We start from the raw sequence: 144,179 nt of genomic DNA, 5'->3' as shown, positions 1-144,179 counted from the left end.
CCACCTCACGTCCTTTGTACTTGCTTTCATCTTGGCCTGGAAAGCTTTTTGTCCAAATGACCACATTGCTCCATCCCCTCGTATTTTCAAGGATGGATTCAAAACCTGTTTCACAATCATCAAAGCCTTCGCTGATCACTTCCTCGTCTACCCTTCCTCCTCTCTACCATTTATCCACCTTCATCTTCTTCTTCATAGCACTTTATCACCATTTGATATGTAGGCTTTTTTAGACTTACTTATTATTTGCTGCCTTGCAACAGAATGTAAATTTCATGAGAGCAGTAACTTCCTTCTTTTATTCTTTGTCACACCCCCAACATTTAAAACAGTGCTTGACATATAGTGGTCATCTAGAATTTTTTTTTTTTTTTTTTTTTTTTTTTTTTTGCTTTTTAGGCCTGCACCTGAGGTATATAGAGACTCCCAGGCTAGGGGTCCAATCAGAGCTATAGCCGCTGGCCTATACCACAGCCACATCAATGCCAGATCCAAGCCACATCTTCAACCCACACCACAGCTCATGGCAATGCTGGATCCTTAACCCAATGAGCAAGGCCAGGGATTGAACCTGCAACCTCATGGTTCCTAGTCGGATTCGTTTCTGCTGAGCCAGGGCAGGAACTCCCTAGAAATATTTTTAGAATGAAGAGATGGATCACACTTTGTCTCTTTATAAGGACTCAAGGGTGAAATTTTTCTCTGGGGTAGGCAGAACTTGAAGGGGGCCCTGTCTTAGTCCATTCAAGATGCGATAACTAAAAGCACCAGACTGGGTTGCCTATAAACATCAGGAATTTATTGCATACAGTTCAGAGTCTTCAAGTTCACAGATCAGGGTGCCAGCATGGTTAGGTGAGGGCCCTCTTCCAGATTGCAAAGACTTCTCTCCTTGTCCCCACTTGGTAGAAGGGGATAGGGATGTCACGATGGCCTCCTTTATATAAAGGCACTAATCCTGTGTATGTGAACTCTGCTCCCACAACCTAAGCACTTTCCAAGGACTTCCCTTCCTAGTACTATTATCTCTGGGGGGGCAGGATTTCAACATATGAATTTGGGGGGACACATTTGGACCATTGCATCCCTCCAAATTCCCACCTTTGTACTCCCCCAGATAATCTTCTCCCCTCAAATGTGGGCAGAACCTGTGAACAGGATGTGATTCCAATTTTGGGACTAGGTTACTGGACTGTTGACTTTCAGTTAATCAACTGAGAGGTTACCTTTGAAAGAAGGGGCTTTCAAAGAAGGTGGGGTGTCAAAAAGATGCTGCCTTGCTGGCTGTGAAGAAGTAACCTTCCCTGATGTCTACTGCAAGAAATACATTTTCTCATCTGAACATGGAAGAGGGCCTAGCCCCCAGCTAGGAACCCAGTCCCCGGGACACCTTGATTATAGTCTTCCAGGAGGTCCTCAAGTGGAGGACCCAACCAAGCTGTAACTGGATCTCTGATCCACTGAAATTATGATATAACTGATATGTGTTGTTTTAAGCCCCTAAATTATTTATGTGGTAATGTAGTACTCAGCAACAGAAATCTAATACACATATCAAATTTAAGTGTTATATTTGATATGCACAGCAGCCTAAAAATAGAGTTGAAATTTGTAAAAGATAATAGTCCTATGAAGAAAAAAAAATACCTACTATTGTGGCAAAACTAATTTTTAAGGTTTAGATCAACTACTGAATATGGGTCTATTTATTTTCTGGACATTGATCAGGCAAAACTGAAAACGTCGGCATATTTTGGTTTAAAATGTTTAAACAATTTTGTAAATGCTCACAACAGGTAAAATATCAAAACCTCAACTAGAAAATCACACTTAATGTCTCTAATAACTCAGTATGGCAATCAACTGATTTCTAATGAGTTTAAAAATATTACAGATTTGATTGAATATTGAGGAACTAAACAAAAATCTTTTAAGACTTTTTTGAAATCAGATGGCAGGAGAATTGCATTTTTTCAAGACTTTAAGAAACAGCTATTTTTTTCTGCTACAATTTTCTTTCAACAGAATTTATGTTAGGATTCTCCATTGGTTGAAAGTTAACCTAAAATGGAAGTCTTGGGTTTCCCTGGTGGGACCTAGTGGTTAAGGATCTGGCATTGTCACTTTTGTGGCTCAAGTTCAATCCCTGGCCCAGGAACTTCTACATGCCACAAGTGCAGCCAAAAAAAACCAAAACCAAAAATGGCAGGCTTGCCAGATTGAATGAATTATAATATTACCCCTAATTTAAGATTGCAACATTTAACAAGTCTTGCTTATTAAACAGATCCAGCTTTAGAATCGCATATAATAATGCATGATGTAGTTCATGGGATAGGCATTATCCTATATAAAAGCCTTTATATAGTATATATAAAGGTTGGAGTCAATTAGGTTTAATGAGGAAGTTGCATTTGACAGGCCTCCCAGATTCCAGCTCATGACCTAATTAAAGGTACTATAGCTCTTGCATTTCTTAGAATCATTTTAGGAAATGACTCCTGCTGAATCCATTCAATTGAAGACAGGCTAAGTAGTAATGACACACACACATTAAAAAAAAAGAAAAAAAGTTGAGAGGAGAGACAAGTTACAGAAGAAAGCTCCCACCCTGACTCTTTGATATAAAATTACCCTTTTTACTTTTGCTGCTTTTCTGCTTCCTATCGATGATTGATGAATTTGCACAGGAAAACAGATCTGTTGTTTGTCCTCTAAGCATCCTATACTTGTCTTTTCCAGCAATTTGTACACTTGTTTTTATTTAATTAATATTTTACAAACATCTATCTACCATCTGTCTTCCAGAGGACCCTCAGCTTTATACAGGCAAATCTATATGTACCTCTAGCATTTACCACAATTTTCCCAGGACCCAGCCAAAAACCTAGTATAGAGAGGATAGTTAACAAAGACTAGTTGACGAACTAGTTCTTAAGAGTTGCCTTTCTATGGTTTGGTTTTCTATTCATACTTTCTCCTAATTTTATCTCTATAAAGAAATTTCAGTAGTTGGGCTAAATATAACAGTGATTTCCTCTGGAACTCAAATTCTTCTAGGAAAGCATTTCTTAACCAGAAACCACTTTCTTAAAAAAAAACAACAACAACAACAAAAAACAATGCCCAGGTCCCAGTAAACTTAAATCTCTAGGAGTTGAGATTTAAGCATCAGAGAATTTTTAGCCCCTGGTGATTCAGTTAGTACTGAGAAACACAGCATTGAGCCGGAAGTTCCCAAATTTTAGTGTGCAGAGAATCAAGTGGGTGGCTTTTAAAAAGTTTCATCTCTCAGTCTCAATGTACTAGATGAGGCAATTATTTCATTTCCTCTTCCTCCACACCTCTGCCACCCAAGTATGCAGCGCCTTCCTACTGTGGGTGTGGCATACTTTCCTACCCCTTGATTTCTGCTGAGCCAGTGGAATGTCATATGACTTACTTCGGCCAATGAAATTCACAGGCAGAGGCTTGAAAAGTGCCTGTGTGATCAGGCCCTCACACTGGCACTTCAGCCATTGCCATGAGAAAAATACGCTTGACCTGGCTAAGCTGGTCGCAGGAGGAGGATGAGAGACACAAGGAGAGCAGAGCCAAGTTAACTGAACTAAGCCCAGCCCTGATCAGCTAACTCCCCAAAAGGTGTGAACGCCCAGTCAAAATTAGCAGAACAGTCAGCCAATCTCATCCTAGATCAGTAGACTCCCGCTATCAACCTACAGACATGGGAGAAGAATACTCATTGGGATTTTATGGTTGGTTGTAATGCAGCTATTTTTTTCTGCTACAAATTTCTTTCAACAGAATTTATGTTAGGATTCTCCATTGGTTGAAAGTTAACCTAAAATGGAAGTCTTGGGTTTCCCTGGTGGGACCTAGTAGTTTTTCACTTTTGTGGCTCAAGTTCAATCCCTGGCCCAGGAACTTCTACATGCCACAAGTGCAGCCAATAAAACCAAAACCAAAAATGGCAGGCTTGCCAGATTGAATGAATTATAATATTACCCCTAATTTAAGATTGCAACATTTAACAAGTCTTGCTTATTAAACGGATCCAGCTTTAGAATCGCATATAATAATGCATGATGTAGTTCATGGGATAGGCATTATCCTATATAAAAGCCTATCAACCTATCAGACATGGGAGAAGAATACTCATTGGGATTTTATGGTTGGTTGTAATGCAGCAGTGGTAAATGGTGCACAAAAAAATTCTGATTTGATGGCAACTGTAGTCAAGATTCTGATGTTTACATATCTTACCGCAACATTTAAAAAATAAAAGAATTCTGGCTTACAAAATGAGCAGGACAGTCATCCATACAGCCTCAGGAATGACAGGGTCCAAGTACTTAAATGGTACTGTCAGAAATCTGTCTCTCTGCACCCCTGTGTTGGCTTCATTCCCAGGGAGAGTCTCTGCAAGTGACAGGAAATATGGTCACCAGCAGCTCCAGGTTTACATTTTACATTCCATTTTACATTTTGCAAGCTGCAGAGGGGAAAGAAAACACCTCTTAGAAAATAGTGTCAAGAGAAGTCCAGATGTTATCCTTTTCATTGGCTCTAGTTGCATCACCTGCCGATTCCTGAATCAATTACTGTAATTCAGATTAGCTAGGCTAGTGTTCTATGATTATACCTTAAGCTGAAGTGGCATTATTCAAAACAGTCACATGGACTAAGTGTGAGAGAGCTGGTTCTGCAAAGGAAGTTCTGGGGGCTGTCATGGAAAGAAGCAGCTGAAGAGCCAAATTTAAGAGTTCTACTGTGGTAAGCCTGAATTAGGGATAGCACAGTAGGTAGTTCCATTTTGTGGAACCCAGGAGGAAGACATTTAAAAAAAAATAATTGTATTAGGGATAGGATACATTTACCCTTAGTAATACTCAGAAGGAAAAAGTATAACTTAGCCAGTCTTTAAATACTGCAAACCATACTTAGATATCATATTTTGTCATTCTTGATCGTAGATACAGTTATCTTGGTTGTACTTGTCATAGATACCGTATCTTGGTCGTTTCTTACTCATTATAGCATTTTTGTTTTTCTGAGGAGTTCTCTTGGATGGAGAGGGGATGGAAATCCTCTTTATTATTATTATTATTATTTGTCTTTTCTTTTTTTTTTTTTGCCTTTTCTAGGGCTGCTTCTGTGGCATATGGAGGTTCCCAGGCTAGGGGTCCAGTCGGGGCTGTAGCCGCCGGCCTACACCAGAGCCACAGCAACGCAGGATCCGAGCTGCGTCTGCAACCTACACCACAGCTCACAGCAACACCAGATACTTAACCCACTGAGCAAGGCCAGGGATTGAACCCGCAACCTCGTGGTTCCTAGTCGGATTCGTCAACCACTGAGCCACGATGGGAACTCCTATTATTTTGAACACTAACATGTAGTTTTGCTGCATTTTGAGGGGCTACATATTTTCCTCTACTTGATTGAAAAGAACCATAAGAATCAAGCATTGATGCCATTCATAATAGAATTTCTATTGTAATCCCCTCAAGTTAAAATCCTAGAGTCACATACTTCACATTTTAGGTCATTTCCTCATTCACTGAAGAAACTAGTCCTTTTGTTTCAATAAAAGGGTAAGAAAAACAAGAAGCAAAAAATACACACAACCCCTAGATTCAATTAAATTCAAATAATGAATTATTTCTCTAAAACAAACTCATGTTGCCCAGAACTCCACTCATTTCCCTCATTTTTTTTTCTTCAATTCAGACCCAGAGTCCAACAATTTCTGGAGATAATTTTCTTTGCAACTAATATCACCCAACCACAAATTATCTTGCATTGTACTTTGATATACACATATTTCATTTGACTCAAATACAAAAATTTTAGATAATTTTATGATGCCTTTAAGAACAAAAAATAAATGGGACAATTTAAATATCAATGACTCACCTAAAAAGTATTATTCTCTAAAGCAATGACCCATAATCTTTCAATGAAAGTCTTTGCAGCAATTGAATAGAGCTAATCAGAGCTCTATTCACTGTCAACTGATGGGCAGCTTGTGCTATGGGACAAGTAGACACTGTGAGACTTCACTGCTTGTAACTGCTCCTGCATTCTATTTGTCAAAAGAGAATCATAGAGCCAACTCAGATTTTCGTGAAGGGGATTACACAGGGCTTAATTAACAGGAGTCATTTTCTAAAATACAGAACAGGGGGCATAGAATAATCACTGTTCCATAGTAATTCTGAAATCTCTATGAGCATATTACCAGTTTCTAGAATGCAGCCCAGTTCTGCTTCCTAAGTGTATGTTTCCATGCCTTTGTGCTTGGCCCCCTGGGCTCCTGGCTCTGAACTCTGAGTTATGTTTCATTTTCCATAAGGAATGGTCATATTTTTAACTCCATAATTTCTGACTGTGCTTCTCATCCCTTGAGGGCCAGAGACCTCTTTACTATGCATATACTAAGGTCGTTATTTGTGTTATAAAATTCTATAGGTTTTAATAAATTCATAATGTCATGTATCCCCCACTAGAATACCATAACAGAATAATTTCACCATTCTAACAAATTAATGGGTTTTACCTATTCAAGCCCCCCACTTTTTATTGAAATATAGTTGACATACAATGTTTTGTATGCTGATCTGACATCTGCATATACTATGAAATGATCATCAAGATGTATCTCTCATACAAAATTTTTGAAATATTATTGACCCTATTTCCATTTCTTATGTGTATATTACATCCCAGGTATTATTTATTTAATAACTGGAAATTTTTGCCTCTTAATCCCCTTCCACTCCTTCTTCTCTTGCAATCACCCATTTGTTCTCTGTATCTATAAATCTATTTCATTTTGTTTTGTTATTTCTTAGATTTTCCATGTAAGTGAGATCATAAAATATTTGTCTCCATCTGACTTATTTCACTTAGCATAATACCCATCTATGTAGTTGCAAATGATAAGATTTCCTTTTTTATGGTTAAGTAGTATTCTATTGAATACATATACTACATCTTCTCTATCCATTCATCTATTGATGGACACAGGTTGCTTCCATATGTTGGCTATTGTAAATAATGCTGTAATGAACATTGGTATGTGCATATCTTTTCAAACTAATGTTTTTGTTTTCTTCAGATATATACCCAGAAGTGAAATTTCTGGATCCTATGGTAATTCTATTTTTAGGTTTTTTTGGAACATCCATACTGTTTTTCACAGTGGCTTTACCAATTTACACTCCCTCTAAGAGTGTACAAGGGTTCTCTTTTCCTCCACATCTTTGCCAGTGTTTTTTACTTGTATTCTTTTGGAAGACAGCCATTCTGACAGGTGTGAGGTGATACCCTGGTTTTGGTTTGCATTTCTCTGATGATTAGTTATTTTGAGCATCTTTTCACATGCCTATTGGCCATCTACATGTCTTCTTTGGAGAAATATCTATTTGGGTCTTCTATCCATGTTTTTTTAACTGGGTTGCTTGTTTTTCTTTTCTTTTCTTTTCTTTTTTTTTTTTTTGGTTGCTGTTGTTTTGTTTTGTTTTGTTTTGCCTTTTTAGGGCTGCATCCATGGCATATGTAAGTTCCAAGGTTAGGGGTCAAATTGGAGCTATAGCTGCTGGCCTACACCACAGCCACAGCAATGAAGGATCCTATCCTCATCTGGGACCTACACTACAGCTCACGGCAATGCCAGGTCCTTAACTCACTGAGAAAGGCCAAGGATCGAGCCTGCGTCTTCACGGATACTAGCTGGGTTCATTACCACTGAGCCACAATGGGAACTGAGTTGTTTATTTTTTTGATGTTGAATTGTATAAGTGTTTATATATTTTGGATTAAAATGACTCCTTATCAGTCATATAACTTGCAATTATGTTCTCCCATTCAGAAGGTTGTCTTTGCATTTTGTCCATGGTTTCCTTTGCTTGCAAAAACTTTTAAATGATCTTCACCAGCCTTTCCAGAGTTTGGCCTTCACTTTCATAAGAATAATATTTGAGCTTTCTGTTCAACATACAATTTTATAAACCCCATGTTAAACTAAATCATATTTTTCTAGGAGCTGAACTTAGAACCTGTACTCTTTACATGTTCCCGACTAATTCCAAGTGACATTTAAATTTGAGAATTGGTGTCCTCTATCTTCTCTATGTCCCATATTTCCCTAAATAAACAAGAACTAATTTTAACACAACTGACCTAGAGCACATTGAAAACAAAATCTGATTCATAAGTTACTAGGAGACTCTAAAACAATATTTCTCAAATGTCTAAATTTCCCAGGCTTCTTGTTAAAAGGACAAGATTCTAGACACCATACCCTATCTACTAAATGAGAATTTAGAAACAGGTTTCCTAGTGGATCCAGATGTACACTGAAGTTCTTTAAATCCTGTATTAAATGTTTCAGAGAAAAGAATTAAGTTTAAGATGGCTTAGTTCTTAGTAATGAGATCAGAAGGGCACTGCCATCTACTGCTACTCTCCTTTGCCACAGATGAAAAACACAAATAAGAACAAAAGAATTCAGTAAAGCTAATTCAGAGAGGTCAACACAAGAACAACAGTTTGGAAAAGTGCTTGAAATCTATTTGCTGTTCTCTCTATACCCAAGACCTAATGGGAAGAGAAATATCCAAAATTTAAGTCTGGCTGATTACACCATTAGAGTTCTTATTTGCCAACAGCAACATAGAGTCCACCTACTTTAAATAATAAAGTAATTCAAGGTATTAGGTGAATAGACTCTCCAAAAGAGCCAGGGAATCAGTCCTGGAGACCACATCAGCCATGATCTAACTGCCCCCTTAAGGGCAATTCCCTTCAAGAAGTTGCCATTGTGGTAGCACAGCCTACAGTGATGATGGAGATCCAAAGCCCTGCTGCCACTCAAAACCAGCCTCACCTCCATTGCCAGAAGCGTGCCCTCTGTACACATTTATGCCACTTTTGTCTCCCAGTATCCACCTCATTGATACTATAAGTCAGTGTCTATACATGCACACATACATAGATACATCCCAGTATGTCCATAATAAAATTCTTCCAGATTATCTTAGATTCTTGTGCCTTTATTTATTTCAATACTTTCTCATAGTATGATTAGGTAGCAAACTTTTGAGCTCTTGAGAATGTTTTTTATTATATCTTCATAGTTGAATGTTATTTAGCTGAACAAAACACTCTAGGTTCAAAGTTATTTCCCTTCCATGCCTTAGAAATACGTATTCAGTTTCTTATGTATTGTTTCCTTTTTTCTCCAATACTGAGTGAAGGAGCAGGCAGTATCTGCACCAAAACAATGTCAGAGGGAGACAAGAGCAGAACTCAACAATTTCTCTCCAATTTGTCCCTTGACTGCCCTACTGGAAGTCTGTATCCCTAGCTACAGTTGTCTACCTTTTACTCATCTCTAGGCTCCCCAGGGATTCCTCAGTTGGTGTGGATATTGCTATTGCTATTGGTAATTCCTAGATGTTTTACCTCTCTTTTATCTCTAGAATTTCTTCAGGGCTGATTTTGGGGGTGAGGAGCCAGAAGCCAATGACTCACCAGAGCCTATGCTAACCAGGCCATCTTAGCAGGAACCTAAAAGAACTGTTCTGTGAAGACCCTGCTCCTTCAGAGTATTCACTGCCTAAAGGAAGCCTTGTGAGTTTGTGTGATTGATGGACTTCAGATCATACGTCTTTGGACTCAAGTGACTTTGGAGAGATTGAGTTCTGGCTTCTAGCTTCAGATAGCAACACCAATCATGTGGGAAATACTTCCAAATATTTTGTGAAAGGGGTTCACAAAAGGCTCACTGGCCAAAGTTGACAAAGTCTACCTACCACACTGATGAAATATCCTACCATTAAGCTAACTGTTGTATTAGCTTGAAAATAAAATATTTCTTTGAAGAACACTGAAGAAACATATCTGAAGGGGGTTTTTAAAAAATACAAAACACCATATTTTCTAGCAAGAATGAAATATTTTGTAAAGAAAATGTAGTCATCCTGACAATAGGCTATCATTTTATGACAGCAAGTGATAATTTGAAAAATACCAAAAGATAAAAATTCTATTGAGTGCAGAATCAACACATCCAGTCACAAATGAAAACATTAGTATAAATAACCCCAAATTGTTTCCAATTTCTTTTGCTCTTCTTTGTCAGTCTTTCATTTCTCAAATTATTTCCGAAATTGCTTAATTCTTTAAAAATAGTGCCAAATGACAAGTGGGAAGAATAAAGTCGATGACACAGTATGAATTCCTTAATTATTTTTGTCACATGTTATTTCCTTTACTCTCTTATGAATCAGATAAGTAGTTAAAAGATCTTAACTATAGCTTTCCAGCACTTCTGGGATGCCTGATAGTTTATCTAACCCACATCATTGTCATTTAAAAAAAAAAAAAAAAAAAGCTTTTTTTTTTTTTGCTTTTTGGGGCCGCTCTTGTGGCATATGGAAGTTCCCAGGCTAGGGAGCAAATCAGAGCTACAGCTGCCGGCCTATATCACAGCCACAGCAAGTGGGATCTGAGCTGCATCGGTGACCTACAGCACAGCTCACAGTATTGCCAGATCCTTAAACCACTGCACAAGTCCAGGAATTGAACCCACGTCCTCATGGATACTGGTCAGGTTCACTACTGCTGAGCCACAGCGGGAACTCCATTGTATTCTTTTTCTGTATGGGCAAAGTCACTTTCCATACCTTCTATCTTGAGGGTTCTACTCTTATCCACTGAAGCCATCTATTTTATGTGTTTGTAAAGACTCAGAAACGTTCCTTAAAATTTTCTTTTGTTTATCATATGAAGGTACTCTCAAAGATAGAGATTCTCTAAATGACTCTATTTATACATTCTTGAGTGAGGAGAGCCCTATCCAAGATCAGTATCTGGGGCTAGAAAAGCTGAGCACATTGTTCTCAATTCTCTTCATCATCAATTGATGGGCTTGAATATATTCCCTTCTTAAATCTGTGTCTGAAGGGCAGCTTGATTTGTGCAGTTTTCAGCTCAATTCACCATGTTATTTACCTGAGGCAGGTTGACTGGACAAGGGTTGAAAATTTCCTGGACCAGCTATCAGAAAACTACAGTGCACCTCTGGGGGTTTAGTTACAACCCATATGTCAATGGATAAAAAATTAGAGATGACAGTTTAACAAAGCAAAAGGCCACATGGCCAGAGAGGAGGAGTTTATACAGAGTTTGTTCAATGTGAATCTAATGATTCTGAACTCGTACCACTGCAGTCTTTTCTTGCATGGTTGGAGTGTCTTGGCTGAGCAAAGGTGCACTGCACTGGACATAGTAATCCTTAGACAGGGCACAGTGATTTATCCATCCACCACGAGAAAAGTATATGCCGTAAAACATACTAACTTTAGAGATGCCGTGGTGCCATGGCGCTTAACAGGAATTCCAATACTTTCCACTGGAAGAGGTAAAGAGGGGATCATAATTTGAACCACTTTACCCATTGTGAAGATAATTTATTATAGCAGGGAAAAAGCGGGTAGTTGCAACATCTCTCCAAGGAAACTGAAAGTGGTATTACAATTATGTGTACTAGAAAAGAGATCCTTTTGAGCTTTTCAGACTGTCCCTCCAACATGTTAACCTCAACACACCGATATAACATTTGGTTCAGAATATATCATAAATGAAATAAGTCATCAGTTTCAAGTCTATGCTGATTAATCTTGTTTTGAGATATTTGAAACAGCATTAGGCTATTGATTAGAGTATACTGGATGATAATGACAAGAAAAGAAGAAAAGACGATGATATATAATAACTCTCTATTAGTCTGGACTCTCTCTAGTCATACAAAACCAGAAAATACCTGATCTAGGCAAAACCAGCTAATGGCATAGGAGATTTAACTGGTGTCTAAGAGCATCATTTTTCAGAAATAAGCAGTCAAGTTCGTCTACCATAAGCCCTAAAATGTCCCAGCTCTTCTTCCTAGATTGTAGACACCAAATACATGAACTTAAGTGTTACCACTCCTTTGGAGGGACAGTGTGGTGAAATAACATAGAGCCCTGGCCTGGACCCAAATTCTTCTCCCAGGCCGGCCACTTACTCACTGCATCATCCTGGACAGGGTGCATAACCTTAATGGACCTTATCTTCTCAGTTGCAAAATAGCAACAAGGCCTGTCTTGAGATCATTTATATGAAAGCACTCTTTCACTTAAATGAAGGATCCAGATTAGTTTATAAAGAGGGGACAGAAGAAAATAATGGGAGGTAAACTGGAAAATTAAGCTAGATCTGTTGAGAAGGAATTTTAGTTATAAAAATGTATAAATTATATATTATAAGGAATGATACAGAATTATAAATTATAACTTAAAATGATCAAACAATGAAAAACATTCCTAAGGACTCTAATACATTGCAGTAAGGGCCCCAGTTCTTCATAGCCACTCCTCCTTTTGTCATGATATTGTGCAATTCCTCTCAGGCTGTATTCCCTATTCCTGACATCTGGCCTGGCCTTGTGACTTTCTATGACCAAAAGAATGTAACAGAAGAATATTCTTTCTTCCAAGTAATGCATCAATATTTAGAAATTACATTAACTATTAAACTCACTCCTAAATCTCACGATTTAATAAAGAAACACAACTTATATCACAGATTTAAATGTTTAATATTTTGATAACTTATTTCATAAAATTTCCTTCCTTGGCAAAAAAAAAAAATCCTTTATTCTCTATGTAATAGTAAAGATGGTAACAGTATGGTTAAAGAGAGTGATTTTTGTCTACTCATATCTATATTCATAACACTAGGTACTGAGGTAATAAGTTATTCTAGACTTGGACTATTTATGTTAATCAAAAACCCAAGATTTGGGAGTTCCCATTGTGACTCAGTGATAATAAACCCGACTAGTATCCATGAGGACACAGATTCGATCCCTGGCCCCGCTCAGTGGGTTAAGGCCAGCATTGCCATGAGCTGCAGTATAGTTCACAGATACAGCTGGGATCTGGCGTTGCTGTGGCTATGGCATAGGCCAGCAGCTGCAGCCCCAATTCAACCCCTCCCCTGGGAACTTCCATGTACTCCTTAAAAAAAGAGACAAAAAAAAGAAAAAAGTAAAGCTCAAAGATTCTAAAACCCTTGACTTCAAGAATCTATTATACAGTGTGAAACTCTGACTCTTAGAATGATCCATTTCCCTTTCTTTATTCTTTTCTCTGAAAGAAAAAAAAGCACAGAGAACTTTGAATCAAATTTCAAATGAAACAGTGGAATCAGTTAATGAGAAATCATTTCTTTGGCATAAAAACTCGCTGGTCTTGTAGGTATAAAATTCTCAAGAGGTAAAGTGGATATAAATGTCTTGAGATACAATAGCCTGGCTTCCTTCCTCAGAGAATAAGTATAGCTGCATCTCTGCTTGGTTGGAAAAAAAAAAAAAAAGGAACGCAAATGTACCAGAAAAAAAGTCACTTCTAAAAACTCATTGATGGAAACAATAGCCTTACTTTTATTTCAAAATTGGCCCATTACCTGGCCATTATTGGCCTTCACTACCTGCACTCCATTTTTAATGAATGACCTTGACCAACACCATTTATAAACCACCAGGGATACTACGAATTGAAAAGCTCTGTCTATTATTTTAAACAGTCTTCCTAAATTACTTCATGTAAATAAACACGGAATGTATGGATTTAGGGGGGCATATCTGATTAGAGACTGCGGGAGTCATGTAAGTTGTGTGATTAATGAAGCATAAAATGGAGGTTCTCCAAAATCATAATGCCTCCATTGGGGAACAATATTTCTACATACACTGCTCAAAAGTTTGGAAACCAAACAGATAATGATACAGAGAAGAGGGAAATTTGGGTGAACCAAATCTGATGGCTCCAGGCACCTCTAAGGAAAAATATTTCATCTGCGCCCTATGCGCGCCTGTATAGTTATTTGTTCTAAGGTTTAATTTGGGGTACGTTCAAGTTTCATATGAATCTTTCTTGACAATTCTATATATTATGCTAATACAAAAAAATAATTTAAGAAATATAAAATACTTAAATATAAATTTCAGCACTACTCAAGGTATCATGTAAACATGTCTTATAATTATTCAGATTCTCTTAAAACTCACCTGAAAATAGCTATACCTTTCCTGTTTCTTTGGGGGAATTCCATCCATTTAAAACATTATCTTTACAATTTTATATAATTTTGACTTCTTAGATCACGAAAATAATTAGTAACAAAAATCAAAGGGAAATATTCTATAATGTCACATTTGCTAGTGAGCTGACATAAACTGAGTGACACAAAATTAAAATAACAGGGTATTTAAATTATTGTAGTTGGAGAACAGGTAATTAACATCAGTGTTTAAATCCATTTTATCTAACACATAATATATGAAATATCGAGATGCTTTATGAGGAAGTGAGGTCATTGATAGCAGTGGTAGAAAGATTTTGATTTGAAAATCTTTGAGAAAACTGAGAACATAGCGTATCTTCTAATAATAAAATGCTAAGAAGATCCAGCTTTTTTGGCATTCTTGATACTGATAAGAACTTATTTTTGTAAAAAAAAAAAAAGGTAGTGTCTTAGACCTTCAAAATATACATTGCTTTGGAAAAAGATTGAGGGTAATACAAAAGAATCCCTAGATGGTTAATTAAGAGACCTAGGGATTTTATTTGTCTTGGCCACATGTAAGATGTGTATTCTTGGATGAGTTCCCTTAAATTAGGTTCCTCTAGAAGCAAATCCTGAGAAAAAAATTGGGACTAGTATATTAGAAATGATTCCAGGAAGTACATCTACAGATGTGGGGAAGCGTAATAGAGACGGGAAGGGAGCCAGAGAGGGTGTGTTATTAAGCAGAATACAACTTTGGTCAACTGAGAACAGTCCTCACAAGGAACTCTGGGAGAATGTAGACCATGCCTTGAAGTTATCTTTTACCAGAGCATGAAGGAGCTGGGGCTGTATCCACCAGCTCCTGTCTATCTTTAGTGAAGTGCTGCTTTTTGGGTGCGTTTACTCCCCAGTGCTTCTGACAGCCAGAGAAAGTCAAAGCACACAATGTTGCAGAGGAATGCTAACTCCAGAGGACATATTCTTAGACAACTAGAAGCTTCTACTACAGGATTTTCTCTCTGTGGTCTATATTTTCTCATCTATAGTGATGGGTGTATCTATCTTTCAGTAAATGAGAAGATTAAAGTGAGGTGCATGTGAAAAAATTTTGTAAACTTTTTTTTTTTTTTTTTTTTTTTTGTCTTTCAAGGGCTGCTGCATATGGAAGTATATGGAAGTTCTCAGGCCAGCCTATGCCAAAGCCAGAGCAATGCTGGATCTGAGCCATGTCTTGCACTTACACTGCAGCTCGCGGCAAGGCTGGATCCTTAATTAACTGAGTGGGGCCAGGGAATAGAACCTGAGTCCTCATGAATACTAGTCAGGTTTGTTACCGCTGAGCCACAAAGGGAATTCCAACTTTGTAAATTTTTAACTTGAAATAAACACTAAATATTATCTGCAATAAAAAATAAATAGTTCCCAGATTTCTTTCATGTTTTCATTACATTTTTTTTCTCATAAACTCTAGACAGCTAGGACTAGTATAACTAACATTCAGGCTAATAAGCACTAAGTTGAAAAGGTGGGGTATACGATTATTATCAAAATATTTTTAAACTTTTAAACTAGTACTAATCTACCTTTTACATGTGGCAGCTGGGAATGTTTAATTACCACATGCTGGTCATATGGAGGATATCTAAAGATTCATGATTTACACCCAAAATTAGGGTAATAATCTGTATCAAAGGGATAAGTCGAGTTGTATTTCTATTGCTTTTATGACTCATACATTTAGTATTTTAGATATATTTCCATTAATAATCTATTTTGCAGTACACCTATGGTTCCAGTACTTGATGAAGGAGTTTTAGGATTCTGACCTTCAAGGCAAGTCACACTGAGAATAAGCACTTAATCATGGCCATCTTAGGTCCTTTTCCATCGAAATGAATTAGTTCTTTATTTAAACAAATAGGGAGAGGGAATATACATCACTGCTTTTCATCTCTGACTTTTAATTGTGATCCACTTCATTGCTCATTATAGTTGACCATACAACATTCATTAGATGATCAAACTAACCCCATAATGACACACCCTTGCTATTGATAATCCGGGTACATGACCCAGTCAGGGCCAGGGTGAAGACAGGTCTGCAGGAGGCTTCTGAAAAATATTTCCTCACTCTTGAGAAGTAGTAGACATGGTTTCTCTTATTCCGTGCCTATTTTTTACTTTATCTCTTTCTTGTCAATTGTTGGGAGTTTTTTACACATATTAGGGAATATATACAACTAATTAGATAAGTTAGCTATTTTTCTTTGATATGAATCAAAGAAAATTATTACATTATAAATATTGGTTCTTTTTTTATTTTGTTTATGGTTGATTTTGCAATGCAGTTTCTGTAATAATCAATATTTTCTTTGAGGTGTCTGGCATTTGAGTCAGTACAAGCTTTCTCATTCCAGAGTAATAAAAGGATTTCATTCATGATTTCATCTACTACCTTTATGCTTTAATTTTTAAAATATTTTATCAATTTTGAATTTATACTGGTGTAACATATGAGATAGGAACCCATACAATGTAGAAAGCCTATGTTCTTAGTATTTTTCAGACTCATGGTTTCAAACCCTTATTATTTCACAAATGAATATATAATTACTCATCTTTTTTTTTTTTTTGTCTTTTTTATTGCCATTTCTTGGGTCACTCCTACGGCACATGGAGGTTCCCAGGGTAGGGGTCGAATCGGAGCTGTGGCCACCGTCCTACACCAGAGCCACAGCAACGCGGGATCCGAGCTGCATCTGCAACCTACACCACAGCTCACAGCAACGCCGGATCCTTAACCCACTGAGCAAGGCCAGGGATCGAACTTGCAACCTCACGGTTCCTAGTCGGATTCGTTAGCCACTGAGCCACAATGGGAACTCCTATAATTACTCATCTTAAAAGTAACAAGATTAGGAGGTCCTATCGGAGGCCAGCAGCTATAGTTCCATTTTGACCCCTAGCCTAGGAACTTCCATATGCCATGGATGCAGCCCTTAAAAAAAAAGGAAAAAAAAAAGTAACAGGATTAAATATATACTATTTTCAAATCTTTAATGACCCCCAGCTTACTTTTAGCTGTGTTATGATTATGAGACATATGCAACTATTATTAGAAATAGTAGTCACTCTTTCCCATTTTCCAAGCACTCATTTTCACTGAACACTAAAGGGAAAATAAAATAAAATATTCTAAAAGATTGAATACTGCTACACCAGTATGACAATGCTGCTACAACTAAATTATTTTCTGGTAGACATGCTGCAAGTGTTATAGTTTGAAATGTTTATATGTTTATTCATGAATGAAGAAGTGTTACTTGGGCAAAGAAAGATAGTTTAGGGGTATTATCGTATAGTATTTGAAAGTCAGGGTCACACGGAAATTGTCAAGAGCATAGTGATATCTACGTGAGATAATATGTATGATTTATCTTTTTTCATAATAGTTTAAAAGTACATTAGAAAATACTTAAAATTGACTGTAGGTGCAATGAAACAAAACCTATTACATCCTGGGATTCTGTCAGATATGAATGATCCCTCTATATCAGACAGAACTGAGTCTCACTCATTTCTCTGAGGTTGGCATATCTAATGGTTGAATAAAGGCACCATTCATATCAACAAAACTTTATGAATCATGAGTTATCACTGGCTTCCTACTAAGGAGAACATTTTATAACCACTTCTTCCAGTATTAATGCCCCCAGTTCTTATATCTCTGTCAGCTCTATCAGTTCTCCTGAGCATTGTTTCTAGGCCATTTCATCTCCATATTAAGGGTGGGGTTTAAAATTCCGGGATGATCCACGTGTGTCTAATTCCACTTTGACATCAACTTTACTATTTCTCCTCCAACCATATAAAAGACAAATTCATGAGGAAATTCAAGCACTCTGGCCCATGCAATAACACCAATCAAATCCCTAAATAAACTTGCCAGACCAGAGAGAGAAAGGGAGGGAGAGAGAAGGAGAACGGAAGAGACTGTAGTCCTTCTCAATCTCATTTTCCAGTAGAGGTAGTCAGGGGCTTCCAGCTGAGATCCACATGTTGGGCTCCACTTTCTCTACAAAAGCCATCTTATTCCAAGTTCTTTTTCTGGACAAGCACTTCCCATGGAATTTAATCAGTAGTTTTTTTTTTGTTTTTCTTTTTTCTTGCCCCCAAGAGGGAGAAATATCCTAAAAATACTGCAATACCAGGTCAATGTGTGGAATGGATGGAGCAAGCTCTTATTCCAACTCTGTGCTCCAAAAATCCATTTAAAATATTGTCCTCAAATAGAAGACATACCAGATATTAAACTGATAAGAAAAGATACTACACTTGATTTTAGCCACAAGGCCAAGAAGTGATAATTGTTAGGTTTGAATTAAACTAGGTCTTTTTATGAGTTCTCACTGTGGCACAGCGGGTTAAGAATCCAATTGCAGTGGCTTGGGTCACTGTAGGGATACGGGTTCAATCCTGGCCCAGCATAGCTGGTTGAAAGATTTGGCATTGCCTCGGCTGCTGTGTGGGGCACAGCTACAGCTTGGATTCAGTCCCTGACCCAGGAACTTCCATATGCCACAGGTGCAGCCATAAAAAAACAACTATATCTTTTTCTCTAAAAATATATTTCTGCGCTGAAGTAGAAAAATAAATAAACATAAAGAATCAGGCTACAACTACATGCCTATGCTATTAGAAACTACCCATGGGGATGTAGTACCATCTCTTTATGAGAAATTATTCATAGAAAAAGTAATAGAAATTCAAGTAAATTTCTAAGAACATATTTTTAAAGTCAGATTTTTAGTAATCCAGAAATTATTAATGTTGTTTGCTCTGGAGAAATAAGCAGCCCAAAGTGTTTTTCCTTAATAACAGGAATTCAGTTAACATCCTAGAAAACAGCCCTCTGCTTCTTACATGCAGGGATTAAATCTATTTAGAATTAGCCTAGGGATATGAGTTTGTTCTTTGGTGATAACAGCATTGCTTCAATTGCTTGCATTTGACATAGCATACTGATGAGTTTGACAAGAAATGACTCTCACGGGGAAGAATGAAATTTTTCTCTTGCTAAGGAAACAGCATGAATCTCAGATGGCAGAGAATATTTAGAAACACACTCAACACTTCGCAAGACTAGCCTGTGACAATTTTGAGAATCATATACTCCGTAGAAGGTTTCCAATGCAAGTTCCACTGTGGACCAGCAATACTTCCAAACCCTCTACATCAGACTTCAAGGTAAAGATTTGAGAAAAACAAGAAAGGAGGCAAATAAGAAGAGACCTAAATCATTCCCCCCCACCCCAGATAAAAATGAGACCCAAAATATGACTATCTGAGGCCTCAAGAAGCTACAAGACCTAAAAGAGAAACTCTGTGAGATTCCACCTCTGCCCATTAGAATGGTTATTATCAAAAAGGCAAGAAATAACAGGTGTTGGCAAAGATGTGGAAAAGGGGGGAACCCTCATGCACCATTGGGGAGAGTGTATGGACTATGGGAGAGATTCCTCAGAGAATTAAAAACAGGACAACCATATGATAAATGATTCCACTTTTAGTATTTATATAAGGAATTCAGAAACACTAATATGAAAAGATATATACACCCATCTGTTCATTATAGCATTATTTACAATAGCCAAGATATAGATACAACCCAAGTGCCCACTGACCAATGAATGGATAGAGAAGATATGGTATCTACATAAAATGAAATCCTACTCAGAGACAAAAAAAGATGAAATTTTGCCACTTGCAACAATATGGATGGACCTTAAGAGTATTATGCTTAATAAAATAAGTCGAGAGAGACAAATATCATACGAATTCACTCAGATATGACAAACAAAATGAAATAAATAGACACACTAAAACAAACAAAAAACAAACATTTAAATACAGCGAACATAGCAGTGGTTACCAGAGGGGAAGGGGCAGAGACAGGCATGATTAATGGGTAAAGGGAATCAACTGTATAGTCATGGGAGGAAATAATTTTTGGCTGTGAGCACACTGTAAGGTATACAGAAATAGAAATATAATGTCGTACACATGAAACGTATAATGGTATAAAAAAGTGTTAACACTGGTTAAAAATAAATTAAAAATTAAAAAACAATCAGTAAAAAATAAATATAAAATAGGCACAAAAAAATGAATGTACAAATGAGCTATCGAGCCACAAAAAAAAAAACAAAAAAAAAACTGAAAGAGAAGCTGATTATAACTGTGTGTTAAAATATGTGATGTGCTGAAATGTTGAAGGACTTCCAACCACCTCCCATGTAGTTAAGGTCTCTAGAATGAGTGAGGTTTTGCTGTAACTGGCTCCACATCTCAGATGACCCCTAGGAACTGATCACCTAGTTTTTCCACTCTTTCCCAATCTGGATACAGTACCCATCAGACTTCTTTCTTGGAATCTATTGGTTAGCTTTCTTCTGGATGACATGGGAAGAGGTCTACTTCTCCTTTTTGGGGTTTCCTTCCAGACATAGCCCAGCTCCTACCTAAAGAAGAGCAAGGAGTTCTCAGTATGGCTCAGCAGGTTAAGAACCCAACATAGTATCTATGAAGATGCAGGTTCAATTCCTGCCCTCAATGGCTTAAGGAGCCGACGTTGCCACCAGCTGTGACATAATCACAGATGCAGCTCAGATCTAGAGTGCTGTGGTTGTGGCATTGGCCTAAAGCTTCAGCTCTGATTCAACTCCTAGCCTAGGAACTTCCATATGTCACAGGTGCAGCCGTAAAAAGAAAAAAGTAAAATAATACAATACAATACAATACAATAAAGAAGAGCAAGAATTAGCTCCATTTAACAAGTGACAAAGTAGGTTTGTAGAGTAAATTATCTCCTCACTGTTTTTCTCATTTTGTTTATCTGTAATTGGAGGGATTTGGAAATGATTAGTACCAGAAAATAACTGACAATAATTGAATCCATATAGAACATGCCTTGTCAACTGGAGCAATATTGCCCCCAAGGAGTGAAAGTTGGTGGGGGTTAGGGGGCAGGTTATCATATGTTGGAATGGTTTATAACCCTCTCATGTTCAACTTTACCCAACAAAATCTTACTCCTTAGGATTCAATTTCTCTCACTAAGGACAAATTAAATTTCAGTTTGATTTTTCTCTCTACAGGGCTAATCATGAAAAACAGATTAAGAACTACTGCTAATTCACAAAAAAACAATACAATTAATTTGTATGCAATATTAGTCAACTACATATGAATACTGACAAATGATAGTGGCTTTAAATCCTGCATCACAAAGGATTACCTGGCTGAAGATTTTGTCCTGAACTCTTCTTTTACTAGCAAATAATTCTGCTGATCTTTTTAATCTCTCATGTTCCATGATTATATGCTAAACTCACTGCTACTTTTTAACCGAGAACTTATTAATGGCAGGAAATAAAGAGTCAGTTTCTGCCTATGAAACTGCTTGGAGTTCTGATTTACATAACTTTAAGGAGATGGAAATGACTCTTCTCTTTGAACATCCCTGTAGCTTTTATTTATTTATTTATTTAGTCTCATTAGAGTCGCACCTGCAGCATATGGAGGTTTCCAGGCTAGGGGTCTAATCGGAACTGTAGCTGCCAGCCTACACCACATCTACAGCACCTAGGGATCTGAGGCACATCTGCGACCTACACCACAGCTCACAGCAGCGCAGATCTTTAACCCACTAAACAAGGCCAGGGGTTGAACCCACATCCTCATGGATACTAGTCAGGTTTGTTAACTACTGAGCCACAATGGGAACTCCCCAAACAAGTTTTATAACCTGCTAACTCAATAAGCATTTGTTTTGCACCTACCATGCATTACCATATTTTGTATTTTAGGAACAATAAATTTAAGCATAACTCTGTCTACAGGGTATTTACCATTCTCCAAAGAAACAAATCTGACTAGCATGTAAAAAAATGTTTAAAAAGAGACCTTGATTCAAAAAATAAATTGGATGCTTAACACAGTAAGGAAATAACAAATAGCAACTGCAAATGAGAAATAAGGGTAGTGTGGAAGTAGGAGCATGTTAAAATGTGTTTGGGGCTGTAATTTTGAACACTCATGACATTTCACTATTCAATTCACATAACACCAAGGGAATTGTTTGGAAATGTCATTGCTAATTTGACTTATATACACGCTTAAGTAGATAACTACATTAAAAAATACACTTTAGGCCAAAATATTTTCATTTGTTAATTTTTTTTTCTGTCTTTTGTCTTTTTAGGGCTGCATCGGTGGCATATGGAGGTTCCCAGGCTAGGGGTCGAATCAGAGCTGTTGCTGCCAGCCTACGCCAGAGCCACAGCAACGCCAAATCCGAACCATGTCTGCAACCTACACCACAGCTCACGGCAATGCCAGATCCTTAACCCACTGAGCAAGGCCAGGGATCAAACCCGCAACCTCATGGTTCCTAGTCAGATTCGTTTCCTCTGCACCAAGATGGGAACTCCCTGTTTGTTAACTTTTAGCAATGATATTCTCAGAACATCATATCATTTAGTGCCATGGTGACTACTTTAAAATATGTGCTTGAGACAATAAACCCAGAATTGTACATACACAGATTTCTATTTTATAGAGAAAAAATATTTTTTCCTTCTGCTTTAATTGGTATGCTCTAAAGATTCAGTTCTCAAACCTCTTGGTCTTGGGACCCCTTTACAATATTAAAAATTGAGAACTCAAAAGAGCTTTTGTTTGTGTCAGTTACATCCATCAATATTTGCCATATTATAAATTAATACTCTGGTGGCATTTAAAGATATTTACTTATAAATTCATTGAAAATAACAGTTGCATACATATTCTCTATTACATGCATAATAGTAATCTTTCTTTTTTTTTTTTTTTTTTTTTTAGGGCAACAGGTACTGCACATGGAAGTTCCTGGGCTAGAGATCAAATTGGAACTGCAGCTGCTGGAATTGCAGCTGGAGTTGCAACTCATGGCAACACAGAATCCTTAACCCACAGAGCAGGGCCAGGGATCAAAGCCACATCCTCATAGATATTAGTTGGATTTGTTTCCACTGAGCTGCAACAGGAACTCCAATAGGGAATTTTTTTATGAAAAATAACTATTTTACAACCCCCCAAAAAAGAGTGAGAGTAACACTGTCTTAGATTTTTGTAAAATCTATTCAGTATCTGGTTTAACAGAAGACAATGGATTTTCATGTCTGCTTTTACATCCAATTTGTTGTTATGTGTTGTTTTGGGCTGAAGTATGCAAAGAAACTATGGCCTTGCTCAGATACCTAGTTGGATAAAGAACCTCACAAACCCTGAGAAAAATCTTGGTGATGCTCTGGGTGTCCTGGAAACACAATTTGAGGACAGTCATTCTAAGGCAGACCAACTAGCTGAAATGGAGGATTTACCCCCGTTCCACAAAATAAGAGAATGTTTTTCTGGAGTTCTGACTAACCATTCCAAAATCTTGCTTCGGCAGCAAATTGTGCTACCAAGAGCAAAACTAGAAAGCATGTACTTGCCACACTGTAGCGTGAGTTGGGAGCAGTGTTTGCCTAATTCCTGACCTTTTAGTAAAATGCCTGCTGAAAGAGGGGAGCAGCTGGCTAAAACATATGCCTCCTAGTTTCATTAACTTTCACATAATGGGAAGCAATGTTGCTGCGCCTGTGTGAAGACAAACTGATGAAGAGAAAGTGCACAGAAAGAAAACAACTCACTTAAAGGTAAATATAATCTAAAAACTGAGTTATTGGGCAATTTTACTCATTAAGGAAAATGCCTTTAGGGGCACCATAAAATACTGTAGTAGGTATATGCTGAAATATAGCTATTTCCAGTCCTCACAACATCACAGCTTCCTCTTAGTAAGGCAATTTCTGCTAAGAGAGATCTAATGAATAGCACTATCCCTGAGAGTTCTTTAGCCAATTCATAGTAAGAAAAAAAATAAAATATATTGACATATGTTTAGAAAAAATGGGCATGAAAAGCCTATATCACGTGCCTTAATGTTCTGAGGGACTTTCCATTTTCCCTTACACTTTAAAATCATTTTCTTCCTTGATCTAACAAACATTTAAAATGGGAGGTTTTTAAAGGATAGAGAACGTATTTAGCCTTCCTTCATTTTTACAATAAATTTTCCCGAGAAGAGTAACACCAAAAGACAAATGGCGTTATTTACAATAGAGAACACATATATTTACACACACACACAACTTGGTCTCATTAATAATCCATTTACAAGATACTAAGCTTTTTCTTTTTACCAAGAACCAAATAAAGACTTGGGGTGTTACTCAAATTTATAACATAGATAAGGAAAACCAAGCTTATCTTCTCCCCCTTTGAACCGAATCTTAAACATGACCACCTTGCTTCAAAATGGAATCTTGATGGCCCTCTATTCTAGGAAGTGGGGTCAGAGGTCTTTCGGTGAATTTTCAAAAGGAAATCACTTTTCCTACATATCATCGCAAAAGAACAGACTTATTGCTTCAAATGTATCAATGACGTGGATTGATAATATTACATTCATCCCTTAATCATTCTCATTGATCTTTTTACCAAGAAATATTCAAATTACATTTCATTTTAGTCAACCAAGTTTTTCTGACAAAATGTTGAATTATTACTCATCTATGGAGCACTGGGATAATCTAAAACCCAGACAAATACGGGGGAGCAAAGAAAATATTTAGTGCTATTTAGTATTGCCACTGCCTGATAGAGTCCAAGTGTGTGCAGCAGACTATGCTACCTGGGGACTCCTGCTCTGCACCCCTGGAGGACCCTTGTTCCACCCAGCTTTTCCCCACCATGTTAACTAATAGTGAAAAATCAGGGTAGGGTGTGGGACTAGTCTCCCAGGAATCATGACATAACGTGACAGCAAAGCTTAACAACAACAAAAAACACTGCAAAGTTCAATATTTTATCAAATTGCTTTCTTTCTTTTTTTTTTTCCACAAACATGGATTCAGTTTTATTAATCAGGACAGTTGGATCCACGGTCATGAGAAGGGGAACAGAGGACTGATTCTTGACATTGAGAGAAAGAAAAAGTTGAAAGCATCTTTCATTTTTGGGACCTCTTTGGAAAGATCAAAACAATCAAAATATCCCAGAATTAAAACAGATTCAAAAAGATAGTCGTGTCATTCCCAAAGGAAACAAAATAAACTCTTATCTCTATCAAGCTGTCAGGTGTTACTTCAGAAACAGAAGATCGTGAGCCTCTTCAGGGAGTACAGGAGATGCAATTGGGCATGTGGCTGGTCCTGCAGGCTTAAGTCAAGCCTGCTCTAATGGAAGCCAGGTCAAAATCACGATAAAGAGTAAGGCTGGAGGCTGGGCAGCATGGAGCTGGTTATTCCACACAAACAAGCTAAAATATGCAGGTTTTTTTTCCCTCTTGAGGAAGAAGGAGACAAAAAGACTTTCCTCTGGGTTGAGTTTAGAAATTAAAAAAGAGTGTCAAAATGAAGAGATTGTTATCACAGAAGTTGTTTCCTGCCATGGTACTTTGTGCAGCTGTGCAGCAGAAATGAATGCCAACAGTATCCATGAGGATGTGGGTTCTATCCCTGGCTTCGCTCACTGGGTCAGGGATCTAGTATTACCGTGAGCTGAGGGGTAAATTGAAGACACGGCTCAGATGCCGTGTTGCGTGGCTGTGGCGCGGGCTGGCAGCTGCAGCCCTAATCTGACCCCTAGCCTAGGACCCTCCACATGCTGTGGGTGCGGCCCTAAAAAGACACACACACACAAAGAAGTTGTTTCCTGCCAGAAAGATGGGATCAGCATAGTAAACTGGATGAAAGCAGAGACTAAGTCTGAGAATGTGAGCAGAGAAAGAGGAGAGAGCCTTGGGAAGTAAGACATTCCCAAGTCTGAGATCCACTGAATCAAATTATTTCCTAAATAGAAAAATTAAGTATTACCCAGACAGATTATTTTTAGACATGAGGATTTCAGATGGAAAATTTGAATATTGGATCACTATTTTAAAACAGAATATCTTACAAGCTTTTGGGGACAGCAGGGCCAGCTTGCTCCAGGGCTGAATTAGAACAAGTCCCTGTAACCACTATGGAAAACAATATGCAGGTTCCTCAAAAAACTAAATATAGAGCTACCATACGACCCTGCAATCCCACTCCTGGGCATATATATGGACAAAACTATAATTCAAAAAGATAAACGTACCCCTATGTTCATTGCAGCACTATTCACAATAGCCAAGACACGGAAGAAACCTAAATATCCACCAACAGATGAATGGATTAAGATGTGGTGTATATATACAATGGAATAATACTTGGCCATAAAAAGAACAAAATAATGCCATTTGCAGCAACATGAATGCAACTAGAGATTATCATACAAAGTGAAGTAAGTCAGAAAGAGAAAGACAAATATCATATGATAGCACTTATATGTGGAATCTAAAATATGGCATAAATGAACCTACCTACAAAACAGAAACAGACTCACAGACGTGGAGAACAGACTTGTGGTTGCCATGGGGAGGGGAGGGAGAAGGACAGACTGGGAGTTTGGGGTTGGTAGATGCAAACTATTACATTCAGAATGGATAAGCAATGAGGTCCTGCTATATAGCACAGGGAACTATATCCAATCTCTTGGGATAGACCATGATGGAAGATAATATAATAAAAAGAATGATGTATGCCTGGGTCACTTTGCTGTACAGCAGAAACTGACCCGACATTGTAAATCAGCTATACTTTAATAAAAATACAAAATAAAAAAAGAGCAAGTCCCCTGAATCTCAGTCTTAAATAGCTTCCACTTAAATGAGGTTAGTTCTCTCTTTTCCAGTTTAATTCCCATTTAAAAATTAATTAGCAGTTATAGTAAATCAATGGTCACTGTGAACATTATTAATAACCTGTGGATAACGAACTTTAAATCCTGCCTTGTCACTTTGTGGGCACCAATTTCATTATGGTAAAATAGGGCTGTGGTGAGGATTAGCACAGGTAAATCACTAAGCACCTGGCACCAAGGTAACTTCTTTAGAAGTAGTATTATTCATTGTTTGCAAAAGAAACATTTTATTCAAGCTATAGATAGGATCCAATAGTACTCACATAAATAATTATGTAAAAGAAGGCAGTATATCATGTCTCAGTAGCTGCTCCCTAAAGCCTTAGTTTTTATGTCTAGTTTGGAACTCTGAATCCAATGAGAATCCAATAAGGACAGATTAAAGAAAGATAATAAAAATATTATTTTCCCCCTCCATTTGACAAGCTATCTGACTTGGGGGCTTTCTGCATTAGGCACTTCTCGGTCGTACATCTTATATTTAAATATATTTTATATTTTTATTCCTGATTCACATTCAGGCACTTCATTTCATCAAGGTTTCATCATTTTCTTGAATGAAGGAGTAACATGGAAAGAAGTAACTGACTGGCTCTCATTATATCCTCATCATTCTTAAATGTCTTAATTAAATCCCACACTCTTACTCAGGGATAATGACTCCACTTTTTATAGATTCTTAATGTCATTGTGTGTAAATATGCATATTTATTCCAGTATTCTTCTTTAATTTCCTTTCTGTATTTTAATAGCATCTTTCAACAAGCCATTAATTTACTATCACGTGCATATTTGATGAGGACATGTCATTTTCCAATATGGTATCATTATAACATGCTCTAGGTGATTCAGGTTTATTTTTAAATCTAAGCAGAAAATTTAAAACTAATCACACATAAAAACATTCTCACTGAATGTGATAGCTCTTAAACAAATTAATTCAAATATATTTCTGTGTTAATTGAGCTTACTTGGGTTAGTTTTCAATTTTCAACTTTTAATAAAATCACCATGTCTTTACCATGTTTATCTAATTGACACTGAATTTAATAGATTGTCAACTTCATTATCTGTATCCGTAGCTCTCATACCAACTTTATTCAAAAGCATACAGATACAGACATACACACTGATACCTACACACACATGCACAGTAAAAATGAGAAGAGGGAAATGGTTTGTGCCCACTTCCTCAGCATCTGAGTTTAGTTCTTATTAATTTAGGGTCATGGCTTCTTTCCATTGCTATAAAGATTATGTGTTCTTTTTTTTTTTAAGAAAGGGAATGTATATATTTATGTATGACTGGGTTACTTTGCTGTACAGCAGAAATCAGCACAACATTGTAAATCAACTATACTCTTTTTGGGGGGGGCACGTTGCAGGGGTTTTTTTCCATTTTTTTTTATTACTCAAATGAATTCATCACATCTGTAGTTGTATAATGATCATAACAATCTGATTTCACAGGATTTCCATCCCACAACCCAAGCACATCCCCCCACCCCCCAAACTGTCTCCTCCAGAGACCATAAGTTTTTCAATGTCTGTGAGTCAGCATCTGTTCTGCAAAGAAGTTCAGTCTGTCCTTTTTTCAGATTCCATATGTCAGTGATAGCATTTGATGTTGGTGTCTCATTGCATGGCTGACTTCACTTAGCATGATAATTTCTAGGTCCACTCATGTTGCTAAAAATGCTGGTATTTTGTTCTTTCTGATGGCTGAGTAATATTCCATTGTGTATATGGACCACCTCTTCTGGATCCACTCCTCTGTCGATGGACATTGAGGTTGTTTCCATGTCTTGGCTATTGCAAATGGTGCTGCAATGAACATTGGAGTACATGTGTCTTTGCGAGTCGTGGTTTTCTCTGGGTAGATGCCCAGGAGTGGGATTGCTGGATCAAAAGGTAGTTCTATGTTTAGTTTTCTGAGGCATCTCCATACTGCTTTCCACAGTGGTTGCACCAATTTACAATCCCACCAACAGTGTACTAAGGTTCCTTTTCTCCACACCCTCTCCAGCACTTATTGTTTGTAGACTTTTGGATGATGGCCATTCTGCCTGGTATAAGGTGGTACCTCAGAGTGGTTTTGATTTGCATTTCTCTAATAATAAATGATGCTGAACATCTTTTCATGTGTTTCTTGGCCATCTGTATGTCTTCTTTGGAGAATTGTCTGTTTAGATCTTCTTCCCATTTTTTTTTTTTTTTGTCTTTTTTGCTATTTCTTGGGCCGCCCCTGCGGCATATGGAGGTTCCCAGGCTAGGGGTCGAATCGGAGCCATAGCCACTGGCCTACGCCAGAGCCACAGCAATGCGGGATCCGAGCCGCGTCTGCAACCTACACCACAGCTCACGGCAACACCAGATCGTTAACCCACTGAGCAAGGGCAGGGACCGAACCTGCAACCTCATGGTTCCTGGTCGGATTCGTTAACCACTGCGCCATGACGGGAACTCCCTTCTGCCCATTTTTTGATGGGGTTGTTTGTTTTTTTGGTATGGAGCTGCAGAAGGTGTTTATAAATTTTGGAGATTAATCCCTTGTCAGTTGATTCACTTGCAAAGATTTTCTCCCATTCTGTGGGTTGTCTTTTTGTGTTGTTTAGGGTTTCCTTTGCTGTGCAGAAACTTTGAAGTTTTATTAGATCCCATTTGTTTATTTTTCTTTTTATTGTCAATACTCTGATAGGTGGATCTGAGAAGATGTTTCTGTCATTTATGTCAAAGAGTGTTTGGCCTATGTTTTCCTCTAGGAGTTTTATAGTGTCTGGTCTTATATCTAGGTCTTTAATCCATTTGGAGTTTATTTTTGTGTATGGTGTTAGGGAGTGATCTAATTTCATTCTTTTCCATGTGGCTGTCCAGTTTTCCCAGCACCACTTATTGAACAAGATGTCCTTTCTCCATTGTATATTCTTGCCCCCTTTGTCATAGATGAGTTGGCTGTAGGTGCGTGGGTTTAATTCTGGGCTTTCTATCCTGTTCCACTGATCTATATTTCTGTTTTTGTGCCAGTACCATGCAGTTTTGATGATTGTTGCTTTGTAGTAGAGTCTGAAGTCGGGGAGCCTGATTCCTCCAGCTCCATTTTTCTTTTTCAGGATGTCTTTGGCTATTCTGGGTCTTTTGTGCTTCCAAACAAACTTTAAAATATTTTGTTCGAGTTCTGTGAAAAATGTCCCTGGTAATTTGATAGGGATTGCATTGAATCTGTAGATTGCCTTAGGTAGTATAGTCATTTTGATAATATTAACTCTTCCAATCCACGAGCATGGTATATCTTTCCTTCTATTTGTGTCATCTTTGATTTCTTTCATCAGTGGCTTATAGTTTTCAGAGTACAGGTCTTTTGTCTCTTTAGGTAGGTTTACTCCTAGGTACTTTATTCTTTTGGATGCAGTGGTAAATGGGATTGCTTCCCTAATTTCCTTTTCTGCTTTTTCATTGTTAGTATATAGAAATGCTGTCAATTTCGGTGTATTGATTTTGTATCCTACGACTTTGCCAAATTCGTGGATGAGCTCTAAGAGTTTTCTGGTAGAGTCTTTAGGATTCTCTAGGTATAGTATCATGTCATCTGCAAATAGCGATAGTTTTACTTCTTCCTTTCCAATTTGGATTCCTTTTATTTCTTTTACTTCTCTGATTGCTGTGGCTAGGACTTCCAGAACTATGTTGAAGAGTAGTGGCGAGAGCGGACATCCTTGTCTTGTTCCTGAACTCAGTGGGAATTCTTTCAGCTTTTCACCATTGAGAATGATGTTCGCTGTGGGTTTGTCGTATATGGCCTTTATCATGTTGAGGTAGGTTCCCTCTATGCCCACTTTCTGAAGGGTTTTTATCAGAAATGGGTGTTAGATTTTGTCAAAGGCTTTTTCCACGTCTATTGAGAGGATCATATGGTTTTTATTCTTCCATTTGTTAATGTGGTGTATCACACTGATGGATTTGCGGATATTGAAGAACCCTTGCATCCCTGGGATAAATCCCACTTGATCATGATGTACAATCCTTTGAATGTATTGTTGGATGCGGTTTGCTAGTATTTTGTTGAGGATTTTTGCATCGATGTTCATCAGTGAAATTGGCCTGTAGTTTTCTTTTTTTGTGGAATCTTTGTCTGGTTTTGGTACCAGGGTGATGGTGGCCTCATAGAATGAGTTTGGGAGTATCCCTTCCTGCTCAATTTTTTGAAATAGTTTCAGAAGGAGAGGTGTTAGCTCTTCTCTAAATGTTTGATAGAATTCGCCTGTAAAGCCATCTGGTCCTGGACTTTTGTTTGTTGGAAGTTTTTTAATCACAGTTTCAATTTCAGTTCTTGTGTTGGGTCCATTCATCTTTTCTATTTCATCTTGGTTTTGTCTTGGAAGATTGTACTTTTCTAAGAATTTGTCCATTTCTTCTAGGTTTTACATTTTGTTGGCATATAGTTACATATAGTAGTCTCTTATGATCCTTTGTATTTCTGTGATGTCCATTGTTACTTCTCCTTTTTCATTTCTAATTTTATTGATTTGAGTCCTCTCTCTTTTTTGCTTGATAAGTCTGGCTAGGGCTTTATCAATTTTGTTGATCTTTTCAAAGAACCAGCTTTTGGTTTCATTGATCTTTTCTATGGTTTTGTTTCTAGTTCATTGATTTCTGCTCTGATCTTTAGGATTTCTTTCCTTCTACTAACTTTAAGTCTTGTCTGTTCTTCTCTCTCGAACTGCTTTAGATGTAAAGTTAGCTTGTTTATTTGGGATTTTTCTTGTTTCCTGAGGTGGGCTTGTATTGCTATTAACTTTCCCCTTGGAACGGCTTTTGCTGCGTCCCATAGATTTTGGAGTATTGTATCTTCGTTGTCATTTGCTGCTAGTTATTTTTTAATTTCCTCTTTGATTTCTTCAGTGATCCATTGGTTGTTGGTAGCATGTTGTTTAATCTCCAGGTGTTTGTGTTTTTTGCAGTTTTTTTCTTACTGTTGATTTCCAGTCATATGGCTTTGTGGTCGGAAAAGATGCTTGATATGATTTCAGTTTTCTTAAAGTTACTGAGGTTGGATTTGTAGCCCAGGATATGATCAATCTTAGAGAATGTTCCATGTGCACTTGAGAAGAATGTGTATTCTGTTGCTTTTGGATGAAATGTCCTATAAACATCTGTTAAGTCTATCTGGTTTAATGCGTCATTCAGGGCCTGCGTTTCCTTATTGATTTTCTGTCTGGTTGATCTGTCCATTGCTGTAAGTGGGGTGTTAAAGTCCCCCAGTATCATTGTGTCATTGTCAATTTCTCCTTTTAAGGTTGTTAGCAGTTGCCTTATATATGGTGGTGAACCTGTGTTGGGTGCGTAGATATTTAAAATTGTTGTATCATCTTCTTGGATTGATCCTTTGATCATTATGTAATGTCCTTCTTTGTCCCTTAAAATATTCTTCCTTTTAAAGTCTATTTTGTCTGATATGAGTATTGCTACTCCAGCTTTCTTTTGATCCCCATTTGCATGAAATATTTTCTTCCATCCTCTCACTTTCAATTTGTATGTGTCCCTAGAAGTGAAGTGGGTCTCTTGAAGACAGCATATATATGGGTCTTGTTTTTGTATCCATTCAGCCGGTCTGTGTCTTTTGGTTGGGGTGTTTAGTCCATTCACATTTAAGGTAATTATTGATATGTATGTTCTTATTGCCATTTTATTAATTATTTTGGATTTGTTTTTGCTGCTCTTTTTCCTTTCCTTCTTCTCTTGTTCTTTTCTGCCTATAGAAGTTCCTTTAGTATTTGTCGTACGGCTGGTTTAGGGTTGCTGAATTCTCTCAACTTTTGCTTATCTGTTAAGGTTTTGATTTCTCCTTCAAATCTGAGAGAGCCTTGCTGGGTAGAGTAAGCTTGGTTGGAGGTTTTTTCCTTTCATCACGTTAAGTATATCATGCCACTCCCTCCTGGCCTGCAGAGTTTCTACTGAAAAATCTGCCGATAACTTATTGGGGTTCCCTTGTACGTTATTTGTTTCTTTTCCCTAGCTGCTTTCAAGATTTTCTCTTTGTCTTTAATTTTGGTCAGTTTGATTAATATGTGTCTTGGGGTGTTCCTCCTTGGGTTTATTTTATATGGTACTCGTTGTGCTTCCTGGATCTGAGTGAGTGATTCCTTCCCCATGTTAGGGAAGTTTTCGGCTATTATCTCTTGGAATATTTTATCTGTCTCCTTCTCTCTCTCTTCTCCTTCTGGCACCCCTATGATACGAATGTTGGTGCATTTCACATTGTTCCAGAGTTCTCTGAGACTCTTTTCATTTGTTTTCAATCTTTTTTCTCTTTTCTGTTCTGCATACGTAATTTCCACTAATTTGTTCTCCACCTTGCTTATTCATTCTTCTGCCTCCTGTATTCTGCTGTTAGCTGCCTCTAGTGAATTTTTTATTCCAATTATTGTATTTTGCATCTCTTCTTGTTTAAGTTTTATATTTGTATATCTTTGATCAGTGTTTCCTGTAAGTTATTCATTTTTGCCTCCAGTTTATTTCCAATGTCTTGCATCATCTTAAGCATCAACAGTCTAAAGTCTTTTTCCTGGAGGCTGAGAATCTCCTCATGGCTTAGCTGTTTTTCTGGGGTTTTTCCTTTCTCCCTCATCTGAGTTATAGTCCTCTGTCTTTTCATTTTTATAGGTTTTCGGTGTGTTGACCTTTTAACAGATAATAGAGTTGGAGCCTCTCTTACTTCTGATGTCTGCCCCCCTGTGGCTGAAGTCAGTATGGGGGCTTGGTGTAGGCTTCCTGATGGGAGGGGCTGATGCCTGCCCCCTGGTAGGAGGAGCCGATTCTACTCCCTCTGGTGGGTGGGGCTTAGTCTCTGGATGGGATTAGAGGCAGCTGTGTGCCTGAGGGGTCTTTAGGTAGCCTGTTTACTGAGGGGTGGGGCTGTGATCCCACCTGGATTGTTGTTTGCCCAGGGACTTCTCTGCAGCTGGCTGGTGGGTGGGGCCAGATTTTCCCAAAATGGTCACCTCCAGAGACAGGCACTGCTGCTGAATATTCTCGAGAGCTTTGCTTTCAATGTCCTTCCCTCACAACAAGCCATGTTCACCCCTGTTTTCCCAGGATGTCCTCCAAGAACTGTGGTCAGGTTTGACCCAGATTCCCTTGGAGACTTTGCTTTGCCCTGGGACTCAGTGCACATGAATGTCTGTGTGCACCTTTTAAGAATGGGGTCTCCATTTCCCTCAGTCCTGCAGAGCTCTTGCACACAAGCCCCACTGGTCTTCAATGCCAGATGCTCTGGGGCTCTTTCTCCCTGTGCCAGATCCCCACACGTTAGAGTTTGATGTGTGGCTCAGAACTCTCACTCCTGTAGGTGAGTCTCTGTGAACCAGTTAGTTTCCAGTCTGTGGAGCTTCCCACCCAGGAGGTATGGGGTTGTTTATATCGTGAAATTGCCCCTCCTACCTCTTTATGTGGCCTCCTCTTTTTCTTCTGGAGTAGGGTATCTTTTTGAAGGTTTCTGGTCCATTTTGGTGAAGAGCACTCAGTCTTGAGTTGTGAATTTTGTTGTTTTTAGGAGAGAAGTTGAGCTCCAGTCCTTCTATTCCACCATCTTAATCCCTCCGATTATGTGTTCTTTTAATATTACTCGTAAATAATTACATGGATTTTGATATGCAATATCACTAGATAGTGAAAATAAAGTAATGCTCCTTGACTTCTCTGAACCCTCTTAATCACCCAAGTTCCTAACTGGATATTAAAATCACTGTTCAGTTTTTTTGTTTGTTTGTTTGTTTGTCTTTTTTTTTTTTTTTTTTTTTTGCTATTTCTTGGGCTGCTCCCGCTGCATATGGATGTTCCCAGGCTCAGGGTCTAATCGGAACTGTAGCCGCTGGCCTACACCAGAGCCACAGCAACCCTGGATCCAAGCCACATCTGCGACCTACACCACAGCTCACGGCAACACCGGATCCTTAACCCACTGAGCAAGGGCAGGGACCGAACCTGCAACCTCATGGTTCCTAGTCGGATTCATTAACCACTGCACCATGATGGGAACTCCACTGTTCAGTTGTAATACATTATGCACCTACTTTACTATGCATTCTGTATCATTTGTACATGAATTACATATCATATTCACCCTCAAATTCTAAATGCACCAGTAAAAAGTTTAAATCGTCACTTTAATGTAGCTCAGGACACCAAACTCACTACTAATCAACCATCATGACAGTATATTTGAAGACAAAAAAGAAAACGCGCCTTATCTTGTTTATTATTGCTGCGTGAGAGATTAGCACAGACAAACCGTGTTATGATGTATTTTCTTGACTCACAATTCCATGCCTCACTACATACAATTCCTCTCTTCAACTGGTTTTCATTTGGATGTTTAAAAGAGATATTTTACTGGTTACATTGCCTTTTTTACTACTTTTTTTTTGGGAAAATTGTGCTTTTAAAAAGGTTACCATGGTTACACATGGGTCAGTAGCCAGCTTGTGTTTTTCCTTTAATTGGCTATAAACCAAACAGGACTCAAATTTACAAAGTGAATGGATCCTTACAACTTAGAATTTTCAGGCAATGACTGTTTCTCTTCAAAATGGATGTAACTGATTGCTGTTTGCTTAACTATTCCTATCCTACAAGGCCTATTTTAAGTCCTACTTCTCTCAGAAAGTTCTTTCCAACTACTACATGTCTCTCCCTGGAGCCCTCTTTGGAATTTTTTCTGTCCATTATTTCTCAAAGGGTGCGCCACTGTCTCATAAGAAGCACCTGATATTGTTGCTAATTATGACAATTCCTAATTTCACCCCTGGCCTAATTAATTAGAACCTCTGCTATGGAATCTGGTAATCTAAATATTTAACGAATGTCCAGAAATTTAATGTGCACACTGAGGGTTGTTTTTTTTTTTGTTTTTTTGTTTTTTTTAGGGCCACACTTGTGGCACATGGAGGTTTCCAGGCTAGGGATCAAATCAGGAGCTGTAGCCGCCGGCCTACGCCACAGCCACAGCAATGCCAGATTTGAGCCGCCTCTGCAACCTACACCACAGCTCACAGCAATGCAGGATCCTTTAACCCACTGAGCGAGGCCTGGGATCAAACCTGTGTCCTCATGGATGCTAGTTAGATTCATTTCCACTGAGCCACGATGGGAAATCCCACACTAAGATTTTTTTTAAAACCCATTTTTATGAGTTTTAAAGTAAAATTCCATATATGTCATAAATCTCACAACACATTATTTTGTGCCTTAACCATTGAATATGCTTTAAAGAAATCTTATGTGTATAATTTTAACAAATGTTTATGCTTATGTAAACTCTATTCCTATTCCTGAGAGTATAGGCTTCTATGTCCTTGAAAATTCCTTCATATCCTCTTTCCTGTCAATCTCCCCTCCCTAAGAGCAGCGCTCTAATTCTGGGTTTGTTTTTTTTAATATATATTTTACATGGTTTATATTAATTCATATGCCACCTGAGATTGTTTATCCTATTGACACATGAGACAGAAACCACTCACACAAATTCCAAGCATACGGCCCTGGCTTTTCTTTGGCTAGTGAGAAAAACTGTTTTCATTCAAAATAAAAAATTAATTAAGAACTAAGTCATTTTTAGCAACTATATAACATTTGGGTGCCAACTGAGTGTGACTATATTATTCTTCAAAAATTCTACCACATCTGCCTCCTTAATCATTTCCAGATAAATAGCACATGGATTATTAATTACATGATGAGTGTTATCTTAAATTTAAAAGTATTTTCTGTGAGATCCCCAAAACTCCCATCAACAGTATTAATAATGTCTCCCTCAGTGACTAATATTATGATATTCCATGGCTAACCACACAAATGTTGACATAACTCTACATTAAGTATCATTAATTTTTTAACAACAGAATATATATGCTTTTCAAGTGGATGTGGAGCATTAACAAAGATAGGCCATTTAATGTTCCATAAAATAAGTATCCATACATTTAAAAGAATGGCAGTCATTCAGCATATGTTCACTAGTCACAAGAGGATTAAAAATGAATAACAGAAAATGTATCTGAAATGTCCTCCAGATATTTGGAAATTAAACAGCACACTTTAAAATCACTGTTCAAAGAAGAAATTGAGACAAATAAGAAAGAACTTTTAAAAGAATTAACTTATTCTATGAGGACAGCAACACCCTAATACCAAAACCAAAGCTGTTATGAGAAAACTACAGACCAATGTCTCTTATGAACATACATGTAAAAACCCCCAATAAAATATTAGTAAATCAAATCCAACAATATATAAAAAGAATTATGTATCATTGAAGGCTGGTTCAACATTCAAAATTGATTTATGGGAGCTCCCGTTGTGGTACAGTGGAATCTGACTAGTATCCATGGGGATGCAAGTTTGCTCCCTGGCCTCACTCAGTGGGTTAAGGATCCAGCGTTGCCATGAACTGTGGTGTAGGTTGCAGATGTGGCTCAGATCCCACCATAGGCCAGCAGCTGTAGCTACTACTCAACCTCTAGCCTGGGAAACTCCATATACTGCAAGTATGGCCCTAAAAAAAAAAAAAAAAAAAAAAAAAAAAAAGAGCAAAATTGATGTATGTAATCCATCACATCAACAGGCTAAAGAACAAAACCACATGATCCTATCAATAGATGCAGAAAAAGCAACACTCATTCATGACAAAAAACTCTCAGTAAATAGGAATAAAGAGGATCTTCCTCAACATTCAAGTAACTGTAAATAAACAAGGTGTAAAAACCCTTCAACTAACAGCATATTTAATAGTGAGAAACTAGAACCTCTGCCAGTAAGATGAGGAACAAGGCAGGGATCATCTCTCATCACTCCTTTTCAACATTATGTTGGAAGTCCTAGCAAATGCAATAAGACAAGAAAGGAAATAAAAATCATAGTAACTGGGAAGGAACAAACTGTCTTTGTTCACTGATTACATATTATCTATGCACAAAATCTGAAAGAGTCAACCAAAAACACACCCTGAAATAACAAGCAATTACAGCAAGTTTGCAGGTTATAAAGTTAATATAAAAAAAGTAAATTACTTTCCTATATACCAGTGATGAAAAAGTGGAAGTTGATATTGAAAACACATTGTCATTTACATTTGCTCCCCCTAAAATGGAATACATAGAAATAAATCTAACAAAATATGTGTGAGGTCTATAGAAGGAATAGTTACAAAATTATGCTTAAACAAATCAAAGAAAACTAAAAAAATGGAGATACTTTCCATGTTCATGAATAGAAAGACTCAAAATTGTTGAGATGTCAGTTCATCCCAACTTGATCTCTAGATTCAATGCAATCCCAATAAAAATTCCAGCAGGTTATTTTGTAGGTATTGCCTAGCCAATTCTAAAGTTTATATGAAAGGTAAAAGCAAAGCCAATATAACATTGAAGAAGAAGAAAAAAGTTGGAGGACTGATGATACAAGATTTTAAGACTTAACCATAAAGCTACAGTAATTAAGACATTATTGGTGAAGGAAAAAACATACAAATATATTAATAGAATAGAATAGAAAGCCAGAAACAGGCCTAGAGAACCAATCTTTGACAAAGGACCAAAGACAATACAATGAAGTAAAGATAGTCTTTTCAACAAATGGTGCTGGAACAACTGGAAACCCACATGTTAAAAAAAAAAAAAAATCTAGACACAGACCTTATTCTCTTCATTGAAAAATTAACTCAAAATGGATCATAGACCTATACATAAAATGTGAAACTATAAACTCCTGGAAGACAACATAGGAAGCAAAAAAACTAGATGACCTGGTGTTTGATGATTATTTCTTAGATATAACACCAAAGGTATGATCCATGAAAGAAATAATTTGTAAGCTGGACTTCACTAAAATTAAAATTTCTATACAGATGGCCAGAAAACACATGAAAAAATGCTCAACATCGCTGATTATAAGAGAAATGCAAATCAAAACTACCATGAGATACCACCTCACACCTGTCAGAATGGCCATCATTAATAAGTCCACAAATAACAAGTGCTGGAGGGGCTGTGGAGAAAAGGGAACCCTCCTCCACTGTTGGTGGGAATGTAAACTGGTACAGCCGCTATGAAGAACAGTTTAGAGATACCTTAGAAACCTATACATAGAACTTCTATATGACCCCACAATCCTACTCTTGGGCATATATCTGGACAAAACTCTACTTAAAAGAGACACATGCACCCGCATGTTCGTTGCAGCACTATTCACAATAGCCAGGACATGGAAACAACCCAAATGTCCATCGACAGATGATTGGATTCGGAAGATATGGTACATATATACAATAGAATACTACTCAGCCATAAAAAAGAATGACGTAATGCCATTTGCAGCAACATGGATGGAACTAGAGACTCTCATACTGAGTGAAATGAGTCAGAAAGACAGAGACAAATACCATACGATATCACTTATAACTGGAATCTAATATCCAGCACAAATGAACATCTCCACAGAAATGAAAATCATGGTCTTGGAGAATAGACTTGTGGCTGCCCGACGGGAGAGGGAGGGAGTGGGAGGGATAGGGAGCTTGGGGTTATCAGATACAACTTAGAATAGATTTACAAGGAGATCCTGCTGAGTAGCATTGAGAACTATGTCTAGGTACTCATATTGCAACAGAACAAAGGGTGGGGAAAAAAATGTATACATGTAAGAGTAACTTGATCCCCATGCTATACAGTGGGAAAAAAATAAATTAAATAAAATTAAAAAATTTAAAATTTCTGTCTATGAAAGATACTGTCAAAAGAATTACAAGACAAGCCATAGACTAGGAGTAAAAATTTGCAAAGATATATTTGATAAAAGACTATTATCCAAAACATACTAAGAACTCAAAAGTTAACAAAAAGAAAACAAATAATCCAATTTTTAAAATGGGTCAAAGACCTTAACAGAACTTTTATCAAAGAAGATATCCAATAAGCATAGTAAAAGATACTCCACATCATATGTCATTGGAGAAATGCAAATTCAAACAATGAGATACCACTACATGCCTATTAGAATGACCAAATTCCATCACACTAAAACATAAAATGCTGGTGGGAATGCAAAATAGTAAAGCCAGGTTGGAAGGCAATTTGGTGACTTCTAACAAAACTAAACATCTTCTTGCCATATCATCCAACAGTCATACTCCTTGGTATTCACCAAAAGGAGCTGAAAACTTAAGTCTATACAGCAACTTACACACAGATGTTTACAGCAGCTCTATTCATAATTGCCAAGTCTTAGAAGCAACCAGGAAGTCCTGTAGTAGGTGAGTGGGTAAATAAACTGTGGTACATTCAGATAATGGAATATTATTCAGTGCTAAAAAAAAATGTTCTATCAAACCATGGAAAGACATGGAGGACCCTTAAATGGATATTAATAGGTGAAAGACGCTAATATGAAAAGGCTATACACGGTATGATTCCAACTATATTGCATTCTAGAAAAGGCAAGATATGGAGACAATAAAAAGCTCAGTGGTACCAGAGTTTGGGGGACAAAGGGTGGCATGAATAAGCAGAGCACAGAGGATTTTGAGGGCAGTGAAACTACTCTGTATCATACCATGATGGTGGATACTTGTCATTATATATTTGTCCAAACCCACAGAATATGCAATACCAAGCATGAAACATACTGTAAACTGTGGACTTTGAGTGGCAATGATACGTCAGTGCAGATGTCTCAGTTGTAGCAAACATATCACTCCTGAGGGGAGGTGTTAATAAAGGGGAGCAAGGATATAGAGGGTATCTCTGTACTTTCTTTTCAGTTCTGCTCTGAACCTAAAACTGCTCTAAAAATTAAGCTTAAAAAAAAAAGAATAAAGGTGAAACACAACATATCTAAATATATGCATTGCTAACACAGTGCTTAAAAAAGAAATTCATGATTTTAAATGTTTCTTAGAAAAGGAGAAAGTTATAAAATGAATAATTAAGTGTCTTCTTTATGAAGTTACCAAAATAGGAACAATTAATCCTAAAATAGAAAGAAGAAAATGATGAAGAGCAGAATTCAATGAAATAAAATGCTGTCAAAAAGAGAGAAAAATCAAGGAATTAAAAACCAGTTCTCTGAAAAGGTTAAAATTTTTGGTAAACTTCTAGCTAGACCAACTAAGAAATAAAGGGAGGAGTTCTCTTTGTGGTTCATCAGTTAAGGACCCCGACTAGGATCCATGAGGATTCAGGTTTGATCCCTGGCCTCACTCATTAGGTCAGGGATCCAACGTTACCATGAGCTGTGGTGTAGGTTGCAGACATGGCTTTCATCCAAGTTGCTGTGGCTGTGGCATAGGCCAGCAGCTGTAGCTCCAATTCGATCCCTAGCCTGGGAATTTCCATATGCTGTGGGTGCGGCCCTAAAAAGCAAGAAAAAGAAAGAAAGAAAGGGAGAACATGCAAATTAGCAATATAAGGAATGAAAGAAGGGACATAACTCAAACATTAAAAGGATAATTAAGGAAATAATTAAGAATGAAGTTGTGCCAATGCATTTTACAGCTTAGATAAATACCTTGAGAGACACAAATGATCAAAGAAATGAATCAAAAAGTAGAAAAGCCAAATTCCCTCATATCAATTTTTTAAATAATTGAATTTATAAAACATTTCCATAAAGAAAACTCCACATTCGGAGGCTTCACCAATGAATTCTACCAAATATGGTTAAGAGAGATATAATTCCATGCTCACACAAAATGTTTTTAAAAACAGAAAAAGAAGGAAGACTTAACTGATTTTTATGGTACCAGTATTGACCCAATACTAGTTCAAAGCTCTTGCGACTTGGTGCTAAGATGCTGAGTCTAGTCCCAGGGAGGCATTTTGGCAGTCCCTTTTCACTGTTCAGGATGTGTGCTGTCTCGGGCTGTAAAACAAACTCTGAATGCTATTTTTGCTTTTTGCCTTTTTTCTTAAAAGCAAAAATTCTCTTCAGATTTCTTCCAGTTAACAAAAACAGATAGGTATTAATGTAGGAGTTTTGTACAGTGAAACGGCACAGAGCGAACTTTGGAAAGGTGAGTAGATACTTGTACCTTCTCTCCATTTCCACTGCACTGGTCGCACTTTAGGCTCATCTCGCCTGTTGCATTGCAGTCACCTCCTAACTGCTTTCTTTCCTCCTATTTAGCTTTTTCTAGTTCCTTCTCAGACAGTTTGAGATAGATTTCAGAAACACACACCTGTTCCCATCCTGCCAGCTCTGCTAGGCATTCCTTCCTCTTTTTAGATTATAGCAAAGGATCAAAGCCCTTCCCAATATTTTCCCTGCCTCCCTCTCCAGCCTCAACTCTTATATCTCCTCCTTCACAGCTTACATCTCATCAGGAAACCCTGGAATCTCCCTGAATGTACCATATCCTCCTACACTTTTATAGCTTTTCAACTGTGGTTTCAATTGCCTGTAACTCTTCTTTCCCCCACTGCTCACTTCCCTTCCTTAGAGATTCTGCTTTATGTCCCAGGAGTCTTCTTTTTATTCTATGCCTGAACCACGTGCCTCCTCTTTGTGCCCTAGGACTATCCTTTCTTAAAACAGTCTTCACTTTTGACTTCTTAAGGGTAGGGATAGAGTCTATTATTTCTGTATCTTAAGCTTATGATTTCTAATCAGAGTCCAGTAGATGCTGATTAAATAAAAGAGCTGACATATCACCATGGCTCAAAACTGGAAATTTCCAAGATGGTAAGGGCATATCCCAAAACTCAATAAAGAAGAAATTCCACATGTTACTTAAGTCCAACTCAGATCAATGAATGTATATATGTATAAAAATGATGATTAAAAGAAACCAACGGAAATTATTTATTACAAAGGAGAATATAAGTACTCTAGATTGCATTATAAAAACCAATACTTTCACAAAAAGAAAATGGCCAAAAGGAAACATTCAGAAGAGTACCTGTTGTGTGCTTGACGATGTCACAGCTAATGTAATAATACTAAGAAATCTGAGCTCCAAGTCTAACCTTTTTCCAACTGTCTTCAGTGTAACAGAAATTCAACTAGAATAAAAGTAGCATTCAAACAATAGGAGAGGCTTTACCAGCAAGGAAATGGTGCCAAAATGACACCTCAAAACCTAAGGCCTCCAGACCACACTTAGCATTTACTATTTTTTACCCAAAGCTTTCAAAAACCTTAAGGTTAGATTATAACTAGAATCACTGCAATTACTGAGTGTCAAAGAGGTAGAAGGTTTGCTATGGGAACAGTTAAAAACAAATACTTAACATTTTTAGATAAAAGCATTCAGTAATTACTAATTGTTCACAAAAGTGGGATTAATAGTTGATATATTTATAAGCCAAAGGATCCTGGTGTGCGATTTGTATTATACTTCAACATATATTAAATCACATCAAATATCTGACATGGAAACGATCAAGTGGAGTTAGGCTATGGTTTTCATACCGATTTCCTAAATTTATTCCTAATTTGCTAAAATGAGATTCCTTAAGACTTTTTATTTTGGCATAGTTTTCTAATTTATAGAAAAGTTGCAAAGATAGTAGAGTTCCAGTACGCCTCCCACCTAACAATGGGTCTCCCCTCTTGTTAACATTTTATATTATCATCGTACACTTGTCAAAACTCAGAAACTAACATTGGCACATTTAGCATTATCCAAACTGAAGACTTTATTTGGATCTTACCAGTTTTGACATTAATTTCCTCTTCCATTCAAGGTGACACACTGCATTTAGTTGTCATATCTCTCTTCCTGCCTCTGACCATGGAGTTTCTCAGTCTATTCTCTTTTCATAACCTTGACAGCCTTGAGGACTACTAGTCAAGTGTGCTGTATCTAGGTTTATCTGTTGTTTTTCTCACAATTAAACTGGAAGTAAAATGAGATTTTTCAGGGAAACAGTACTTGCTTAAGTAGTCCTATTTTAAGGAGTCTTTCACTTTGTGTGTGGGGGAAAAAAAAAAAAAAAAGTCTGTGAAAACTGTCTTGGTTTATTCTGCCCGAAATCAGACCCCAAAACAAAACATAGCAAGATCAAATCACACATTGTCATTTCTGATGCATGTGCAGATTTTGAAGAGTTATGACTTACTGAGGCATTCTTTCCCAGTAACGTTAGCTTTGAAAATGTTTGATGGGAGTTCCCATTGTGGCTCAGCAGGTTAAGAACCCATTGCTATCTCTGTGAGAATGTGAATTCAGTCCCTGGCCTCCCTCAGCTGGTTAAGGATCCGGCATTGCCGTAAGCTCCAGTGTTGATTGCAGATGCAGCTTAGATCCAGTGTTGCTGTGGCTGTGGCGTAGACCCCAGGTGCGGCTCCTATTCCACCCCTAGCCCAAGAACTTTCATATGCCACAGGTATGGCTGAGAAAGGAAAGGAGAGGAGAGGAGAGGAGAGGAGAAGAGAGAAAAAAAGAGAAGATAAAGGGAAAGAGAAAATGTTAGATGTTTTGGTTGTCAGCTGGAAAGAAGTTGAGGGTAGTTTCAGTGGCCCTTAGTTAGCTGAATGGGGGGGCGGCCTTTTACCTGCTCAGGTTGGCGTTTTTCTGAGGCATGGATCTCTGTTGCCATGCTCTGGGGAAGTCAAGATCAGACTCTGGAAATGTCTTTGGTCAGCAAGAATCCTCAGTATGTGCTAGAGAGTGACAGAAAAAAAAATGTTACATACTCAGAGCTTCACTTACTAAATTCATTTTCCGATTTAGCCACTTAAATAATTAATCAATGAGCCACATAAGTTCTCAAGATGAAATTTGGTTTTAGAAGAGATTAGTGATCTAAGTAAGGGCTGAACTAAAATGCTAATAGCATTAAATAAAGAGTCAGTGAGAGATAAGAACTTGTACCATCTTTCCTGGCTCTGCACCATTTATAGATCTTCCATTGCTCTGAGTGATTTTTATAATAGTGAATGAATGGAAACCTAAATAAAAGTTATCTTTAAATGCCATAGAAATGAGTAATTTAAAGATAAAGTTGTTCAAAGTCATTTTTGCAACAATACGTGGGCAAATTTTCCATGGTCTAATGAGACAGCTTTAGGATTTAGATCTTTGTCTCTAGTTAGATATTTGGGGTGAAATTTTTAAAAGAGATTAGATGCAAAAGTTATCTTTTATTCTGATAGTCATGAACTACTGGTCAATAAAAATGCTTTTAACAAAAACTATAATCATGCCATTCTTTCTTTTTACATTCCCATAATTATGGGTAATTCCACAATCAAAATAGTTGAATTCTTTTTTATTTTCTCATTGACGTGACATACTATTAGGTTCTTGATAAAGAAGTTTAAAAAGGGCCACATGAGTGAGAGAACCATCAGAGGTCTTGGAGTCAATCTGACCTGGGTTCAAATCCTGGCTCCACCACTTTGATCAGGAGCAAATCATTTAACTTCTGATTATCATGATTTTTTGAAATGGCAATAACTGCATCAGTAAGTAATGAAGATTATATGACAAAATATACTGGAAAGACTGAACTCAGCTCCTAAAACAAAGCCAGTGTATATAATTTGCTTATCTATGTGTTATTCCTAAATGGCCCATCTGTTCAGCCTAGAACTTCCAGAGAAGAGCAGGTAAGGGATTTACTGAGCAATTGCTTCTCTGTGTGTTTCAGGGAGAGGGTCCATGAGTGGAAGACACAGGAAAAGATTGGAATGCAACTCATTAGACAAAATATTTAATAACTCTTTGGCAATGATGAGAATGTCCTCCTTGGATTGTGAATGAACTCAATCACAGAAATATTTTCACTTCTATTTTAAAATGAAATAATTGCTGGTAAGAGAGTTCTAGTAAAATGGCAATCCTTGGTAACTGCTCAATACTTTACTTGATAAAATCAATGCCCAGGTATAACTTACAGTCCTAGCTGTCTAATTGAATGCAAATATTATCAAAACCTAGGAGAAAAAAATGTGTGTATACAGTTGAGACAAAAAGTCCCTTCATTCCTCGAAGGAGTAATCGTGACTTATTTTTTGTTATGGTCCCAGCACACAGCATAGTATCTGTCCCATAACAGGCTCTAAGTAAAGGTTTGTTCAATTAATGAATGACTAAGCACTAAAAAAAGCCTTGGTGAGTCTGAGGGCTTTATTCATAATTATAATGTAAAGAAATAGTGATCTAGCCTTAGAATTTGGGGGAGGGCTTAGGAAGAATCCTTAATGTTTTCCATATTATCAAAATACATATGTTCTAGTAATTATCATATTGCAACAACCAACCATTTATAATATAATGGGGAAAAATGAAATTTAAACTGAAACAATAATGTAATAAGTGAAACCAAGTATTTGTATGGAATTTTCATTTTACATGATGCTTTCAATATGTGATTTCTCTTATCAGAACATTTCTCTAAGGTAGGCAGATATGATCTTCATTTTAAGGACAGAGAACTTGAACTATAAAGAAAAGTAAGGAATTTATAAAGCCTTGCACACAATTAGCAATGGAACTGAACTTTATCTCAGCCCTTGAGGGTTCTCCTATCAGGAAAACAGCATTAGTATGTGACAATACAGCACTGAATCAAATGAATTAACTATGCACAATGACACCTTTGTAACAGCATGGGGAGGAAATGACCTCTGGATGGCACAGAGGAGGAAGGAAAAAATGAAAATGGGAAGAAGTTCAATGTTTTTCAAGCGGGTAGGTAGGCATCAAAGTCCTTTTTCATCATGACACTATTTGCATACTTAAATCATTCAGCAAAATGAGATGGATCAGCATGACCTATGTCATTTCACCTAAAAACACATTGCTTTTTGATGTTTTCATTTCCTATGCATATTTGGCTCCCTCTTTAGAGGGAAAATTTATAAGGGTCAGAGGCTAGACAATATTACAACAAGAGTTTTTAAAGCACTCTCTACCCAGAAGGAATTCATTGAATTTTTTGGTGAATGAACGACATATATATATAGATGGCATAATGACTAAGAACCATCGAAGTCAGTAGATCTGTGTCTAAAACCATATTCTCTAGATGACTAGCTGTGTGACTTTGTTGCTCCATTTCTGTGAGTCACATGGTCATCTAAAAAGGGGGACAGTGATAAAACTTACTCCATGTTTATGGTGAGGATTAAATAAGTTAATACTTGTAAAACCTAGCAGGATGCTAGGTACCTAACATGCGCTCAATAAATATTTTACTACCACAATATACCGAAATTTCAAGCTCAGTGAAATTCTAGGGATACATGCTGATCTCCACAGATTTAGAGAAGCGATATTTGGTTGAGTCTCAAAAACAATTTAGATGCCGGCAGAATTATTTTAAGAAGTGGCCAAAATGTATTCTTAAAACCTACTTTTAATTTATCCTACATGCTATTTGGAATATGGCAATAGAACATAGAAGAAAAAAGCATAGATGCAGTGTGACTTACCATCATGACAAATGATTACAAACAAAATCAGTTTGCAGACATAAGCTCACTGACTAAGAAAATCCTGTGATATATAAAGGTTTACAGAAGAGTGAAGACTTGAGATTCAGCTGGTCACAGAGGGGACATTCAAAAGGAGGAATGTGTGCAGTATTTTTTGAGTAATTTTCCTTTTTCCTAGAAAGAAACAAGTTTCTCACACATTAATTATTTTAACAAAGTCCAGCCAACTTATTTTCCAGTATGTACTAGTTCCAAAATCTTTAATTTTCAGTGTACATTTTCAGACCCTAATTGCTCTGATGCACAGGCGAAATGACTGCAATGACAAAAGTGCCTTACAGTGAGAACAAGAATAATAATTTGTTTAAAGAAAAATGATGCATCTTAAGTGACCTCTATCATACGTAGAGCAATACTTATGAGAGAAAACTAGAGCCAAGCAGCAGAAGTGTTTTTCTACCAAAAGGAGAACAATAAATATCACAGAGAAAGTACCATACATCAATTCCAAAGAGAATGTGATGCCAAAATAAGGTAATAAATTACTCCACTGACACATCTGCTTTGTGGTTTTAGTTATTTACAGGAGCCAACTGATGGAGCCTGAAAACTCTGCACACTTGAGCCCTGAATGTTCAGCTTTGGGGCTCAAGCAGAGGGATGCTGACCAAGTTCCTCCACCACCACCAGAGAGGCGAGTTCTTTAAAGACACAGACGCCAATTCACAGGGCATCCTCCGTCTCTCCTTTGCCTCCTTCAGGGTCCAGGTTAAAGTCTAATCGCCGGGAAGATTCCTCCATTGGAATCTCATCTCCCTGCCTCCCGTTACTTTCCTGGGCCTCCTCATGGATCAAGTGTGGCAGGCAGTCCTGCTCTGAGTTACTCCAGACGTAGCCAGGTAAAGTCACATGGCTGTCCGGCTGGGGGCCAGCCGTCTTGGCCGCTTTGCCAGAGATCAGCACCGAGCGCGTGCTGGCCGCCATCTGCGACTGGCTGCTGGTGCTGTGAGTCAGGGTGGTGAGCACGGAGCCGTATCTGTGGCCGCCGCATGGGGGCGTCCTTTTCCAGTCCACAGAGAGATTCCACCGACTCCACATCTTCTTTACCTCAGACTGAACCTAAACCACAAGAACCACATCAGGAACCATCAGGCACGCTGCTGCAACCTTTTTAGATTCATGTCTGCCCTAATTTCAAGGATAGTAATAATCACTAAGGTTCCACTGTGTGCCAGAGACTTTACATAGGCAATACCCTTGAACAGCGCAGGAGTAAGGGGTGCCTCCTGCATGCACCGGAAAATCCCATGACTTCACAGTTGGCCCTCTGTATCTGGGCTTCCACATCGGTGGATTCAGCCAATCCCAGATGTTATGGTACTGCAGTGCGTATTTAGTGAAAAAAAATCTTCATATATGTCGTAGACTGTGGAAGCCCAAACCTGTGTTGTTCAAGGGTCAACTGTATATTCTCTCCAATCTCCAAAAGCCTTCCTGAGAGGTGTTATTACTGAAGATGAGCAAACTGAGGCTTAGAGAGTGGCAAAGGGATTAGTCCAAGGTTAATACCTTAATAGAAGTTGAAATGCAGCCAATACAAATATCTGACTTATAGGAGAGGAAAAAGAGGACTCCAGGTTAAGGGAGAAAAAGGGATAAATAATGCCTGCTGAGGCTGTGGAATGTAATTGTAATACCCATCACACTGCATAGGCATAATGAAGGACGGAAAATGTGAAAAGGATCAGACAATGAAAGGCAGGCGCTGCAAGGGCATTCTTAGTAGCGTGGAACTCTTGTTTCCATTCTTGCTACTGAAGATTCAACTCTACTGCTATTTCAACTTTCCAGAAGGGACCTTCTTTGAAAGTTCCATGAGAAGCAGTGGAACCCTGGTAAGCTGATGTCACCAGAAAAAAAGTCCCATTATTTCTCTCCAGCCAACTCCTAAATGAACTAAAATTGTCCCCATCACCATTGTGTAGTTTTAAAAAATGTCAAAATGTTCTAATGGAGTATTCCCAGGGAAAGTATATTTGAGTTTCTTATAGACCTTGAAATTAAAGATAAGTTTAAAGATAATTGTCTGGACTATGAAGTTCACTGTCCTTTCAAGTATCCATTGCATTCTAATAAATTGTTTTCTTGACCTCAAGGTTGGCAACTGAATTGACATTGAAAAGTATTGGAAAAGAAAGACCTTAGTTTGTTACAGCAATTCTTGCTTTCTCAAAATAATTTAGGTTGAAAATATCTCCCATCTCCCTACTCATTCTGTCCTACAACCCCTAAGATCCTAAAGAGATTCAGGTTACATTGTGATGGCCATTTATAGGCTTATTCAGAGCTAGACATGCAGGAGGTCCAGGGTTCCTTCAAACTTACCTCTCCATTGCCGTAGCAGTAGATGATGGACACAAAGAAACCCTGAGAAGACAACAGAATGTTTTAATTTATTTAATTATGAAGCGCACAGCACTAAAGTATCTTGTGCCAAACTGCATAAGTTGAAAAATTGGGGTTTTTTTTTCAAATGACTCCTCCTGAAAAGTATACAAATTTTCCTCTCCTAATATTTCCAAATCCTTAAATATAGGGTTTGGAAATTGTCTGAGATCTCTCCTTTGTATCAACTGAAGCAAATAACTGAATAAAACACTCCGACATGCACAAAGAACTATTTTGAACTACATTCATTTCATGTGTTACCACTCAAGGATCACAGAACATCCCCTAGTTCGTAAGTGAAATTTACACACTATGAATGCTAGAAACTACAGACATAGGGTATTACATGGTAAAAACAAAAAGAAATCTTTTTCTCACTCATTCAAAAACATTTATTGCAGGACACGACAGACGGAAACAATTTAATCAAGATAGACAAGGTCCCTGTTCTTAGAGCTTACATTCTAGAAGGAAATACAAAAGGATAAAATATAAACAAACAGCCACAGGAGAAAAATCTAAAATGATAAGATAAAGCCTATGCAGGCAAGACAAATGGTATTGGAAGAGAAAAATGGATACCATCTATCAAAGGGGGAAGTCAATGAAGACCTCTCTGAAGGGGTGATAATGATGCCGGTTTGAATGAGAAGAAGCCAGGCCATGTGACTAGTAGAGGGAAGATTATTCCAGGCAAAGGGAACAGCCAGGAATGAGTTGGAGTGGGAATGAGCTTGAGAAACAGAAATTGTAGAAGCATTAGTGTGGCTCACACTTAGTGGGCAGGGGGAACATGGTGTGAGGTGAGGTCACGGTTGGGCAGGATCCCTGCCACATAGGGCTGTGCACACCAGGAAACAGAATTTGGATTTTATTCTGACTGCAATGAGAAGCCTCTGGCTACTTTTGGCAGATAAGTGACATGGTCAGATTTAGTTGTAAGATTCTTCAGACTATTGCATGGAGAGTAGATTGGAGGCAGGAGATGAGTAGCAAGTGAGTAGCAGGAAGAAGAATTAGGAGGTATCCTACCCAACCACGTGAGGCATGATGGGAATCATAGGTTTTTTTGTATTGGTTTTGGGTTTTTTTTTTTTCTTTTTACGGTCACACCCAAGGCATATGGAAGTTGCCAGGCCAGAGGTCAAATTGGAGCTATAACTGCTGGTTCTGAGTGGAGTCTGCGACCTGCACCACAGCTCACAGCAACACCAGATCCTTAACCCACTGGATGCTAGTCAGATTCGTTTTCACTTAGCCACAATGGGAACTCCAGGAATCATGTTTTCAAATGAGATCAAATGTGTGGATTGTGTGGAAGCAAAAGCTCTGCCTCCTTTTTGTCTCCCTTTCCCTTTTTCCTCTCCCCTGCTTATCCCTTCTTTTGCTTCCATGTACTTCTCACACACACACACACATACACACACACACACTCGCTCTGTATATTTATACTTTACAACAGCATGCTTTCTCGTCTCAAGGCCCAGGCTTATCTGTGGAGACAGGTCCTGCTGCAGTCAGAGGTTAACCTGACCTTTGCAGGATGGAAAAGCCTACACACCAGAGAACAGCCCCTTTTCTGGCGCTTGGGAAACAGATGCCTGAAAGCCAGAAAGCAGGGCAGAGAAATAAGGTTTGTGGGGGGACAGAAATATAGGAATCAAATTACTCAATGGTGCTCTCTACCTGAAAGGAGTTGAAAAAGAGCTCACAGTGCATCCGGATCTCCCACCCAAGCCCAGCAAAGGAGTGGGGCAGGCACACAAACACGATGTAATGCACTCCAAAGACCAGCACCAGCACCAGTGTTGATTTGGCAAGTTTCCTGGAAGGGAATGGAATCCTTTTAATTAATCAACTTGGAGTGCCTTTCAGTAGAGACAGCCTGAGCCAGGGCTGCCACTTCCCCATCTCATGGGATCCCACTGTTTCTATTAGTTTTCCTCTTCCTCCCTATTCTTCCTGTCACTTCTCTTCTAAATCAGGTAGTTTATTTTCACTTGCCATGATTATTATCCCCTAAATCTCACGAATCTCATTTCCATTCTTCTTGCTTAAATACCATTTTCATAAAATTGTAAAATTCCTTTTTTTTTTTTCTTCTGTCCTAAGTCTTCTTTAACTTCTGTGTTTGAGACTTGAAACTGTCTTTACTTTCGTAGGCAGTTTCTTGGCTTTTTTGTTCATCTCAGAATCAACCACTCCCTGGTCTCTTCTTACACTTGGATCTTCATTTATCATTTCATATTTTCTCATGAGCTACATGGGGTCAACACCTTTTGCCTTCCCTAAATATTCCCTGTCACACACTCTATCTCAAGTTATCTATAGTTCTAGGTTTGCTTGTTATGTTTGTTTTTCGCCAACTAAACAAATTGACTTTATTTCCTATAATGCCTCTTCATATACATTTTCCTGTGTATTTAGAGGAATCCCAGTTTCCAATATAATGAACTGACTCTGACATGGTTCCAATGATCCCCACCTCCTGATAGTTCCATCCTTGCTAATCCTCTCAACTTGAGTGTGGGCAGGACCTGGAACTTCAATCTAACCCGTCCATTATGGCAAAGATAGCAGGATGCCACTTCTGTGACTATGTTGCCTAAGATTGTAACATTGTTTACTAGCAGATGCTCTCCCTTGTTTGGTTCAGTGAAGCAAGTTGCCACATTGTGAGATGATCTACTGAGAGATGGTTAGGAGCGAGGTGGCATCTGGCCAATAGCCAGCAAGAACTTGAATCCTGCCCACAATCGTGGGAGGTTAAGAGTGGGTTCTTCCTCAGTCCAACCAACTGACATCTCAATTACATCCTTGTAAGAGACATAGAAGCAGAGGATTTGATAGAAATTTTGATATAAATTTTCAGATATTTTTTAGATATGTGATAGAAACAATACAGCAAATCCACATTCTTGCTTTTTTTTCAGTTATGACATATTATTTCAGGAATGCAGATAAAATTGCCTGCCAAGATCACCAATGAGAGATTTTCTGGAAGGTTACATAGTTTATGGTAAAGCCCTGACTGCTAAGAACAGATTAAAAAAAAATATATATATATATATATATATTTAGAATTTAAGCACATTAAGAAGATTTGTTATTTCTATTTTCCTAAAATACATACACTTTTCTGATAAATAGCACATTCAAACCAAGCAAAAATACTCATTCACAAATTTAATCTCTCAGAGACATTTCAGACCAATCGATATCTGTTATTTATTCTACATAGTTAGCCAAAATATTTCCTCTGATTGATGTCTGTCTTGGAATTACCTGTATTGTTTTCTTGTGTCATGCCCAACTGCATTGGTCTCCCAAATTTTGGTAGCCAGAACTCTAACTGTATTCAGAAACAGAATAAAATTCAGCTGGAAAAAAAAAAAAACAGATAATATTACAAAGAATTAAGTTAGTCTTCAAGTTGTTTGTAAAAATTTACATAAATTAAACAACTTTGTATTCAAAGACTGAAAATTACCTATAGTGATTCTAGATGTGCCCTTATAAAAACACAAAGAGATAAAAAATGTTTTCAACAATGCTAGAAACTAGAAATACCAAAGGATGATCTGCCAGAATCCACAAGGGATTTGCAAACCAAATTTCATATGAAGCTCTGTGACAGACTGGCCACATAAAGGATAATAGTTATTATATAAATGTAACTAACTGTCCCTTTTGAATTGAATTCCCAACTTCTGTATCTATTTTAGAGAGAAGAATAGGGTTGTTTGGGGGATGCTGTCTCTCTTAGGACCTTTGAAAAGTGTTGGGTGAAGCATATAAGATTTTTTTTTTAAGAGCCAGGTAAGATACTGTTGAATTTGACAGGTTAGAGGTGTGGGAAGGATCAGAGAAAATCAAATTCTAGCTTTCAGGAGACTAAGGGGTGGGTACCCGTATGAGAAGCCATTTTATGTCCAGGGGCCTCACAGATCAGTGAAGAGGTCTGAAATGAAGAAGGAAAGATCACCATGTCAGGGATCATAGGAATGTAGAAGCCTGAAGCCCTTGTGTCCTTTCATCTAGTGAGATGTCTACAGTCTAGAAAGTGCTAGTACTTAGGAATAATGGAAATGTGGATTGCCAGAAGTGGGTTTGTGTTAATGCCAAAGCAATAGCCCCATCAACTCTGCATTCCTGGGAATAATTTGTCTTTCAGAGTTTTCAGTCACTTCTGGAATCTAGAGATTTTGGTTTACTGGGGGATTTACATGCCCCATTCCCTAATCCAGGTGATCATTTGCATCAGCCCTTAACCTCCACCACCTTTTTTGCCATCCTACCACTGACTACCCCATGGACATCTCTTACCAATTTCATAACTTCCTACAAGAACTGGGGGCTGGGTCTTGAGCCCTGTACCCTAGAGGGAGGACAGAGCTGTGCTGTGAAATTGTGAAAGGATGTTTTCAGGCTAATAAGAGCCGCTAGTTATTGAACACTCTCTAATTTAAATGCTCACATAAAAATGGGACAGGCATTTTTATTATGCCCATTCATTATGAATGAATGAAGAAACTCCAGCTCAAAATGATTAACTGATTTGACCTGGGCTACCCAGCTATCAGCAGGAATTTCAACCAGGTCTATGTGAGTCTATATTGTGAATTCTTAAGCACTATCTTAGTTTTTCAATTAAATTTAATTTTTTAATATATTGAGATAACATTGGTTCATAACACTACTTTTTTTTTTTTTTTTTTTTTTTTTTTTTTACTTTTTAGGGCTGCGCCTGCAGCATATGGAAGTTCCCAGGCTGGGATCAAATTGTAGGTACCGACGCTGGTCTACGCCACAGCCATAGCAACTCGGGATCAGAGCTGCATCTGTGACTTATACCACAGCTGAGAGCAATGCCAGGTCCTTAATCCACTGAGCAAGGCCAGGGATCAAACTTGCATCCTCATAGATCCTAGTGGGTTTCATTAACCACTGAGCCACAAAGGGAATTCCAACATTATGTGCTTCACGTCTACAACATTATATTTTGGTTTCTGTATATACTACAGCATGCCCTCCACCAAAAGTTAGTTTCCATCCATTCCCTTTACCCATTTGGTCCTCCCCACTCCCTTCCTCTCTGATAAACACTCTGTTCTCTGTATCTGGGTGTTTGTTTTTATTTAGTTTAGTTTGTTAATTTATTTTGTTTGGGGGACTATTGTTTTTATATTCCACATATAAGTGAAATCATACAATATTTGCTTTTCTCCATCTGACTTACTTCAGTTAGCATAATACCCTCAGGGTCCATTGATGTTGTCACAAATGGCAAGATTTCACCTTTTTACGGCTGAATAATATTCCACTGTATGGAATATATACATACATATCAATGTGTATTTAGATGATAGATAGATAGATAGATAGATAGATAGATAGATAGATAAATGTTAGAGATATCACATCTTCTATATCCATTCATCTATCAATGGGCGCTTAGGTTGTTTCCATATCTTGGCTATTGTAAAAAATGTTGTGATGAATATAGGGGTACATGTATCTTTTCAAATTAATGTCTTTGCATTCTTTGAATTCCCAGAAGTGGATTAGCTGGATCATATGGTATTTCTATTAATTTTCTGAGCAATCGCCATACTGTTTTCCACAGTACCAATTCACATTCCCACAGACAGTGTGTTTGAGTCCCCTTTTCTCCATATCCTCTCCAACTCATTTCTTGTCTTTTTGATAATAGACATTCTAATGAGCATAGACTGATATCTCATTGTGGTTTTGATTTGCATTTCCTTAATAATTAGTGATATTGAACATCTTTTTATGTGTTTGTTGGCCATATGTATGTGTATTCAGCTCCTCTATCCATTTTTTTAATCAGTTGTTTTTTTGTTGTTGAATCATGCAAGGTCTTTATGTATTTTGGATATTAATCCCATTGTTGGATATATCATTTGCAAATATCTTCTCCTATTTTGTCAGTTGTCTTTTTTGCTGCTGCTGATTTCCTTTGCTGTGCACAAGCTTTTTAGTTTGATGTAGTCATGTTTGTTTATTTTTGCTTTTGTTTCCCTTGCTTGAGGAGACAGATCCAGAAAGATATTGCTAAGACCAATGCTAAGAGCATACTGCATATGTTTTCTTCTAGGAGTTTATGGTTTTGAGTCTGATTTTCAAACTCATCCATTTTGAGTTGGTTTTTGTGTGCTGTGTGAGATATTTGTCCTTTTTTTTTTTTTTTTTTTTCCATGTGGCTGTCCAGTTTCCCCAATGTCATTTATTGAAGAGACTATCATTTCTCCATTTATGTTCTTTGCTCTTCTGTTGTAAATTAACTGTCCATACATATGTGAGTTTATTGCTGGTCTCTCAGTTCTGTTCCATTTATCTATCTGTCTTTTTCTGCCAAAGCCATGCTTGAAATTGTTTGAAATCAGAGACTGTGACATCCTCAGCTTTGTTCTTTTCCCTCTGGATTTCTTTGGCCATTTGGGAGTCTTTTATGGCTCTATACAAATTTTTGGATTTTTATGTTCTCATTCTCTGAACAATGTCCATGGGATTTTGATGGGGATTGCACTGACTGTATATTGCTTTAGGTAATATAGACATTTTAATAATGTTAATTCTTCCAGTCTGTGAGCACAGAATATTTTTCTGTTTCTTTGTGTAGTCCTCAGTTTCTTTCAGCTTGTCTTATAGTTTTCAGTTTACACATTTTTCTCTCTCCTTGGATAAATTTATTCCTAGGTATTTTGTTCTTGTTGCAACTATAAATGGGATTTTTTTCTTAATTTCTCTCTCTGTTGGTTGATTGTTAGTGTATAGATATGCAACAGATTTTTGTGTATTGATTTTGTACTCTGCAAATATACTGAATTTTTTTATTAGTTCTAATCCATTTTTTGTAAGTCTTCAGGGTTTTATATATAAAATCATGTCATCTGCAAACAGCACCAGTTTGACTTCTTACTTTTTAATTTGAGTGTGTTTTATTTCTTTTTCTTGTTTAGCTGCTCTGGCTAGGACTTCCAGTACTATGTTGAATAAAAGTGGTAAGAGTGGGCATCCTTGCCTTACTCTTACAGAGATAGCTTTCAGCCTTTGAGTATGGTGTTAGCTATGGTTGTCAGATGTTGTCATATATGGACTTTGTTATGCTGAGGTACACTCCTTTTATACTCATTTTATTGAGTTTTATCATAAATTAATCTTGTCGATTGCCTTTTCTGCAACTATTGAGATGATCATATGATTTTTATCTTTTACTTTGTTAATGTAGTGTATCATAATTTATTTGCAGCCATTGAACCATCCTTGAATCCCTGGAATAAATCTCACTTGATTACACATCTGATCCTTTAAATGTATTATTGTATTAAGTTTGTAAATACAGTTCGCTAATATTTTGTTGAGGATTTTTGTATCTATGGCAATCAGAGATATTGGCCTATAATTTTCTATTTGTGTATTTTCCTTGTTTGGATTTGATATCAGGGTAATATCATCCTTGTAAAATGAGTTAGGAAACATTCTCTCCTCTTCAATATTTTGGAAGAGTTTGAGAATGATAGGTAATCAATCTTTAATTGTTTGGTAGAATTCACTTGTGAAGCCATCTGGTCCTGGAATTTTTATTTTTGAGAGGTTTTGATTACTGCCCCAATCTCATTACTAGTGATCAGTCTATATGAACTTTATTTCTTTATGATTCAGTCTTGGAAAGTTGTATGATTCTAAGAATTTGTCCATTTATTTTATTTTTTTTATTTTTATTTTTTAGATTTATTTATTTATTTATTTATTTTTGTCTTTTTGCTATTTCTTGGGCCGCTCCCGCGGCATATGGAGATTCCCAGGCTAGGGGTCTAATCGGAGCCCTAGTCACCAGCCTACACCAGAGCCACAGCAACGCGTGATCCGAGCCGCATCTGCAAACTGCAGCACAGCTCACGGCAACGCCAGATCGTCAGCCCACTGGGCAAGGACAGGGACCGAACCCGCAACCTCATGGTTCCTAGTCGGATTCATTAACCACTGCGCCACGACCGGAACTCCTGTCCATTTATTTTAGATTGTCCAGTTTGTTGGTGTATACTTGTTCATAATATTCTATTATAATTCTTTGCATTTCTATGATATCCATTATATTTCTTTTCATTTCTGATTTTATTTATCAGAACCTCCTTTTTTCTTAGTGAGTCTAACTAAAGGTTTGTTAATTTTATCTTTTCAAAGAACCAACTCTTAGTTTCATTAATCTTTTCTATTATTATTATTTTTTATAGTTCACTGAGTTGCTTCATGACAGCTATTTTGAATCCTCTATCAGTTAGATCACAATGCTCTGCGACTTTAAGCTTGATTTCTGGAGAACCGTCATTTTCTTTTGCTGATACAGTGTTACTGTGGTTCTTCATGGAGCTCCATAAGTTGTTCCTCTGCAGTTTTTTTTTTTTTTTTTTTTTTTTTTTGTAACTTGATTTTGTTAACAGATTAGTAATTAGAGGCCTCTCATTTCCCAGTAGGTGGTGCTACAGCACAAGTTTCTGGTTTCTTACCTTGGCGGCTTCTGGTTATATTTGAGAATCAGCACTTTCTATCGTCCACCACCTGTGAAAGGTGTCACCCACTGCCCTGATTGTCACTGCTTGTGCCTCTGGGGTCATTAGTGCCCTGCTGCTGCTGGCATCGCTGCCTGGAACATTGGAATGGTGAGCCCTTCTGCCATGTCCAGGGTCTCGGGCTCCACTACTCCAAGGGTAGGGTGGTGATGGGAAGCCAGGGTGTCAGATACCTCTGCTGCGTCCAGGGTTGTCAGGTTCATAGGCACCACCTCTGCTGTTCCCCTGGTTCTGCCTCCAAGTGTTCCAATCCACCCACCTTTAGATATAAAGGGGTGTGGAACACTCTGGTGCCCTGCTGTGTTGGGCAGAGGCATCTTTGTTGAGTTATGGATGTTTCTACTGGTTGTAGACTGAAGGAGAAAGGCAAAGAGAGTGCCACATACCACCATGATGCTAACATCACTCATAACCACTATCTTACATCTTCTTTTCAGGAGGATAAGAAGATACAAAACATGAGAGTTGATTTTCCTTCATCCTTGTCCACTACAATACCTGGTTCATGTCCACAGAATCTTTTTCAGAGAAGGTGAGAAGCTGCTGCTTGTCCATCATACAAGTGCTACTTTATGAATGCCCAAACTTATTTCATGCTTATAGTCATGCTCCCTAAGATTATACTCCCTGGTAATACAATGGAGCAGGGAGTAAAAATAGTTGGAAGTGATGCTGTGTAACTACTATAAAGTGCTAAAAGCTGAAGATAGCAGAGTTTTGGAAGCAATGCTAGCTGGGTATTGTCACTTGTCATTCACTATTCCTGGAAAAGGAAGAATTAGAAATGGCTTCAGATGAGCCAGCCTTAAGTTCCATCTATATTAAAATGCCCATGACCAGGGACTCTACTCAAGTCAGTAGACCATACTAAGTAAATTCCACAAATTCCCAGAAACTTGATTAAAGACACACATCAACTGAATCACTTTGTTGTACAGCAGAAATTATCATAACATTGTAAATCAGCTATACTTCAATAAAACTTTTAAAAATTTAAATAAATAAATAAATACATAAAGTAGAAACAAATCAATCAGTCCATCAGTTTATAAGTAAGTGGATTATGGAAAGAATTAAGAATTAAGAAAAACTGGAGTTCCTGTTGTGGCCCAGCAGTTAACAAATCTGACTGGCATCCATGAGGATAGAGATTTGATCCCTGGCCTCCCTCAGTGGGTTAAGGATCCAGCATTGCCATGAGCTAAGGTGTAGGTCACAGACACAGCTCAGATTCCATGTTGCTGTGGCCCTAGCGTAGGATGGCAGCTATAGCTCCAATTAGACCCCTACCCTGGGAACCTCCATATGCCATGGGTGTGGCTCTAAGAGAGAAAAACAAACAAAAAAAAAGAATTAAGAAAAACTATGATTAATAGAACTTGCTGCCTTAAAAGATAGGTAAACAAAATACACACACATGGGCATGCACGCACGTGTGCACATGCACACACACACACACATTGATACATGAACAGCAGTTGAACGAAATTCCAGAAAATTATTACAAATAATTTAGGAAAGTACAGAATACAGGTTAATTAGAAACTAAGTTATTGACTACTTACTATTATAAATGTTTTAGGTGAATTGTTGCTTATCCTTCGCAAAAGCTCTATGAGACAGGTATATTACTGTCCCCATTCTATAGATGAGGAATCAGAATCAGAGCTGACACTAGTTATGCATGGTCACACAGCCAGCAAGTGGCAGAGCCCTAATGAGGCACATGCAGCCTGGATGCATAGCATGGACTCTTAACCACTGCACCAAACTGCCCATAAAATAGAGTTAATAGCAGATTGAGATGGAAAAAGAAATTTTTTAAAGAGCAGGATGGACTGAGAAGAGACTGTAAAGAATAAAAATTATAACCAAGTTTCAAGATCAGTATTAAAAACAGCAAACATTAGGTCTAACAGAGTGGGAAAATGGATTTAGCAATTTAGAAGACACTTGAAGAGAATCTTATTCAAATGGAGGGATAAAGAACAAAGACTTCTGTGATGAGGGACGGATGCCTATATGGAAGGCATGGAATTGAGGATCATTATAAAGATTATTTCTCCTTCAGGAGAAAATTATAAAGAGAACAAATCAATAATGACATAAAAGAAAAGATCTTGCTCTAAAGAAGACCTGAGTTTGCAGAAGGAAAAATGACTAGATACTGGGTAAATGGAATAAAAAACAACAATTCACGTTTTGCTGAAACTGTTTCCAAAAAATTTTAATGAAGAGATAATTCTAGGAGAAAATCATTTAGAGAGTTCCTTGCATATCTCAAGTAACCTTCCTGGAGGGAAAATTTTGCCTAAAGCCATTCATAAGCCAGTAACACAGAGAATAAATTTTATGCAAATGTGGTTTCAAAGTAATGCAAATATAAACATTATATTCCCTCTCAATTACATTTTTAAAGATTTATTCAAAGTGCCACAGATGAATTAAAACAACAAACTCAAATTTCAGCCATGAAACCTCTGGCTTCTCAGGCTATTTTGGATACTCTTACTAGAATCACCTTTGCCTCCTCAATCTCACTCTCACTAGAACAGCTCATTCCCAGGTTTCAGGCTGAATGTCACTTTTTCTCAAAAGCTATTCTTGACAGCCTAGCCCCACCATAGCACTTGTTCCATTTAAATGTCTGCCTCTCCCACTATGCCTAAGGTTAAGGAGAAATTGGTGTCTGTTTCCCCACCCTCTCAGCCTCATACAGTGCCAATAACATCCTTGATGTTTAATCAAGATGTGTTAAACGAGCAATGAAATGTACACTCTGTAAACCTTACTTATATTGAGCTAAGTCAGCACATCACCCTTCAATAGAGAATCTTCACTTCTAGGTGTCTATCACAAAGACATAAGCAGAGAGAGAAGTCAAAATTTATGTATAAGCAAGTCCACTGTTATAAACTTTTCCCTAGGGAGTTCCCATCATAGCTCAGTGGTTTATGAACCCAACTAGTATCCATGAGGATGCAGGTTCCATCCCTGGCCTCACTCAGTGGGTTAAGGAGCCAGCATTGCCATGAGCTGTGGTGTAAGCTGGCAGCTGCAGCTCCAATTTGACCCCTAGACTGGGAACTTCAATATGCCACATGTGTGACCCCAAAAAGCAAAAATAAATAAATTAAGTAAATGAAATAAAATAAAATGAAACTTCCTCTTTACACTTACAATTTTTATTTACACCTTTGGCTACATAATGAGGAGAAGGGGGTTCCTTTCTCCCCATTCCTGATTTTTCCCTCCAGGGAAGGCAGCTTCTGTTCTCCCCATTCCCACTTAACTCTCTCCACCCCTGGAGGAGATGGACTGAATTTGATGAGTAATTGTGGGAAGAGTACTGAGTTTGCTTGACTCATCCCATCTTTCTTTATTTGAAAGCTTGTAGTGAGCAGGCTTTTTCTACAGCATCTCCAGGCTTAGGAGCCTGCCCTCGGCATCCTGTGCCCAGGTGGGCAGATCCTGCCTAATTATGAGATACTTTGACTGATCCACTTGGCTAACAGACCAAAGATCACACCCTCCAACCCAGACTCCAGCAGCTATAAGGGTTTTTGTTTTGATACGCTCTCTCCTCTTTTGTTTTCTGTCTCAAGTTGTTTTGAATCTGAGCAGCAAAGGAGGCTCTGTATTAGCTGCTCTTAGAGATTTTCTGAATATCTCACATCTCACCCCATATTTTGGCTTATTTTTCAGTATCATGAGCATAAGAAATGTTTTTGCTTTGTGTGTATAGATATATATAAATATATATATATATATATATATCTACACTATAAAACTTAACCATTTTATAATTTGATTATCTGTATAATGAATATGAAGACAAAATACACAGCTCACTTCTTATCAGTTGGAATTCAATTCATAACTTAGGGGTAAATGCTCGAGCCTGAATTTCAGTCAAGGTTCCATATCCGACTAATTTAGAAGAGGGGAATGGATTATGGAACAGAGATTTTCCTCTGGGGAAAAATCAATTTTGTATTTGCAATTCCATCAAAGATTAGAGATTAAATTTCATCCAGTTTACTTAAAATTCCTCCCTTACCAGTCATCCCTCTCACCCTCCCCTCTTGTGCTTCAGGATGGAGCCTCCTTTAACAACAAATGGGCGGAAATGAATTACTGAGAAGCTTGTAGTCTGTTCATTGTATGAAAAGGGTTATTTTCATATTGTATAAAGTGCACTGGATATGATTTTTTAACTTATCACTTTAAAATTTTTCTTAAAGGAACTTACTAGAAGTACCATCTTAGTCCATCTGCTGGAGTTCCCAGAGCTATCCTTTAATAGGTACATGGAACAAAACACATATAAGGAAAAAAATTGAAAATCTCGGTCTCTCCATTTAATGCACTATAAGTAGCATGCAGTCTCCTCAAGGACCACTACTTACTCAGTCATTCACATTAGATCGTTATTCACAGGATGAGTAAGCCCATGAGAAAAAAAAAAAGAAATACACAAACTTCTTGTTGACCTCAGAGATTAGTCCTTAGCTTGGGTACACAGTGGTGCTGTAAACCATGACAGACATCTAAAACCAGGCAAACACCAACAGAAAGAGAGAGAGAAGAAGAAAGAGAGAAGGAGAAAGAGAAGGAGGAAGGAAGGGAGGGAGGGAGGGAGGGAGGAAGGCGGGCAGGCAGGCTGGAAGGCTATTGCCCTGTATTTTCCTAAAATCCATTGACATCTGTAATGCAAACTCTAACCTCTCACAGTTATCAGTTCTCTGTAGGGTTACTTAAAGATCAAAATCTCCACAATAATCTCCCCTAAAATGCTCCCCAACATGGGCATTTTTTTATTCTAGTGCTTATTTTTAAGGAGTTACCAAAAAATGAGTAACTGCCTGTGGAAAAATAAGTACATAACTTCTAATGTCTCAGTGAGTGACTGGCCCTGATTTCCAATTTCAGTCTCCTTAATAAAAGCTTTGGGCAGCTTTAAGACTGAATCTTGGATTGTTTATTTCATCACTCCCACTTTATAAACATTGCTTAGATGTATGTACTATAAGAAAAGTAAATCTGGAAGAAATTTCTCTCCTCCAAGTATAAAGATACATCATTAGGGAGTTCCCATTGCTCAGAGGAAACAAACCCTACTAGTGTCCATGAGGCTGTGGGTTCCACCCCTGGCCTCACTCAGTGGGTTAAGGATCCAAGGTTGCCATGAGCTGTGGTGTAGGTCACAGACAAGGTTTGGATCCCGCATTGCTGTGGGTGTGGCACAGGCCGGCAGCTGTAGCTCAGACTCGACCCCTAGGCTGGGAACTTCATATGCTGCAGGTGGAGTCCTAAAAAGCAAAAAATAAATAAATAAATAAACAAATAAAATAAAATAAATGATTAAATTAATAGTACACTTACATTTTTATTGATGACATTCTTGGTTCTTCAAAAAACTACTTATTTCACATTTACATTTTAGTGCAAGTAAGATGAAGCAATGCATTGTAGAGAGACATATTTTGAGAGTTTATGGTCTCTCCAAAGGGATGGATTTATATGAATGGAATATATAGGATGGACTCCTACCAAAAGGAAAAAAAAGGAGTTCCTGCTGTAGCTCAGAGGACTGGTGACCTGGCTTGTCTCTGTGACATTGCCAGTTCCATCTTCAGCCCAGCACAGTAGATTAAGGATGTGGTGTTGCCACAGTTGTGGCATAGGTCACAGATGCAGCTTGGATTTGATCCCTGGCCCAGGAACACTCATATGCCACAGGTGCAGCCAAACAAGGAAAAGGAAAAAGCAGAAGAATAAGAAGAAAAAGCCAGGGATTGCTGTCACACTGCTCCTGGTCTCCAGCTGCTGAAGCACTGATGTCTCTCTGATGCTCACTTTAGTTTAATATTATGGTTTTCCAATTTTAATACAACTCTTTAATTCCTGTATCTTTCTTTGGAAACCTGCATCAAGAAAATTGATGTCAGCGTCCAGCCAATAGAATTATGCACTTAATGGAGTTCTCTCATGGTGCAGTGGGCTAGATAGCCAGTGTTGTCACTGCAGCAGCGTGGGTAACTATTGTGGCTCAGGTTCCATCCCTAGCCTAGGAATTTCCATATGCCGTGGCGTGGCCAAAAAAAAAAAAAAAAGCGAATAGTTAATAGCTCTCTTAAAAAGATGTCCATACTTCCTAATTCATTTAATCCTCATTCCTGACTTTTCCTTCCAGAGAAGGCAGCTCGACTGATGTGCACTTCCTATCTCCCCACTCCCTCTTACTCCCTCCATCCCTGGAGGAGATGGACTGAAGTATTTGATGAGTGAACATGAGCTGGAGGTGAGCAGACTTTTCTATAGCATCTCCAAGCTTAAGTGCATCCTGTGTGAGGGGTACCATCCCTATAAGGCCAAAACTCAAATCTAACAAGATGCTTAAAATCTTTCAATGCATCACCGCCATTTTTGGAAAATTCCATTTTTGGAAAATTCCTTTAGCACAGAATATGAGTCCCATCATGATCAATTCCTAACTGCTTTCCAGTCTGATCTCCTACATTTTCCGCAGATGCACCCATCCTTTCAGCCACGGAAAACACGACCTGTCTATTTATAGTTTTAAAGTTCCTGATCACATGAAACATAAGTAGCCTCCCACAACTATGTGGACACTCACTGGTCAGGCCATTTGTAGTAATTCCAAACTTCAATGTCAAACTTCAGTGACTAGTTCAGCATTTTCCAAATGACTTAGGGTGCCACCACCATGATTTGAATAATAATATCAATATTATTCCTCTACTGGTATTTACCTAATACCCTTCTTCAAATAATCCACTTTTATTAAATTATTAAAATTTAAATTTCATATCATAACTATACATGGAAAGCCAGTAGCAGCCACAATAGACAAGAGGCCACTGTAAAAATGAATACAACAGAAACAATCCATGTGCAATTTTATCTGGACTGTGCTGACTGTCTTCCCTCAAAAGAAGACACCACGCATATTAGAATAGTGTTAAAGACCAGTAGTACCAACATGAGATCTTCTCTGAAACATATTCAGAAGCAGTGGAAAAGGACGGATACACTCAATATATGACACACTGTTACTTAATGACTCACATGTCTTACCTAAATCAATCCTTTCATGTACAAAGGTATGTGCTCTAACCTTGGCAAACACTGGCCTACCCTCCATTCATTTACCACAAACAGGGAAACTGTGGGCCTGAATACGACTCCAGCTTCAGCACTTTCTCAACGTATAAACCTAAGCAAGTTACATAACTTCGCTTGGACTCACACTGAGAATAATGAAAATACCAATCTCAAGGTCATTTGACCCAAAAAAAAAAAAGATTTTGAGATAAAACCTGAAGCAAAAAAAAAAAATGCACCCCAAAATACTTGTTCATCAAATGATACATAGAAAGTAAGAGATTTAACTCTGGCAAGGGACAAAAGAAAAGAGACTTTGGGACAAAAATGAAATTAAGCAGGGACTAGAAAGACCATCTGATCACACGTCAGAGGATGGTGGATGAAAGGACGGATGGATGAAGTGGCCTAATGGAGGACAAAGGAAACAAGTTAAGACAAGTACCCTGGCGTTTCTGCGTTTTGTCTCCCTATCCTGTATGTTCAAGGTCTCAGATTTCCGCTGGTTCCAAACCTCTCTCTATCCCATATTATTGGCATCTTCAAGGCCATCTTAAAAATGCTTAGAAACAAGTCTGTTGAGTTTTACAGTCTGTATTTTTGTGTCTGCAGTTTTATTTCTTTTCAGCTATTAGAGTCTTTCTTGGTTGACACCAATAAAAATGCAGGTCCTCATGTCTCAAGGGGTGGGGGCCTGCTTGGCCTAGACTGATCACACCTGCCACTTCACCACTTCTTCTAGCCCAGGCTGCTCTGCCTGCTGCTTCTCCTGCTCTGCAGGCCAAGCACGCTTCCTCTCAATGATGCTCTGGGAGGCCCAGGACTAAAACAATGCTTCATGTTCCATGGTCAAACAGAAAACACTCCTCTTGAATTTTAGTGCTAGATAGAAGAACTTAAAAATCATCTTCAAACCAACATCAAGATGTTACAAGATGAATAATTAGTTAATTTTGAGACATTTGTTTTCAGAACAAAAATGAATGTTTCAATGACCCTAATTCTCCTAATTTTACCATATAGGAACAAAACACAGGAAACAACAGTGCCACAATTTTAGATTCTACTACTCCAAAATCAAATGATTCTTTCCAGATATGTACTAAATATAACCATAAAGATGGGGAGATTATTTTCCCATAACTGCAAGCAACAATTTTGACATGCTTTGGAATGCAAGTGAAAAGAACATGGTCAAAATTTGCAGGTTACAAAATCAGCTCTACCCCAATATAAAATAAAAAATCTTTTAAAAACTAAACAAACAAACAAACAAACAAAAAACTGTTAAAAAAATACAGGTTATAGTCTTTCTTTGTCATGCTGGCTGTGTGACCTTCATCTGTGTGGGCTTTCATTTCCCTCCCCAGAAAAGAAAAAGACTGCATGAAATGGCCTCAGAAGTTCTGTAATTATACTCGCTTTGTGCTCTTATTTCATTTCTTCCCTCTTACTGACATCCCAGAATATTTACTGTGTATGTATGTTTAATTTTTTCAGCGTGTTAACTGAGTGGCCACTATGTGCTAAGAAAGTTGCTAGGCACAGGAATATGGAAGCTGAGAAAAAAAATGTCTTTCTGTTTAGTGGGCAAGAGAGACATTCAACAATCACAAGCGTATGATTGTTGCTTCATGTGATGATCTTCAGAAGAGAAAACCTCACTGTGCTCTGCGGATTTGAATAGTGACCTAATTTAGATTGGAAGAATCAAGGATGCCGTGAGGAAGAAACTACATTTAAAGGGAGAAGTAGAAGGAAGCATGTGCCAGGCTTCCAGGGTTATAGTGCAAAATGAAGAAGCACCCTGAGAGGATGGATATGGGCAAGTTCAAGGAACTGAAAGGGAAGCAATGAGGCTAAGTCATAGTGCATAAAAGGTGCAGGTATGAGGAACGGGGTCTTCTCTGAACTATCTGGGATGCTGCCTTTTATTATAAGTTCAGGGAGCTCACTAAGTATGGAAGATGATTTCTCACCACATTAATATAGCATTACTTCACTAAAATGAAAATGATAAGAGTTTCTAAACTTAAGTCATTCATTCATGTATCCACAATCCATTTGGGAGTTTCTGCTAAAACTTAGAATCAGGTTTAATTTAATAACAGGCTATTTTTGCAAGGGTACAAACTGGCTTCTCTAAAACTGTTCTATACCTTATTTTCTCCTCTAAACATTTACATCAGTGGGCTTCTGAATGAAAATTCCTTTTTGATCTCTCCTGTTTTGCTTTCTGCATATTTCCTATAAGGTAAAGAAGCATTTATCTGACGATCTAGATAGATCCTACAAAATCTTACTACATTGATAGCTGTGCTTCTGGATCTAGTATGCCAACATGCTGACACACGGGGTGACACCTGGTCCAAAAAAATGCAAAATGAGAAAAGTAACAAAGTGAAGAACAAAGAAAGAAAGACAAAAAAAACTGATTAAAAATCAGGCTGCCACTGTTTACAACAGCCAAGACATGGAAGTAACCTAAGTGTCCATCCACCTACGGATGAATGGATAAAGACATAGTACACATATATATATACAATGGAATATTACTCAGCCATATAAAAAGAATGAAATAATGCCATTTGCAGCAACATGGATGAACCTAGAGATTATGTGACATACTAAAGTAAGTCAAAGGCAAATATCATATGATATCACTTATATGTAGCATCTTTAAAAATGGTACAAATGAACTTATTTACAAAAGAGACTCACAGACATAAAAAATGAACCAAAGGAGAAAGAGGGAAAGAGGGATAAATTAGGAGTTTCAGATTTACAAATACATACTACTATATATAACAAGAGATAACCAACGAAGACCTACTATATAGATAGGAGTTATATTCAACATCTTGTGAAAACCTATAATGGAAATGAATCTGAAAAAGGACATAGATAGATAGATAGATAGATAGATAGATAGATAGATAGATAGACAGACAGATAGATATGTATAACTGAATCACTTTTTTGTATGACTGAAACTAACATAATATTGTAAATCAACTACAATTCAATTTTAAAAGATGGATGGAAAAGACAAAAACAAAAAAAATAAAAATCAAGCTGCTAAATTACTTTCAAATGACTTAACATTTAATATTTGGATATTAATCTTTTTTAAGATGTTTATAATCTTGTGTTAATACATGAAAACCAGGAAAACACAAGGTGGTACAATTTCATCAAACAACAGAAAAGCTAATGCCATAAAGTCCTCAGAAGCGGTTGAGAGTAAATATTTTGGAGAGTTTTGTTAGACATAAGGAAGTGTGTAGTTTTGTTTTCTTTGTAACATAGATGTAATACATAGTGGAAATATTACAGGCAGATAAGGTCCCAGGCAATATGATTGTCCACTCTAGTCTTTTTCCGTATTACCTATTAGAAGGGACTCTATAGGATACATGTCAGTATCGAATCCTTTCAACTCCTTGGGGAATGTATGTCAAATAACAGCGTTAGGCAATGCTTTATAATAAATCGTACTACCATTTTTTTTCTCTCTGTAATTCCTCTATTCTCCGGCTATTCCATCTTTGCCTCCTCCTCGTGGCACAGTGATCACATTATAAAATAATGGCTGTAAAGGGGGACGAGTTTAAGGACTTCTCAACTGCTTGAATCTATAAACGTTCATAGATATTTTGAAGTCCTGGGATTTTCCCTACATGCCAGCAGATTAAAGGGAGGGTGTGAGATTTCTTCATGGATCTCAGTGTTAGCCATGAATAAGGATCTGATCCCCAACCCCGACTCTTCACAGCTATGGCTGTGATGTGAGCATTTCCTAAACCTTTGTAAAACAAAGTGATACACAAACTTTCTCTGGGTTTTAGCAGCAGTATATTATGCATCCTTTTTCCTTTTCTTCTTCTTCTTTTTTTTTTTTTCTTTTTTAACTGTACAGGCTTTTAAACTTACCCCAATAGCTGCTAAGATTGGGGCTTGATAAATCCATTTGATGTCTCCGGCACTAAGCTCCCAGCATCTGAGACACGAAAAACAAGTTCCACGATTAGGTTAGCAAAGCAAATAAACAGTTAAAATAAATAGCATTTTAAGTTTCACCAAAAACTCCAGTCCTAGGCATTTAATTAAGAAATAAGACCAAAAAAATCTCCTGAAACACCCAAACCAGTGGGGGAGGAAAGCGTAATAAATCCTAGTTTCCATATTATTAGCTATCCCTTGGGGATAAATAAAGTAATATAAGTAGTGACGTATTATTCTTATAACAAGAGTACAAAATGTTTCTAGAGGCACACAAAAATTAGTCTTCTAAATGTGGTACCATTGAGTCTTTATTTTTGTTATCCCTAGAATGGGCCATAACAATTAAACCTTGTTGATAAAGTCCTCTCACTTTCAGAATTTACTCCATAGGCTGTAAAACACTGACGTTAATGCATTCTTATCCACAGAAATGCAACAGAAAACTGCCAGTAATGCAAATGATTATTGTTGATTGGAATGTAGAAGAAAATCGAAGGCAAAAGATTTTTGTCCATAGAAGTGAAAATTAGCTGTGTTTGATGGAATGCTATTGATCTGTGAATACCGACCAGTTTTTACATTTATTTGTTAAATTTATTTTTTTACTTCTCCTATGCACCAATTATAACATCTTGCTCACTAATTAGTGAGTTTAAAAAATCTTGACATTTTATATTTACATATGATCATGATTTTATCTTCTATTTTAAAAAGTTAGTTTTTAACAATATGTAATAAAAAACACTATATAATTTACCCATTTGTTATATTTATCTTCTGCTTCCCACTTATTATACCAAAATTTAAGTTTACTTAGACAGGGATCTTTGTTGGTTTTGTTTTTGGCTATTAGTGCCTAGTACATAGCAAGTAAGTGGTCAATAAATATTTGTTGAATTAAACTGAATTCAAAGTTAGACTCAACTTCACCCAATCTGGTTTCTGGTAAAGGTCTTATATTAAAACAAAAAGAACACATGGAAAAGCTAAAACAAAAACAAAAAAACAAACAAAAAAGAATAAACGGAACAGAGGTGAGAAAAACTAGTTCCACTTGAAACTTTAATGCATCACTTTAAACAGTTTGTTTGTTTTTTTTAACTAAAGATACATAAATAAAAGCCTTCAGTTTCTCCTTAGATAAAACCTAGCATTGACTGCAGCAACAGTAAATGAAGTCTTATAAAGAAATTTTAGCAATATAATAATGTTTTAATTATAGATGATAAAATTATTAAGAAGTTGCTTTTAAATTAATGAGCAAATTATGGATAATAAAAAGCTATATCAACTATTCCTTGAAGGTAGAACACACTTTCAGCACACATGTAATAGCTAAATATTTTTAAAATTTAATTTTTATCTAGGCAATACCTTCTTATTTCAAAAATCAAAATACGTAAAAAGGCAGACACTGAGACATCTCAGTCCTCCCCTTTATCCTGTGTCCTTACCCTTGACCGTCTCCTTTCAGGTAACATCTTTTTTTGCTTTGTTGTGTATACTTTCAGTATTTCTTGATGCATATTCAAACACATACAAATAATACAATCTTATTTTCCTCATCTTACAAGAATGCAGTATACATTCTATTCTATAACTTGCTCCTGCCTTTTAATAGTATATTGTTAATTTTGTTCCATATCAGTACCAAGAGAGCTCAATAGCATAGCATTCCGTTGGGAAGAGGTATTAGTTAAATCAACCAGACCCCTAGACCAAAGTGTAATTCTGGTCCAGCCACGCTGAAATGTGCAGTCAATAGGCTTAAAGTCTGAACTCCATTCTTATGGAAATCAAACACAGGGACATTTTACACTTGCACACACATTACTTGCTACACATTACTGAACATTGCCCAGTGTTATTTGCATGCATCTATTTTTCACGTTGTTCAGCCAGACAAGAAAGATAAAAGACAATGTTACTGAGTCATGCAAAATGTCTATCACACTACCCTAAAAAGGCTTCCTACTATAAGGAAGCCAACACATATTGTATGAATATAAACTGAACATTGATTCACTAGCTGCAAAACTCTTGGATTTCATAAATTTTCTTTTCAGTTTTGACATTTGGTAATATCTTCATAATCTTCTTTCTTTGCCTCAATGACATTTCATCATGGTGTCTCCTAGCGCACTGGAATTCAATTACACAAAGTCAGCTCTAAAAAATATTTGTATCTGGAAATAAGTCCAACAGCTACTTCTAAAAACAGGAAAAACTTGACTCTGATTGTTTTCAATGTCAAAGTTTCCAATTTACCCTTTGCTACCCAAGGCAACCAAGATTACAGATTTTTTTTAAGAAAATGCTATTAATCATTTTTAATTTATTCTTTAATGTTCCAGTTCACACTTGCTTGTTAACATGGCCTAGAAACTACCCTCTGTTCAGTTGTGGTTTTTTTTTTAATTTTAACATTCTAAGAAATAACAGGAAAAACAGGAAATAAGAAGAAAAATGCACTTCTGAATGGTAGAACATGATACACAGAAATCTGACTAGAAAGTAGGACTTCCTGCTGCCAGGATTAGAAACAGGAAATGCATTGTCCCATTGAGGGATCCAGAGAATTGTATTGACTAAATACTGCATTGTCTTCACAACCCACACTCTGATAAGAGTAGAGGAAGTGAAGTCCTCTGATAGCCATGCAAATTTCCTGGGAAAGAGAGAGTGTATCTATTCTTGGTCCTTTCCATAGAAAGCCCCAACTTTCCTGCTGCTATCTCTCATATCCTCTGAATGAGCAGGAGAAAAGGTAATAAGGTATCTTGTAAGATGTTTTTACTTTTGTAAGTAAAAAGAAAGGGAAACAAAAATACTGACTTTTTAAGTCATTTGTCCAATCTAAACTATTCAATTTTCTTACCCTACCTTAGTCAGATAACATTTTGATGCAATTTTAGAACTAGAAGAGCCTTATTTTGTATAGTCAATAGACTTTAGAGTACCTTCTAAAACTGGATCTAACCTGATTATCTCCAAATGTCCAGGATGCGGAGAAAAATCAGAATTCAGATTTTTCTGGCCTCTCTTTGAAAGGCCAGATGAGAAAAAGATAAATATCAAATAAAAGAGACAAGTACAGGAGCCCCATCTGTCCTTTGGAGATGCTCCAAGTCCGCTCTCCACTTGAACTTTGTGACATGGTCAGATTACACTCAAGAAAACACACAAAACCTTTTTATCTTAGATAAGCTGAGTTTCCTGAGAAATCAAATCAGACCATTATGAAATCATGCCATGGATGTGGTATTACAGTTTTACTTTCTATGCAAAATAAATATAAAATGACCCCTTAGCCCAATTATCATGCTCAGATCGGGGCACTACAGAACTCAAAACTTTGTTCTAAATAGAGTAAGAGTAAACATTTTGCACAGAAGAGTCATATGATCTAACTTATATTTAGTTTTTTAGTATTAATTCATCTGTTTTAGAGCAATATTTAGCATCAGTTGCATTTTTCAAAATATTCATTAACTGATGGATTTTTTCTTAAAATAATAAACTTGTACATATTTTTCAGCAAAAACATGATTATTAATCATTTATTATCTTGTTTATTATTTTTAAGAAAGAATTTAAGATAACTAATAAAACTAATTATGGAATTCCATATAAAATGCACTATGAATGTATTTGTTTTCTTTCCATGCTCAAGGTCTGGAATAACTCTGAATGAATGAATAAGTCAAAATTGCTCCAGGCTACCTTTAGGCTTTGAAGATGTAACCTGATATCTCTGGGTCTCATTCTATTCATCTCTCAAATGTGGGGATTGGACCAAACAATGCCTTCAGTCCCACCTTCTCTAAAATTCCAAAACTAAGTGATATGGTTACACATCTCAGAGTAAAATTATTTAGCATTATTTAGTACCTCTTTACTGACTCAACTTCCCTCCCTCCTCCATGAAATCAAATAACAATGCTCCAAGTTTTCCTTGAAATTTCCACTATTGCTGTCTAAATATAATAACACTATAGATATTAACCCTCAAATGTCAACAAAGCCAAAGAGTGTAAAGAGATAAATGTAAATAAAAATGAAACCAATAATTTATTTCCAAAATATACAAACAGCTTATACTGATCAGTATCAAAAACAAACAAACCAATCAAAAAATGGGCAAAGAAGACATACAGATGGCCACCAAACACATGAAAAGATGCTCAACATTACTAATTATTAGAGAAATGCAAGTCAAAACTACAATGAAGTATCACCTCATACCAGTTAGATAGCCATCATCAAAAAGTTTACAAATAATAAATGCTGGAGAGGGCATAGAGAAAAGGGAAACCTCCTACACTGCTGGTGGGAATGTAAATTGGTGCAACTAAGTTACATTAAGGACAGTATAGAGGTTCCTCAAAAAAACTAAAAGTAGAGCTACCACATGATCCAACAATCCTACTCCTGGGCATGTATCTGAAGAAAACTCATTTCAAAAACATACATGCACCCCAGTGTTCACAGCAGTACTGTTTATAACAGCCAAGGCATGAAAGCAACCTAAATGTCCATCAACAGATGAACGGATAAAGTAGAGGTGGTGTATATATATATAAATGGAATATTACTCTGCCATAAAAAGAATGAAATAATGCCATTTGCAGCAACATGGATAGACCTAGAGATTATTATACTAAATGAAGTAAGCCAGCCAAAGACAAAACATTATATAATATTACATACATGGAATCTAAAAAAAAGAAGATACAAATGAACTTATTTACAAAACAGAAAAAAAAAAAAAAACTCACAGACATAGAAAACAAACTTATGGTTCCCAAAAGAGAAAGGGGAGATGGGAGGGATGAATTGTGAACTTGAGATTAACAGGTACACACTACTAAATATAAAATAAACAACAAGGATCTACTGTATAGCCCAGGGAACCATATTCAGTATCTTATAATAACCTATAACAGAAAAGAATAGAAAAAAGATATATCTATACATATACATACACACTATAATACTATATATGTGTATATATATAATGGAATCACTTTTCTGTATATTTGCAACATTGTAAGTCAACTATACTTCAAATTTAAAAAAAAAAAACTAAATAGGACCCTGCAGGGCTCTCCTGGGCACAGGGCCCTCCACATCCTTGCTTCTTGTTGGTAAAAATAAAAGTTTTCTTCTCCTAGGGCTTCCCCAAGTCCCAAAGAGCAGGCTCAAACAGTCAGTGATTAGACAAATGAGAAAATTCTGAAACCAATGAAAATTAGTCAAGCAAGGAAAGTAGTAATAACTTGTACAATAGAGTCACAAGACTCCTAGTTCCTCCTGAAGCGATACAGGTAACAATCCGATGCATATTTTTACTGCTCTACAGAAACTAAAACCCCTACCCAGTGGAGAATGTTGACTACATGCTGACCACAAGCATGAAGATGCTAGACTGGATGGAACCAGAAGACTGATGATTAAGATTTCTGAAACATCATCTTATTACCTCACCATCAGCATATCAGAAGACTGTCCAAGAGCTGATCATATACCCTCGACCCTCATCCAAATGTTGCTTTTAAAAACTCTTACCCAAAAGCATTGGGAAGCTCAAGTCATTTGTGTATTAGTTACCCATTCTCCTTGCTTTGTGCTCTGCAAATAAACACTGTACTTCCCTTCATCACAACCCAGTATCAGTAGATTGACTTTGATGCTCTTCGGGTGAGCAAACACGAGTTCAAGTCAGCAACAAAAATGCAAAGCCAGTCAGTCCTAGAACTGAGGGAAGGCTGATGAATGAGGAGTTCGTAACCAAGCAGTGGGAAGGCTACACCTAAAGATAATAATGTATAGACTGCAGATTTGGGAGACAGTAGCTGGTTCTTTGTAGAATTCAGGCACTTGTGTGATGTGGCGTTTTTTTTCACTGCACAGCAGACAAAATGATTCTTAAGAAAATATCTCGTAACTTGAAACAAATGTATGGGCTCAATTAAAGAAAGGTGCAAATAGAAAGGAGTTGCTGTCATGAAACACACACGATCTATGGATATTAAATTGTATTCTGTTAAAATAGAAGAATGCTCAGCATTACTATACCTATAAATTAAATCTACCTGTATTTAAATTGCTTTTCATGTATCATAAGTGTATTAGTCTGCTCAGGCTGCCGTAACAATAGAATATAGACTGAGGGCTTAAATGACAGACATTTATTTTCTCACAATCTGGAGGCTAAGCCTGACTGCAAAATGCAAGGCACTGTGATCTCGCTGTGTAATCATAAACCTTTGTGAGCCCATGGAGAAAGAAGGAGCTTTCTGGTGTCTCTTCTCATGAAAACACTAACCCTATCCTATCAGAGCCCCAACCTTAGGACCTCATCTAATCTTAATTACCTCTTTATGGGCCCTATCTCCAAATACATTGGGGGTTAGTGCTTCCCACGTTGAATTTTGGGAAGACACGATTCAGTCCAGGCAATAAGTTTCATCATAAAAGCAAAAAACAGGCACCTGAATGGTTCTCCACATTCTCCTTTTCTTTCTTTGACTCATCATTACTAGAAATAGAAATAATATGAGAAAATGAATGTTTCAGTATCCATGCATCATATGGCACCCAAAGAGAAACCAACAACTGTGGGGCTAGCCCTAAGACGGATTCCCCTTCTAATCTGCATGTGTTTTATTGTACAAAATTATTTTATTACACTATAGAAAACAAGAGAACAAATGAGATGGATTGGACTTATAGTTTGCATTAAATATAGATAAGCAGTAAGTAGAGCACTTGTGTATTAAGTGCAGGTACTAAATGGAGCAACTGAGCATTAAATATTCATGCTACACTAAATATATGAGGCATAAAATATCCCTGATACACAGTAAGTCTTCAGTCTTCTTGATATCCTAATTCAGCCACTGATTGGTGAAACCCATGGCCACATATCCCACCCAAAGAATGCAAATAAGACCCAGAGCTGTTCTGCAGGCCAAGCGGCAAATTACAGCCATGGAGAAGTGACACTATACTTATATCTCTCTGAGATAGCAAATACGTGTCACTGGACCAGTGACACCTTCTGTCTCTGGCACCTTCTGTCTGGGGGTTCCCTTGCTGCAACTTCATCTCTGGACCTCATAACCACATCATCTGTGGGGACGGCTGATGCAGCAAAGAGGAGATATGAATGTTATCTAGACCAGGATACAGGTAGTATGGTCCTTTCACCTGTGTGCACCACATCCTAAGTGTGTTAACTTACCCATCTCTTTCCCCTCATTTCTCACAATATGTTTTAAATTGATTTCATAAACCATGAAGTTCAAGCATCATAATCAGGTCTGTGAGTCTTTCTGTTCCATGACTCTGGGATGAATAGTTTGCTGGTAATATATCTGAGGCTACAATTGCATCAAGGTAATTTCCCACATGACATCCCTAAAGGGTAAAGTCATCAAGAACTGCAGCAAGTGTGAATTCCAAGCAGGAATCCAATCTTGAGAAAATACCTCTTTTTTACTCACCTTTCATCAGCCAGAGTTGCTCGAGCCGCAGCCCAGGCGGTAACAAATGCTGCTGGGAACCCTGCAATCAGAAAAGGATTCAGACACCACCTTTCTTTTAAGGTTAAGGGACTTTTTCTTATAATCATCACACACAAAATATACTATTAAAAGGTGAGAGAGAAAAACAGACAGGAAAAATGGTAATATGGAGCAAGAAAAGCCCACTTAGTTCTTATCTTGTCCATTTGAGAAATCAGCTGGTACATTGATGTTATTTGTTCTCCAAAGTCTAAAAATGAAGATTGGACCAATTTTCATTCAAGGGATGTAGGGTCAAACCATGATTGGAGGAGACCGAAGTTCCTGTGGTCAGAAGCAGGCAGCAGTGGTTGGTACATGCAACTTTGCTCTGGCCATGCTGATGGCCACATGCTTTCCAGGAGGAGTGAAGAGGCAACAAGAGGGACTCAGGAAGAGTGGCAGGAAGGCTGAGGTTTTAAAAAATTTGAACTTTCTCATTCTAAAAGTTGAAAGTGTAGAAAGGTGATCCTGCAAGTTACAAAATTAAGAAGGTTTGATTGGGTTAGCCTCTTCTTTTTTGTTGGTATGGGCTCAAGATAGAAGCATTTGCAGGCATCAATAGTTTAGAGAAGCATGAGCATGATGTATTTGTCCTTCATTAATAATAAACACCTGTGAACTTTCAACATCAAACCTATGTACTCCCCAGTAAAGGCAGACTGCTCAGTTCATGCTATACTTGATTAGACTCAGACGTCATAAAAAATCACAAACCCTAACTTGTAGGAACATTGCAATAGAAGATCAAAGGATTTAATGGATATTTTTCATTATGGGGCCTTTCTGAAAGAGATTTTTTTAAAAGGAAAGAGAGATTGTAATGAAAACACTATAGAATCTGGGGAGCACCTTACAAAAGGAGAAAAAAAAAGTTTTAATATAACTCAGAACATTTTTTATTCAATACAATTATTCCTTACTTTTTAAAAACCACATTTAAAATTTTTCACATATCTTTTCTCATAAAAGTGAACATAAAAATAGACTCAGATGAAAAAATTTTCAGAAACAAAAATAAAATGAGATGATACCCCACAAAAGGGAATTTCTTTGGTCTCCTCAGTGATGTAATTGAATTTAACCTCAGCTGCTTATATGGCTATTTAATTTCCTGACTCCACATTCTGATTTTATTTATTATTTATATATAACTCCTTTTTTAAAACAAATCTGCTCAAATTCTATGTTCTAGGAATTTTTGTCAAAATATATCTGCATAATTGTTTAATTTTTAGGTTCAGACTGCATATTCTGTCTTCTTAAAATATCTATCCATCCACCCATCCAAATATACATTAAGCACTTATTAAACACCTATTCCTATGTCAAGAACCATTACAGTCTCAGAAGATTAAAAAACAAATAAACAATATCCCTGTTCTCTTGAAACATATTTTGTCAGGGGGAGGCAAAAGTGGTAACACAACTTCAGTTATCAATTAGCACTACAAAGAAAAAACAAGAATCATATGCTGTAATGGAGAGCATGGCTCCTTCTGACAGAATCAAAAAGGCCTGACTGACATAGATCCCTTTACTATTCTGCTGCCTTGGTTATCTTTGAAAAATGTTCATCTGCCTTTGATCAAAATGTCCACATTTTTCTCATTTTCAGGTGTTTATCTTCTGCTTCCTTTATAATCTCCCAATCAGGCAATGTCCTGAATGGCACTCTATATGCATTGATGAATGGTTCTTGAGCTGGAATTACGTTTTAAACGATAATTTTAACAAATACCTTATATCAGACACCTTGTCTTAATGAAATTGCTTTCCTCATCCTCTCAGAAAATCAAGACTAGCATAGAGACAACCATCGAAGAACAAAGAACAGAAACCATTTGGGGTTCTTAAAGGATTTTTTTTCCTGTTTTTTTTTTTCTTTTTCTTTTTAAGGCCCCACCTGCAGCATATGGAAGTTCCTAGCCTAGGGGTCATATTGGAGCTGCAGCTGCCAGCCTATGCCACAGCCATGGAAACACCAGATACAAACTGCATCTATGACCTATGCCGCAGCTTGCAGCAATGCCAGATCCTTAACCCACTGAGCGAGGCCAGGGATCAAACCCGTATCCTCACACATACTATGTCGGGTTCTTAACCTGCTGAGCCACATTGGGAACTTGTCTTAAAGGATTTTGATTACTATCTTGGTATCACATTATTATAGAATTGAGAACACATAAATATAGGAGGAAATGTTTGAAATTTAAATGTTATTTTAAATTTAAATGTTGTTTTAAGTAAATTTAACACAGACTTGGATGTTACACTAATTTTCCATTTACCTTAAGAACTGAGTTATTTTCCCTACAAAATAAGTGAGTCTGAGGAGGAAGCAATCTCTGGCATAAGAATAAGCAGACTGGGGTTTTGGTGTGGCTTTTGCTATGCTCCTTTATTTATTTATTTTTTTGTCTTTTTGCCTTTTCTAGGGCCACACCCATGGCATATGGAGGTTCCCCGGCCAGGGGTCTAATCAGAGCTGTAGCCACCGGCCTCCACCACAGCCACAGCAACAGGTGTAACTCTGTGACCTACACCACAGCTCACAGCAACACCGGATCCTTAACCCACCCAGTGAGGCTAGGGATCAAACCATCAACCTCATGGTTTCTAGTCTGATCCATTAACCACTGAGCCACAATAGGAACTCCCCATGCTCCTTTAAAATGAAGGTGTTGACTAATTATAGTCAAAATTTTTTTAGCAATTAAACTCTCTCTTCAAATAAAAACTTATGTGGCAGCCCACTGCACAACCCAGAGATGCCTCAAAGCCAAAGTGGGGAAAAAGGTCTTGCCATGTTGGTCCATACAGTTTTATCTTGTTTTAGAAACTTCAGAGGCTTCATATAACCCAACCTCAGCCTTACCCTCCTCCTGCAATGCTACTGTAGCCTTGTATAAAGTCATAGCTTGATCATAAAGCGTAGAGCTAACCCTAAAAATCAGAAGTCCATCATGACATGGGGATTCCCAGATTTGCTAAGACATACCATGTGCTACTAAGCAGAAACCTTGATTCCCCTGGGAGTCCAGTCTGGTGACTGCTCAGACATAATGCTCCAAGCTCTGTCTCCTCTTCCCTCCCTACTCACTGCAGGATGCTAGAATCCAGTATTCATCACTTGCTGATTCATTCTTTAAGGAACCTAAAAATTTGTTTATATGATTTTGACAGAATTGTTCTCAACTCACATAGGACTCTCAAGCCAATACTGAATGAGAACCTCTGTCCACGAGGAAAATTGAAGAGCTTTTGAAAGTGTTGCATTATTACAAAGGTGAGTGTCTATTTATGAAAGATCTGTCTCCTCCTGGGGTAGAAATACTATGGGAAATAAATAAATCTTAAAAAAAAATCTAATTCATAGTCTAAAAACGGTTCTAGAAGCATGAGAGAGGGCCTCAGTTAAAATCAAGGAGAAGACTACTAAGGACTAGTTTTGCCCTCCCTCCCAGCACCCTTGTTTCCAGCACCAGAGATCCCAATGTGTGCTGATATTGCTATATTTTTAACGTTGTCAATCTGTCGGTTCAAACATGTTGTACACAGTGTTCGTGGCCTTGGCTGATGTGAAGCTGTTCTGTAAGGTTTGCTTATCAACTAATTTGACTTAGCAAATTGTGCGGTACTTTGTGCATTCTGGATTTTAAAAGTTTTTTTATTACCGCTATGTCTAATTTATCACTGTATGAGTGAAAACTAAGATTTCATGTAGTTTTTATGTTGTAATATATCTTCAAATAAATCTCTCCTATAAATAAAATTTAAAAAGGCATCATGAAAGAGGAAAAACCTAAAACAGAAGAGCCTATAATGGAAAAGAAAACATGTTTACTGAATTAAATATGGCCAGCGGGCAGAAACCAGAAAATCACATTGATGGAGAGGAGATAGAATCTTGAAACCAAGTGAATCCACAGAGATAAGTCTACAAAACTATTACAAATGAATATCTAAATCGGAGTATAATTTATTGTCTTTTAAACAGATAATAATCCAGGAGTTCCTGTCATGGCTCGGCAGTTAACAAACCCGACTAGCATCCAGGAGGATGCGGGTTCGATCCCTGGCCTTGCTCAGTGGGTTAAGGATCCAGCATTGCTGTGAGCTGTGGTGTAGGCCACACACATGGCATACATCCTGCGTTGCTGTGGCCCTAGCATAGGCCAGCGGCTTCAGCTCTGACTGGAACTCTAGCCTCGGAACCTCCATGGGCTGCAGGTGTGGCCCTAAAAAGATGAAAAATAAATAAATAAATAATCCATATACTATTTAATGATAAGGAGTAAAATCCCAAATTATATCTTAAAAGACTGAAATAAGAACCAAGTTCTAGGGTCAAAATATATGTTTTTTATAGACTCTGTTAAATATAATTTTGCCTTAGGATAACTTTAAGGTAGAATTAATAATGATATTAAATCATAGTGGAAAGGAGAAATGTTTTTCTAGATTTTTAAATTTTGCTTAAAGCAAACATCAAGATTTTTAACTGTGTAAAGGTGTTATATTGACTATCATGAACAATTTTATGAAGAACAGATTTTATAAATTAAATATTTTGAAAATAATACATATGATCAGAATAGGCCTACAAAAAAATAAAATACCCTAAAGGGTCCAGACTGCATGCTCCTTGTGTGCTAGAACTTTAATACATATCATGTATTTCAATTACATTTACTGCCAAGTGGATGATCAAAAAAATGTTCGCTAGATTGAGATTTTATACTGAATAATAAAATTGGAAATGTGGTATCTTCTGATTATTTCCAGATAATACAAAATATGAAAATATTCTACATGAAGCCTTGGCAACAGGATCACAGCTATATGGTATCACCAGGAAAGATGTCTTTTTTTTTTTTTTTTTTTTTTTTTTGTCTTTTTGTCTTTTTGCCATTTCTTGGGCCGCTCCTGCGGCATATGGAGGTTCCCAGGCTAGGGGTCTAATTGAAGCTGTAGCTGCCAGCCTACGCCAGAGCCACAGCAACGTGGGCTCCAAGCCGCGTCTGTGACCTACACCACAGCTCACGGCAACGCCAGATCCTTAACCCACTGAGCAAGGCCAGGGATCAAACCCACAACCTCATCATTCCTAGTCGGATTCATTAACCACTGAGCCATGATGGGAACTCCAGGAAAGATACTTTTATATGATAATACGTACATTCCGGCATTTCATCTGACAGGTGAAAATTAAGAACGGCTGTTGATACAGAAGTAAATTATCACATTCAATAAGAATGAGAAAGCAAGACTGACATCTTTTTTTCCTACTACGTTGGACATTATACCCCTAGTACTTATTTATCTTACAACTGGAAGTTTGTACCTTTTGACTGACACTTTTTAAATACAGAATTTTTAAAATGTGTAGCTGAAACCAAGAGTAAAGTGCCTTATGTATGAGAAAATTGAGGCAGGGATAGAAAATATTAAGGTTATAGTTGGCTGAAAGAAAAGAAACCTAGCCATCATTAGAATTTGCCTTTACTCCTTTATACATCTTGTTTTGTGATGCAGATGTACAAAACGGTCATTTAAAATATCTGCTTGCAATTTACTAAGGCAGATATGGCAAATGTTCCTCCTGAGATTATAATTTCTTCCCTGCCCACTTCTTTTTAAGAATCAGAAAAAGCAATGTAAATAATGTAACTCCACACATCACTGCAATGTGAGTAATGAAGTACTGAGTATTTATCAACCTAGAGAAGGCTAATTGGGTCCAAATGAACAACAAAGGAATCCAAGCAACTTCTCTTCTCTAATGAAGCCAATAAATCACCAGGTTCACTATGGATTATTCTAGCAAAGGATTTTGCAAAGCAGCTGTTTTGATCATTATTTTTCTTATGGAAATTTGGAAAAAATGAGTCTGAAATAAAAATGATATTTTAAAATCAGGCTCTCAGTGTTGAGATAAGAGAATAATAGTCTATTAATCAAATAGACTTGGATATTTATTTCATTAAATAGTAATTGTGTTTTAGTAGCAGGGAGATATTCTTTGAAATATATTACCATTTTTTAATTATATATGCCCTAGCCTAGATTATTTTTTAATGGAGATGTTGTATAGCTGTAGAGCCCTAACTCTGTATAAAGATTGATTGTTAGTGTTTTAAATTAAGATTGCATGCAGAGTTCCCTTCATGGCTCAGTGGAAACGAATCCGACTATCCATGTATCCATGAGGATGCAGATTTGATCCCAGGCCTTGCTCAGTGGGTCGGGGATCTGATATTGCTGTGAGCTGTGGTGTAGGTCACAGACACAGCTCAGACCCCACACTGCTGTGGCTACGGTGTAGGCCAGCAGCCAGCAGCTGTAGCTCTGATCCAACCCATGGCTTGGAAACTTCCATATGCTGCAGGTGCGGCCCTGAAAAACAAACAAACAAACACAAAAGATTGTATGCAAGATGCTTTCTTAGAGTGAACTTCCATGTAAATTCTACTTGCTTTCATGCATGTTCCTAAACCATTTGATAAAATGAAGATTTCAAGAAGCAAAGCTTATCTACTCTAGCTGTCGTTCCTACATCTACTGTCATCATTCCTTTGCCAAAATTTTTACGGACAAATTAATACAAGTTGTAAAGGAAGGTGAGAACCTCATACTTGCACAGATGCTCCCTGGAACTCTAATTTTTTAACTATCTTTTTCATAGAAAGATTTGAGAACCGGTTTCCCGGGTTTCAATAATGCAAACTCCTGACTTGAAGGAGTGACAGAGTGCTCGAGCCCAAATAAGAGTTGATGGGGAATCAAACCAATACGTAAAGAAAGAAAAACAAGTTTATCACTGGTGTGACCAGTGTCACACTAGACACCCAAAGGATAAAACAGAACTCAGACAAATTCCCTGTTGAATTTTCTACCAACTTGTGGTCATTATGAGGGTACACAGAAATAATTTTGATTGGGAGACCACCAAACAGTTGAGAAAATTTCCAAAGAACCCTAAAAAATAAAGTATTTTTTTTTATTTTAGTAACTGCTGGTCAAAGATAAGGGAGAGCCCTAAAACAAACAAACTGCCTTCAGAAATAAAATAGTATTCACAAAATTTAGTGTTTCATAACAAAGTGTTACAGTCAACTGACCCTTTGTCTTCTTAAAGGTCATTAACCAACAGGAAGTTCAATATTCCATACTTCACATTTTCAAATGTTAAAATAATGTTAAGGCAAAATAGGCAAAGAAATATTTTGAAGGGGAAAAAAAACTTCAAATTTAATCCGGAGCCACTTAGTTCATTTTTTTTCCTGTGCTAAACACCTCATAAGTTAGATATTAAAATAGCAATTGTTAATCCTTCTTAATTTTAACCATATATGAGTTTTAATTTCTCTCACATTATAACAAATAAACAACATCCTTTCTCCACATCACTTTGAGTTACTGCCTAGTTACTGACAAGGCATTTTGGGAATGTGAGATGAATATCCTTTTTTTAATTATTTATGCCAAAAGTAATTTGAATTATTTCCTTCCAAAAGACATGGTAAATCTACATAATTAGTTTGTAATTCATATCATTAAATGCAGTCAAGATGGTCTCATAAATCCCTTTCTGGGATTTTCATCATATGACCTAGAATTACCAATCAAAGATGCATCATTATAGCTTAGAAATTCGAAACTCAAAATTTTCAGGATGAAATTATTGTTAAATCAGGACATTGACATAAGACATGAGTACAGCAGTTCTAAATGCATGGCTAACAAGGTATTTCCCCCAAAAAAATCTTCTCAAGATTCTGGCCTTAGAACACTAACCCTAAGTTTAACATGAAAAGTTTGTGACCACTGGGAGGATTATAGACTTGATCTTAATAATTTTTCTCAATAAACAGTTAAAGAGAAAGGAAGGCTAAAGATAGGATGGAGAGGGATCATTTCAGGGAAATGGCTGAAAGGATGCTAATGACAGGCAAGACAGAAAACCCCTAAATTCCATACTCTAGTTGAAAAGGAAAGGAGAGAGAAATGCCTTACCCCAGCCTATCAAGGTGAAGCCCCACAGGTACTTGGTGTCCGAAAAGAAGGCGACAAAGATTAAACTATGCAGATAGAGACCTTCCACCAAGATCCAATAGTAGTTTGTAGCCAAGAAGTAAATAAACATCACAACAGCAATCTTGCACCCAATCTGTTACAAATAAACCAACATTGCACTATATTAGAACTCCTAATTGCACTGGATGTCAACATTAGACCACTAAAAAGCAGTTCTTCCATTTCGTTTTTGTAATCTACTAGCTCTTGTACATAGGAAGGTCAAGATTTTTGAAAGAGACAAAACAAAGTTATTTTAACATAGCATTTCTAAGACTGCTGGTTTGATTCTAATTTTAAAATAGGACTTTTTTTCCTTTAGAAGTTATAAGAAATTATTTTTATGCTTATAAAAATAATACTTGATCATCAGAAAATATTAGGAAAGTACAGAAAAGCAAAAAGAAATACTATCCATCATTCTACCATGAGTTTATTTTATTCTGGCCTTTTTCATGTCCTAAAAGTTAATGGCTTAAAACAACCATTTTAAATGTTTTATGATCTATGGATTGGCTAGTTGGTTCTGTAATCTGGTTGAAGCTCAGCTAATCCTGCCTAGGCTAGGCTCACTCATAGAGGTCTACCCTCAAGTGGCACACCGTCACACCCCCTTCATTCAACAAAGGCAATCCAGAATCAGACAGTAGACATGCCAATGAATTACAAAGCATAGATACTAACAGCATTAATTCACAACATCAAGACAATCTACTCGACCTAATTTCCAAATTCATTGCTTCAATGGTGATACCACTTCTAATTAACCAAATTATTGGGTGATTCTACTTACTAAATACCATGAGGACATTTAAGAGCAAATCAAGTTCCATGGAAATCTTACATGAGAACAAGCCTCAGAATCTACAGTAAAAGAACTAAATGCCATGGATTTTTTAACTCCAGGCTTCTGGTTTTGCAGGTGGGCTTTCTTACTGTTCAAAGTGGTGAACCATGACAACAGCTCAAGGTGAAAACACTTACATATTGTGATTTGTCCACAGAAGGCAGTTCTATGGAACTTTGTAGGTTGCCTTGCATTATCAGGGACTGCAGCTCCTTTACTCCTATGTGAGCATGGACCACTTTGTCCTTGACAAAGATGCTCGCAGCTCTCAGCATGAAAGACACAAATAAGTGCATGTGGATATAGTTCCTAGTACAATGCAATCGTCTATGGAGAGAAAATATTCAGTATTTAGATTTGAATAAAATTAGAAATGGAAAAAGAAAATACGTAAATGAACCAAAACTCCTCCCCCAAAAGAAGGAATAGAATAAACCTGAACAAAGACAGAAACAACTGGGGTCCAAAACTAAAATGTAAGTTTTTGAGGCTTAATTTCAAATTTATCCTGATCTGCTACCATATTTATCCAGCTTATGCAGCGTTAAATATTAGGCGACATTACACTATAGCATTACATTACAACATAGACTGAAGTAATAAATCATTAATGGAGAACCACCTTGAACAGGGTTAAGTCTTATAAAATTGAAATGTTCACATATTCTATACATTCTCTGTAAGAAAAAGTAAGATATTTTAACAGTGTTGCACAGTTTTATTTCCTAGGAATGTTAGAAAACAAGCTTCCTGTAATGTAAAATGCTTGGAAATTATAAAAGGGTCTTAGAAACAAATTAGGTCAGTAACATACTTGGGAGTATATTATAGCACCACTAACTAGTACAGAAAACTAACTCCAAAAAAAATAGTTTTTTAAGTTTGATCCATAAAAAAGCTCTAGGAAAAGGGATGTATAATCTGGTCAAAAGGCAGAGCTCTACTATTGCCTGATTGTGAGAAAGCACAGCTTTCCTGTACAATGAACACACATTACTGCTTCTCTTCCAGAAAAGATGAAATACTCAAGTGTAAAGGAGTAAGAAATGTTTTCATCAAAAAAAAATGTTTTAACCCAATAATATATTTTTTATTTCATATTATAGAAAGAATCCACTGTTAAATACTTTGATAAACTATTATGTAAACTGAAGAATTATGACCTAGTCATTTGTACCCTCCCTGAAATTTCATGTAGCTTTACTCTTATAAGTATTTATTATTCTAAACAACCACAGCTAAGTTTCCTGTAATGGAATGAACTCTGGATCAGAGTCAGAGATGAAGGTTCTATTTCCAGCTGGACCACCTATGGACCTTGTGACTGTGGACACTGCGCTTCAGTTTCTTGTCTTTCAAATAAGATATAACTGCCAAACCAAATACATGAGGCTATTTTGAGGAACCCCTCTACAACCCCACAAATGTGATCATGTCATGCTTCTACCTAAAAACTTCCCTGTACAGTACCATAGAAGACAAAATTCAAAGTCTTTGACAAGAGCCTGCAAAATCTATTGCCACAAAATCTAGTTTCTCTCTGGCCATTTCTACATGGCCCCTCCTCCCTGTGCATCAAATGTTGCATTCTTCTGTATGGGAAACTTCTGTATTCCTTGAGTATGTTTTGCTGCTTTGTGCCTCTGACCTTTGCACGTTCTGTTCCCATCATCTGGAATGTGCTGAATTCCTTCTCATCATTAAAATCAGCTCACATATCAGTTGTATTGAGAAATCTCCTTCCCTTGTCAGTTTTGGACTAGTCCATAAGTATTCCCAAAGCTATTTATGAGACCTGCATTACAATAATAACAATATTTTATTTGATAATCACTTCATGTGTCAATGTCTCCCAATGACGTATACACTAATTTTCTGGTCTGCAGCATATCTTAACTTGGCCTCTGCCATTGCCAAAAAGGGTCTATCACATGGTAGAGAAAAATGCTTGTTGAAAAAATGGACCCTAAATCAATAAAGCAAAAGCTTTGGAAATATAAACTACACCACTATACCACTATTAACTGGGCAACTGTGTTAAAAGAAGTAGTTGGAATATTATAACTAGTCATTTATTTATTAATTCAACAAATATTTATTGATCACTAGGACATATTAAGTACACTGCAGCTACCAAGAGTAAATAGTAAAAAAAATAAATAAATGCCTACTCTCGTGTGGCTTTACATTCTAGAGGGAGAGACAAAAATATAAAAAGATAAATAAATAAAACATCATATAATACATTAGATAGAAATACATCAAAGGAGAAAAACAAACCAGGAAATAGGTGTGAGAAGTTTCAAGGAAGACTGTAAAATAATAGAAATGTCAAAAAATACATAAAAGATAATATATATAATGTAAAACCTTTCTTAGTTGTAGTTTCTGTTAATTTCTAAAACCTCTATTTCAGTTTCCTAATGTATCATCTAACCTCACTCCTTTTCCCACACGTAATTTAGCACTAAATTTTATAAATTGTACAATCTCAGTATACCTTGAAACTGTGCATTTCTACCCAATCCCCAAGGCCACTGCCCTAGGCCAGGCCACAATCTTCTTGTCCTGACGACTCTACCAGCATCTGCCAAATGGGCTTCACCACCTCACACTCCACCTTACCATGCAAGTTATGTTTCATGTCTCATCTGCTTAACTCCTTCATGGCTCCTTATTGGCTCCTCGGATGAAGGGCAGATTCCATACACAGATCTCAACATAGTCTCAACCCCGCTCACCTCTCTAACCTCAGTGCACGCCACTTGCCTACACCAAAATTCTAAATTCTCAAATATTCTGCACTTTTTCCTGATTTAAACTTAGGTTTTTGGAGTTCCCATTGTGGCTCAGTGGAAATGTACCCAACTAATGTCCATGAGGTTGCAGGTTCAATCCCTGGCCCCACTCAGTAAATTAAGGATCTGGTGTTGCTATGAGCTGTGGTGTAGGCCAGCAGCTGTAGCTCCAATTCGACCCCCAGCCTGGGAACTTCCATATGCTATGGGTATGGCCCTAAAAAGAAAAAAAAAAAAACTTAGGTTTGAAACTCTCTCCCCAGTCTCCTCTTTTGACTAAATGTTATGTATACTTATGTATCAATTGAGATTTCAGTCATTTAGGAGGTCTTCCTTCTTGTGCCTCCTCTGACCTCCCAAATCACTATAAACCACCTGAATCACAGCACTTTTCAAATAGTAAACTAATTATTTTCTAGGCTCCTTGGGTTACAAACCAACTTCAAGCATCATCCTATGAAACATTGTTCAGTTTCATCTCTATATTGGTGATCAGAATTCTGTGTTGATTTAGATTAAGTTGAACTGGACAAAAGTTTAAGTGGGTAAAAAAAAGCCACACCAAAAGCAATACTACTTCTTTATCTATGATGTCAAATCATTTAGAGATACTTAAAATGAATAGAAATTCATTTTAGGAGCCCAGTGGCACCAAAATCATTTGGGAAAAAGTGAAATAAGTTTTAACATGATGAGTGAAAATTTTTGTGACTCATTTGACTATTCTCTGCCTCAATTTGCAAACAAAACATACTGCAATGCAGATCTATCAGCTTAATTGTTTCATACTGCTTTGATGCTTTAAATTTTTAAACAAAAAAAAAAAAAAAAAAACAAGGAAAAACCTTGAATGGCTCATGCAAAATAAATTGTCAAAGTCAAAGAAAATAAAACTAGGCTGAATTCAAAAAACTATTTGTTTGGGCAAAATAACTAGAGGCACAGATTACGTGCTGTCTGTCCCTTCAATGGAAAGGAAAGGGAACTGCCCCTTCACGGAGAAAGTGATGGGACATCACTCACCGGAAGTAACCAATGATGAGAATAGCCACAGCCAGGGATCCAAAGGAGATGGAGTAGCCAATAGTGTACATGATGTAGAGGCGTTCAAAGAATTCTTGCTGAAGGGCAACAGATTTAATCAGAAAAGCACCTCTGAACAAATATTTTGATATAGATAAACTGAAAAATTGTGCTTTTAACCTCTCAAAAGAAAGGCAATGTGCTGCCACCTTCATATAATATAGATTATTTTCTGGCCTTACTTTTTTATTCCCTAAATTCAAGTCAGAGTTAAAGACATAATTAAAATATTTGGCAATTCTTATTGTGTAAGTGGGGCCAAATTAAATGCTGCGAAATTTACTTCATATATTTTTGCAGTGTTAATTTGAACTAATTGGAATTGTCTATCTAACATGGGACATTTGGAGTAAATAAAACACATATTACAGGACCATTTTAAGAGAAATGTGGTTTAAAAAAAAGGAGAAGAACATGTCACTTTTGGAATTTTATTTCAAGTTCTAGCTTTTTTTAATTGAGCTGGAGTTTACATGAAACAAAATGTACAGATTTTCAATGAGCAGTTTGATGGGTTTTGAAAAACTGAGTTCACTGTGCTGCTTGCCAGTCAAAAACCCACCCACCATCCACCCCCAGGTAACTATTGTTCCAATTTCTGTCACACAGGTTGCCTTTATCTCTTCACATACTTCATATACTTGACTATTCTTAGACTTCTTAGAATTATATAGTGTATACTCTTTTGTCAACATACTGTTTTGATATCCACTGATATTGTTGCTTGAATCAACCATTCATTCCTTTTCTTTTTTTATTTTAAAAATAACTATAGACTCAAAAGAAGTGGGAAAGATAGTAAGAAAGGTCCCATGTACCCTGCACCCAGTATCTCCCAATGCTTTCATCTCACATAATTACACTAAAACATCAAACCAGGAATTTGGCATTGGTGCAATTCTTGTGTTTGTAGTTCTATGTCATCTTATCACAAATGTAAACCTTTGTAACCACCTCTGCAATCAAGATACAGAACTACTACATCACCATGAAGATCTTCCTTGTGCCATTCCCTTACAGTCATACCCACGCTGTTCTTCCCCAACACCCCTGTCTCCAGCCAACCACTGAATCTGTTTTCAATCTCCATCATTTTGTCATTTCATAAATGTTATAGAAATAGAATCACACAGAACATGATCTTTGAGATCAGCTTTTTTCGCTCAGAGTAATAACCTCAAGATCCATCGAGTTGCTGCACACACCAGGTTTGTTCTTTTTTAGTGCTGCAAAGTACTACATGGTATGTATTTAACCTCCACGTATCATATATATTTGAACTGTTTCAAGCTTTGTAGATAACATACAGTTGGGTCACATTTTTTATAGACTCAATCTCTATTAATTGGTATACTTAGATAATTTGTTTTTAATATAATATTGATATGTTAAGGCTAAGTCCATCATTTTATTTTATTTTTTTATTTTCTGTTGTTTCATTTCTCTGTTTTACTTTTCCTGCCATCCCTTTTTCACAGAATTCCATTTGGATGCATATTTTTGTATGCTACTTTTGGTGGTGGCTCTAGGTAATATATAGTTTAATGTGGATGATTTGATCATTGAATTTTCACCCTTCTTCTTTTCAAACTAAGTATTGAAAGTTATAAATTTTTCTCTATATTCTGCTTTCACTGTTTCCCACAATTTTTTATATGTATTGAGCTTTCCTATTTATTCAGTTCAAACTTTTGCCATTGGTCATGTAATTTCCAACTATTTGTGAATTGTTTACATATTTTAGTTGATTTTCAATTAATTCTTTTGCAGTCAGAGAACATACCCTGTATGATTTTAATCATGACTTTTATTGAAACTTGTTTTCATACATTCTACTTTGATAAACTCTGGTGTGTACTTTAAATGAATGTGACTTTTGAAGTTATTGTACAAAGGATTCTACAAATGTCAATTTAATCAAATTGTTTGAAAGATATTCTATAGAAAGCTTTGTCCAATTGTTCTATCAATTACTAAGAGAATGGAACTTTGAAAAATTTCATTGTATATTCTTGCCTCCTTTGTTGTAGATTAATTGACCATATGTGCATGGATTTATTTCTGGGCTTTCTACACTGTTTCATGGATCTATATTTCTGTTTCTGTGCCAATACCACACTGTTTTGATGACTGAAGCTTAGTAGTATAACCTGAAGTCAGGGAGCCTAATTCTTCCAGCTCCATTTTTCTTTCTCAAGAATATACAATGGGAAAAAAATATTCTTTTCAATAAGTGGGTGCTGGGAAAACTGAACTGCTGCTGTAAAGGATGAAATCAGAACACTAACACCATACACAAAAATAAACTGAAAATGTTTAAACACTTAAATATAAGACCACATACTTAGGGGAAAACACAGAACACTCTTTGACATAAATTGCAGCAAGCTTTTTTGATCCACCTTCCAGAGTAATGAAAATAAAAACACTGTAAACCAGCTATAATGAAAAAAATAAAAATCATTATATACTAAAAAAATTTTTTAATAATTAGAATAAAAGAAAATAAAAACAAAAATAAAAAATGAGTCCTAATTAAAAACTTAAAAGCACAGCAAAGAAAACCATTTAAAAAAACCTACAGAATGGGAGAAAATCTTTGCAAACAAAATGACCAACAAGGGATTAACCTCCAAAATATAAACATCTCATACAGCTTTATATCAAAAAACAAACAACCCAATTAAAAAAGAGTCAGAGGATCTAAACAGACATTTCTCCAAATAAGAGAGATGACCAAAAAGCACAGGAAAAGATGCTCAACAGCTCTAATTATTAGAGTAGTACAAATTAAAACGACAACAAAGTATTATCTCACACCAGTCAGAATGGCCATCATCAAAAACTTTACAAACAATAAATGCTGGAAAGGATGTGGAGAAAAGGAAACCCCCCTATACTGTTGGTGGGAATGTAAATTGGCACAACCACTATGGAAAACAGTATGGAGTTTCCTTAAAAACTAAATATAGAACTACCATATAATCCAGCAAACTCACTACAGGGCATATATCCAGAGAAAACCGTAATTCGAAAAGATACATGCCCGCCAATGGTCTTTGCTGCACTATTTAAAATAGTCAAGACAAGAAAGTACCCTAAATGTCCATCCATAGAGGATTTGATAAAGAAGATGTGATATATATATATATATATATATATATATATATATATGAATATTATTCAGCCATAAAAAAGAATGAAATAATGCCATCTTCAGCAAGATGCATGGACTTAAGAGATTATCATACTAGGTGAAATAAGTCAGACAGAGAAAGACAAATATCATATAACTAATATATGGAATCTAATTTTAAAAAATGATACAAGAACTTATAGAATAGAAACAGACTCAAAGATTTTGAAACCAAACTTATGGTAACCAAAGGAAAAATGTGGGGTGAGGAAGGATAAATCAGGAGGTTAGGATTGACATCTACACATTACTATATAAAACATAGGTTAAAAGGACCTACTGCATAGCACAGGGAAATCTACTCAATACTGTGTAATAACCTATATGGGAAAAGAATCTGGAAAAAATTTTTTTCATCATGCTGGAATTTGGTGATTGCTCCCTTTGGCTCTGACAATTTTTGCTTCACATAATTTGAAGTTCCTAAATGCATGTATACTTAAGATTATTTCCTCTTGGTAAATGGATTTTTTCATAATATTGAAATGTCCTTCCACCTCGGTAATACTCTGTCTTATCTACTTGACCACACCAACTTTCTTATGCTTAGAGTATGCACAGCATGTACCTTTTTCCACCCTTTTAATTTCAACGTAATTGTTTTCTTTACATTTATCTGCATCTTTATATTGAGAAGTAAAATATTCCCTGTCATATCAGTAAACAAAGGACATCACAGTGGTCAGAATTTGCAGCCACCTCCTAGGGTGAACTGGTGAGCCCTGAAGGGATTTTGGAAGGAAACAAAGAATACCTGCCATTTAACAACCTTCAGGCTGTAGCCCCACCCTAAAATGAGCCCTGAAGGAACTCAGGGATGTAAAAAATCAGGATACTGGCCCCAGATAGCTGGGGTGCATATCAAAGGAATGATTTCAGTAAGCACATGAACTTGCGTCTCCCCATACTTAGAAAAGTACTAAATTCCTTAACTTGAAATACCTAGTTTTAACAGAAATCTTTTGTTCTGACTACCTGTCCCTTGTTCAAAACTCCTACTATTCTAGCTCCCCCTGCTTTCTCAGAGTACTTTTCTCAGGGTTACTTGAAATGCTGCCTCCTCAGCTTAAGTCCTCAGCTTTATCCCCTGAATAAAACAACTCTCAACTTTAAGGCTGTGCATATTTTTTTAGCCAACAATATTTAGAGTACATGTCTCAAAGATAGTATACAATTGAGTCATGCTTTTATTATCCGTTCTGACATCCTCTGCCATCTAAGTGACTTGTTTAGTTCACTTACCTTGAATGCAATCATGGCTACGGCTGGGTTTAAATCTGACATGTAGGTATCTGCATTCCATACATATCTTATCTTTTCTTTGTTCCTCTGTACCTATTTCCTTACCTTTTATTGGGGGTGGACGGTGGGAGAATCAATCAAGTATTTCTTAGTATTTCATTTCTGTTATTTTTAGCCATTACTATAGACACTTGATTATTCATCCTGAACTTATCAGAGCCTACATTTAATATATATTTAATAATGAACTATTTCACCATATAAATAGAGCTTTACAATCATGTACATAATTTTGATCCTCCAGCCTTTTTCCCTTTTAGATTTTGTTCTACATAATTTATAAGCCCTCATAAGAGGCTATTACGTTTGCTTAAAGCAGTCAATGGACTTTTAAATGACTTAAATTATAGACATAAAGATAATATAAACATACCAATAAATAAGGATATGTATATAGCTTTGTTTATTATTTCAGTTTGTCATTTGTATCCACATATGCACTTATTCTGGTACCCCTCATTCCTTTCTGCCAAATTATGCTTCCATTTGATATATTTCTCTTCCACCTAGAGAATTAAGTGTTTCTTATACCGAAGTCTTATGAAGATGAATTCTCTCAGACTTTTTCTGTCTGAAAATATCATTATTTTACTGTTATCTTCATGAATATTACTTTAAAGATGGCATTCCATTGTATTCTGGCCTCCATTACTTCTTGCTATAAGACAGGCATCTTTGTAGTTGTTGCTCCCCTGAGCAACTGCTTTTTTTCTCACTGCTTTTAAGATTTTATTTTTACCCTGATTTACAGCAGTTCATCTATGATGTGTCTAAGTATGATTTTCTTTTTATTTGCTCTGCTTAGGGTTTGCTGAATCTCTGGGACCTGTGGATTGGTTTACTTCATCCATTTTGGAAAATAATTGGCTATTGCTTTCTCAAATATTTTGTCCCATTCTCTCCTTCTCTTTACCTCTAATTTCACATATATTAGATAATTACATATTATCTTACAGTCTCAGATGGTTTTCTTTTAAAATTTTCTTTCTCCTAATGCTTCAGTTGGATATTTTCTATTAACCTCTCAAGTTCACTGATCTTTATCATGCTGTATCTAGTCTGCTTCTGAGAATATCAAATAAATTCATTTTTGAATTGAATATTTCAATTCTAGAATTTCCATTTGGTGTTTTGTTTTGTTTTTAAGTTTTCATTCCTCTGCTTATTTTCCCATCTGTTTTATGCACCTTTTTCACTAAATCATCTAACACATTTATAATAGTTATTATCAAGTTACTATCTGCAAATTCCAACATCCAGATAATCTGGTTTTTTTTTTTCTGCTTTTGTTTCTACTCTAGATTTGGGGTCCCTACCTTGTAATTTTTTATTATGTCACAGGCACTATAAGTAAAAGAACTGTAAGGACTGAGGTATATAATATTAACAGCCTGAAAAGGGCAGGCCTCTTCCTCTATTAAGCTTCTTGGGTGGGTGGGCTGGATTACTTTGTTGTTAAACTGGGACTGGGTTTGTTGTAGTTTGGAGGTTTTGCTTCTGTTTTTATGATTCCTTTCATCCTGGTTTTAGGTCTTGAGAGTAGAATTGAGACTTTTCCTTCAACAGACCTTAGGATTGAAGCACCAGCAGCCTCTAGCGGACATTACATGGGTTTCAGTCCATCTGACAGTTTTCCAAGCCACAGAAATCCTTCTGTTTTTTGAACCATCCATCAGCTTTGGAGCTGTTGGGGATTTCACTTTGCTCTCCAGTTCTGCCCTGGGCTTTCTGCATCTATGAAGTTTCTCCACTAGCCACTGCCTCGCTTTAGATGAAGACCTCTTGTGCCTAGAAAAGATCTTTTTCAGCTCTATTTTGTCAGGCTGCTGCCTTTCACTCGGTGAGATTTGTCTTCTTAAGGATTTCTCTCAGCTTTCAGTCCTTCCCATGCAATAGTCATGCACTTGGTGAGGAACCCAGATACCTCAAGAGATGTCTCTCAGCTCCTCTGTTCTGTCAGATGCCTTCAGCTTATGGCTACTTCTCACTCTGCGAGGTCCCCATGCACATCTTTGGAACTTTCTCTTAGCCCACATGCACTGCCCCCAGCCTTTCGCATGCTGCCTCCAGGCACCCAGTAGAGACCCCATGGGAAAGAACTGGCTGATGAGTAATAGCTCACTGTGACTGAGGTTCAATCCTTGGAGTTCAAAGCCTTTATGCCAGTCCTTGTCTGTTGAAAGTTGTTTTACAGAGTCTGGCTCTTTCTTTTTATCTTATTCTAGGACCTGGTTCTGCCTCTTCTACTGCAGACCCAGGGAAGAATGCAGCCATGGGTCTCTATTCCCATAAGAAGGGCTTTCCCACTTCCAGAATTAGATTCATTTAGATTTCTTGCCATCTGCAGCTCAATGATGTGTTTTTACAAATTTTTAATTCTGCCACTTACTCAACTTATTGTTGCAACTTCCTACATCCTGGCTAGAAGCAGAAGACTTTGTCTTTTGTCCCATTTTAAAAACATTTATTATGTATTATTTTCTGTTAATAAAATGTTAAACCCTTTATCGAAGATATTTGGACAACGTGTAAATACAAAGAGAGAAGGAAAAAACTCCCTAATTCCCACAAAGCAAAGAAAAAAAAAAAAAACCACTGTATTTTACATCTATCTTTTCATTCTATTATCTCCTTTTGTTTTGAGCATTTGCATTCCAAATTCATATACAAGTTTATTACCTGAGTTTTTTTCCAGGTAATTGTATAACAAAAGAATTTCCCAAGACCACAAACTCTTTACACAAAATATATATTTGAGCTTATTTAAACAGTTCTGCATTGGAAATTTAAATTCCTCAGGATATTCACTACAATAATTAATAGCTCAATGAGTATTTTTCTTTCATTTGGTTCCCTCCACTTCAAGTCTTCATGCTTGAATCTTAGATGTAAAATTATAAGATCAAGTTAGGACTCTTTTTGAAGTTTCTTAATACATATTACTATAATGCTGTCCAAAAGTTCTTAGTCTTTAGACATAAGATATATAGTAAATTCTATAGCATGCTACTGTTTTAAATCTCATACTCTAAAACATTTAATAACTTCATGGTCTATCATAAAACTTCCTTCCCTTTTTTATTAACAGTAATACCTCATTTTGTCAAGTCAATAATGTGGAAATTATTATGGATAGATTTTTAGATATCTCTCACTGGAGTTTCCTGGTGACCTAGTGGTTAAGGACTCCACATTGTCACTGCTGTGGCTCCATTTCAATCCCTGGCCAAGGAACTTCTGCATGCCACAGGCATGGCCAAATAAATAAATATCTTAGTCTTTGCTCCCATATAAAGATATAGCATTTATTCCAAATACACACATTTTCTATTTTTACTTTTTGTTTCCTACACAAAAACTATGATTGTAACTAGTAATAATTAATCTCATTAAAAAGTAATATCATTTTGCCCTACAGTATATCAAATCTTCAGGAGATATCCAGTTGTTTATTAGGGGGTATTTACTTTTCTTAAGTTTTTCTCAAATTACTGCTTAAGAATTATAAACAATAATAAACACTCTATATTTTAAATTAAGGGGATAAAATTACTTACTCTAGCAAAATTAATCAAATTTTTCAGTTAACTTTTAAATCATGTTTATATAAAATAGTACATATCTTAAGTACTTTACTATTTTGAGTCTCAGAATACACAGTAATCAAAAGGATTGGTTACAATATTAGAGTTCAAGGTAAATAAAACTATAATTTAATGACCATTTAAAAGCTGTAAAAGACTTTCATTTGTCATCATTTAATGTGCAAATTCATAATGGAGTACACTAAATATTATGAATGCTTATTTACATCATTGAAAGTGAAATTATTTTGAAGTATGTTATATTAACTCCATTACTGGCTTTGGTTCCATTGTAGAGGACATAATAATCTCTTCACATTGACTAATCTTATCTGAGAAGCATATCAATATTGAAATATAAAACTGAGGTATTTTAGCAACGTACTAAAGAGTCATTAATGTGGTAGGACTTTCTTTGTGTTAGAAAAAAAGTTAAGAAAGTTCTGGCTACAGTACAAAATCAAGCAAAGAAATATGCAACTCACCACTTTTCCTGCCACTGCTCTCCCTCCCCCGCACCAAAAAATATCTTCAAGCATAACGAAAAATATCTCATGTTGGGAGAGTTTATGTATCATAATTGTTCTTAGGGTCCTCTTAAAAATCGTTTATACATCAATTTATCATGTTCACTCCTAGCATCATACACATATCAGCATGCATTTTGCTCAGGAGGTCTGAGCAACAGGAATATAAGAATGACTTTTAATCTACCACGTATAACCTAAAAGTAACTATCTAGATGTTTTTAAAGTTTACATATGACGACCATACTGGAAACAACATTGATAAAGAATTTGGAGATTAGGGCTCTGCTTTAGAACCTGCCATAATCAAGCTGTGTCACTTTTACCAACACTTAATCTCTGGTTCCGAGTTGACTCATGTGCGTCAAATTAAGGTATTGTATGAGAAGACCCATGGGATACTCCTTGCTCATCTTTAATTCTACAACTCTAATTTTTCATATGCTAATGAAATCACCTACTGGCAAATCTTCTGAGATGGAAAATACATCTCTAAAATGCAAAGCTCCTCCAGGTCCCCATATAGAGTGAGATGAAATGTAGTCATTCAGAGGTAACCAAGAAAAAAATTATGAATCATGTCGCTGACTATTTATTTGGATTTCTATACATAATATAGCATCATATAATGTAATATAAATATAGTATAACAGACACATATTTATAAGCATATACGTATATATCTCAACCAGGTAACCCTAACCTAAAGAAAATATCAAAATGTTTCAGGTCCTAGACCTTTCCTTAATGAGGGATCTGAAAAGATTCCAACCGTGCTTTTATTTTTTTTTTTATCTTTGTGTCAAATACATAGTGGTTATACATAGTGGCTGACATTCAAGAATTGCATGTAAACATTTGTTTTCCCTTAGGGGTTCACAAATACAAAAATACCATTACCTTTCCTATGCTGATATCCGGCTGCAGAAAGCGAAGACAGTCTGAATAATTAGCCCATGTTTTATTTAAACCATGCATAAAATCCCATGTTCCATTGGGGTTACAGTGTCGGAAAGCAACTCCTGCAAAGACATGAAGAAAAACACTGAGATTGCTCAGGTCTCGTGGGATCCATTACAAAAATAAATAAATAAAGTAAATTTCTACTACAAATTTATCATTTCAGAAAAAGTCGATACCTTTATGATTGAAATCATAAATATAAGAAGGGCATGGGACAGCTGACATTTTTCCCACTGTTCCTCTAGGCCAACAAATGAGTCCATCCCATTCTGGAAAACAATTTCCCTCTGATAAGGAAAAAAATTAAAAAGCAAATAAACAAAAATGCAGTTGGAACCAGAAAGTTAATACATTCAAAAGAGAAAAATTTCAGGTCACTGCCTATAGCAAAATGTAAAACAAATTGGTAGCTTTGGAAACTAAAAATGGGGTAGATATGATACAAACATCCCAAAATTCATCTGCCTAGCCTCATCAAAGGCTCATTAATAGGAACATTTGATTTGCATAAATTAAAGATACTTTAGTGATTCCAATACATGAGTCATAGCCATTAATATATAAGAAACATCAGAATTCATTGAGAATGATTTCTGTTAGTAAAATTCTTCTACCATAGTTGCTGTTGCATTTTTTACCCTGGATTTTTAAAAATCACTGTTAAAAAATACAACACATGAAATAGATGGAGCTTTGTGGATAAGCTCCAAGATTTGGGTTTGCGTTTTTACCAATAATTAGTGATTTCTTTGAGTCTAACAAACAGAATTCTCACACGTTCTACTCACTCGAGATGAATCCAGAACCCCATCACTTCTCACAATCTCCATGGCCACTCCCCACCAAGGCACCACATCTCCAACTTGAATTACTCCCATGGCCTCCACCTGGTCTTCCTGATTGCATTCTTGCCCTTCTCTCATCTGTTCTGCATGAAATAGTTCAAAATCCTGCAGACTTCCCATCTCGCTCTGAGCAAAAGACAAGTCTTTCCAGTGCCTTAAGACCCTACATAATCGGCTCCCTCCCCCAGTTTATCCTCTCCCCACCCACGCCCACCTACACTCCTTATCCTCTTTCCTGCTATATTTTTCACCTGAGCTTTCATCACTTTCCACTGTTAAATGTTATTTCATTACTGTTTTCTTAAACCATGGATTTAAGGACCCTGAGGGTGCAGAATTTTGTCTGCTTTGTTTCCCGCATTTGCCACCCTGTATTTTTCAGGGCTCTCCTCCATTAGTTATGCATCAAACATCTGAGAAGAGAGCCTATCACCCATGTCATACTCCAACTTCCCCAAAAGATACTACTTTTCATGCGTGCGGTATCCCTTTTCCATTGCTACCATGACAAATACCACAAACTTAGTGGCTTCAAATACCCCAACTTTATTATCTCATTATTTCTCTAGGTCAGCAGCCTGGAGCGCCGAGCTGGATTTCTGCTTATAAAACTCACAGAGCTGAATTAGGGCCTAGGATGGGGTTTGGTGCTTTCTAAGACTCTAGAGGAAATTCAATTCCCTTACTCATTCCAATTGTTGGCAGAATTCAGTTCTTAGCAGTGTAAGACCAAGATTCCCATTTCCTTCCTGGATGTCAGCTGAGGGCTATTCCCAAATTCTGGAAGCAACTTGCATTCCTTGGCTTGTGGCCCCCTTCCTCCATCTTCAAAGTCAGCAAGGGAAGTCAAGTCCATCTCACATTTCAAATCTCTCCTCCACTCTTTTTTTTTCACTGACTGATCCTTCTGCCTTTCTCTTTCACTTTTAAGAACCGATGTGACTATATTACACCCATCTAAATAATCCAGGATAATCTTCCTACTTTAAGGTCCATGAACTTAACTCCACCTGCAATGTCCCTTTGCCATATACTATAACATACACAAGCATAACACTAGATATTAGGGTTTGGACATCTCTGAAGGGACATTATTCTGCTACCACAAGTACTACCCATTATAACTCGGTTTTTTAGTTACCAATTATACTAACTGTAGCTGAAGATTTTTGTTCTGGCTAATGTTCATTATGTCAAATTGTTTGTTCAGTTCTGAATAATCAGCACAATAGAACCTCATGCAAACCCTGATTTCTACAGAAAAGAATTCAGAATGAAATTAACATGTTAGTGTCCACCATATTCTACGGAAACAAATTTTGTTTTGTGGGCTGCTGATGCAATAAGACAATGAACTCCCTCACCCACACTGTTCACATAAAAGAGAGTGTTTTCTTGGAAACAGTCTTACTTTGCTCTCATAATAAAAGCCTGGGCTTTACATATTGTACACAACCCAGGAACTCATCACGCTGGCTCCTGCTACTATGTACAGCATCACTTGCATCTTTCCACCATTTTTACCTGCCTTGTGTTTGTTTGTTTCCAATTCTCATTAATACAGTGTAATGAATCAATCTCTTCCATCAATTTTGCCCTAGATACTCTTCCATGTCTTGATAGCATTCCTGTTGGCTTCCCATTCACTTTGTCTTTAACAGGTCATGCATCCTTATTTATCTGGATCTAATCCTTTATCAAATATCTATTGTGCAACCCACATAAACTGCACCCAGACATTTATTCTTGTGTTCTTGTAACTAGCTGTCCCTCTGAAATGTATGCTGCAATGTCACATTTTCTGACAAGAGTTAGTCATATGATGGACAAAGGTCATCGAAGTGTAAAAGCCAAGGACTAGTTTATTCTATAATTATGTAGTTTTTAAACTGCAATGGAGAAAAACCCGCTGATATTTTCCTCATGCTTTAAAAGGAATACTTTTTTGTTCCCTAAAAGATACCAGCCCACACACATCCACTCATAAACATATGCCAAAATTCAGAAAACCAATACCCCCCCAAAAGAGTGTTTCTGTGGATTATAATCATCTCTCTGGTGGCTCTTTGACAAAGAGAAGAATAAATATTCACAAAAGGTTGAAAAGATTGGGAAAGCCATGCCTGCAAACAGATAATACAGAGATCTTAATTAACATCTTCTCTTTGATCATCATTTCACATTCTATGTGAGTAAATACTTACATTATTTAGCAAGAAACGAATTGTCTGATGAATCACCAAATTCCCTTTATAAATTAACACCGTTAATTGCAATCCCTGTAATCTTTTGTGTGTACCACTGGTCATTAGTGAAACTTGTCAAACCATGATATTTACACAGAGAAATCTGAAATTTGGATCATCTGACTCTTTTTAGTTCTCTAGTACCCATAATACAGTATGACCAGACAGCTGTGAAATGAAACTGGGACCACTAATATTTAGGGTTTTGTTTTTAAACACTTCAGTAGTTTTATAGCTAGTACTCTCATTTATATATTCTTTTCTTTCTTTCACGGACATGAGAAAAATTTTTATTTTCTAATAAAATTTTTTCAAAATATAATATACCCACATCTAGAATTCACAGTTGGTAATATTTTACCATATTTATTTCATCTAAGTTATTTTTGGCTGTGGTATTTTAAAGTAAGTTGTAGACAGCATAACAGCTCACTGCTAAAGGTTTTGATATACATCTCTCAATTTTAGAAGAATTTAAAAGTGAAAACGTCTTAAATTAGCTAAGTGAATCCAAAATGTCATTTAGTTCTTTACACTTGCAAAGAGAAGAAATGTTGAGTCAATGTATCTTTAATTAGACATTCCTCATTGAAAGGTAGGCCAGAGTTTGACCAGACTTAATTCTCTCCTATTTGAATGGAAAACGATCTCAAAGAAAGTACCCTTTCTCTTTTAATATTTATTCATCGACATGTTTCCCATGATTTATACCATCATTAATTTTAGACGTTACATAAGTTCAAATCTAGATCATTCACTGTTTTTATGTGTGGTGTTTTTATGTGCTCTTGTGGTGTGTAACTGATTCACAGCTGCTTGTCTTTGCCCATCCTATTTCCTCTGCCTAGAATGTCTTTTTACTTCCTCCTCTACATATATAATTCCTACTCTTTTATTTTAAGATTACTCCTCCAGAAAGCTTTCTCTGATTCCTTCCTGATGAAGATGCTCTTTTAGTGGTTCCATAGTTGTGATACCTCTGTTATTAAACTTACACACCATTTGAAAGGTGTCTATTTCCCTGACTAAATCATCATTTTCATGGGGTAAGGACAGAATTTGATTCATTTTATCCAGAGCTCCCTATAGAAGCAACATAACTGTAAGCACATAATACATTTGTTGAATTGTTAAAGGGACACTAAAGATGATAATGCTGGACTAGAAAATCTCTAGGATATCCTCCTGCTCAAAATTTCATGAAACATCATAGAAAACAATTCATTTGGCCTCATAGATAACAATCATTATAAATTCATTTTTTTTCTCAATGAATTTATCACATCTGTAGTTGTATAACGATCATCACAGTCCAATTTCACAGGATTTCCATCCCACAACCCAAGCACATCCCCCCACCCCCCAAACTGTCTCCTCCAGAGACCATAAGTTTTTCAATGTCTGTGAGTCAGCATCTGTTCTGCAAAGAAGTTCAGTCTGTCCTTTTTTCAGATTCCACATGTCAGTGATAGCATTTGATGTTGGTGTCTCATGGTATGGCTGACTTCACTTAGCATGATAATTTCTAGGTCCATTCATGTTGCTAAAATAACTGGTATTTTGTTCATTTTAATGGCTGAGTAATATTCCATTGTGTATATGTACCACAGCTTCTTGATCCACTTCTCTGTTGATGGACATTTAGGTTGTTTCCATGTCTTGGCTATTGAAAATAGTGCTGCAATGGACATCGGAGTACATGTGTCTTTGTGAGTCCTGATGTCTTGGCTATTGAAAATAGTGCTGCAATGGACATCGGAGTACATGTGTCTTTGTGAGTCCTGGTTTTCTCTGGGTAGATGCCCAGGAGTGGGATTGCTGGATCAAATGGTAGTTCTATTTTTAGTGTTCTGAGGAATCTCCATACTGTTTTCCACAGTGGTTGCACCAATTTACAATCCCACCAACAGTGTAATAGGGTTCCTTTTCTCCACACCCTCTCCAGCACTTACTGTTTGTAGACTTTTTGATGATGGCCATTCTGGCTGGTGTAAGGTGGTACCTCATAGTGGTTTTGATTTTCATTTCTCTAATAATGAGTGATGTTGAACATCTCTTCATGTTTTTTTTTGGCCATCTGTATGTCTTCTTTGGAGAACTGTCTGTTCAGATCTTCTGCCCATTTTTTTGATGGGGTTGTTTGTTTTTTGGTATGGAGCTGCAGAAGGTGTTTATAAATTTTGGAGATTAATCCCTTGTCAGCTGATTCACTTATATATGTAAATATATATATATGTAAAATTCTAGGTTAATCACTAAAGAATTAAATATTTTAATTAAATGTTTTATATATATGTTATATATATATCTAGGTTATTCTAGGTTAATCACTAAAGAATTAAATATTTTAATTAAATGTTTTATATATATGTTATATATATATATCTAGGTTATTCTAGGTTAATCACTAAAGAATTAAATATTTTAATTAAATTTTATATATATATATATATATATATGTGTGTGTGTGTGTGTTATATATATACATATATCTTCCAAGTTGTAGGGAAAGAGAGGATTAAATAAGGCTAAAATTCTCAATCATTTCAAAAGATGCCTACAGAAGGTGAAGGTGGGGAGTGTAATGGACAAATAGGAAGAACTGGTGAAATGAAAAGCCCAAATAAGATGTTAAAATTAAATTCAAATACAGTATATTAATAATCAAAATTAATGTAATTGGCTAAACTCTTCAGTTAATAGACAAAGTCTATTAGAATGAATAACAAGAAAAAGTCCACCTCTGTCTTTTTTATTAAAAATATTCACAAACCATATGTACACAGAAAAGTTTAATAAAAGAATGGATAAAGATAAGGTACTCTCATTTACTGGATGTAGAGTGTTGATTTTGCAAAATGAAAAATTTCTGGTGATTGGTTTGTACAACAATGTGAATATACTTAACACTACTGAACTACACACTTAAAAGCATTTAAAATGATTAATTTGGAGCTCCCTGATGGTTAAGGATTCAGTATTGTCACTGCTATGGTGTGGGATCAGTCCCTGGCCTGGGAACTTCCACTTGCTGCGGGTGCAGAAAAAAAAAAAAAAAGATGATTAATTTAATGTTATGTATATTGTACCATAATTAGGGATTTTTAAAGATGGGGAAAGATGTGCAAAGCAGCTACCAAATGAGAGAAATAAACTAATGTTGTTTGTTAAATATTGTTATTTTTAATATGACAATTCTATAGTATATATGATTTAATATTTAAAGCAAATATAAACTAGAAATAAAGAGGGCTGCTTCGTATCAAACCTTCCATTGATTTACCAGGAAATATAATATTTGTAAACTTGTATATACCCAAATACATAATATTTGTAAACTTGTATATACCCAAAAACATATTTTCAAAATATATGAAGCAAAAAATTCATTATCGTAGTGGGATACTTTAAGATACACATATTGGAAAAAGTCAAGTATTTGAAAAATCATGGATACAGAATACATGAACCATACAACCAATAAGCTTAACCTAGTGGACACTATAAAACACTTGTATTCAGACTGGACAAGACACATTCCTTTGAAGATCCCATGAAATATTTATCAAAATTGACACCAATATAAGCCGTTAAGTCTCAACACACTATTAAAACTCATTAGCATGCAGGCCATATTCTTTGATCATAACCAGTAGAGAAATCAATCACAATTTATTTTAATATTTGGAGACTAGAACAAAGCAGATGTTGAACTCTATATTTTATTACAGGGCATAACTTTAAGGATGTTACTATAGTCACATTGTTGGGAGTTTAGGGTGCTCAGTAAATAGCACCTCCCTCTTTTTAAAAATTATCTTTGAATATATTCAACTATCAAGGCAAGGCATTTCCCTATATAAAACATAATTTCCCCGCCACTCCAATCCAATAAGTAACTTTATTCAGTGGCCCCAATGAGAACTGTGAGTGACCACCAGACCCCAAGGGAACACAAGCCACAGGTCCCTGTGCAGCTGCAAGGGCAGAGGCACCCCAAAACACCAACACCACCACAAGCTCATCTATAGTTCTGCAGTTCTGTTCTTATAATTTGCCACTTGAATTCAGAACTAATTGAGAAATTACATAAGGAGTAAGGCAGATGGAAATCAAATAATTATTTTTATTAAGAAGAAAGTCTTTTGGAGAACGTGACTTATGTATGAATGAGTGGGTCTTGCTCCTTTGAATTGTACATACTACCTAAAACTGCCAGTGATACCCACAAGTACAGAGCCTGCTCCTCCAAGCTTGTTGCATGGTCAAGGGCAAACCAGTATGCATGGTCCCCTCACACAGATCTCGGAGAGGGGTCTGAAGAAGAGGCTGATGTGCACATGCCCAGTCTATTCCCAAACTCTCAAACTAGGCAAGTCACTCCTGTAGGGAGGGAAGGGCTGGTGGGTTAAAGAGATGAAAAGAGCCTTATTCCACTATATGCCTCTCCACATGGAAACATGGAATGATGACTAGGAACTCTCTACTACTCACTAAGGAGGAAATCTGCAATCTTTGTGAGGGCGGGGCACTTGGGGGACAGTTTTCTCAGCATCTTTACCTCCTTCCTGGAGCTGGGCTGTGATGTTGAGTTCACACTGCATTTTAGCTTTCAGCACAAGGACAATCTGCTCCTCTATAGTAATGGTGCCATCAGAATCCAGCTGTAGACATGAACAAAAACAGAGAAAAACATGTCCATTACTTTTTTTATTTTTATTTATTTATTTTTTTTTTTTTTTTTGTCTTTTTGCCATTTCTTGGGCTGCTCCCATGGCATATGGGGGTTTCCAGGCTAGGGATTGAACCGGAGCTGTAGCCACCGGCCTACACCAGAGCCACAGCAACTTGGGATCCGAGCCACGTCTGCAACCTACACCAGAGCTCACAGCAATGGTGAATCCTTAACCCACTGAGCAAGGCCAGGGATCGAACCCACAACCTCATGGTTCCTAGTCGGACTCGTTAACTACTGCGCCACGTTGGGAACTCTGTCCACTACTTTTTTTAAAAGCCATAATACAACCTTTCATTATTTCACCTTCTAATATAATTGAAAATTAGTTATGATATCAAGCTACCAAAACAGATCTTTCTCTGTATCAGAATCCAAATTCCATCAATGTATAAGATTTTAGAAAAATCATACTTTCACCTGATTAGCCTAAAGGAAAAAATTCCATTTTTTAAATTAAAAATAGCCCCAGAAAATGGTAATTTAATAAGGTAACAATTAAACCTAACTCTTAGGTAACTGTGTTAGATATATCTGTATTATCAGAAAAAAATAATAATTAGATTACAAATTTCCTGGAACGTTACAAAGACTCAATATTTTATTAATTCTCTTAAAATATGTCAATTACATACACAGAAAGGAGAAACAGACTATTTAGCTCTACTGAAAAATTACCATCAAAATCTGAGCAAATCATTCCATGTTTGGGGGCTTCGGTTTACTCACCTATGAAATAAGAGAGTTACACCAAACGATCTCCAGTTAACTTTTTGCCTTTTTTCTTCCAGCTTCATTAAGATATTATTGACAAATAACATAAGTAAGTTTAAGGTGTGCTTGTAATGATTTGATACATTTATATATTGTGAATACATTTGTATATGGTGACATGACTACCACAAAACTGTCAGTTAACACCTCCTTCCCCATATACTTTCCTTCTCTATTCGGGGTTTTTTTGTGATTTCACATGAATTTTAAGATTGTTTGCTCTATTTCTGAGAAAAATGCCAGTGGAATTCTTACAGGGATTGCATTGAGCCTCTAGATGGCTTTTGGTAGTATGTGCATTTTTAACAATATTAATTTTTTGATCTATAAACATGCAATATCTTCCCCTTTTTTATGTCTTCTCTAATTTTCTTCATCAAAGTCTCATAATTTTCAGTGTACAGATATTTCACCTTTTTGGTTAAACTTATTCCTGAGTATTTTATTATCTTTTATTCTACCGTAAATGAAATTGCTTTATTTTCTTCAAATAAAACACCTCTCGAGAAAACCTCATGTATTGGGAGTTCCTATTGTGTCTTAGCAGTAACGAACCAGACTAGTATCCATGAGGATGCAGGTTTGATCCCTGGCCTCGCTCAGCGGGTTATGGATCTGGCCTTGCCATGAGCTATAGTGTAGGTCACAGATGCAGTTGGGATCCCACATTGCTGTGGCCGTGGTATAGGCCAGTGGCTATAGCTACAATTCGACCCCTAGCCTGGGAACTTCCATGTGCCATGAATGCAGCCCTAAAAAAAGGCAAAAAGCAAAGAAAAGAAAGCCTCATGTATTAAAATATATATATCTATAAGTAAATATATATATACATACATACATACACACTAGCAGAACTTCCCTGGCTGAAGCTTAGGGAAAGACAACTGCAAAATCACACTGTCTCACTAATCTGAACCTTTCTTTATACTAGAACTTCCTTTGAAAAACCACAGGGCTTTTTAAAGCATTGCCAGAAAAATCACTATGAATAGGAATATAAAGATGCCTAACAGCATTTTATAGGATGCCAACACAATTTTCCTTTCTACCAGATATCTTTCATTAGATATCTTGACACCTTTTCCCACCCTGGAGCATGTTTCTAACATACAACACATGAATAATAAATGTCTGTCGGATGAATTCATCTAGATTTGGCTTTAACACCACTAGCATGGAAAGGAAATTCTATTGTTGGAAAACTTCAAGTTCAAGGAAATATATTTCAAATACGGTGAAACATTCCTAAGTATTTGTTCAAAGTATGGTGCTTAGACTACTTGAATCTGATGCCTATGTAAAAACACAGATTCTTAGGCTGCACAGCACACTCAGTGAATCAGAATTTATTTCTAGAGATAGAGACTGGTAATCCTCACATTTCATGGGAATCCCTGGTGATTCCTGTGCACTTCAATGGGTTTGAGAACCAACATATTCGAAGGTACAAGTTGATAGTGAAGCTCATTCTATTAGTCAAGGTTCAATCACAGAAGCAGAACTATTAAGAGACTGAGATGGATTATAGATAAATAGGCAGAGATAGAACTAGTGATAAAGATAGAAACAGAATAAAGTATTTGCTAAAGGGATTTGATCTCTACAGCTGTGGGAGCTAGTTAAACAGTCTCCAAAAGGCTAATTTTTTTGTCTGATGCTGGAACTAGGAATCTGCAGGTCAGGTAGTCAAAAAGAGAGGTGTAAAAAGGAGAGTGAAAACAAGCTGGAACCCTGAGCATAAGCTGGAAATCATGAGGACACACTGGAATTCACATGAATTTTCAGTACCTCCAACCTTCATGATGTGGGTGTCTAGTAGGAGAAGCTGGCCCTCTCATCACAGACCTAAAAACACACTTGGCCCAGGAATCAGGGAAATTAGAGGAGAACTCAGAAAAAGATGAAGTAGTTGCAGGCTTGGTTGCTATTCTATTCCAGTGACATACATAAGCCAGCAGACAAGCAACAATGTCTGGGAGATATATAAATGCCTGCCTTGACCACCTGAGTGTGAAAAACAAAATGGCTGCTGCTTCGCCTCTGCCCTCAAACATGTATGTGTTACCTACAGCTGTGTAACAAATTAACCCAAAACTTTTTGGCATAAAACACTAAACATTACTTTTCTCACAGCTTAGGAGAGGCTTAGCTGTGTGATTGTAGCTTAGTCTCTTATAAGGTTTCAGTCAAGACTTCAGCCATAGATGCTGTTAACTAAGACTTGACCAGGACTAAAGGATTCACTCCCAAGATGGCCCACTCACATGGCTATTAGCAGAGGGCCTCGGTTCCTCCATAAGATTCTCTCTATATGGGTGCTTGACTGTCTACATGACAACTGGCTTCCTACAGAGTAAGTGATTCCAGAGAGAAAGCCACGAGAAAGCCACAATGCCTGTTATGACCCAATCTCAGATACCACATAGTCAATCCCAACATATTCTATTGGTTACAAGCAAGTCACCAACTTTCACTCAAAGGGAGAGGAATTAGTATCTACCTCCTAAAGAAGGTATCAACAAATCTGTAAACATATTTTTTTGGTCTTTTTGTCTTTTTAGGGCCACACCCTCAGCATATGGAGGTTCCCAGGCTAAGGGTCCAATTGGAGCTGTAGCTGCTGGCCTACACCAGAGCCATAGCAAAGCGAGATCCAAGATGGGTCTGTGACCTACACCATAGGTCATGGCAACGCCGGATCCTTAACTCACTGAGCAAGGCCAGGGATCAAACCCACATCCTCATGGATGCTAGTTGGGTCACTAACTTCTGACATGATGGAACTCCTGCAAACATATTTTTAAACAATCAAAATTTTCTGCTGGTGGTCAGCTATTGTCTAGAACAAGAATAGTGAAAATTGTGTTTACTGTGGATTTACTAACAATAATAGGATCCAGAGCTTTACTTTTCTGTTTTCTGTTAAGGACTTAGAGATTCCTAAATCAAATGTGATGATAAAACCTATCAACTTACCTAAATTGACAAACTCCCAATAATGCAATCTTTTGCAAATCCCAAATCTTTCATTTCAGGCTGCAAATGAACTTATTCTCTAGAGTCATTCTTTAGGGAAAGTGGGAGAACAAATCTTTTTATGTTGTGCAATAAGACATTATGGACTGAACATCAGAAATAGAAAGATGTTTACATTACCAGCCATCGGAATTATACTTAGAGATTATTGATAATTACGATTTTAAATGACACGTGAAATTATAGACTGGGAAGTTATACTGAAATGGAGGCTACAGAAAGAATACCTATCATAAAGAACTAGTTTTAGCATCAAAAAATTGCCTTATTCCTAAGAATTAGGAATTTATTATTTCCTAATATATTGAGAGTAGATCAAGTAAATAGGCATATAGTTTTAGACTTCTGGATAGTATTCATAGTTCAATGCCCATAGTTATTTTAATGTGAAGGAAGAAAATAGTCCAAAACTAATTTTTTGGATTGGAACACACATCACAATTTAGTTATCAGGCTGACACAATGCAGATTCTGAGCTAAAAGTGAGCCATAAAAATCAAAAAAGGAGAATGAAATGGAAAAAGATGATTCATCTGAGTGAGCACAGGAAAAATTGAGCTCTTCCCATTTATTCTCCAGAAACAGTTAGTCATCATTCAAGTTGTTTGGGTATTCGTTTTGTTTTGTTTTTTTCTTTTATTTTTCTCCTGGCTGTTTTTTCAGTTCAATAGTTACTTTCTTTTTACTTCAAACCCAGAAAACACCAGGTAATCTGTGATCAAGTTTCAGAACGATAAATCCGATTCAGAGAAATCTGACCTCAATTATTAAACATGAACATTTCAAATCACCCCTTATTCTATTTTTACCTGAATAAATTTGTTTTTGTTTCCTTTTGTGCAGATTTAGCCTTTTTACTGGGATAACATTTTCAGGAACATAATCATCATATTAACTACAGCTCTAAAAACTGTGGCCAGGTTTGCAGGAGCAAGTTTGATTAGCATGTGCTCACTGACAATCTTTAGTCATTAAGTTGATCTTTATTCATTTCAAGTAACAGTAAGAAAATGGTTGTTTTTTATATTGTTTTATTGTTTTCTCTTCCGCCTTTCTTACAGAAACACGTGTTCTTTACCATAAAGGGACATTAAAATCACAGTGAACTTACAACAGAAAAGTAATTTTCATATTCAATCTCTATTACTCCCAAAGCAACAATTGCATTGAAAACAAAGCAGTACATTTAGAAATACAGATGTTGGTAATTTTCCCCGGACAAGTGGTCATTTACAATTTGAAATGAAATGTTGAATTTCAATCTGTCACATATTTGATGGCTAAAAGAAGCCCTAATTTGAGCATGTATATTTTATTGCAAGTACCTAAAGTTATCCTTGTAGATATAATTGTTCGTGTCAGAATATGTGAATCTTCATAATTACAATATTCACATTTGGTCCATTTTCAAGCTAACATGAATTCATAAATTAGATGTAGTATTAAAAAGAAGCATTCTGGAACTTCTGTTTCTGGCATTGATGGAGTATACATATTTCCCTATATTCCTCCCAATAAGTAGAACTAAAACTTTGGACATTATGTATAGAATGGACATAAGATGATTCTGAAAAGTGGAGAACAAAAATCAGACCAGCTGGAGACTTCAGATCCTGAAGAACAATACTGTGGTAAATTCTCTGGGTTTCTTTTTTTTTTTTTAAGTTTGACTGTCTCTGGGTTTTCTTTTTATCTCATATAGTCCCAACTTGGAGAAGCAGGCAGGTCTAAAACACCAACAGGTATTAACCAAAAAAAAAAAAAAGCCTCAAGAAACCCTGCTCTCTATAACAAAGAAAGAACGTGGGTGGCCTGACAAGACAAAAAACTTTTAGACAATAACAACTTGTCCCAAGCCAAACATCACACTAAAACTGCAGTCCTATTCCAACCCACACCCACCCAAGGTCAAGTGGAGAGTCAACTCCCCTGCATCCACCCTGGAATGGTTTCAGAGCAAGGTGAAGAGCCAGGACTTCTAACCCACAGTGGTCTGTAACAGGGTTCTAACGGTACCCCCTGCTCTGGGTCTCAATGGAGATTTTTGTGGGGAGTGTAGACTTCCAACTCGAGTTAGCAGTAACAGGAGCCCCTTCCTCCCCCTGAGTGGGGTGGTGTCAGAGAAGACCCAATGGAGAGCCAGTCTAGTAACAATGAGGCCACCCTGTTGTGGTATTGGTGGATTCTGTGCAGACCACATGAGGAGCAGAATTTATACCTCCATCCAGCAGTAACAAGGCACTCACCACCTTGAGTGTGACAGCTGGCCAGGAAAACGCAACTTCTACCTTCTACTGAGCAGTAACAAAGCAATGTTCTCATTTTCCCAGCTATATTAACACCAGGTAGAGTAGACTTCTGAGCAAACAAATTACCAAAGACCAAAAGGGACACTATATAATGATAAAGGGGTCATTCTCCCAAGAAGACATAGCTATCCTAAATGCTCATACACCAAAAAACAGAAAAATATGTGAAGCAAAAACTGATAGAACTGAAAAAAGAAACAGACAAATCCACAATTATACTTGGAGACTTCAGTATTCCTCCCTGTGTTGATAGAACTAGACAGAAAAATCAACAAAGGTATAGAATTCAACAAAGCCATCAACAAAAAGGACCTAGCAATCATTTTATAACATTTCACTCTACAGCTCAGAATACACATTTTTCTCAAGTATTCACAGAGAATATATACCAAAGTAGATCACATCCCAGGCCATAAAACAGATCTTAGCAAGTTTAAAACTGAAATCATATAGAATATATTCTCAGATCACAGTGGAATCAAACTAGAAATCAGTAACAGAAGATATTCCTTTACACCATACACAAAAATAAACTCAAAATGGATTAAAGATCTAGACACAAGTCAGGATACTATAAAACTCTTGGGGTCAAACATAGAACACTCCTTGACATAAATTGCAGCAATATGTTTTTTAATCCACCTCCCAGAGTAATGAAAATAAAAACAAAAATAAACAAATGAGACTTAACTCAAAAACTTTTGCACAGCAAAGAAAACCATTTGAAAAATGAAAAGATAACCCATAGAATGAAAGAAAATCTTTGCAAATGAAGAGACCAGCAAGGAATTAATCTCCAAAATATGCAAATATTTCATACAGCTTTATATCAAGAAAAAAACAAATGAATCAAAAAATGGTCAGAGGATCTAAATAGACATTTCTCAAAGAAGACAGGCATTTGGCCCAAAAGTCCATGAAAAGATGCTTAACATCACTAATTATTAGAGAAATGCAAATCAAAAAGACCATGAGGTATCACCTCACACCAGCCAGAATAGCCATCATCAAAACGTTTACAAACAATAAATGCTGGAGACTGTGTGGAAGAAAGGGAACTCTCCTACACTGTGGGGGAGAATGTAAATTGGTGCAACAACTATGGAAAACAGTATGGTGATTCCTTAAAAAAGTAAACATAGAACTACCATATAACCTGGCAATCCCACTCCTGGGCACACATCTGGAGGAAACCATAATTCAAAAAGAAACATGCACCTCAATGTTCATTGCAGCACTCTTTACAATATCCAAGACATGGAAGTAACCTAAATGTTCATCAAAAGAGGACTGGATGAAGAAGATGTGGTACATATTTACAACGGAATATTAATTGGCCATAAGAACAAAATAATGTCATTTGTAGCAACATGGATGGATTTAGAGATTATCATACTAAGTGAACTACGTCAGACAGAGGATAACTATCATATGAAAGCACTAATATGTGGAATCTAATAAAAAATTATACAAAAGAACTTACAAAACAGAAACAGACTCATAGATTTTAAAACCAAAACTTTTGGTTGCCAAAGGGAAAATGTTGGAGGGAGGGGTATACTAGGAGGTTGGGATTAACATATACACACTACCATATATAAAATAGGTAAGTAACAGGACCTACTGTATAGTAGAGAGAAATCTACTCAAAACTTTATAGTGACCTAGATGGGAAAAAAATCTAGAAAAGGCTGGATATATGTATATGCATAACTGATTCACTTTGCTGTACACCTTGAAACTACCGCAACATTGTAACTATATTCCTATAAAATTTAAATTTAAAAAATGTTTTAAGGAGTTCCGGTTGTGACACAGCAGAAACAAATCTGACTAGTATCCACGAGGATGCAGGTTTGATCCCTGGCCTCACTCAGTGGGTCAGGAATCCAGGGTTGCCGTGAGCTGTGGTGTAGGTTGCAAACATGGCTCAGATCCTATGTTGCTGTGGCTGTGGTGTAGCCTGACAGCTATAGCTCGGATTCGACTCCTAGCCTGGGAACTTCCATATGCCACAGGTGTGGCCCTAAAAAGCCAAAAAATAAAAATAAATAAATAAACAAACAAACAAACAAACAGGAAAATCTCCAAACATTGGAAACTAAGTAATACACTTGAAAATAATCCTTGGGTCAAAAGGAGATCTCAAGGGAAACTTTAAAAAAATACACTGTACTAAATGAAAATGAAAATACATCTGAAAATGCATAGAACCCAGATAAAGCAATGCTGAGAGAAATTTACAGTACTAAAAACCTACATCAGAAAAGACGAAAAGTCTTACATCAACCATATAACGTCCCACCTCAAGAATCTAATTAGATAAGACCAAAGCAAACAGTAGGAAGCGTATAACAAAGATTTTTTTTTAAAAGGAATCAGTGAAATTGAAACAAAAAACGATAGAGACTATCAATGAAACAAAGAGGTGGCTCTTTGAAATGATAAGGAAGTTGACAAACTTCTAGCAAGCAGATGAAAAAGAGAGAAGAAGAAATTACAGAAGTGGAGGACAGATTAGCGGTTGCCAAGAGTTGAAGAGTAAGGAGTGGAAAGGAAGTGAGTGTGGCTGTAAATGGGCAACAGCGGCATCCGTGTGGGCGGGGAAATGTTCTCTATCTTGACTGTATGATGTTAATGTGCTGGTGTGACACTGCACGACAGTTGACAGTTTCGTGAGATGTTACCACTGGGGGGAACTGGGTAAAGGATACTTGGTTTTCTACTTTTTGTCACTGCATATGAATCTACAATATCTCAATGAGTTAATTTTTCAGAAAGAACTATTTTGTCCTGACTCTAAAAAACACAATATGTAAAAACACGACCTCATTCTAATACATGAAGATTTGCCACAATGTGGTTGTTAAAAAAAAAAAAGTAAATGAGATTTGTTAAAATATGATTATTCTATAGTTCTGCAAAAATATTTCCTTCATAAAGCCAAGTTTCTTTAATATACATAATGGTCTTTTAAAAAATTTTTATAATATTCATATATCAAATTCAACTTTAATATGGAAAGGATTAAAAGAATATTTTTATTGAATTATGCTGAGGAATGGGATCTGGGTAGCTGCTGACCCTTAGAGCAGGGCTGGTAGGCAGCTCCTAGGACATAAAAAAGAAGGAAAAAAAAAAGAATATGCTTAAAGAGAATAAATTTCCCTTGAGACTGGATGTTCTATTTTCTACAGTGCAAAAGAAGGATGAACTGGTCTATGATAATGCATTTTGCTTGGAACTTAGGGTTTCTCATATGCTCTAGTATTGATGTGTTATACAGTAAGTTTTATTAACTCTCTACTCCATGCTTTGACACAGGCCTCAAAAGAATTCATACAGACCTATTAATATTTTATTTTACTTTCTTAAATTCTGACATCACTCTCAAGAGTACAATTCCCTTGAGAGAGGCCAAAGTTTTTATATTTTAAAGGGAGTTCGAAAATGAAACATGTTTTTAATTATGTAGAATTTATTTTCTATAATATTGGTCAGAATAGAGAAAGGACTCTGCCATAATAAACTAACAGCTTTGGGAGAAATACTATTGAACAATGCACCTTTAAATCACCAACTATAAAAATGTTCCCCATTTGTCTTTTTTTAATTAAAATAAAAGTAATACATATGAAATACAAAGATAAATACAAAAAAAAAAACCACAAAAGTATCCATACTTCTCAAGTATTTTAATTTTTTTCACAAATTGACCTCTACCTCAGAACTAAATCTCAAGAGCAGGCATTTGTACATTTGGCTGTAAACTATAAAACTCCCCATGACCCTGTTCATAGGAGAAGCAAATAGAAAATGGTTTAGGAATAAAACTTACCTCTTCGTCTATAGCATGGCTTATAAACAGTTAAGATGAAGCATTAGGAACGTGATCCCATAGAGCTGTCATCCTTCATACCTATTATTCATCCTTTCTCTTTCCTTTTAACCACATGGATTTATTGTAGGTATTTATAGAGTTCCAATTACTAATTAGAAACAAAGCTCAGTAATTTTTTTAAGAGTCATATAATGATTACAGAGACAGCATACAGATTAGTGGTTGTTGGGTACTCAGTGGGGGGTGGGGAGGCAAGAAAGGAGAAGGAAGTAATTACGGCTTTAAAATGGGAACAGGAGGGATTCCTGTGCTGAAACAGCTCTGTATCTTGGCTTTGGAGGTGCATGCATTTATAGGTGATAAAATTGCATAAAAATACACACACAAAGGAGTATGTGTAAAACCAGTGCGATCTGGAGTTCCCATGGTGGCTCAGCAGTAATGAAACTGACTGGTATCCTTGAGGACAGTGTGAGTTGCTGTGGCTGTGGTGTAGACCAGCAGCTACAGCTCTGATTCGATCCCTAGCCTGGGAACTTCCATGTACCATGGGTATGGCCCTAAAAAGACCAAAAAAAAAAAAAAAAAAAAGAGAGAGATCTGAATAAAATAGGCAGATTATATAGATGTCAATTTCAGGCTTGGGATATTGTACCACAGTTTTAAAGATCTTACCACTGGGATAAAATGTATGGAAGGTATACAGTATCTTTGTATTATTGTTTACACTGCATGTGACTCAATAATTTTCCCAAAATAGTTTTAAAATCATATAATAGTTTTGTTGAATGACTATAGCCATAAGAGAAAGACCAACTAAGTTTTAAATAAGCAAAAATTAAGTGAAATATAATCTACAAATTATGCTCAAATACATTAAGACTATTTGGCAAAGAATTTGAGTGCAAATGAAATCATGCCTTAGGTTGTTCCCCATAATTTATAGGCTTCCCAGAGCTTCCAGAATCTGAATCCTCTGGGTCACAGAAGCTGAGGCCCATTGAACCAGGCCCCTAGGAAAGATTTCCAGCTCTTTCCAGAGCGACCCAGGAGCAATCTATGTACAGAATTAAGCCCCTGAAATTGTGCTAAACTATTTGATTTAAATACTGGTCTATCTAGGGCTGAAAACCTAGCAATGTAGATTCCCATTAATAATGAATGATTTGCTGTAGCCTAATCCTGCTAAGCATACAGCTCCTCTGCAAATGTAGTAGTGGCAACATGTGTTTGTGAATTAAGCCCTCAGGTTTATGAGCCTAATTGTCAACAGGCTATCACTTTGTCATGTCATGAAAATTAAAAAAACAAGCAAAAAAAAAAACAACTTACAGGCTTCTGCAAGCATGAAAGATTCCCTATTTTCTCAAAAAAAAAAAAACAGGAAAACCAATTAGAAATCAGAATTTTAAAATTCCCACTTATTACTATATATCCTAAACAAGCTCAATTAATCGTCAACTAGTTTAAAATAACCCCTTTGGCACTTAAAGGCGGTAACTGTGCATACCTTCCTCAAAAGTAATTCATTTATGTTACAAAATGTTGCCATCAAAATACAAATCCAAAATTAGTCAAATTAAGAAACATACACACAAGATCAAACAGGTTTGTGCAACATATACCCCTCAAGTTAAAAGCTCCATTACCTATCTCAGTGAGGTTGGCCTGAGATTTTCAGTTATTAAAAAAAAAAAAAAAAAAAAAAAAAAAAAAACTGCTTTAAAAGCCTAATTAGCTAGATTAGTATATCTAAAATGGTTTTCAAGCACTCCACACTATGAACCTGAGAAGTTTGCTGTGAATGTAGAAAAGCTGATACTTGCTTTGAATTGGGGTGCCTGCAATTATGAGGAGATACATGGCTTCAAATATTTCTAAAATAAAATTGAGCTTGGTGGGGAAACTTCCACTCCACATATAAGAGTCATTACACACATGTTAGAGGATTGGATCAAAACTGTACAATTCATTTTATCTTTTCTTTAGGAGATAGTGAAAGAAGCTGAAGCAAAATAATTGGTGTATCTTCATTTAGCATGGTGCCTGGATTCTGTGAAAAAGATTGGCAGATTTCCTTCTCCAGATGAACAGACATTATAACTAAGAATATGTGTTTTAATATCAAGCAAATCTGGATGTGAATTGTTATGAGACGTAAACTTTCGGAGCACTTTTCTGAACTTGAGTTACCTCATTTGTAAAACTGGGGAAATAGTTGTTATAAACCTTTTATCTATCGCCACAGATCATTTTCACCTATTCTTGGATTTTATATAAATGGAACCATTCAGCATGTATTTTTTAGCATCTGTCTTCTTTTTGCATAACGTGGTTGGGATTCATCCATGTCATTACATAGATTGTTGATCTTTGAGTCATATTCTATTCTATGAATACACTACAACTACACTTGTTAGCTACTATAAGTTAGGCTGTTCTAAACTTTCGTGTACGTCGTTTTCATTTCTCTGTGAAAAATGTATGAGTAGGACTGCTAGGGAATAGTGATGAGATATATTTAACTTTGAATCTGCCAAAATTTCTCAAAAGTGATGTACCATTTTACATTGCCACTAGAAGTATATGTGACTTCAGGTACATCCTCTCCAGCATTTGATGACACCCTCTCCAGTATTTGATGATGTTATACTTTTTGATTACAGCCATTCTAGAGGCTGTAATAGTATCTTATTGTGATTTTAATTTACACTTCATGTGTTTAATGGCCATTCCTACTAACATCTGTTCCAAAGTGATCAATTCTTTTGCTAATATTTTAATTGAATTTGTCTTTTACTTGTCTTTAAATACTAGTACTATGTTACTGATCATATAAAAATGTGTATTGGTTACCTATTTATGGTGAATTATACTTTTCTCTTTGGTATTTTTTAATCTTGAATTTACCACTATACAATTCTAACATTTAACTTTCTGATTAAGTTTCCAGGGTACATATTTAGTTAGCCTTTTGAACTAACCTTTCTGAAAAATAAGGAAATTAGTACACTTTTAGCTTCTCTCAATTTTTACCTACACCCAAGTCTTCTAAGCTAACTGTTCTGTGTATATCTGTTCACAACTTTTCTAAGGTTATACAAATATATTCTTCAGGTTATTAGTTACAAATTCACAATTCTACATTCTTTTGCTTGTCTTTCAAAAGTACTTCTTTAACATCTACCTTGCAGCGAAAATTATAGTCTGTGTTTAAGTTACCACTTTTTAATCTTTTTATTCAATTATCTTGGCTCTCTTTTGCCTTCATATATTGCTGCATAGGGAACTATTTATTCATATTGCCTTTGCCTGAAAACTAGAGATCCCTCTCCACTGCCTTCAATTACCTCAGGAGGAGAAAAGAGAAGACTAAGACTTGCATAAAGGGGTTTTTTCACCTTTGTAAGATTTTTAATTCTCTATGGGGGACTTATGGTTCTGCACATTTGACATTCAATAATTCTGAAGAGAGTTGGATAGGTTTATTTATTAATTTTTCCCAGGACATGGTTAGACCTCCTGATTTACAGATTCATATCTTTTTCTACATATTCAGATTTATTTCTGTTACACTTAAGCTTTAATAGCTAGTTGATAAAAGTCCCTCAATTATGCATTTTTTTTCATATTGATTACTACAGATGACATTTGGTCAAATTAGGAAAAAAATTCTGTTGGTATTTATTGAAACTACACTAAATTTTGGATAATTATATGCCAACAAATTAAGCAACCTAGAAGACACTGATAAATTCCTAGAAACATAAAACCTACCAAGACTGAATTAAGATAAATTAAAAAATCTGAAATGACAATTTACTACTAAGGATATTGAATCAATAATTTAAAATCTCCCAAAAAACCAAAGTCCAGAACCAGAGAGCTTCACTGGTGAATTCTACAAAATATTTAAAGAAAAAGTAATATGAATCCTTCTCAAACCTCCAAAAACTAGAAGAGGAGGAAATACTTCCAAACTAATTTTATAAGCATTACCCTGATACCAAAATCAAACAAGAACGCTACAAGAAAAGAAAATTACAGGCCCAATATCCTTGATGAACATACATGCAAAAATTCTCAACAAAAGATTAGCAAACTGAATTAAACAATACATTAAAAAGGATCACAGGATTAACAATACATTAAAAAGGATCAAGGAGGAGTTCCCATCGAGGCACAGTGGTTGATGAATCCAACTGGGAACCATGAGGTTGTGGGTTTGATCCCTGGCCTTGCTCAGTGGGTTAAGGATCTGGCGTTGCTGTGAGCTGTGGTGTAGGTCACAGACGCAGCTCAGATCTGGCATTGCTGTGGCTGTGGCGTAGGCCGGCAGCTACAGCTCTGATTCTGTGAGCTGTGGTGTAGGTTACAGATGCAGCTCGGATCCTGCGTTGCTGTGGCTCTGGCGTAGGCCGGTGGCTACAGCTCCGATTGGACCCCTAGCCTGGGAACCTCCATATGCCTCGGGAGCGTCCCTAGAAAAAGCAAAAAGATAAAAAAATAAATAAAAAATAAATAAAAAGGATCAAGGAATTTATTTTAGGAATGCAAGGATGGTTCAGTAACTGCAAATCAATCAATGAGCTATATTACATTTACAAAATGAAAGACGAAAGTCATATTATCATCTCAATAGAGTCAGGAAAAGCTTCAGACAAAATTCAACATCCATTCATGATAAAAATTCTAAACAATATGGGTACATCCTCTAAATGGTTATAGAGGGAACATACTTCAACATAATAAAGACCACATATGACAAGTCCACAGCTTACATTTTACCCAAAAGTGAAAAGCTAAACGTTTCTCCTCTAAGGTCAAGAAAAGACAAGAATGGCCACTCTTGCCACTTTTATTCAACATACTACTGGAATTCCTAGCCAGAGCAATTAGGAAAGAGAAAGAAACAAAAGGCATCCAAATCAGAATGGAAGAAGTAAAACCATCTCTATTTGCAGATGACATATTATGTATAGCAAGCCTGAATAATGCCACCAAAAAACTTAGGATTAATAAACAAATTCAATAAAGTTGTAGAATACAAAATTAATATTAAAAACCTGTAACATTTCTATACACCAATAATGAAGTATCAGAAAGAAAAAAAAATTTTAAATCTAATTTGCAATTGCATCAAAAAGAGCAAAATACTTAGGAATAAATTTAACCAAGGAAGTAAAAAACCTGTACACTAAAAACTATGACATTAATGAAAAAAATTGAAGAAGACATAAATAAATGGAAAGACATTTCATGCTCATGGATTGGAAAAAAATAATATTGTTAAAATGTCCTTACTACCCAAATAATCTATAGACAATGCAATTTCTATCAAAATTTCAATGGCATTTTTCACAGAAATAGAAAAAAAAAATCTTAAAGAATTTTTTTGTTTTCCATTCTTTTGTTTTCCATAAAGAAAAACAAAGCTGGAGGCATCACACTTTCTGATCTAAAACTATATTACAAAGTTGTAGTAATCAAAAAAAAGTATGGTACTGGCATAGGAACAGATACAAGATCAGTGGAACAGAACAGAGCTCAGAAATAAAGCCACACATACATGGTCAACTAATTTGCAACAAAAGACCAAGAATATACAATGGGGAAAGGACAGCCTCCTCGACAAATGGTGTTGGGGAAACCTGACATGCAAAAGAGTGAAAATGGACCACTATCTTACACCACATACAAAAATAAATTCAAAATGGATTAAAGTCTTGAAAGCAGGACCTGAAACCACAAAATTCCTAGAATAAAATGCGGGATGTCAGCTGCTTAACATCAGTCTTGACTTTTTTTGGGGGGGATGGGATTTGATACCTAAAGCAAAGGCAATAAAATCAAAAATAAACAAGTGGGACTACTTCAAACTAAAGAGCTTCTGTATAGCAAAGGAAACTTTCAACAAAGTGTTGTTTCACCCCTACATGTATGCCTATATTTTATATGCTCAAGTGAGACAGCAGTAGAAGGGCACATATTTCCTGAATGGGATTGGAGACGGTGGAAGAGTGGTGAGAGGGAAAAAGGAGAAAAAAAAAATGTGTAAAACAGGAAAAAAAAAATGCTGTAAGAAGATGGGAAAATATGTATGTATATCACATGAAAAAAATAATATATAAAATTTCATTTATAACATTAACTAAAAGTATGCATTCATTGACTATATGCATAGACAAAAACTAAATGAGAGTGTAGGCAGCTTTTGCCTTGGATTCTTATTATGTTTACATACAGATGTCAATAAATTTCTTTCTAAAAACTAAAACTATATTGGTAATCTTAAGAAGTCTGAATCCCTGGTGTATTAGAAATCAAACTGTCTACTCTTTACACATAAATGAGACCCAGAGTTTAGCCACTTGTCTATGGTCACCCAGCTCAATTATAGTAAAACATGCATGATAAGCCAGGTTTCTGGTCCCCCAGGACAATGTTCTCACACAGGACTACCTCTGTCATTCAAGCCTATTCAGCACATGTGCTGCTCTACAACAGAGTTCACCTCACGTGGAATGGAAAGCAGACAATGATCAGCATGATCAAAACTATGTTGACAGAAAGACAAATAGGATATGACCTCACTTATAAGTGGATCTAAAAAAGTAAAACTCTTAGAACCAGAGATTAGGATGGTGGTTACCAGGGGCTTCAAGATGGGGGAAATGAGGAGATATTGGTCAAAGGGTATACGCTCCAGGAGTTCCCATTGTGGCTCAATGGAAATGAACTCAACTGGTATCCATGAGGACTCAGGCTTGATCCCTGGCCTCACTCAGTGGGTTAAGGCTCTAGTGTTGCCATGAACTGTGTTGTAGATCACAGATGCAGCTCAGATGTCGCAGTTGCTGTGGCTATATTTGACAAGATTGTAAGAGATCAGTGTAATTTGGGACACAAACTTTGGAGAGCCTAGAGGTAGAGCCACAACAGGCTGCAATTCAACAATCAGGTGTCTTGTCAAGTTGGTTTCCTCTCCCAAAGGAACCATCATCACTCAACAGCTGTATTAAACATTAAGTCCAATTTAGACACATTTATTAAAAGGCTGAATATGATATGCATGAAAACATGGGCACATATTTCATATTTCCAGTGACTATCATATTGCCTGGTTCATGAGAGGCCCTCAAAGTACTTGCTGAATGGAATGGCCATGAATAAGGCTAAGGGTTTTTTTTTAAGTTAGATAAAGTACTCTATTTTTTAAATAAAGTTTTTTGAGGTATAATTGATATTAAAAGGTGCACATATTTAATGTATGCAATTTGATGAGCTTGGACCATGCAAACCCTCATAGTACCACAATTGATGACCACAATCAAAACAGAGCCAGCATCTCCCAAAGTGTCCTTGTAACCATTTTGTTAGTTTGCGGGTTTTTGGTTTTGGGTTTTTAGGTTTTTTGGGGTTTTTTGTTTTTTGTTTGTTTGTTTGTTTTTTGCTTTTTTTTATGGCTACACATGCAGCATAAGGAGGTTCCCAGGCTAGGGGTTGCTTTGTAGCCACAGCTGCTGGCCTACGCCATAGCTACAGCAATGCCGGATTCAAGCCACATCTGCAACCTATACCACAGCTCACAGCAATGCTAGATCCTTGACCAACTGAGCAAGGTCAGGGATGGAACCTGCATCCTCTTGTATACTAGTTGGGTCTGTTACCACTGAGCCACAACAGGAACTCCGAGTTTGGGGAGGGGAGTTATATAAAGAATAATTAACATGAGATCTACCCTTGTAACAAATTTGAGGTGCACAATACTGTATTGCCAAACATAGTGTTCAACAGCCAATCTCTAGAATTTACTCAGCTCATATAGCTGAAACTTTAATAAGATGTTCAAGAGGTAATGTGTTTCTTTGTTTCCCATATCTATATAATTAAAGCACAAACCTTATGTGTAACTAGACAGCATAAGGAAATTTCTTGGCACATGCATCTGAATCCACAGGTAGATCAGGCTTCAGGAGAGTGAGAGAATGTAAAATTCACAAGAGCAGGGATTTTCAATTTTGCATTTATTTTCCCCACAGGGTATCCTTACTCTACTACAAGTCCTTGTTTGCCACAAAATTGGTGAAAAATAGAATTGATGTTGGAGAGGCAACATCATAAGATTGTTGTGAGGATTAAAAAAAAAAGTAATGCATGGACAAAGCCTAATTAAGTGCCTTTATATAATGAACACTGTATAAATGTTTATTATTACCACTATCATCACTAAGCCTATACATTTATCACATTCTAAATATATTCAACCAAACTAAACTTAGTAAAGAAAAAGGAAGAAACAAAATGCTGAAATCAGAAACATTTGGCTACAATAAAGAGAAGGAAAAATGGGAGTTCCCATTGTGGTTCACTGGTAAGGAACCTGACTAGTATCCATGAGGATACTACAGGTTTGATCCCTGGCCCCACTCAGTGGGTTAAGGATCCGGTGTTGCTCAGATCCAGATCCCACTTTATGGTGGCTGTGGTGCAGTCTGGTAACTGTAGTTCCAATTGGACCCCTAGCCCGGGAACTTCCATATGCCATGGGTGCAGCCAAAAAGAAAGAAAGAGAGAGAGAGAGAGAGAGAGAGAGAAAGAAAGAAGAAAGAGAGAGAGAGAGAGAGAGAGAGAGAGAGAGAGAGAAAGAAAGAAAGAAAGAAAGAAAGAAAGAAAGAAAGAAAGAAAGAAAGAAAGAAAGAAAGAAAGGGAAGGAAGAAGGAAAAGGAACAGATCCTGCAGGGAGGGGAGGTAGAACTCAAGAGGAGAGGCAAAGAGCAACTTTTTGTATTACTGGCAACCTTGTCTCCTGCTCAAGAGTAAAAGCTCCTTGGAGGACAGAGCCCTCTATTAATCAGTTTCAGAGCCTACATGATAAACATAATACTTAGTGGTCCAATGCAATTTTATCAAATTAGAAAGGAGAAGACCTAGGGAGGAGTTCTCATTGTGGGCCGGAAGGTTATTAAAGACCCAAGGTAGTCTCCATAAGGATGGGGATTCAATCCCTGGCCTCATTCAATAGGTTAAGGATCTGGCATTGCTGCAAGCTGCAGTGTAGGTCACAAATGCAGCTGGGATCTGGTGTGGCTGTGGCTGTGGCATAGGCCCCAGCTCCAGCTCCAATTCTACCCCTAGCCCAGAAACTTCCATATGCAGCACATGCAGCCATAAAAAGAAAAGAAAGAAAAAGACCTAAGGAAAGAGAATTTTTATTGGGGGGTTGCGAGGGGGGCACCTCCTTAAATTCACAGAGAAGCCTTCAGGCAGTCATCCACTCATTCTACTCTGGTTGTGCTGGTTTAGCAGTCAAGAGTGTTGAACATCCCTATTTTAACAGTATTCGTGGAGTCCCTCCAAGGACAAGACTCTATGACAAAATGTAGACAGAAAAGAAATCCAGGCCATGGATCTTGCCTGGGAGGTAGGTCTGGAGGTACAATATGGCACTCAGACTACGCTATTACCATGAGCGTTAAGAAATGCAACAGATCCAAACAAGGTGTTGTTTCTAATATATAATTACCACTCGGTGGGAAACAGAAGTACGCTATGTCTTTTGGATTGATTTGGAAAGGCATTTATGAGGCTGCAAGAAAACCCCACATATCTACTCAAGATTTCTTCCAGTTTTTAGATATCTCCAAGCTCAATTAATCAACATGAAATTGTGCTTCAGTTTTATTTATATAACTACCAAAGTGTGTCTTATAGACTTTATTCATCTAAGATAGAAGATGCCAGAATATATGTTGAGAGACGTTCCATCCTGGTACTCATTATATGCATGAGTACCTTCCTGAAGGCAGATTTTCTTGTGATGTAAGTAGAAAAAACATTCAAACTTAAGCACATCTCGTGCCCACAAAATTGGCTTAAATGCATTGTTAAATACAATTGCTGCTGTCAGGGAAAAAAATGTATTTAAAAATAAATAACTGGAAAAACTTTTTATTATAGAAAAGAGAGCTAACCTGATTACGTAAGTAAAGAATGTGATAAGCAGTATAAACTATTCTCATTTAGGAAATTTCAGCCAGTTTGCAATTTGGTGTAAGTGCTTTCATAAAAGAGAAGCTGTTTAATTACCTTAATTACACATATAAGTCTGCCCAATCATCTCACATAAATATATGGCAAGATAGTATTAAACAACATTTAACTTATCAATCTGTATCTTATTTATGAGTATTTGACTTAGTTGCTAATTCAAGCAGCAGTATATAATAGCCCTTCTACCTATAATCATGCAAACACCAATATTTAATGAGCATCTACTGGGTACCAGTCACTGTAGAAAAATGATTAAGAAGTAGTTTCTGCCCTCAAGTAGTTCAATATCTGTGCCAGGAGCTCAGCACAATTAATCTGACATTCTTTAAAGAAATAATGTATCATCTGTGACTTTAAAATAAAAACTATAAAAAGACACATACACCTCAAGATTCACTGCAGCACTGTTTACAATAGCCAAGACATGGAAGCAACCTAAATGTCCATCAACAGAGGAATGGATAAAGAAAATGTGGTACATATACACGAAGGAATATTATTCAGCCATAAAAAAGAATTAAATAATGCCATTTGCAGCAACACAGATAGATTTTAGAGATTATTACACAGTGTGAAGTAAGTCAAAGACAGATATCATGTGCAAGCACTTATATGTAGACTCTAATAAAAATGATACAAAAGAACTTATTTATAAAATAGAAACAAACTCATGTTTCAAAACCAATCTTAGGGTTCCTATAATGTGAAACTATTAAGGGGAGGGAGGAACTGAGAGGGTAGGAAAAACATATACACACTACAGTATAAAAAAGATGATTAACAAGAACCTACTGTATATCACAGGAAAGTATGTTCAATGGTTGGCAATAACCTATATGGGAAAAAAGAATGGAGATACATACATATAACTGATTCACTTTGCTGCACACCTGAAATGAATACAACATTGTAAGTCAACTGTACGCCAATAAAATTTTAAAATAAATAAATAAATTGTGGTTACAATTTCTAACAACATATATATTTATAAATTATATATGTTGTCATTCAAAACTTCTATGTTAGCCTTACATTTAACAACTTAAAATTGGCAATGACGTTACTTTTATTAAAAATCTAAAGAAAATATCATACCTAATGATAAATCTTTATTTTTTATGATAAATCTTGAGAAGCGTCCCATTGAAATAATAAGCAAGAGAAGACGCCCACAATAGTTACTATTACCATTCAATGTTATATGGAATTTCTAGCTAACGTAATATGATAAAACAAAAGATAAAAAGAAATAACACGCCGATATTGGAAAAAATTGTTACTATTCAGGAATAAATTTTGTACATATGAATCAATAAATAAAAATAACAGAGATTCTCTATATGAGCAATAACCAATTTAAAACGTAACAGAAAATATGGTAGTGATAATGCTGATGACAATATTGATAGCTCACAGAGTGAGCAAACCCCGTGACAGGCACTAAACTAAATATCTCTCTTCAGGTTTTCATGCAATACGCACACCAAAAAAAAAAAAAAAAAAATTGAAGAAACTGAGTTTCTGAGATAAGTAGCAGCATAAGAATAAGAAACAGATTTCAAATTTACTTCTGATCACGAAATCCATAATCTTGACCATTCTGAATAGTTCCCACTTCCTCCAGAAAGCTATGATTTCCTTTCTTTGAGAGTCTATAAAATTCTATCAGCCAATGGACTAACTGGTAAGCTTAACATTTAGCCTGCTAACGAGCAGTTACTAAGACAGAAGTGCTCTGAAAATCCCCAGGTCTCTCGTTGAGACATTCTTTATCAGCAGCTCTCTTCTCCCCATCTTTGGTGACTAGATGTAGGCTCCCCCTGCATCTTTTGTACCCAGGTCAGCCACCTCTGCATCATAAAATAGAATGACATTTTAAAAATTAAAACGGGAGTAAACAACTAGAGGCTTGTGTTCCAAGTGGAACCAGAGGATGGGTTTTCTCAGTCAAGACATGGAAACAACCTAAATTGACAGAGAAGTGGATAAAGAAAATGTGGTACATATACACAATGGAACATTACTCAGCCTTTAAAAGGAAAGAAATAACAGCATTTACAGCAACATGGATGGACCTTGAAATTATCACGCTAAGTTAAGTCAGTCAGACAATGAGATACCAACATCAAATGCTACCGCTGACTTGTGGAATCTAAAAAAAGGACACAATGAACTTCTTTGCAGAACAGATACTGACTCACAGACTTTGAAAAACTTATGGTTTCCAGATGAGACAGGTTGGCGGGGGGTGAGGGGAATGCACTGAGGGTTTGGGATGGAAATGCTGTAAAATTTGGTTGTGATGATTGTTGTACACCTATACATGTAATAAAAATCTATTAAGTAATTAAAAATAATTCTTGTGATAGGTAATTTAAAAAAAAACAAAGAGAATGGGTTTTCTTAGAATGGAAGAAATATGAATTACCTTAGTCAAACACTTCTGGAGAACTTACTTACCACCCAAAGGTCCTGTGTTAGTTGTCAGAGGGGGTTCCAAATTGCTTATTAGCCCCTTCCCCCTGTGAATTTACAATTTAGGGGTACTCTTATAGAAAATCAATCTACCTACCCTTTTTCTAACCAGTTAATAATTCCACGACACTCTCACTAAGAATATCATTCATACACATGGCTTCAAGTACTCTCTATTTAAAAAGTGATGATACCAAATCCAGAGCTTTTCTTAAGCTCCATAATCCAATATCCAACCATCTGCTAAATATCTCACAGGATCCACCAACTCAGCTTATCTTAAAATCTAAGTCATCGATGAGACCTGCCCCAACCCACTCTTCCTTCAGTTGATGTACCTTCTATCTCTGGAATCCATCTGCTTCCTTCCATCTCCCTTTCTACAAGGACACACAGTGATTATCAGAACACACCATTCTGATTAGCTACACTGTCTTCAGAATGACTTCTTCAAAGGAGGAGATAGATATTAACTAATCACTCACATTAATAAATGTCAAACTATAACATCTGTCAGCACTATGTGTAAAATGTCCAGCTGCTATCAGAATGGATTTGTGTTATGAAGGAGAAACCATAAGGAATAGAAGGAATGGCCTTGCAGAATTCACACACACACACACACACACACACACACACTCACTCATACCCCTTTTAAAAGCCTTCAGGCCCCCAGTCGTTTTTAGAAATAATATCAGGAGTTCCCGTCGTGGCGCAGTGGTTAACGAATCCGACTAGGAACCATGACGTTGCGGGTTCGGTCCCTGCCCTTGCTCAGAGGGTTAACGATCCGGCGTTGCCGTGAGCTGTGGTGTAGGTTGCAGACGCGGCTCAGATCCCGCGTTGCTGTGGCTCTGGCATAGGCCAGTGGCTACAGCTCCGATCAGACCCCTAGCCTGGGAACCTCCATATGCCGCGGGAGCGGCCCAAGAAATAGCAAAAAAAAAAAAAGAAAAGAAATAATATCAACCTTATAATCATTCCACTAAAAAAAAACTATTTACAAATATAAGAAAAAGCCATTTTCATTATCATATATCTTAAGGCTTTTGTTGGTATGTTTTTAAATGTAATACTCTCACACTCTATGAGACAAATGCCATCATTGTCCCCATTTTAGAATGGGGGAAATGGAGTTTCAACAGGAGAAATAAGTTGCCTAAAGTCACATGGCTGTTCAAATAGTTAAAGAAACGTAAAAACTAAACAGGGGAGAAAGAAAGGAGATGGATTCTAGCAGATGACAAAACCAGTTGATGCTCAAGACAGGAAAATAAATGGAATGCATGGGTAGTTGAAAATGTTCTACTTATATTCACAAAGAATTGAGGAAGCTCTGAGGAAATGAGACCTACTCTTCGTACACTACCAAGAAAAAGCCACATCTGGGTCTGGCCAGCTTGCTGCTTTGAGGTTCCTGGGGCTGAAGAATTACCCGCCAGAATTAGTGCGGCCAACAAGAAGGCCACTCCTCAGGGATGCAAGGCCTCCCTATAACTAGAAGACTCATAGAAAAAGTCCTGGTTGTCAACAGGAAAGAAGAATAAACCAACCATCGGACCGTTGACAAAAACAGTGCTTATGGAAATAAGCACAATATAGAGATAATTAGCAGTCAAGTTCCAGTTTGATTTTGCTAAAGGTATGCCCCTGGCTTACCATCTTGGAGAAGCTGCCTGTGACCCAGTTATGTCTTCATTTTAAGTCTACCACTAAGGACTTGTTGGTAATTTCATCATCACCATGATTCCCAGTTAGCACACAAGACTGAGACACAGAGAATAGGGGTTTTTTTTTAACTACTTATTACCTATCTCCTTTTATCTCTATATCCCATTCCTACTTCTCAACTTTCCCATATGCAACCATTTATATGAAATACATATAACATGTTATCTGAATATAGTTATACAGCATATATTGCTGTTTTAGGTGCATTTATCTTAATGTTTATAAATGGTATTATATCTCACTGTTTCTCTGCCCTATCTTAGCCTGTTTGAAAGACCTCATTTTAATACTCCACTGAAAACCCAGACTGTCCCCAACTCTCTAACACCACAGAATTAGTGCCATAACCATTATGGACTTGTGTGAGAAATTCCTTGGGAAATATACCCAGGAATGGACATTGCCAAGAAAGAGAGGGTGTGTTTACATAATCTAGCTAAGCAGTGCCTGACTGATTTCCATGAGGAGGGCACCAATCTGAGGGGTGGGTTCCAGAGCAGAAGCCCTAGAGTGAATCGTGGCTACTCTACTTGTTCGCTGGAATGGGAGTATCACCTAACGTCTCTTAGTCACATTTTTTTCATTTATAAAGTGTGAACAATTATACTTGCCCTGGCTTATAAAGTCACTGGGAGAATTAAATGAGGTAATAATAGATTAAAGCGCCTGGCACCGTATTTGGTATGTGGCAAGTAAATAATGTCATTCACTGATCATCACAGTCTTCCCACACAGGAAGAGATTTCAGACTTTCCAGGATGCCCTGAATCTTCACAGTGGAAGCTCAGTAAAGCCCATCCTCCTCACTGCAGACCTGAAGAATAGAGAGATCAAGTTTCATGCCCAAGGAGCTTGCATGTTAACAGAGGAGGGATTCGAATACAGCTTTCCAGTTTCCCAAGCCACTGCTCCTTCCCCTGCACCAGAATGTCCACGGCAGTGGTGGGATTCCACTTAAAAACGAGTAAGAACTGGAAAACAAAACCAGCCCCACGTTGGTACCTACTCACACCTGGCACCCTATGAAACTAAGGTACTTTCACTCCTTGTGTTAGGAGCTCGTGGGAATTTTTTCCAGCTGTGGTGATGGATTCGAACTCATTCCTAGCGCTAGTTGTCTGATGGCCACACTGATCTGCAGCCCTGCAGCCTGGAGATGGTGACTGCATCACCTGTGGTCAGCCCATTGCTGACCAATGCTGTTCCTTGAGAATTTTGTAAGGGAGGCAACAGCCATGGAGGTGCATCACTGAGGCAGTCCTTCTAGAAAGAACCAGCCATCTGTCCGAAAGGAATGCAATTGGCTGATAGCCTCCAGCTGCAGTGCTTTCAAGCATCTGTCTGAACTTTGGATCCAAGTCAGTAATCACATAAACAACTCCAGCCAATGACTGACCACAGCAGGAGTACTAGGACCTGGCTATTTATCACATGCGACTCCTGGGATGGGCAACCTTGCCCCACAGCTCTCTGTGGGGTTGACCAAGACTTGTCAGATTTGCATCCCAGGCTGAGGCTCTCTGTCCAACCCTGCTTCCTCACTCATCCTATTATCTTTCTCAGGCATTGCGCTCCAATAAACCTACTGTGCCTCTACTTCCATCTCAGCCTGTTTCCAGGAGGATCCACTGACAGTAAAGAAAAACTACACATATTTATATAGTTGTCCTCATTACCATGTGAAAATCTGATTTTAGGAAATGCATTGCTGGGCTCTGCAAGGACACCTCATGCATGAACTCATGGCTTCTAAACTGTACACTGAGGCAAAGGCAGCATCTTTACCAACCGAAAACCCAGAGTTATTTAAAACAATTGACAAGCACACGCTTATGCCATCTATTTTGTGAAGTGATTCAATGTTTGTCAGATAGTAAACATTTATTCTACACAAGCTAACTCTGCTTCGATGAGTTTCCTTTGCTGTTCTATCAATATATTGTTTTTTTAATATATGTCCTAGCTGGGAATGAAAAAAAAAAAACGGTAGATCAAAGAAGGTGTCAACTTAAATCACGTTAATGTAAGCTTCAGATTTTGTTTAAAGTGCCAAAATGTAATATATTATCACCAACTGTTCTTTTACACAGTTCTTAATCTACAAACACAAAAGGAAATCAATTTAACACAGGGTCTCAACCTGAGGCACTTCTGCCTCCCAAGGGACAACTGGCAACACCCAGAGATATTGTGGTTGTCACAACCAGGCGGGGGGGCGGTGGGGGGAGGCTGCTACTGGCGTCTAGTGGGAAGAGGACAGGGAGGCTGCTAAATGTTCTACAATGTACGAGACAGCCCCCACGACAACGGATTATATGGCCCCAAATGTTGAGAAACCTCGGTTTTAAATGATAGAAAACGTGTTTAATGTCCTGATTATCTTCTTGAAAGCTAAAACGAAATATTCTGCTCATAATACCATAATGATTTTTTCTATGCTGTACTAAACAATGTCTGTCCATTTCCTTAGAAAAAGTAATTTAGGACACTGAATAAATAAATGGTTAGAGTTCATTTGCCCCTTATACAAGGAAGTGGTGTTTTCCAGCACATTATCCAAATATCTTATGAGACAGAAATGCAGGAAATACATTAGAAATCACCAGAGCTCCATAACCGTCACCAGATTCTTAGGGTTTTCCATTCATTGATATTCCTTCTGTTACTTTGGTGAAATTTTTTAGGTTTGAGCATATCCTACTTTTGAGCATTCCTTGACAATTTTAATTAACAATGTATAACAAACATCGTTTGTTTCTTTAACAATTACGTTTACAGGAAATAGCCTCGTCATATTAGATAAAGCCCAGTATTTAGCAGGGCACACATTTCATTTAACATATGTAGCTATGTAGTTTAAAAGAAAAAAAAATGCAATTTTAGAATAACTGAAATTTAACCTGGCCATCTGAAAGCCAAGAACATAGTATTAAGTTTAGACAGTATCAGTACATAAATGAATGCCTTCGTTTTCTCACAGGGAAAGAATTAAAAAAAACAAAAAAAAAACAAAAAACAAAAAAAAAACTTAACAAAAACCACCTTAGGGCTTTATTTGACGGTCAAAGTGCGCCCCCTTCCGAACAGAAGAGAGAATTAACGTTGATTCAAAGTAAGTGCTCAAACCGCATTACACTCAACACAAACACACCTCTCTTTCTAGCTCATCTGAAACACTGAGTGTAAATCCTACATTTGACGCAAAAAAAAAAAAAATAAAGGTGAGAATGAACTGTGACTTTCACATTAGAGAGGTACAACTGTGAAATATCACCCACCCAGAAAATCTCTAAACGATATTAACAGTATGAAAAATGACAACCTCCACTAAATTCTAAACATTAACTCAGCTTTAGCAAGTTACATATTTTTTCTATCTAGTCCCCTCGTTTTAATGATAGTGATTCTGCATCAGGGAAAGCCAGTTATTCTTTCAGACAGTGGCCTCAAACAATCCTAGGCATTTAAGTTCACAAAAGTGACAGTAAATTGCCAGCAGACAAAAATAGTCTGGATTAATTAAACCAGGATCAAGGAGTTTAAGAGCAAGAAAAGTTCTTCACCTCCCAGCCTCACCCTCCTGATCCCCGTAGTTTGTAAATACCCTCTTGCAGATGCCAGAAGGCTGGTCGGAATAGTGCCCACTCCAGGACATCATTCAGTGTGCAGCTCCCCTAAATGCCTGTGAAACCTTGCTGAGTGCACTTCTGTGTGTCTGTCTCTGTGTGTTAGTGCGTGGATATATTAGCTTCAGCGCCCGTCCGCGACTTGGTCTGGGTCGCCCTGAGTCCAAGGTCCCCGGCTGCAGGCTCCAGGAAGCAGGTGCCGCGGGGAACGGGCTCTTACCTGGGCTCCCGCGAGGAGGCAGCCACCGAGCAGCACCCACCCCCAGAGGTGAAGTGAGGCCCCCGACCGGGCCATACTCGGACCAGCAAGGAGCCGGAACACTCTTCCTGGAGCCTGGGGCAAGCTCCACACTCGTAACTTGGCCGGTGCGAGGCAAACTTGAGGAGAGGAGCTCAGGGTCGGCCCTAGACCACCCTCCGGGGATGCCGGGAGGCCGGACAGCCGGTGCCCCTTGCGCTTGGGGTTTGGTCTTGCCGCGCGGAGGCTGGAGCCTTGGTCCCTACTTCCGGCCTTGACTCGCGGTCTCTGCGCCACGTGGATCCGTGCGCGCCCCGCGCGGCTGCAGGAGAGGGGAGGTGCTCGCGTTTCATCTCTGAGTCACTCTGTCCCGCAGCCCAGGGGACTAGGGGACAACAGGTACAGGGCGTTGCTGCCGCCACCCATCACTCGCACCGTCTCTGCCTTTCTCCACTCGTTCCCAGGTTCCAACGCCCTGTCTCCAGGAGCACCCGGGTCCTGGGGGAGTATCCGAAAGTTCGCTCCTGTCCAGGCAGGGGCGGACCACCAGCCACCACATACTTGGACAGGATGGTTAAAGGTTTCCTATGCCAGGCGTACTCTCTCCCTAGCTGTATGCTCAACAGTCCTTACAACTCTCTAAATGTCCCTGATTGCCTTTCTCCTAACCACTGGGTGTGAGTGTGGGTGTGGGTGTGAGCATGGGTGAGTGGGTGAGTGGGTGTGTGGGTGTTAGGGAGAGAGAGATTCTACTCCGGCAGGCATCTCTGGGTCAAATATTTTTTGGATGGTTTGGGGTTTGAGGTTACCAATTAAAAACAGGCCCTTGCCATCTACCTCCATAAAGACGAAATCAGGAGCCCTCTGCAGTTGCTGACTTTCACACCCGCTCAAAGGAGTTCACGGTAGTGATCAGGAATGAGACAGTCTGTGCTCTAGGGAAAAACTAGCAGAACAGGTCTGCAGAGAGTTTCAGGAGAAGATTTTGAGTTCAATTCTTGTTTCTCCTCCAAAATCATTAATAGTGACATCTACTCTCCTGAGCGACAGAAGCCTCTACCAAAATCTGATTGCCTGCACCTTCCTCCTTCAGTAAAATCATAGCTATCACGGACCTTTCCCCCTACCTCTTTGGAGTAGTTTCTCAGGGCCATCTAAAATACTGTCTGCAAATCTATAGTCGTCATTTTGCCCCAAATAAAACTGAATTTCACAACTCCTACATTGTGCATTTTTTTTCAGTAGACAGGATCTAGGCATTTTAAAAAGACGATTAAGAAGTTCTGTGGCATAGCGGGTTAATGATCCCGTGTTGTCACTGCAGCACTTTGAGTTGCTGCTGTGGCACGGGTTCAATCCCTGGCTGGGGAACCTCCAGATGCCTTGGGTACAGATGCAGAGAAAAAAAAAAAAGTGTTAACAGCTTTTTTTGTTGTTTAACAGTTTTTTTGTGTGTGCATAAACATCTTCGTTTGAGACAAAATATTTTCCTTTCTTTTTCTTAGAGGCATAATCATCAAGATGCCAGACATTGAGTGGAAGATCTCCCAGCATCTGATACAATTGGGAAGGAATGACTCCCACCCATAGAGGAAACAGAATCATTTCTTCACCTCCTCTTGACAATGAAGATTTGAGACTTGTCACCATTAGCTTTCATTTGAGTGCAAAGGTGAAAACTGGGTTTGCTTTTAAAACTTATAGATTATTAATAACTGGCCAGCTCTAAAACACTAGAAAGAGATGGCTTTTATTTCTAAGTCTGAAAGTGTTCATTCCTATGTCTGTTTTTATTGTTTTAATATGAATATGCATATAAATAATTTCATGTGATTTTTGAAAGTAGCAAGGTCTAAATTACACATCACACATCGACATACACCTGCAAAATAATCACCCAAAGTTCACTCTCTGCTTATTTTATCAAGATTTAAGTGAGGTATTTGGGGTTTTTTGTTTCGTTTTTGTTTTCGTTTGGCACTCTTTTCAAAACAGCTCTCTATAGTCATTATTACTTAAATTTTTCAGTTTGATTAAATTATTTAGAATTATTACCTGCTACACTACCCTACGCAAGCAAGAAAATGATGGTAACAGCAGTAATACTGATAGATAGCATTTATTAACGCTTTATCATATCGCAGTTACTCTTCTAAGCACTTCACACAAAATAAACTCTACAATTAACCTGTGAGACAGCATTATTGTTTTCCATATTAATAGGTGAGGAAATAGACACTGAGTCATTTGCCCAAAGTTCAGATGTTTTATCATGTGGCACTACTGATCATCCTATTTGTTTTTTGTTTGTTTGTTTGTTTTATATATAATTTTTTTTCTGCTGTGCAGCATGGGTACCAAGTTACACTTACATGTATACATTTTTTTCCCACCCTTTATTCTGTTGCAGTGTAAGTATCTAGACATAGTTCTCAATGCTACTTAGCAGGATCTCCTTGTAAATCCATTCCAAATTGTATCTGATTACCCCAAGCTCCCAATCCCTCCCACTCCCTCCCTCTCCCCCAGGGCCGGCCAGAAGTCTATTCTCCAAGTCCATGATTTTCTTTTCTGTGGAGATGTTCATTTGTGCTGGATATTAGATTCCAGTTATAAGTGATATCATATGGTCTTTGTCTTTCTCTTTCTGACTTATTTCACTCAGTATGAGAGTCTCTAGTTCCATCCATGTTGCTGCAAATGGCATTATGTCATTCTTTTTTTATGGCTGAGTAGTATTCCATTGTGTATATATACCACATCTTCCTAATCCAGTCATCTGTCGATGGGCATTTGGGTTGTTTCCATGTCTTGGCTATTGTGAATAGTGCTGCAATGAACATTCTGGTGCATGTGTCTTTTTGAAGGAGACTTTTGTCTGGATATATGCCCAAGAGTGGGATTGCAGGGTCATATGGAAGTTCTGTGTATAGATTTCTAAGGTATCTCCAAACTGTTCTCCATAGTGGCTGTACCAGTTTACATTCCCACCAGCAGTTCAGGAGGGTTCCCTTTTCTCCACACCCCCTCCAGCACTTGTTATTTGTGGACTTATTAATGACTGTTCTCCTATTTGTAGAATAGTATTATTATGAATTTTGTTTCATATTCCTTAACCCTCACAAAAATGAACACTTTTCCAGCCAATTTTTCTTTTCATGTCTTTGTGCCCCCTTCCAAAACTTGAGAATAATTTGCTTTACAGCAGTATTTCTAAGCCAGGAACAGTTTTGTTCCCCCAGGGGACATGTGGTAATGACCAGAGACATTTTGGTTGTGTCACACTTTTGGTGTGTCACACTACATGTTTTTAGCATGTTAGGTAAAATTTTAAAATAGCTACACAAATGTATGTGATAACATCAGAATATTTGTTAGTCTTGCTATAAGATATTATAATTGCTTATATTATAGGTATATGTGGAATAATTAGTTAAGATTATTTTCAAATTGAGAAGTGGGAAAAAAACCTTTTTGCAAAGTTGATGAAATGACTTACCCACCAAATCTCTTTGCAAATAACATCTTGTCAATCCTTCAAATCAATGAAAGAGAGGGGACTGTTCCGAGTATCCACATTTATAAATGAAAAACAGGATCATAATGATCAAAACACTCAAATTCAAGTCAATCCCGATCCCAAATAGATTTTTTGGTTATTCCTCTCATTCTGTGTTTTGCTGTTATTTATTTACTTGTTGGGTGTTTTTGTCTTTTATGGGTCTGCAACGTCATACACTGACCACCTGCATCAGAATTAGCTTGCGTGCTTGTTAAAAAGCACCTTCTTGGGTTTTATTTCCAACCTGCTGACACCCAATCCCCAGGACCAGAGTTCAAGGATCTCCATTTTCAAAAAGGTCCTGGGTGAGTCTCATACAAGGTAAAGTTTGGGCACCACTGTCTAGACAGACTGTCGCCAGCAGCTACTATGGGCGTCAAGGGCAGTTGTAAGGTCTGTCGGCGCAATGCTTCTCCTCCTTAAAAAGTGCATTATCTTCTGCAATGAAGAACCAGGGTGGTGGGTCAACAGTCAGCCTACTTTGCAAAAGGGAGATGAGGGACAAGTAGGCTGTTAGTTTGACTTCCCCAAATCGCAGATTGGACAGCTTTATTTTGAGGAAGACTGTTTCTATTGTTATTATTCCATCTCTGAGTATAGCCATCTCTCCTTCTGTTCATGTTGTTCTTCTCTCTTTGTTTTGGTTGGGGAGGAGTGAAAGATGGAAGGCTCTGCTCTGCTTCGTCCTTCAGCTGCAGGACTGTCTGTTGAGCTTCTCTTTAATAGACCACCTACTGTCTCTAGAAAAGAATTTGGAGAGCTTCATTGGGAGCAAATACTGCTGCTCTTAATTGCTCTGCAAATGGAGAAAGGGCAACGAAAATGCGAAAATCAATTAATTAATTGGAGGTTAATTAATTAATCATCAATGTAATGTAATTGCTTTGACTATTTCTCTTTCTAATCATCGATGTAATGTAATTGCTTTGACTAAGTTCTTTCCAGCTTTTTGATCCCATGCTTGGGTATGGTGGTTGTGCTGTTGCTATGTGTGTCTGTGAATGTGTGTCTGTGTCTGTATCTGTGTCTGTGTGTCTGTCTGTGTTCACAGTTATATCTGTTTTTAAACACTCCAAAAATTTCTATAAAATTATAGTGTACCAATCTCATTCTTTGATGTTTTCCGGAAGATACAGTTTGATTCTTTTAAAATATATATACATGCATTTTCTACCATTTTGATAGAGCTTTAAACAGGAATTAGAAATAAATGTATGTTCTCCATTCACTTTTTCTGGAAACCCAAGGGAAAGGACATACTTAAAGACTCTTGGTTTTTTTTTGGTTTTTTTTTTTTTTGGTTTTTTTTGGGGGGGGGGGGCATGCCCATGGCATGTGGAAGTTGCCAGGCCAGGGATCTTCAATTTGGGGGAAGTCAAACCAACAGCCCACTTGTCCCGCAGATCCCACTGACAAAGTAGGCTGACTGTTGACCCACCACCCCTGGTCCCTCATTGCAGAGGATAATGCACTTTTCATCACATCTTTTCCTAGCTCTTTTTTACTATTTCATAATTTCACATTTATCATTTCGAAGTATTGACTTTTTTCAAATGGTGATTTAACAATTTTCCCAGATACCTAACCAGTTAATACAGCCTCATTTATTGAAGAATCCATCTGTTTAATGAGGAAGATATTTTGATGAGGATGAAAGTTTGCTGGTGGCTCTAAAAATCACAACTTCAGCTCCACATACAAACATCATAGGATATCACTTATATGTGGAATATTTAAAAAAAGGATACATGGAGTTACCATCATGGTGCAGCAGAAATGAATCCGGCTAGGAACCAAGAGATTGCATGTTCGGTCCCTGGCCTCGCTTAGTGGGTCAAGGATCTGGCATTGCCATGAGCTGTGGTATAGGTCACAGATGAGACTCGGATCTGGCGTTGCTGTGGCTGTGGGGTAGGCCAGTGACTACAGCTCCAATTGGACCCCTAGCCTGGGAACCTCCATATGCTGTAGGTGAAGCCCTAAAAAGACAAAAAAAAAAAAAAGGATACTTACGGTTACCAAAGGGGACAGGTGGGGGTGGGAGGGATGGACTGGGGGTTTGGGATTGGCAAATGCACACTGAGGAACATGGAATGATTGTCCAACAGGGACCTGCTGTATAGCTCAGGGAACTCTACCCAATATTCTGTGATAATTTACATGGGAAAAGAAGCTGAAAGAGAATGGATATGTGTATATGTATGACTGAATCACTTTGTTGTACAGCAGAAATTATCACAACCTTGTCAATCAATTACACCTCAATAAAACTTTTTAAAAAAAGAGAAAGAAATTGTAGTGGGGTTTGCAGATGACTTAGTAGAGCTTCTCTCCATTTTATCTGGGGTGGAGTCCTAATTCACCAACCCCAGATGTTAAAGGCCCCTACCAGGTGGCAATGTTTCTTCTGAATATCTGACAGTTAGATTTGGGAAGCTGTAAGAAATTAGGCCTCGGAAGCTTAGTCCTGAGGGCTTTCTGGCTGGAACTCAGGAAGTAGGCAGCCAGCAGCAGGGCAGAGCCTGGTCATTTAAACACAGTTATTGTTCAGTTACCCCCAGATGGAAAATGTGCTCCACAAGGAAAGGGCTTCTCTCTGGACCCCAGAATGATGCTCCACGGCTCATATGCAAGTGATTTCCTGTCTGTTTAATCTAAGAAAATTGTTATTAGTAATAACCACCCACCTCACCATGCTTGTGTGTGAATTAAATGAGATAATGACAACAGCAAAGAAACTTTTTACCAGCTGTACAGAATTACACAAATGACAGGAGGTTCGGTATTTACAGAATGCGCTATCACATTCCACTCATAGTTGTTTAATATGCAAAACCTATTACAAAATACTCAGCAATTAATTGGTAGCTTAAGGGAAATAATGAAAAGGAAGCCACAGAAAATCTTAAAATTTTCCTTCTAAGAATGAAAGAAAATAACTAATCAATTTAGATCCCACCTCAGTCAAGATAAAGCCCAAAGAAAATTAAGATTTTTTTCCAGTGCCAGTGCCAAGCCAGCAGCCATATGAGTGAGCCATGTCGGAAATGGATCCTGCAGCCCAAGTTCCACCACCTCAGTTAAGTCTATGAGGAGCAGAAATGAGCCCTGCCCAAATTAGATTGCTGAGCTAATGGATGGTTGTAGTTACTTTAAGTCGTTAAGTTTGGGGTTAGCTGGCCAAGCAGCAAAAACCAAACTCTATCCCACCAGCTAACTACTATTCTTATGGCCTCAAGAACTCACCTGCTAAAGTTTATGTGGAAAGCAAAAGGAGTTCCCTCTGTGGTGCAGTGAGTTAAAAATTTGACTGCAGCAGCTCCAGTCTCTGTGGATGCTCGAGTTCAATCCCCAGCCCAGCGCAGTAGGTTAAAAGATCCAGCACTGCCACAGTTGTGGCATGGGTCACAAATGTGGCTCAGATTCAATCCCTGACCAGGGAACTTCTATATGCCATGGGTGCAGCCATAAAAAAAATTAAAATAGGAATTCCCTTTGTGGTGCAGTGGAAACAAGACGGACTAGGAACCATGAGGTTGTGGGTTCAATCCCTGGCCTCGCTCAGTGGGTCAAGGATCTGGAGTTGCTGTAAGCTGTGATGTAGGTCACAGACACAGCTCACATCTGGCTTTGCTATGGCTGTGGCGTAGGCCAGGAACCATAGCCTGGGAACCTCCATATGCAGTGGGTGCGGCCGTAAAATAAATAAATATAATAAATATAATAATAAAATTAAATTAAATATATATATGTATATATATGGAAGGCATGCATATTGTGTATGTACCCTACACAATATTGGTGGGGGGGAATAAAGCTAGAGGACTGATGCTATCCAACTTTAAAACTTTCTAAAAAGCAACAGTAATTAGGACAGTGTAGTAATGGTGAAAGAATAGACAAATGGATCAATGGAACACAACAGAGAGGCCAGAAACAGACCCACAAAAACACAGTCAACTGATCTTTGACAAAGGAGTAAAGATAATATAGTGGAGCCAATACAGTGTTTTCAACAAATGGTGCTGAAACAATGAGATATCCACATGCAGAAAAAAATGAATCTAGACACAGACCTTACACTTTTTGCAAAAATTAACTCAAAGTGGACCACAGGCCTAAATGCAAAACTATAAAACTCCTAGAATATAACATTGGAGAAAATCTAGATGACCCGGGTATGGTGATATCTTTTTAATTTTATTTATTTATTTATTTATTTATTTATTTATTTATTTTGGCTGCAATCTCAGCATATACAATTTCCCAGGCCAGGGATCAAACCCACACCATAACAGTGACCCAAGTTGCTGCCTTGACAATGCCGGATCCTCTTGAGCCACTAGTAAATTCTTTTCAGATACAACACCAAACATCCATGAAAGTAATTAATGATAAGCTGGACTTGATTAAAATTTTAAAATTCTGCTCTGCAAAAGACTGAGAATCAAGAGAATCAGAAGATTCAAGAGAATCAGAAGATCGGGAAAAAATATTTCAAAAGACACATTTGACAAAGGACTGTTATCCAAAATATACAAAGAACTCTTGAAACTTAAAAAAAAGAACAGACAATTTTTTTATTAAAATATAGTTTATTTACAATGTTGTGCCAATTTCTTCTATACAGCAAAGTGACTCAGTCATACATATACATATGTACATTCTTTTTTGTATTATTTTTCCATTATGGTCTATACCAGGAGGTCGAATATAGTTCCCTGTGCTATGTACACTATATCCTTTCTGTTTATTCATTCTAAATGTAATAGTTTGCATCTACTAACCACAAACCCAAGTCCCACCCATTCCATCCCTCCCCCCTCTACCTTGGCAACCATAAGTCTGTTCTCTATGTCTGCAAGTCTGTTTCTCTTTTATATATAGGTTCAATTGTGCCACAGTTTAGATTCCACTTATAAGTGATATCATATGGTATTTGTCTTTCTCTTCCTGACTTACTGCACATAGTATGATCATCTCTAGTTGTATCAAACATTGTAATTTTTAAAACGGACCAAAGGCCTTGGCGGCCACCTCATCAAAGATTCACAAATGACAAACAAGCATATGAAAAGATGCTCCACAGCAAGTCATTAGGGAAATGCAAATGAAAGCAAAAATGAGATACTCCTTCACACCCAGTAGAATGGCCAAAATCT

The 144,179-nt window shown here is 37.1% G+C and overlaps 1 protein-coding gene and 1 non-coding gene across 3 annotated transcripts; both read right to left on the bottom strand.

Annotated features, from left to right (window-relative positions):
- Positions 1-18,296: 18,296 nt before the first annotated feature.
- LOC146396116 (U2 spliceosomal RNA) lies at positions 18,297-18,486 on the bottom strand. The gene has a single exon (XR_014830620.1). It is a non-coding gene; the product is annotated as a U2 spliceosomal RNA (small nuclear RNA).
- Positions 18,487-46,093: 27,607 nt separating this feature from the next.
- Positions 46,094-135,745, bottom strand: PTH2R (parathyroid hormone 2 receptor). Of its 2 annotated transcripts, XM_005672143.4 has the most exons (13): positions 135,438-135,745; positions 107,199-107,301; positions 99,723-99,833; positions 99,484-99,605; positions 89,915-90,012; positions 86,231-86,420; positions 85,187-85,340; positions 77,108-77,168; positions 69,528-69,594; positions 53,155-53,249; positions 51,556-51,694; positions 49,807-49,848; positions 46,094-48,540 (listed from the first exon to the last, which is right to left on the bottom strand). In XM_005672143.4, exons 1-13 carry the CDS (start codon positions 135,510-135,512, stop codon positions 48,145-48,147), a joined length of 1,653 nt encoding a protein of 550 aa, XP_005672200.3. In that variant the 5' UTR covers positions 135,513-135,745; the 3' UTR covers positions 46,094-48,144. The 2 variants fall into 2 exon arrangements, with proteins under 2 accessions (XP_005672200.3, XP_084854890.1); XM_084998764.1 differs by lacking the exons at positions 107,199-107,301; positions 135,438-135,745 and adding an exon at positions 100,335-100,441.
- Between the last annotated feature and the right edge of the window lie 8,434 nt (positions 135,746-144,179).

Source organism: Sus scrofa, chromosome 15, assembly GCF_054392235.1.
Source record: "Sus scrofa isolate SSC_HxYL_T2T_F1_AM1 chromosome 15, Sscrofa_HxYL_maternal_Yorkshire_Landrace_v2.0, whole genome shotgun sequence".
NCBI classification, from domain to species: Eukaryota; Metazoa; Chordata; class Mammalia; order Artiodactyla; family Suidae; genus Sus; species Sus scrofa.
Note: the sequence above shows the minus strand (reverse complement) of the source record. Positions and strands in the feature narration are given on the sequence as shown.

Excerpts from the sequence above, each read along its gene's own strand:
- PTH2R (XM_005672143.4), bottom strand. The coding sequence starts at position 135,512 with ATGGCCCGGTCGGGGGCCTCACTTCACCTCTGGGGGTGGGTGCTGCTC. Across the intron at positions 77,169-85,186 it reads CTTCACCTTGATAGGCTGGG|GGTTCCCAGCAGCATTTGTT; the intron begins GTAAGGCATTTC and ends TTCTGATTGCAG. Across the intron at positions 69,595-77,107 it reads GCAACTCTGGCTGATGAAAG|ATGCTGGGAGCTTAGTGCCG; the intron begins GTGAGTAAAAAA and ends TTCGTGTCTCAG.